Here is a 132,826-nt window from a genome sequence, read left to right as displayed (position 1 = left end):
ATATATATCAGTGGGAACATTAGAGAAAACACCTACCCTGCTCTCTGTTTCATTTTTAATTGCTCAGCTTGCTTCTTACCAGCCCTGATAAAATCCCCGACTGAGCATTCAGTCTGGCCTTGCTCAGGAATCTTTATAGCTGAGCCATTATAGCAGAGCCACAAGTGGGCAGGATTGGGCTTGAAAAGACATCAGAGAAGACAGACTCAGCTATAAAGATTCCTGAGCAAAGCCAGACTGAATGCTCAGTTGGGGATTTTATCAGGGCTAATAACAAGCAGGCTGAGCAGTGAAGAATGAAACAGAGCAGGGTAGGCGTTTTCTCTAATGTTCTGACTGATATATATGGTAAAATACATGAGGGTGTTTCGTCTCTGGTTCACTTTAAAGCTGCAGTGGCCTAGTTACTGAAAAATAGCCTGGTCACTGGGGGGGGGGTAAGCCCACAGTCCTCAAGTGGTTAAAGAAAAAAAACATTTATGTGTTACAGCTGACACAAATCCTGCACTATACCTGCAGTGTGCCTACTTCAAGCTTTCACGGAAGCAGACATAGGGTTAACATCCTGTGTTTACAAATTCGCTGCTCTGCTGAGGCATCCAGCTGTGGGATCAAATTACTTTAGACAGGCTAAACTCTAAATACATACAGGGTGCCTTTCTCTCTGTTTTCCTTCTGTCCTGTGCAAGAGTTCAGGTCCACTTTAAATCATACTTGGCAGAGTGTGAGACGTTGTACAGCACCAGAGAAGATAACGACATTATATACATCCTTTATAATAATACTGTTTCTGTCGGCTATGGTAGCCACCAGGCTCTTGTATCCTCTGTGCAGAATGGAAGACTCTCGGTCACAGCAGCAGCGTGTTGTATGATGTCCTGTGCTGCTGACCACACATATGTAATGTGACAGGGCAATCTTGGTGGAGTTGTACAGACATCTGTGTAGTGTGAGGTCAGGGCAGGTGATAAGCATGCTGGACACGCTTACGTTCGGCTGGGCTGGCACTGTGGGAGTTGATTGGCAGGGCAGGCGTCCATTTATTCAGTGCACCAGAGGGATGCGTTGGCCGGTCTCCAGGTACATCTGCTGTCATGTCTATCGTACTAGATGTCCTACTTTGGTCTCGAGAAGCGCAGGAACCAGGGCAAACACAGAAGGCTGGACACAGGCACTCAGGCTTGTCCTGTCTGCAGATATGTGTATGGTCTAGTTCACACTACAAAACGCAATCGATAAGCGCCTAGAGATTTTAGAGCGATTTTTAAAGGAATGTGCATCTAAAAATGGTGCAGGCGGGACGTTTTTGATTTTCTCAAAATCAAAACGCTGCAGTGAGAACACTCTCATAAGGTGACACTGCCGTAACGCTTTGTCGATCAGAAAACTAAGCGCAATCGCTCACAGTGTGAACCAGCCCTGTGGGTGCCCATACATCACTCAATTTTGGGGGCAAATCAACTTTTCAATCCAATCATTTTTATGGAGTCGGAGGCTAATCAACACTGCAACATGGAATGGCCACCCGATTGATATTTTGATTGATTGTCACTTGAAATCGGTCAAAAGGATCAATCAGAAATTTTGAACAATTTTGGTCGCAAGGGCTTAATCAGGGGGTATCAGTTGAAAAGGGCGCCTGAGCCATGTGTGTAAAAAGGGCACCTTCATAGACCTCAATGTTATTTTCTGCAAAGCTCAGCTACTAGGTGGGGAAAAGGAAGCCCAAGTTTTTGATTCGGCTACAAAAGGGCGCCCTTTTATAGCCGAGATTTTTTAGGCTATAAAAGATGGCCTTTTATACCCAAGATTTTATTTTCGGCTATAAAAGGGCATTGGATATAGCTGAGATTTCTTTAGGCAATATAAATACGGCTACATCAATTATATCAGCAGGTGACTAAATTATGTTTTAACAGTTAATTTGATTACGGTATATTATTTAATTTGGTTATATTAGTTCTAAATATCTTATATGATTGACATGAGATTGGGCACCACCAGGGGGTTATGATTAGGCATCACAAGCGGGGGGTCTTAGGGGTAGGCACCACTAGGGAGGGTTTTAGGGTTAGGCACCACCAGGGGAGGGTTCTGTGTGAGAAATTTGGTCGTATTAATCACCAGGGGGGGGGGGGGGGTCTTAGGCACCACCAGGGGGGTATTTCATTTAGGCACTACTGGGGGGGGGGGGGGTACTTAGGGTTAGGCACCACCAGGGGAGGGTTCTGTGTGAGAAGTTAGGTCATAATAATCACCAGGGGGGTCTTTGGGTTAGGCACCACCAGGGGGTGGGTCTTAGGGTTAGGCACCACCAGTGGGGACTTTCAGTTAGGCACTACCGGGGGGGGGGGGTACTTAGGGTTAGGCACCACCAGGGGATGGGTCTTAGGGTTAGGCACCAACAGGAAGTGTCTTAGGGTTAGGCACCACCAGGGGAGGGTTCTGTGTGAGAAGTTAGGTCATAATAATCACCAGGGGGGTCTTTGGGTTAGGCACCACCAGGGGGTGGGTCTTAGGGTTAGGCACCACCAGTGGGGACTTTCAGTTAGGCACTACCGGGGGGGGGGGGGGGTACTTAGGGTTAGGCACCACCAGGGGATGGGTCTTAGGGTTAGGCACCAACAGGAAGTGTCTTAGGGTTAGGCACCACCAGGGGAGGGTTCTGTGTGAGAAGTTAGGTCATAATAATCACCAGGGGGGTCTTTGGGTTAGGCACCACCAGGGGGTGGGTCTTAGGGTTAGGCACCACCAGTGGGGACTTTCAGTTAGGCACTACCGGGGGGGGGGGGGGGTACTTAGGGTTAGGCACCACCAGGGGATGGGTCTTAGGGTTAGGCACCAACAGGAAGTGTCTTAGGGTTAGGCATCACCAGGGGAGGGTTCTGTGTGAGAAGTTAGGTCATAATAATCACCAGGGGGGGGGGGGGGGGGAGGGGTATTTGGGTTAGGCACCACCAGGGGATAGTTCTGTGTGAGAGTAGGGAGAGGTTATGTCATGGTAATCACTTTTCTTGGCCATATCACTTTTCTCAGCTATATCCAGCGCCCTTTTAGAGCCCAACAAATGCGGTGCATTGAGAAATGTGTAGAAGCGCATGATAGAAAAAAAGTATGCGTTTGTGCGCACTTTAGTGTGCGTTTCAGTGCATTGTGGTGTGCTTTTTTAAAACATGTTTTGCTTATTGTAGCAGTTGTCAATAAAGCTTTGCTTTCATATGAATTTTTTTTTTCAATTGGGGTAAAAAAGCGCACCCATTCACTTCCATTGATGTGCGCGTCACAGCTCAACACACAGAAATGCGTGCAACAATATGTTTTTGTAACGCAGCGCAGCGCATAGATGTGAACGAGGCACACCTGGAAAAATCAATACCTTGCAGAACGCACAGAACAATGCACTCTTAAAAGCGCACAGAAATGGCCCGATGTGAACGAGGCTTAATAAAGTACAACAAAGTATAAGGAGAACACACACTTTAAAGGGAACGTGAAGCGAGAAGTGTATGGAGGCTGTTATATTTATTTGCTTTTAAACAATACCAGTTGCCTGGCAGCCCTGCTCATCTATATGGCTGCAGTAGTGTCTGAATCACACCAGAAACCAGCATACAGCTAATCTTGTCAGATCTGTCAATAATGTTAGAAACACCTGATCTGCTGCATGCTTGTTCAGGGTCTATGGCTGCCAGTTAGAGGCAGAGGATCAGCAGGACAGCCAGGCAACTGGTATTGCTTAAAAGGGATACTGTAGGGGGGTCGGGGGAAAATGAGTTGAACTTACCCGGGGCTTCTAATGGTCCCCCGCAGACATCCTGTGCCCGCGCAGCCCCTCCCCAATGCTCTGGCCCCGCCTCTGGTTCACTTCTGGAATTTCAGACTTTAAAGTCTGAAAACCACTGCGCCTGCGTTGCCGTGTCCTCACTCCCGCTGATGTCACCAAGAGCGTACTACGCAGGCCAAGTATGGTCTGTGTCTGCGCCGTGCGCTCCTGGTGACATCAGGGGAAGCGAGGACACGGCAACCCAGGCGCAGTGGTTTTCAGAAATTCCAGAAGTGAACCGGAGGCGGGGCCGGAGCATCGGTGAGTGGCTGCACGGGCACAGGATGTCTGTGGGGGACCATTAGAAGCCCCGGGTAAGTTCAACTCATTTTCCCCTGACCCCCCCTACAGTATCCCTTTAAAAGGAAATACATATGTCAGCCTCCATATCACTCTTGCTTCAGTTGTCCTTAAAGGGACACTTAAGTCAAACAAAAAAAATGAGTTTTACTCACCTATGGCTTCCAATAGCCCCCTGCAGCTGTCCGGTGCCCTCGCTGTCTCCCTCCGATCCTACTGGCCCCGCCAGCAGCCACTTCCTGTTTCGGTGAAAGGAGCTGACAGGCTGGGGACGCAAGTGATTCTTCGCGTTCCCAGACACATTAGCACCCTCTATGCTGCTATATGGTATATGATATATGCTATAGCAGCATAGATAGCGCTATTGTGGCCAGGAACGCGAAGAATCACTCGCGTCCTCAGCCGGTCAGCTCCTGTCACCAAAACAGGAAGTGGCTGCCGGCGGGGCCAGGAGGATCGGAGGGAGATGGCGAGGGCACCGGACAGCTGCAGCGGGCTATTGGAAGCCCCAGGTGAGTAAAACTCATTTTTTTTGTTTGACTTAAGTGTCCCTTTAAGGGCCCGTTTCCACTGGCTGCATTGAAGTTGTGTGATGTGATCAACGCATACACCCGCAGGCACTTCCGGTCATGTGGCTTAATACATCCCATATGGGAGTCGGATGCAAACTGTGGAAAACTGCAGCTTCCATAAATTTAGTTGCATCGTGACCGGAAATTTGCATCACTGGATACAGTTCCACTGACTGATACTAGCTGCAATTTGCGTGCAGTGTGACGATCGCACTGCACCACGTGTAGTGGAAACGGGTTCTAAAGTAGACCAACATTTCCATTGCGATTTTCTATATACAAATATTTCCCCTTGTTGAATTTTCATAACCTAGACCCAAAGCAAAGACACCATCTTTTTTTTAAAGGTTCAGTTTGTTCAACAAAAATGTATTGTAAAATGAAAAAAACAAAAATAAAAACAGCAACAGCTTCTCTTGCAGAGCCACAGAACCGCAAGGAATGGGCGGGGCTGCCTGCAGCCTCTGTTGATGTCATTTCCCAGGGAGGAGCAAAGGCCTAATATTTGTACAGGGTTTATACAGGAGTCAGTCAGGGAAGCAGGCAATTTGAGCGCCCGCTAGTGGCGGAAGTTTGGGCGCTGCCGTAGGCGCCCATTGAAATAGCAATACTGAGGGAAAATTAGGGAATGCAGCAAGCCTTCTATGTTTGGTACCACTTCCAAAGGTCCAGTAACCTAAGTGCTTCTGAAGATGAGAGCAGCCATACCGCTCATGTGCGAACCCTCACTGGCCGTGCACAGTACAGATCAGCTTGTCTTTGGTAATACTCGGGGATGCGAGTGCACAGAGAAAGGACCAGGAAAGCGCTATTGGATCCAGAACCTTCTGTCTTCTTAAGTAAGTATCCAAGTCTGTTTTTTTTCCCTCTCTGTTCAGATGTCCTTTAAAGGACCAGTATCGCAAAAAAACCCCAGGAAAATGTAAAATACATGTAAACATATACAAAGACCAAGCACATTTTCTCCATAGTAAAATAAGCCATAAATTACTTATCTATGTTGCTGTCACTGATAGTAGGGAGTAAAAGTCTGACAGAACTGACAGGTTTTGGAGTACTTCAGTCTCCTTATGGAGGATTTTTAGTATTTTTTTTTTTTTTGTTGTTCTTTGTAAAAGCACTCGCTGGAAGGGATCTATGCAAAGATGCTGGCCGGACTCCTGACTTTGGCAGCTGGACTGAGCAACTGCCATTCACTTAAAGGGATACTGTAGGGGGGTCGGGGGAAAATGAGTTGAACTTACCCGGGGCTTCTAATGGCCCCCCGCAGACATCCTGTGCCCGCGCAGCCACTCACAGATGCTCCGGCCCCGCCTCCGATTCACTTCTGGAATTTCATACTTTAAAGTCTGAAAACCACTGCGCCTGCGCAGCTGTGTCCTCGCTCACGCTGATGTCACCAGGAGTGTATAGCACAAGCCCAGTATGGTCTGTGCCTGCACCGTGCGCTCCTGGTGACATCAGCGTGAGCGAGGACACGGCAACGCAGGAGCAGTGGTTTTCAGACTTTAAAGTATGAAATTCCAGAAGTGAACAGGAGGCGGGGCCAGAGCATTGGGGAGTGGCTGCGCGGGCTCAGGATGTCTGCGGGGAACCATTAGAAGCCCCAGGTAAGTTCAACTCATTTTCCCTCGACCCCCTACAGTATCCCTTTAAAGAGACTCTGAAGCGAGAATAAATCTCGCTTCAGAGCTTATATTCAGCAGGGGCATGTGTGCCCCTGCTAAAACGCCGCTATCATGCGGCTAAACGGGGGTCCCTTACCTCCCAAATCCCCTCGTGGAGTCCCAGGGATCTCTTCCTGATTGAGGCAGGGCTAACCACTGCAGCGGTTAGCGTGAGGCGCATCTGTCAGCGCGTATCTCCGCCTCTCCCCCACCCCTCTCAGTCTTCCTTCGCTGAGATGGGCGGGGGAGAGGCGGCGATGCACCGCTGATAGACGGCGCTGAGAGGCAGGGCTGCAGCCGTTAGCCCTGCCTCAACAGCAGCAAAATCGACGACAAGTTGGTCGTTGATTTTTCAGGGGGGGGATTTGGGGGGTAAGGGACCCCCGTTTAGCCGCGGGATAGCGGCGTTTTAGCAGGGGCACACATGCCCCTGCTGAATATAAGCACTGAAGCGAGATTTATTCTCGCTTCAGTGTCTCTTTAAGGCTTGTTCATACTAAGGGCTTGATTCAGTAAATCATGATAACTCAAATATCATACCTTATCAATGATATCACACCTTATCAAAGTTAACACGCCTTATCAGAGTAGCATAGAGAGCGCTATAAACCCGCAAGGGGTCAGGGCAGGACGAGTGCCATTGCGAATTAGCAGGCATTAATTCGTAGTGCTCGCTATGCTACTCTGATAAGGCGTGTTAACTGCAAAATCTTACAAAAGTGTATATAAAATGTAGGGAAAATTGCTCAACTTTTGAAAAAACGCTGGTGATTTATAGTGTGAACAACGCCTAAGTGCTTTTGTAAATAAAGAAAACCCTAAGACTCCCCCATGAGGAGATGGGCTAGTCCAAAACCGGTCAGTTCTGTCTACTGTAAGTGACAGCAACATAGGAGAAAAGTAATTTAGGGCTCATTTTACTCTGGAAGGAGTGTACTTCTTGCATGTTTTTACATGTATTTTCAAATTTTCACAATAGTGGTCCTTTAAAGGCTGCTAAAAAACCAACAGATTGGTAGATTGACAGCTGCATGTGTTTGTACTGCATTGATTGGTATAAAGCTACTAATGGAAGTGTTTTGACTGATTTTGAAACATTTTTTTCTGACCTCTTATCAAAAATCAGGGTGTACAAGGCAAGTGATCGCTCGCTGATTAGAGGAATACTAATCGCCTGAATAACAGATGTGCTATGCATAGTGCCTTTAATCTACACCTCTTCCAGTCTCGTTTCATGTACCCGCCTCTGCTAGTTTGGTCTCTCTCCAATGAGCCCACATATTTCCTTGTATGCAGGAAAAGAGCCACTGGCAGATATATAAGGAAGCTGTCACGTTAGCAGTAGGAGAGCAGCGATTGTAGCTGAGTGCATGTCCAGCCTCCGTCTTCACTATTTACTGCCTGGGACAGGCATGCAGATCTGGTGTTCTGACCTTACCGGCTTAGTGCATAGTCACAGAGGCTACAATTCTTGTCACCTGATCTGGCTGTTTGGGGTCAATGGATCAATAATCTTATGCTCAGAGCTGAACAGTTAAAAAGATTTTATACATACCCTGGGCTTCCTCCAGCCAAATTCGCTCCGGTCACTCCCACGCCACCGTCCTCCGATGTCTGCAGCTTCGGTTCCGGGTCCCCGCACTTCCGTCATTCGGCTCTAGTCTATGCAGGAGAAGTGCGCTCTTTGCGTATCTCTCCAGCGGCTGCTGCTGGAGAGATACAGAGGGTGCACTTCGCTTACATCAGACTGTCCTCCGCTGCCCGCAGCTTCGGGAACCGGGTCCCGTCACTGACGTCAGTCGCGGCCAACTACACAGGAGAAGTGCGCCCTCTACATATCTCTCCGGTGGCTGCTGAGGAGAGCAAACAGCGCACTTCTCTTATATCAGACTCGCCCTGACTGACGGCAGTGACGGGTCCCTGTTCCTGAAGCTGCGGGCAGCGTAGGATGGCGGGGTGGGAGCGACCAGAGCGGATGGGGTTGGAGGAAGCCCCAGGTATGTATATTATCTTTTTTTTAATTGTTCAGCTCTGGTACACTTTCAGGCAGTGGTGTAGCTAGAGATTATAGGGCCCCATAGCAAATCTTTAATGGGGCCCTCTGATGTAGGCGTTCTTGAGCAATGCCACCTGCCCCTACCCTATCGATATGAGTTAATTGGGCAATTTACATTCTCAAACAATCAACACTGCACATAGTTTATGGGCACTGAGACAAAGTCAGAGGGTGGAGAAACACAGGAAAGGTAATTGTGAATGCATTAAGTACCCATTGGGCCGCCTCTTCTCCAGGGCCCCATAGCAACTGCTATGGCCGCTATAGCTATTGCTACGCCCCTGCTTTCAGGTGCCCATACATCTCTCGACTAGACCATGCCTCGGGCCGAAATTGGTTGCATGTAACGACTGAATATGCTGCAAGACGTTAGGCTGTTGTGGACGATTGGTAATGGCGTGTGATATTGGGACAAGCGACGAAAGCCCCAGCACTGTTACCCTAGTGTATACTGTACCGCCTTGTGGGTGCATTTATACATCACCTGTCCTGTGTTGCCCACTGTGCAGTGCCCATGCGTATTTCAGAACCCCCTTCTCTTCCATTAGCAATATACACGCCGCCGGCGTATAGCACTCGGCGCGTGTGGCATCACTATGCGCCGGGAATACCGCTCATGGTAGAGCGGGAAGATCCGAAGATGGATGGGTGCTGCACGGTGGGCCACACAGGACAGGTAATGTACAGATGCTCACACGGTGGGCACATTTATACACGGGGGGTGGCTTTTGGAGAACTCGGACGATTTCCGAGAGATTTCATGTTGAAATCGATCGGCAATCAGCCTGTGGTGTATGGGCAGCCGACAGATCTCTCGCTGATCAGATTCAATCGGAGAGAGATTTGTTTCTTGGAATCCGCCCATCATCGCCTGATGTAGGGCTACCTTTAGATCATCGATTTGAGCGACTCTGTAAAGCTATCAGCCTTTTGGCCTCTGATGAAGCAGGGGGACCTGCGAAACGGCTGTCAGGCCGACTTATTCACTCCTTATGATGTAATCTATTGTACCTTTTAGACAGTGGCGTAGCTAAGGAGCTGTGGGCCCTGATGCAAGTTTTACAATGGGGCCCCCCAAGCACTCTATACATAACAATTGATACAGCGCACCAAAACCTGCCAATGGCAACTACAGTGTCAGAGGTGCAAGAAGGGAAAGGGGAGCAGTTTGTCAATGATTACCACTATTTAAAGAATGTATAAAAGTCATTATTATAAGCACAAGACCAATAGAAAGCCAATACTGAAGTTGAGGGAGGGCCCCTCTGCACCCCCTATTGCTACGCCCATGCTTTTAGATTAAGCTACACTGAAGCATAAAGGTGCGTACACACATGCGACTATAGTCGTTTGAAACAATCGTTCCCCGATCGTTTCAAACGACGATCGTTTAAAAAAAAGCAACCAACGACCATTAAGTCTAACGACGGACGAGCTAGATCGTTCAAAACGAACGATCTAGCTTGGCGGATTTTTACCAACGACGATCGTTTGCAAAAGTAGTACATCGTTGGAAACAATCGTTCGTACTAGGCTTGACATGCGCATTTCGCTATTTCTCCATGAAACTTCTCAATTTTAAGCGCAAGCGCAATAGTTGCTTTACGTGATGTAACGTTCGTTCTAACGATCAGATCGTTACACACATTTTAAAACTAACTTTACTTAGGTCGTTCTTTCATCAATTAAAAGTTCGTTCGTCGTTCTCAACGAACGATCGTTGTCGCATGTGTGTACGTAGCATCAAACTGGTGCCCGACCTGCTTTTCTTCTCTCATATTGGAGCCTTTCTCCATCACTGGCCACCCTACAGAGTGGAAAGCTGTATTAGGCACGGCAGGTATAGTCGCGTCTCTCTCAAAACTCTCCCCATATAAAGCCATGATGTTGGGTTCCCCCCAGGCCTGGAACACACACACCGCATTGTCTGCACATCCTGGGATTCTGGCAGAGCGATTGTCTCACCTCAGCCGCAGGACACGCGCTGACAGCCAACATCACTATTTATTATACAGAGAACACGGGCAGAGCCCCCAGTCATTAACCCCTCAGCCTCCGGGACACTAGCAACCGGAGGAAGGTTCTGCACTGAGACTCTGCACTGCTGGTCACCCTCACAGCCTATAGCTGGGTTATAACATACATGTAGACTGACCCACAGGGAAACATGCAAGATTCCTTCTCACCAGTGGTCGGTTGCGTTATAGTTGACATCACCCGATTCCGTGTAAAGCCAGCCTCAGGCTACAATGAGGACTGGACAGACAGGTTATTTCAAAGCCTGTCTGCAGTGAGTCAGAATAACACAATCCATTACACTGCACAGGTGTGTGAACAGGCCCACAGAATTGTATGGCCAGCGAGTAGACATGCAATGCAGCTTATGCAGTGTGAAAGGACCCTAACTTTGTCCTATATTGCAGAGCATTGCCCCATCTACACTGTATACTGCAGATCATCATCCCATCTGCTCTGTTGCATACCACACATTACTCCATCTGCTCCAGTAATATGATCCGCTATACATTGCAGAGCATTCCTCAATGTGCAGTGGCTGTGATCTGCAGAGCGTCCCTCCATCTGCCCTGCTATACACTACAGAACATTGCCCCACCTGGTCCACCATATAATGCAGAGCATCACTCCATCCGCACTGCACTGCCTAAACAACAGCTTTCCTCCTGCTGCTCCCCTTCTCCTGCAGAGCTTCACTCCATCTGCACTACACTGCCTGTAAACTGCAGAGCTTTCCTCCTGCTGCTCCCCTGTGTTCTGCAGAGCATCACTCCATCTGCACTGCCTATAGACTGCAGAGCTTTCCTCCTGCTACTCCCTTTTGTTCTGCAGAGCATCACTCCACCTGCACTGCACTGCCTATAGACTGCAGAGCTTTCTTCCTGCTACTCCCCTTTGTTCTGCAGAGCATCACTCCACCTGCACTGCACTGCCTATAGACTGCAGAGCTTTCTTCCTGCTACTCCCCTTTGTTCTGCAGAGCATCACTCCATCTGCACTGCACTGCCTATAGACTGCAGTTTTCCTCCTGCTACTCCCCTTTGTTCTGCAGAGCATCACTTCATGTGCACTGCACTGCCTATAGACTGCAGAGCTTTCTTCCTGCTACTCCCCTTTGTTCTGCAGAGCTTCACTCCATCTGCACTGCACTGCCTATAGACTGCAGAGCTTTCCTCCTACTGCTCCCCTGTGTTCTGCAGAGTATGACTCCATCTGTATTGCACTGACTATAGACTGCAGAGCTTTCCCTTCTCCTGCTGCTCCCCTGTGTTCTGCAGAGTATGACTCCATCTGCACTGCACTGCCTATACAGCTTTCCTCCTGCTGCTCCCGTGTTCTGCAGAGCATCACTCCATCCGCACTGCACTGCCTATACAGCTTTCCTCCTGCTGCTCCCCTGTGTTCTGCAGAGCATCACTCCATCTGCACTGCACTGCCTATACAGCTTTCCTCCTGCTGCTCCCCTGTGTTCTGCAGAGCATCACTCCATCCGCACTGCACTGCCTATACAACTTTCCTCCTGCTGCTCCCCTGTGTTCTGCAGAGCATCACTCCATCCGCACTGCACTGCCTATACAGCTTTCCTCCTGCTGCTCCCCTGTGTTCTGCAGAGTATGACTCCATCTGCACTGCACTGCCTACAGACTGCAGAGCTTTCCTCCTTCTGCTCCCCTGTGTTCTGCAGAGAATCACTCTATATGCACAGCACTGCCTATACAGCTTTCCTCCTGCTGCTCCCCTTCTCCTGCAGAGCATCACTCCATCTGCACTGCCAATAGACTGCAGAGCTTTCCTCCTGCTACTCCCCTTTGTTCTGCAGAGCATCATTACATCTGCACTGTCCTGTCTATAGACTGCAGAGCTTTCCCTTCTCCTGCAGAGCATCACTCCATCTGTTCTGTCTATAGACTGCAGAGCTTTCCCTTCTTCTGCAGAGCGTCACTCCATTTGCACTGTGTGTGACCTACAGAGCTTTCCTCCATGTACTCTTCTTTATACTGCAAAGCATTGCTCTATTTTCCCTACACCACCTGTGACCCGCACAGCCTAAGCCATCTACACACTTTAGTTGTTCCTTTGCCAAAATGAATGATTTCATTCACCCCCCTCTCCACCACATAAAGCAAAAAAGGTGGCTCGCCCCAGGCCCGGAAGCCAAGTAGCATGTCTGTACAGCAATTGTTGAAATGACTGTTGCCTAATATTATCATTAGTGATCATAGTGGCTGACACGCAAGTGCGTATACAGTATAGCTATACTCTGCGTAGTGCAGTACATTGCTTCTTCTGCACGGTGTCTGACCTGCTGAGCCTTACTGCATCTGCTCCACTATATACTGCAAAACCTTCCTTTCGTTTTGCAGCAGGAAGACATCCAGATGTTGGCAAACTCCACCCAGAGCTGGAAGACTTGTGTAGAAGGATTAATAGGCTGTTCGGTTGTTGTGATTGTGATGCCGGTGTGTGTGTGTGTGTGTGGGGATTGGTGGGCTATTGTTGATTGGTGGGCTATGGGAGTTGGTGCTGTTGGAAAGTTGAATGGCAGGCAGGATGTTCAGGGGATGGGCGGTAGGCGTGGAAGGCATGGTGTAGGTGGATTGCAGCCCCTGATGAGTCCATAGGACGAAACGCGTAGGGCGGAGTCAGGTGCGACTGACGTCACCAGGTTGCAGAAGTGTTCGCCGGCCGGCTGGGACGGGGAAGTGGAGTAGCGGATACGCCGCGGTGGAGTAACGGGACGCCGACGCCACCAGAGGGGGTGATTACCGCTGGGCTCATCAGCCCGATAGGCACTACAACCATTGGGAGTATGTAAGTGCGCTGGATAAGCGCAGGCTGATTCTCATTGAATATACCATGTTGCGCTATGAGCAATTTTATGTGTTTATGTTTTTACATGATCTGGAATAAATAATTTTCTACTTGATGGAAGTGAATGCTGTATAGCCATTGGTTGACAACAAACGCTAGACCCACCTGGATGTGAGGTGGCTAGAATCTGGTGAGCGGATAGTATTGCTGGAAAACCGGGGGTGTTTAACACACTGTTTTCATATCACGTGTGCATCACTTTTGTCACTGGGAAAGTGTGGTCACTTGTTTTTACTACAGTAATGCACTATGTGCAGTATGTTTACATTTTTGCAGATTTAAAGGAATATGGAAGAGTAGCGCTGTCATTCATCAATATATAAATATATTTGAAGGAGAAGGCTGGGCAGCTGGACTTCGGGTTGGATGTTTGGTGGAAAGGAATCTAATGCAGTTTGAAAGTTGGATAAAATAAGCTTGTGCCAAGATGGATAGACAGCATATCTGATGCTAAGAACATGACTATGCAACAGCTGAAAGAAGCGATGCTTGAAAAAAGTACATATGGTCGCCAGGGCCGGGCCGAGGCATAGGCTGGAGAGGCTCCAGCCTCAGGGCGCAGTGTAGGAGGGGGTGCACAATTCATTCAGCTGTCATTCCTAATTGTGTTTGAAGCAGAAAGAAATAAGAAAAGGAGATACATGGAAGTGACTACAAGCCAGATAACTAGAGATTAAGGTGTTGGGGGCCCTGGGGTGCCTCTTAGTCTAATAGCAATCAGTGTGTTACTGCCGGGGTGGAGGGATGGAGGGGCGCACTTTGGTGTCTCAGCCTTGGGTGCTGGAGGACCTTGTCCCGGCTCTGATGGTCGCAAAGAGCTAGAGTTGACTGACTGAGAAGGAGAGGAGGCTTATGCAGTATGATGGGGAGGGTTGCACAGATGTAATTCAGGAAGGATTACTTTTAATTTATTTTCATTTGGGATGGAGGAATGCAGGCAGAATGGTGGGGGAAGGGGATTGGTGTCCAGCTTTTGGAGGATGCAGCCTTAGAATTGTATTATTTTGTAGATGGATGAGGTATCTGGCATGAATCTCAGAGCAGTGTCTGGACGAATCAGAATCTTTCTTGTAGCCGGGTCTGGGGCCAGGATACAGGAATGATGATTCTGATTGGTCGCTCTGCACTGTACACACAGAGTGGCTGCATCTGTGTGCCCCGCCCCCAACACGTCAACCCCGATACACAGTGGAAAATCCAGCTGCTTTGCAGGCAGGGCTGGTTCAAGTAACAATTGGGCCCTAGGGCTAAATTAGCCTTGGGGCCCCCCCAACAGACACCCCCCCCCCCGACCAAAAAGCGCCATTAAAAGCCCTTTTGTTGCAGCCAAATTTCCCTCCTGGGCCCCTGAGCTGGCTGCTGACCCTCCCCCAATCACCTCCCAACTTAACAGACTCTGCAGAGTCCCTGGGGAGCAACATTTAAGATGGGGGAGGGACACCTTGGGGGCCCCTACAGGCTCTGGGGCCCTGGGGCAACTGCCTATTTTTTCCTATGGTAGCTCCGGCCCTGTTTGCAGGATTTGTTTCCAGCCATGTAAAGCATGCTGAGGAGGAGGTGTGGCCAAACCCAGCGACAACCATTAAGACCTTTGCACAGGGAGCAGACAGTTTTAGGATACCATTTTCTTCAGAGAAAAGGCTGCAGGTTTTGTGATAACAGGGTCATGTTACCATTTTAAGTACAAAAAGTGCTGAGTGAGGTATCAGTCTGTAGGGCGGCGCTCTGATCTCCTGGGCAGCCTCTGCACTGTACAGTCCCTCTTGCCACCTCCTGTATTATAGCTCACAGTTCATCTCTCACTGTCCTGGCAGATCTCCTCCTCTGCTGCCGGCCGGATGGTTTCTCTGGTTCCTCCTCACTGGAGGTGGTCTGTGACCTGCTGGTCTCCCTGCCCCGCCTGGGGGTCGTCTCCTCATTCTTACTGTCGCTTTTCTCACCTTTTACCAGAAGCTTTGCCTGATGTCTTTCCTGTCACAGCACAAAAAAGACATAATGTGAAATTATTAGTATGTATCAATACAGCTTTATCATCACCATCTTCTTCTATAGGCTAGCCCAGTGCAAATGTGCTATATATTATTATTTATTGGATTTATATAGTGCCAACAAATTATGCAGTGCTGTACAAGGCGTGATCGGCTGTCATAAGCTTCAGCCTCTGACAACCGATCACTGTCAGGTCTCCCAGGGGGATAGCCGTGTCACACGGCTGTCCCCAGTACAGCGCTGCCTTAGATCGCAGCGCTGTACATGTATCTTAGACGGCAGTTTCACCTTCTAACAGTCTCTGAGTGGCGATCGCCGCTGGGAGACTGAAGGCGGAGCGGAGAAGGAGGGATGCGTGCAGCAGCAGCGCGCGATCTCCTGCTAGCCCCATACATCGGTGTGGAGCGGTCGGCAAGTAGTTAAACCATCAACAAGCCAAAAAACACTGATAATAAATTTGATGGTACTTTTTCACCATATTTTGGGTACTTTAAGGCTTCTTCCCCACTAAGACGTTGCGTTAGATGCTACGTTTAGGTCGCATAACGTGCACCTAACGCAACGCATAGTGGGGTTGAAGCTGGACGTCAGATCGAGCCGCGTTATGCGACTCTTCATGCGTCCTGTCATGCCGTGATGTGTACTTTTGGACGCATGCGGCATCACGTGGTCCCGCCAGCCAATCGCCATACAGAGCGGCGCTCCAGGAAGTAAACACTGCACGTCACACCGTGCAGTGAATATTAATTAGCCATGTGGCTGGCCGCGGAGGAGGAGGGGAGACCTCCTCCTCCAACATCACGGAGCATGTGCAAACAGTCTAACACGGCTTAGCCGCGGATAACGCACAGCATGCAGCACTTTGTTTTTACCTGCTGCGTTACAATGTAACGCAACGTGGGCACTGTGAACAGCCCATTCATTTTTCATTGCTGTGCGGTGGGCTGCGTTACAGGCTGCTCTAACATGCACCTGTAACGTCCCACTGTGAAAGCAGCCTTACAGCTCTAACATGCCAAAAAGTTTTTTTTTTTCTTTTTTAAAGAGAATATGAAAATGATGTCCTATGAGATAACTCGGGAGAGAAAGTTAATTGCACATGGGACATAATGCCAGATCACACACTGGAGTAGCAGTACCAATAATACAAGTTCATGTTATTCTGAATAGAGTGCACAATCAAGTGGGAGAGGGCCCTGCCAAAGGCTTACAATCTAGAGCAGGGGTCTCAAACTCGCGGCCCGCAGGCCATTTGCGGCCCTCGATACAATATTTTGTGGCCCTCGCCGGCAAAAGCTTCCTTATAGTTCGCTTCAGTACTCCCAAGTAATCCGCCGCATCCCGCCGCTAAACGAGGGCTGCAGAGCCCCCAAATCGCCCGGGGGGCAATCCACCGGCATTTCCTGGAAGGGGCAGAGCTTTCAGCTTCAGCTCTGCCCCTCCTGACGTCAATCGCCGCACGGATCGCCACCTCTCCCCGCCCCTCTCTGTGAAGGAAGAGTGAGAGGGGCGGGCAGAGGCGGCGATGCGCCGTGATTGTGAAATTCCTTATGCGGCCCAGCCTCATCCTGACTTTGCCTCCTGCGGCCCCCAGGTAAATTGAGTTTGAGACCCCTGATCTAGAGGAAGGGGGTGGCAACACGAAAGGAAGGGTCCGCATCGAGTGGTTCTTGACAGAGAGAGGGCCGAGGTGAGGATGGGTACCTGGTGGATCCTAACGTGATGTCATGCGCAGAGCGTGCCCGGCCACAGGTGCGTGCTCAAGGACGCAGACTGCCGGGCCAGCGCCTGCGTACTACTGAGGGACCTTGCGACCCGGAAGTAGTACAGAGCCAGGCTTGCCCATAACTGTTCGCGAACAGTTCGAAAACATCTCTACTTATAAATCACATAAGTTACAATGTTTCAGGAAAACAAAAATCGCCTTCATGTACAAAATATGCAATACTATTTTTTCATTACATTTGTTTGTTGTGAAATATTACAGAATTGTACAAACTGTTGTAAGTAGGTTAAAACACTTTAAAAGCTCATTGGAAGCAACCAATACACATAATAATAATACTCTATGTCTAAAGCCCCATCTACACCATACAATTTTTTGTCCGATTCGATTCACTGATTCGATTTGATTCAATCCAACATGTCTGATCGAGATTAAATTTGATTTGATTCAATTTGCCATTGCAAAACAATGGCAAATCGAATCGAATCAAATCCCGATGTGTCAGATTTAATCGAATCGAATCAGACAAAAAATTGTATGGTGTAGCTGGGGCCTAAATCGTGAGTCTTCCGAAAGTACCGTAAATCATTTATTCACCATGTTTAACACAGACAGGACTCAACTTACAGACAAATTCAACCTATTCAACCTGTGTAAGTAGGCGACCGCCTTTACTATCACTCACTAGGCATAGATTTTTTAATAGATTTCAGCAGAAAATCTATATTAACCTCCTTGCCGGGTATCCCGAGCTCAGCTCGGGGTAACCTGCGCAGGAGGATTTCTCAGGCCCCGCTGGGCCGATTTGCATAATTTTTTTTCCCTACACGCAGCTAGCACTTTGCTAGCTGCGTGTAGTACGTGATCGCCGCCGCTCGCCGCCGATTCGCCGCTACCGAGCTGCCCCCCCCCCCGCCCCAGACCCCTGCGCAGCCTGGCCAATCAGTGCCAGGCAGCGCTGAGGGGCGGTTCGGGATTCCCTGTGACATCCATGACGTTGGTGACGTCATCCCGCCCCGTCGCCATGGCGACCGGGGAAGCCCTGCAGGAAATCCCGTTCTCAGCGGGATTTCCTGCATACTCTGATCGCCGAAGGCGATCGGAGTGGGTATGGGGATGCCTTCGCTCAGAGGCTATCATGTAGCGAGCCCTGGGCTCGCTACATGATTTAAAAAATAAATAAATTTAAAAAAAGTGCGGCGCTGCCTCCTTGCCGGATTTTTTAGACCGGCAAGGAGGTTAAACATCTTTCTAACCGTGGCATTCCACTGTTATATGCAGTGCGACACTAAGGGCTGTCGATCGATATCTTTTGATTGACTGATTTGATCAATTCTGGACAAAAATCGATCAATCAGGCCAACCACAGCATCGATTTCTAGCAGATTCAATCAGAGTGGCCGTATATAAATGGAGAAAACTGATAAGTGTATGCAGGGGAGGACTGGGACCTTTTGGCCTGGGGGGACAACACAAACTAGAGGCCCGTTTCACGGCATCCCCAGCCCAAAGCCATATCTTTCTTGTGTGCAAATCTTCAAATTGTGATGACTAACAGCCCCAGACACACACACACACACACACGCACGCACGCACGCACGCACGCACGCACGCACGCACGCACTCACGCACGCACGCACGCACGCACGCACGCACGCACGCACGCACGCACGCACGCACGCACACACACACACACACACACACACACACACACACTCTCACACACACACACACACACTATGTACCTGATGCCCAACCCCATTTCTCCGCACAATCTACCTGTCTGTGTCTGATGCCTAACCTTAAAGGAGTTATCAGGCTTTTTTTTTTTATTTTTATGCAAATAAGTGCTACTTACCCAGGGCTCGTCCAGCCCCAAGCTCCCAGCATGTCCCTTGCCGCAGCTCTGCAGTCAGCTGTTCGCTGCCGCTGCCTCCCAGCCCCTGGCGATGACGTCAGGCCGACTGCGCCTGTGCGAACGGCGCTGTCAATCACCGCCACATGGACCAGAGCGTACTGTGTAGACGCAGAACTACTGCGCCTGCGCAGTACACTCCGGTCCACGTGGCGATGATTGACAGTGCTGCTCGCACAGGCGCAGTACAGGCCGACATCCAGGTCGGACTGGTGCCATCGCCGGGGACTGGGAGGCAGCGGCAGCGAATGGCTGACTGCAGAGCTGCGGCGAGGGACATGCTGGGAGCGTGGGGCTGGAGGAAGCCCCGGGTAAGTAGCACTTATTTCATTAAAAATGCCTGATAACTCCTTTAAACAACCCCCCCCCCCCCACACACACACACACACACACACAAACCTACCTACCTGGTGATGCCTAGCCCCACTCCTGCCCACTCACCATACAAACTACTTGTCTGACACCTACCCCCCCCCCCCCCCCTCCAACTACCTGTTTGACAGTGCCTAACTGCCTGCCTCCCCCCTCCCCTGCCGCCAATCACACCACAAGAAGAAAAAACGTTCCTCCTCAGGCCAGGGTCAGAATGGGGATGATTATCACACAAAAAAAAACTCAGAGGGCACTGGCCTGGGCAGAGAATTAAATTTGACAGCAGTAGCAGGCAGGCAGCAAAGTGTGAGTAACTCAGTGACAAGAAGGGAGAAGAAGTACAGAAACAAAATTTATAAAAACCCCCTTCTCCTCTGGCGACCTGGACCCGACCTCCTCTATCCTCCTGTCTCCTAAGTCCTACACCTCCTCCTCCTCCACAGCAGCAAGCAGCTATAGGTGGCATCTCCGACTCCCAGCCCCCAGAGTGTCCGACTCCTCCAGCCAGGACAGCCAGCCACTCGTAGCCGCAGCTCCAGGCCCCCAGCCCCCCCAGCACAGAAAGCTGAAGAGTGAGACAGCTCACTCCGATGACACCACAGGCACAGCAGCACGTTGCGGGCGGCAATGGCTCCAGGCGGGGGGCGGAGTCAAGCAGGGTCAACCCACCGGGCCGGAGAGGACCTAAGCTATTTGTGTTCTTGTGCCGCTCACATCCACCGCAGGCGCAGCCACAGCCACGCACAAGGGCACACCACAGCCGGCCGCCTCAGCCCCTTCTCTGATTGGATACTTTAACTTGCCGGGAAATATCGCGCGAGGTTGCGATCCCCACTGCGAACCTGTCACCTGTGGTATGTCTGCAGCCGCTGCGTATAGCAGTGGCTGGCCCTAATTACTTAAGATTCGGGCGGCCCGGGGGGCAATTGCCCCCCGTCCCCCTGGGCCAGTCCTCCCCTGAGTGTATGGCCACCTTAAAGAGACTCTGTAACATCAAAAACGTCCCCTGGGGGGTACTCACCTCGGGTGGGGGAAGCCTCAGGATCCTAATGAGGCTTCCCACGCCGTCCTCTGTCCCACGGAGGTCTTGCTGCAGCCCTCCGAACAAGCCAGCGACAGGCCCGACTGTTCAATTCAATATTTACCTTTGCCGGCACCAGCGGGGGCGCTGTGGCTGCTTTCGCTCCGAAGGAGGCGGAAATACCCGATCTCAGTCGGGTCCGCTCTACTGCGCAGGCGCCGGAGACTTGCGCCTGCGCAGTAGAGCGGACCCGACGGCGATCGGGTATTTCCGCCTCCTTCGGAGCCGCCAGAGCGCCTGCGCAGGAGCCAGGAAGGTAAATATTACGTCACCGCTGTACGGAGGGCTACAGCGAGACCCCCGAGGGACGGTAGACGGCGTGGGAAGCCTCATTAGGATCCTGAGGCTTCCCCCATCCGAGGTGAGTACCCCCCAGGGGACGTTTTGTCGTTACAGATTCTCTTTAAAGGGGTTCTGTAGCGTTTTTTAGGGGTTTTTTAAATCAAAAAGTTACATAGTTATTTGGGTTGAAAAAAGACATACGTCCATCGAGTTCAACCAGAAAACAACAAGAACAATAACAATAATATTTATATAGTGCTTTTCTCCCTGGGGACTCAAAGCGCTGTGACCCTGCATTATGCAGTCTCAAAGGCTAGGGAAAAGAGGTGAGTTTTTAGCCTTTTTTTAAAGCTGTCCAGAGAAGGAGCCTCTCGTACTGATTGTGGAAGTGAGTTCCATAGAGTAGGGCCTGCATAGGAAAAGGCCCGAGCACCAAATGTTAAGTGTATCCTGGGAATAACCAGCTTCATCTTGTTGGCAGAGCGGAGGGTGCGTGGAGGGGCATAGAGTTCCAATAGATCCGCTATGTATTTGGGTCCCATGTGGTGTAGAGCCTTGAATGTCAGCAGGCAGATCTTAAAATTGATTCTCCATTTTACTGGCAACCAGTGAAGAGTTTGCAGTACTGGGGTGATGTGTGAGCTGCGGGGGGCATTGGCTAGGAGTCTGGCTGCAGCATTCTGTACTAGCTGTAAGGGGCGCAGAACCTTATCTGTAGATCCGATGAACAGGGCGTTGCAGTAGTCTAGGCAGGAGGATACAAATGCATGAACCAGGGCAGGTAGGTCTTCAGCTGGGATAAGGTGTTTGATTTTCGCTATATTTCTTAGATGGAAGAAGGAAGACTTGACGACAGCTGATATCTGCTGTTTGAGTTTTAGATTTCCATCCAGGATCACCCCAAGGTTTCGCACAGAGTCTTTATACTGTACAGTATCTCCCCAATTGCTAGTTTGAGGTGGTGAGCGTTTTGAACTTTATCCATCATGTGTGGACCACCTACCACCAATACCTCTGTTTTGTCAGAGTTCAGCCTCAGCCAGCTGGTGTTCATCCAATTTTGTAAATCCACTAGACACGCATTTATGCTGATGGGTCTTGGGTGCCAGGCTTAAAGGACAGATACAGCTGTGTGTCATCTGCATAACAATGGTATCCTAGGCCAAAGTTCTGGATTATTTTGTCCAGTGGGAGCATGTAGACTGCAAAGAGTAATGGTGATAGTACAGAACCCTGTGGAACTCCATAGGCAAGTGGCACTGGATTAGAGTAGTGTGTGCCCAGACATACTTGCTGTGTCCTGCCAGATAGGAAGGTCTGAAACCAGTTAAGAATAGTACCCCTTAGGCCACAGTAATTCTTCAGTCGCTGGATTAGTATTTCATGATCCACAGTATCAAATGCTGCAGACAAGTCAAGAAGAATCAGAATTGAGCAATCACCCTTGTCCCTTGCAGTAAGTAGATCATTCATTACTCGGACTAATGCCGTTTCAGTGCTGTGCCTTTTCCTGAATCCTGACTGAAAAGTATCAAAAATGTTGTTATCTGTAAGCCTGGCTTCTAGCTGGTTGGCGACAAAGTACAACACCAGCCCGCTCCCTCACATATCCCTGTTGATCCAGAGGAAGACGAAAAACCCTTACAAGGCATGAATGGTGACCCGTGGCGAGGAATGGAGGATTCTTCAGTGACGGCGCGGGACAGAATATCTGCAGGGGGGCCGTTAGAAGCCCCAGGTAAGTGACACTTTTTGATTTTAAAAAACACTACAGAACCCCTTTAATTAAACACACCCAAAAATACAAGTGCGTGTTCTGGTGAAGCTATGGTAGCACAGTGAGGGAAAGAAAGAGTAGAAGGGGTGGGAGCTGTTCATTTTCTGTGCTGCAATTTTTAAAGTGCTTGGAACATCTCGTTCAATTGTACTGAAGGCAGTCGCAGTAAAAATGCTGCATGCAGTGCGCTTGCGATTTGGCAAGCAACACGCTAGGTGGAACCTAGTACGTCGATTTACATGATAACATTTGCATCCTTGTAATTGGTAAAAAACGTGTGTGCTCACGACATTAATTCAAAGCACGTGTAATGGGAACAACATGGAAGCCGGATACGAGTTTGTAGCGCCACCTGCTGGTACGGCTGGTACCCTTTGTGAGTACAGCAGTGAGAGCTTCAGATAAATAAAATTATTTATCATTAACATATCGCCGACATCTTCCGCAGCACTTTACAGAGTGTATATAGTAATGTCACTAACTGTCCTTCAGAGAAGCTTACAATCTAATCTTTACCATTGTCATATGTCCATCTTAGTCTAGGGCCAATTTAGGGGCAAGCCAATTAACCTATCTGTGCACTTTTTGGGATGTCGGAGGAAACTGGGGTGCCTGGAGGAAATCCAGACACGCGGAGAACATACAGCATCACAGTGAGCAACAAGGCCTCCCACCACTTCTGTGTATAACTCTAACCTACCCTTGCCCATCTTGCACTGTTCTTTGTCACCCCGGATTCTAGTGACCCTCTCCTATTGGCTGGCAAGTCCAGATATTGGCCTCAGATGTAGCTTACGCCCAGATAAGCGGGTGTGTGCTTTGAGCTGGCATATAGTAGGCGATCACCTGTAAACCTGAATCTGACAGAGAATGGCTCTGTGATCTTTAGGGATTAGAAAGTCACCTTTTATGGTGTAGCGGTATAGTCTAGAAATATTCATTGAAATCTTTCCAGGATTGAGAGAAGGAAGAGGAAAGTTACATAGCTCGGAGGTCAGAACACAGGAGATAAACAGATGGCAGTGCAAGATAGACAAACATGATATATGCAGCGATGCAATCTTGCTGATATGTCAGTACATTACCTGTTCTGCGTGTTCAGCGTCCTCTGTGAACCATAACGCGATGGCGCATCTCCTGCCCTGCGTTATTGCACGCACTCCGTGTGCATTGTCACTTCCAGAGCTGTACAGCACAAAGCGGCCACAGGTAGGACGTACCTCTGCCTGTGAACATACAGCAGAGACAATGTCAACGTCAACTATGGTCAACCTTTATCAACAACCAATCACTTTCATCCTTTCTGTTATACAGAATACCCAGCAAGCTCATGGTGAACCAAAACTTAGGAGTGTGTAAGGGGCTACAAAGGACCAAAAAGCTCTCTTACAAAAATGCTATGGAAAACAAAAGTTTCTCTTCTTAAAACAGAAGGTATTTGCGATTAATCAGGTTGGAGTAAGCATATAATGCCTCCCACAATGCATCACTGCCGAATATGCAAATCATTCTTTGTTGTCCCTGTAAGCTAACAACACCTCCAGAACCGCTGGAATGCAATGATGTGTCAGCTTGTTACATTTACAGAGTCACAACAACGCAACATGCATTATAAGGTTGTATGAAACGCATTCAGTGGTAATCCTAACGAACCTCAAGCAGGTATGGATCCAAACTTCCACCACTCCCTCATTCCGATATATGGTATGGTATCCAGGAAAGCTAACAAAAACACAACAAATAAACGGCAATTTTAAGTGTAAACTGTTTATTGTAAAAACAATTGGTGTAGACCATAAAAAACAAGATAAAAACAAAGACTTACATTTAGGGCCCAAGAACTGGAAACCCCTAAAAAAAATGTCTGCGTGTAAGCTGGTCCACAGCCAATAAGACATTAAAGGTGCCGCCTGTCTTCTTTCCGTGCCGCCTGTCTTCTTCCGACCTTACCATTAGACCTTACCAGTTGATAGTCTATCAGTAGATCAGGGTTCTTGATTCCCTGATGACGCTAGATTGCGAAACCGGTTGGAAAGAAGACAGGTGGCACCTTTAATGTCTTATTGGCTGTGGACCAGCTTACACGCAAAAGTTTTTATTAGGGGTTCCCAGTTCCTGGGCCCCGTATGTAAGTCTTTGTTTTTATGTTGTTTTTTATGGTCTATACCGATTGTTTTTTTTCTAATTAACAGTTTACACTTAGAGTTGCTGTTTTTTGTTGTGTTTATATATTGGCCTTCCTGGATACGATACCATATATGGAAGTGAGGGAGTGGTGGAAGTTTGGATCCATAGCTGCTTGAAGTTTGTTAGGATTACCACTGAATGCAAGACATACAACCTTAGAATGCGGGTTGTTGGCAGCTGGTAAGCCCCTCTTACTCTTTTCTGGTGATGGTGGGCCACGAGACCATGTGAGGTTGGAATATCACCGTGGTGACGTTTTCTTGGCTCTCTGGGGTAGGACTTGAAACACCCACAGTTACAGAGTACCCAGCAAGCTCATGGTGAACCAGGACTCCTAGGAGGGTGTAAGGGGCTACATTTGCCTTTCTGTATCAGAGAATGAAAGGCTAACAATAGAATTGGCTGGAAAAATAACCAATTTTATAAACGGAACACAAGAGAAGCTGGGGGAATGAATAATGTAACAGAACGAGTGGTAAAAGGAAAGTACACTGTCATTCTCTAAAGGGCACATTCTGACTTGCCACTTTCATATTTGCCTGGAAGTCATTTTGGTGTGACAGCCTTATGATTATGTAAATCAATATTATTGGATCTCAGTTTATAGATTCTCCATATTGTATGTCTGTATACCAGCTGTTATGAAGCCTCCCAGGAACAGTGCTTGTCTATCTATATATTGCTTAATATTGGTATGAAGCCCCGCCCTCCCAGCGATGTCACAGCTTAGACTGTTTAGCAATGCAGTATTCTCCGCCCCCCAAGCATTCTGGGACACCAGGTGTTATTTGCACAGGCTTTGGAACTCTCAGTAAACGAAAATTCTGTAGCGATAACCTGACAGAACTAATGATGTTGTCATCCTGAGATAAATATCAGAATGTATATCGGGGAGAGGAAAGAAGTAGATCTGTTCTCTCTGTAATACAGATGTCAGTCTCATAAGAAAAATGAAAAAAAGTTTCTATCTAGAGTTCAGTATATAAATGATGGATGTGGAAGCTGCAGAACTTACATACCGTGACCGACACTCCGTCCAGCTCCGTGAAGAAGAGATCTCCCCCCTCAAAGTCATCATTAAGGTATAGCATCCCACTAAAGACAGAACAATGCAGATATACATGACCAGTACTCTTTGTAAAGACCTCAGACAGCTACTCACCTGTAGTCTCTGTGGATGTATGTGGGGGGCTCCTCCCCTGTAGTCTCTGTGGATGTATGTGGGGGGCTCCTCACCTGTAGTCTCTGTGGATGTATGTGGGGGGCTCCTCCCCTGTAGTCTCTGTGGATGTATGTGGGGGGCTCCTCACCTGTAGTCTCTGTGGATGTATGTGGGGGGCTCCTCACCTGTAGTCTCTGTGGATGTATGTGGGGGGCTCCTCCCCTGTAGTCTCTGTGGATGTATGTGGGGGGCTCCTCACCTGTAGTCTCTGTGGATGTATGCGGGGGGCTCCTCCCCTGTAGTCTCTGTGGATGTATGCGGGGGGCACCTCACCTGTAGTCTCTGTGGATGTATGCGGGGGGCACCTCACCTGTAGTCTCTGTGGATGTATGCGGGGGGCTCCTCACCTGTAGTCTCTGTGGATGTATGCGGGGGGCTCCTCACCTGTAGTCTCTGTGGATGTATGCGGGGGGCTCCTCACCTGTAGTCTCTGTGGAAGTATGCGGGGGGCTCCTCACCTGTAGTCTCTGTGGATGTATGTGGGGGGCACCTCACCTGTAGTTTCTGTGGATGTATGTGGGGGGCTCCTCACCTGTAGTCTCTGTGGATGTATGCGGGGGGCTCCTCACCTGTAGTTTCTGTGGATGTATGTGGGGGGGGGCTCCTCCCCTGTAGTCTCTGTGGATGTATGTGGGGGGCTCCTCACCTGTAGTTTCTGTGGATGTATGTGGGGGGCTCCTCACCTGTAGTCTCTGTGGATGTATGCGGGGGGCACCTTACCTGTAGTCTCTGTGGATGTATGCGGGGGGCACCTCACCTGTAGTCTCTGTGGATGTATGCGGGGGGCACCTCACCTGAAGTCTCTGTGTATGTATGTGGGGGGCTCCTCACCTGTAGTCTCTGTGGATGTATGTGGGGGGGCTCCTCACCTGTAGTCTCTGGGGATGTATGTGGGGGGCTCCTCCCCTGTAGTCTCTGTGGATGTATGCGGGGGGGCACCTCACCTGTAGTCTCTGTGGATGTATGCGGGGGGCTCCTCACCTGTAGTCTCTGTGGATGTATGTGGGGGGCTCCTCCCCTGTAGTCTCTGCGGAAGTATGCGGGGGGCTCCTCACCTGTAGTCTCTGTGGATGTATGCGGGGGGCACCTCACCTGTAGTCTCTGTGGATGTATGTGGGGGGGCACCTCACCTGTAGTCTCTGTGGATGTATGCGGGGGGCACCTCACCTGTAGTCTCTGTGGATGTATGCGGGGGGCTCCTCACCTGTAGTCTCTGTGGATGTATGCGGGGGGCTCCTCACCTGTAGTCTCTGTGGATGTATGTGGGGGGCTCCTCCCCTGTAGTCTCTGTGGATGTATGCGGGGGGCACCTCACCTGTAGTCTCTGTGGATGTATGCGGGGGGCTCCTCACCTGTAGTCTCTGTGGATGTATGTTGGGGGCTCCTTACCTGTAGCCTCTGTGAATGTATGCGGGGGGCACCTCACCTGTAGTCTCTGTGGATGTATGCGGGGGGCTCCTCACCTCTAGTCTCTGTGGATGTATGCGGAGGGCTCCTCACCTGTAGTCTCTGTGGATGTATGTGGGGGGCTCCTCACCTGTAGTCTCTGTGGATGTATGCGGGGGGCTCCTCACCTGTAGTCTCTGTGGATGTATGCGGGGGGCACCTCACCTGTAGTCTCTGTGGATGTATGTGGGGGGGCTCCTCACCTGTAGTCTCTGTGGATGTATGCGGGGGGCACCTCACCTGTAGTCTCTGTGGATGTATGCGGGGGCTCCTCCCCTGTAGTCTCTGTGGATGTATGCGGGTGGCTCCTCACCTGTAGTCTCTGTGGATGTATGTGGGGGGCTCCTCACCTGTAGTCTCTGTGGATGTATGCGGGGGCCTCCTCACCTGTAGTCTCTGTGGATGTATGTGGGGGGGGGGGGGCTCCTCACCTGTAGTCTCTGTGGATGTATGCGGGGGCTCCTCACCTGTAGTCTCTGTGGATGTATGCGGGGAGCACCTCACCTGTAGTCTCTGTGGATGTATGCGGGGGGCACCTCACCTGTAGTCTCTGTGGATGTATGTGGGGGGGCACCTCACCTGTAGTCTCTGTGGATGTATGCGGGGGGCACCTCACCTGTAGTCTCTGTGGATGTATGCGGGGGGCTCCTCATCTGTAGTCTCTGTGGATGTATGCGGGGGGCTCCTCACCTGTAGTCTCTGTGGATGTATGTGGGGGGCTCCTCCCCTGTAGTCTCTGTGGATGTATGCGGGGGGCACCTCACCTGTAGTCTCTGTGGATGTATGCGGGGGGCTCCTCACCTGTAGTCTCTGTGGATGTATGTTGGGGGCTCCTTACCTGTAGCCTCTGTGAATGTATGCGGGGGGCACCTCACCTGTAGTCTCTGTGGATGTATGCGGGGGGCTCCTCACCTGTAGTCTCTGTGGATGTATGCGGAGGGCTCCTCACCTGTAGTCTCTGTGGATGTATGTGGGGGGCTCCTCACCTGTAGTCTCTGTGGATGTATGCGGGGGGCTCCTCACCTGTAGTCTCTGTGGATGTATGCGGGGGGCACCTCACCTGTAGTCTCTGTGGATGTATGTGGGGGGGCTCCTCACCTGTAGTCTCTGTGGATGTATGCGGGGGGCACCTCACCTGTAGTCTCTGTGGATGTATGCGGGGGGCTCCTCCCCTGTAGTCTCTGTGGATGTATGCGGGTGGCTCCTCACCTGTAGTCTCTGTGGATGTATGTGGGGGGCTCCTCACCTGTAGTCTCTGTGGATGTATGCGGGGGCCTCCTCACCTGTAGTCTCTGTGGATGTATGTGGGGGGGGGCTCCTCACCTGTAGTCTCTGTGGATGTATGCGGGGGCTCCTCACCTGTAGTCTCTGTGGATGTATGCGGGGAGCACCTCACCTGTAGTCTCTGTGGATGTATGTGGGGGGCTCCTCACCTGTAGTCTCTGTGGATGTATGTGGGGGGCTCCTCCCCTGTAGTCTCTGTGGATGTATGCGGGGGGCACCTCACCTGTAGTCTCTGTGGATGTATGCGGGGGGCTCCTCACCTGTAGTCTCTGTGGATGTATGCGGGGGGCACCTCACCTGTAGTCTCTGTGGATGTATGTGGGGGGGCTCCTCACCTGTAGTCTCTGCGGATGTATGCGGGGGGCTCCTCATCTGTAGTCTCTGTGTATGTATGTGGGGGGCTCCTCACCTGTAGTCTCTGTGGATATATGTGGGGGGCTCCTCCCCTGTAGTCTCTGTGGATGTATGTGGGGGGCTCCTCCCCTGTAGTCTCTGTGGATGTATGCGGGGGGGCTCCTCACCTGTAGTCTCTGTGGATGTATGTGGGGGGGCTCCTCACCTGTAGTCTCTGTGGATGTATGCGGGGGGCACCTCACCTGTAGTCTCTGTGGATGTATGCGGGGGGCTCCTCACCTGTAGTCTCTGTGGATGTATGCGGGGGGCACCTCACCTGTAGTCTCTGTGGATGTATGCGGGGGGCACCTCACCTGTAGTCTCTGTGGATGTATGCGGGGGGCTCCTCACCTGTAGTCTCTGTGGATGTATGCGGCGGGCACCTCACCTGTAGTCTCTGTGGATGTATGCGGGGGGCTCCTCCCCTGTAGTCTCTGCGGATGTATGCGGGGGGCACCTCACCTGTAGTCTCTGTGGATGTATGCGGCGGGCTCCTCACCTGTAGTCTCTGTGGATGTATGCGGGGGGCTCCTCACCTGTAGTCTCTGTGGATGTATGCGGGGGGCACCTCACCTGTAGTCTCTGTGGATGTATGCGGGGGGCTCTTCACCTGTAGTCTCTGTGGATGTATGCGGGGGGCACCTCACCTGTAGTCTTTGTGGATGTATGTGGGGGGGGCTCCTCACCTGTAGTCTCTGTGGATGTATGCGGGGGGCACCTCACCTGTAGTCTCTGTGGATGTATGTGGGGGGCTCCTCCCCTGTAGTCTCTGTGGATGTATGCGGGGGGCTCCTCCCCTGTAGTCTCTGTGGATGTATGCGGGGGGCTCCTCACCTGTAGTCTCTGTGGATGTATGCGGGGGGCACCTCACCTGTAGTCTCTGTGGATGTATGTGGGGGGCTCCTCCCCTGTAGTCTCTGTGGATGTATGTGGGGGGCTCCTCACCTGTAGTCTCTGTGGATGTATGCGGGGGGCTCCTCACCTGTAGTCTCTGTGGATGTATGTGGGGGGCTCCTCCCCTGTAGTCTCTGTGGATGTATGTGGGGGGCACCTCACCTGTAGTCTCTGTGGATGTATGTGGGGGGGCTCCTCACCTGTAGTCTCTGCGGATGTATGCGGGGGGCTCCTCACCTGTAGTCTCTGTGTATGTATGTGGGGGGGCTCCTCACCTGTAGTCTCTGTGGATGTATGCGGGGGGCTCCTCACCTGTAGTCTCTGTGTATGTATGTGGGGGGCTCCTCACCTGTAGTCTCTGCGGATGTATGCGGGGGGCTCCTCACCTGTAGTCTCTGTGTATGTATGTGGGGGGCTCCTCACCTGTAGTCTCTGTGGATATATGTGGGGGGCTCCTCCCCTGTAGTCTCTGTGGATGTATGTGGGGGGCTCCTCCCCTGTAGTCTCTGTGGATGTATGCGGGGGGGCTCCTCACCTGTAGTCTCTGTGGATGTATGTGGGGGTCTCTTCACCTGTAGTCTCTGTGGATGTATGCGGGGGGCACCTCACCTGTAGTCTCTGTGGATGTATGTGGGGGGGCTCCTCACCTGTAGTCTCTGTGGATGTATGCGGGGGGCACCTCACCTGTAGTCTCTGTGGATGTATGTGGGGGGCTCCTCCCCTGTAGTCTCTGTGGATGTATGTGGGGGGCTCCTCACCTGTAGTCTCTGTGGATGTATGTGGGGGGCACCTCACCTGTAGTCTCTGTGGATGTATGCGGGGGCCACCTCACCTGTAGTCTCTGTGGATGTATGCGGGGGGCTCCTCACCTGTAGTCTCTGTGGATGTATGTAGGGGGCTCCTCCCCTGTAGTCTCTGTGGATGTATGTGGGGGGCTCCTCCCCTGTAGTCTCTGTGGATGTATGCGGGGGGCTCCTCACCTGTAGTCTCTGTGGATGTATGCGGGGGGCTCCTCACCTGTAGTCTCTGTGGATGTATGCGGGGGGCTCCTCACCTGTAGTCTCTGTGGATGTATGTGGGGGGGCTCCTCACCTGTAGTCTCTGTGGATGTACGTGGGGGGGCTCCTCACCTGTAGCCTCTGTGGTTGTATGTGGGGGGGCACCTCACCTGTAGTCTCTGTGGATGTATGCGGGGGGCACCTCACCTGTAGTCTCTGTGGATGTATGCGGGGGGCTCCTCACCTGTAGTCTCTGTGGATGTATGCGGGGGGCTCCTCACCTGTAGTCTCTGTGGATGTATGTGGGGGGCTCCTCCCCTGTAGTCTCTGTGGATGTATGCGGGGGGCACCTCACCTGTAGTCTCTGTGGATGTATGCGGGGGGCTCCTCACCTGTAGTCTCTGTGGATGTATGTTGGGGGCTCCTTACCTGTAGCCTCTGTGAATGTATGCGGGGGGCACCTCACCTGTAGTCTCTGTGGATGTATGCGGGGGGCTCCTCACCTGTAGTCTCTGTGGATGTATGCGGAGGGCTCCTCACCTGTAGTCTCTGTGGATGTATGTGGGGGGCTCCTCACCTGTAGTCTCTGTGGATGTATGCGGGGGGCTCCTCACCTGTAGTCTCTGTGGATGTATGCGGGGGGCACCTCACCTGTAGTCTCTGTGGATGTATGTGGGGGGGCTCCTCACCTGTAGTCTCTGTGGATGTATGCGGGGGGCACCTCACCTGTAGTCTCTGTGGATGTATGCGGGGGGCTCCTCCCCTGTAGTCTCTGTGGATGTATGCGGGTGGCTCCTCACCTGTAGTCTCTGTGGATGTATGTGGGGGGCTCCTCACCTGTAGTCTCTGTGGATGTATGCGGGGGCCTCCTCACCTGTAGTCTCTGTGGATGTATGTGGGGGGGGGCTCCTCACCTGTAGTCTCTGTGGATGTATGCGGGGGCTCCTCACCTGTAGTCTCTGTGGATGTATGCGGGGAGCACCTCACCTGTAGTCTCTGTGGATGTATGTGGGGGGCTCCTCACCTGTAGTCTCTGTGGATGTATGTGGGGGGCTCCTCCCCTGTAGTCTCTGTGGATGTATGCGGGGGGCACCTCACCTGTAGTCTCTGTGGATGTATGCGGGGGGCTCCTCACCTGTAGTCTCTGTGGATGTATGCGGGGGGCACCTCACCTGTAGTCTCTGTGGATGTATGTGGGGGGGCTCCTCACCTGTAGTCTCTGCGGATGTATGCGGGGGGCTCCTCATCTGTAGTCTCTGTGTATGTATGTGGGGGGCTCCTCACCTGTAGTCTCTGTGGATATATGTGGGGGGCTCCTCCCCTGTAGTCTCTGTGGATGTATGTGGGGGGCTCCTCCCCTGTAGTCTCTGTGGATGTATGCGGGGGGGCTCCTCACCTGTAGTCTCTGTGGATGTATGTGGGGGGCTCCTCACCTGTAGTCTCTGTGGATGTATGCGGGGGGCACCTCACCTGTAGTCTCTGTGGATGTATGCGGGGGGCTCCTCACCTGTAGTCTCTGTGGATGTATGCGGGGGGCACCTCACCTGTAGTCTCTGTGGATGTATGCGGGGGGCACCTCACCTGTAGTCTCTGTGGATGTATGCGGGGGGCTCCTCACCTGTAGTCTCTGTGGATGTATGCGGGGGGCACCTCACCTGTAGTCTCTGTGGATGTATGTGGGGGGCTCCTCCCCTGTAGTCTCTGCGGATGTATGCGGGGGGCACCTCACCTGTAGTCTCTGTGGATGTATGCGGCGGGCTCCTCACCTGTAGTCTCTGTGGATGTATGCGGGGGGCTCCTCACCTGTAGTCTCTGTGGATGTATGCAGGGGGCACCTCACCTGTAGTCTCTGTGGATGTATGCGGGGGGCTCTTCACCTGTAGTCTCTGTGGATGTATGCGGGGGGCACCTCACCTGTAGTCTTTGTGGATGTATGTGGGGGGGGCTCCTCACCTGTAGTCTCTGTGGATGTATGCGGGGGGCACCTCACCTGTAGTCTCTGTGGATGTATGTGGGGGGCTCCTCCCCTGTAGTCTCTGTGGATGTATGCGGGGGGCTCCTCACCTGTAGTCTCTGTGGATGTATGTGGGGGGCTCCTCACCTGTAGTCTCTGTGGATGTATGCGGGGGGCACCTCACCTGTAGTCTCTGTGGATGTATGTGGGGGGCTCCTGCCCTGTAGTCTCTGTGGATGTATGTGGGGGGCTCCTCACCTGTAGTCTCTGTGGATGTATGCGGGGGGCTCCTCACCTGTAGTCTCTGTGGATGTATGTGGGGGGCTCCTCCCCTGTAGTCTCTGTGGATGTATGTGGGGGGCACCTCACCTGTAGTCTCTGTGGATTTATGTGGGGGGGCTCCTCACCTGTAGTCTCTGCGGATGTATGCGGGGGGCTCCTCACCTGTAGTCTCTGTGTATGTATGTGGGGGGGCTCCTCACCTGTAGTCTCTGTGGATGTATGCGGGGGGCTCCTCACCTGTAGTCTCTGTGTATGTATGTGGGGGGCTCCTCACCTGTAGTCTCTGCGGATGTATGCGGGGGGCTCCTCACCTGTAGTCTCTGTGTATGTATGTGGGGGGCTCCTCACCTGTAGTCTCTGTGGATATATGTGGGGGGCTCCTCCCCTGTAGTCTCTGTGGATGTATGTGGGGGGCTCCTCCCCTGTAGTCTCTGTGGATGTATGCGGGGGGGCTCCTCACCTGTAGTCTCTGTGGATGTATGTGGGGGTCTCTTCACCTGTAGTCTCTGTGGATGTATGCGGGGGGCACCTCACCTGTAGTCTCTGTGGATGTATGTGGGGGGGGCTCCTCACCTGTAGTCTCTGTGGATGTATGCGGGGGGCACCTCACCTGTAGTCTCTGTGGATGTATGTGGGGGGCTCCTCCCCTGTAGTCTCTGTGGATGTATGTGGGGGGCTCCTCACCTGTAGTCTCTGTGGATGTATGTGGGGGGCACCTCACCTGTAGTCTCTGTGGATGTATGCGGGGGCCACCTCACCTGTAGTCTCTGTGGATGTATGCGGGGGGCTCCTCACCTGTAGTCTCTGTGGATGTATGTGGGGGGCTCCTCCCCTGTAGTCTCTGTGGATGTATGTGGGGGGCTCCTCCCCTGTAGTCTCTGTGGATGTATGCGGGGGGCTCCTTACCTGTAGTCTCTGTGGATGTATGTGGGGGGGCTCCTCACCTGTAGTCTCTGTGGATGTATGCGGGGGGCTCCTCACCTGTAGTCTCTGTGGATGTATGCGGGGGGCTCCTCACCTGTAGTCTCTGTGGATGTATGTGGGGGGGCTCCACACCTGTAGTCTCTGTGGATGTACGTGGGGGGGCTCCTCACCTGTAGCCTCTGTGGTTGTATGTGGGGGGGCTCCTCACCTGTAGTCTCTGTGTATGTACGCGGGGGGCTCCCGCCAGCACGCTTTCTCTTCTGTGTCCAGGATACAGTTGTCCGCATGCACTGGGTGACTGTCGTCCGTGCGACCCTCCTGCTCGCCTGATACACACAGTACAGAAGAGAGAGATCTTTAATGTTCATAATTGTTGTACTTCGCTTACAGCAGTCACAGTTGTTATAATTAAAGCTTATTGACAGCTGTATGAAAATTCATGTAGGGATGTTGGTTAGTCAGTCACTGTGCTGGCTCAAGGACCGCTCTCTACCTCCCCCTGGTGGTCTGATCATATACTGATCTCCAATGAATACATATTACTGCACTGCCACTATTCTTCTAAGTAGATGTAAACCCTTTGCAGAATGGAGCTGCTCTCACAAGCTTTTTTTCCAGTACAAGTTCCTTTATCATTTTGTGAGAGTCTAAACACTGAGCTTTGTGTTTTACCATGGAGCAACTCACTTAACTATTTACAAACATCTCTATAAAGCCATCCCTGAGGCAACCATTCAGGTATCAGCTCATCACATGACCAGGAGAAGGTGCATCAGGTGATGAACAGAAATGTAATTACTTCCTTCCAGGGCCATCATTAGCCACACTGGCAGAAGTGAGGTTATATGTCTCATGTGGCCCTGTGGCTGTTGTAAGTCATGTTGGTGGCCTTGTGGCTGTTGTAAGTCATGGTGGTGGCCCTATGACTGTTGTAAGTTATGGAGGTTGCCAGCTCCTATATAAAATAGGTAACCATCTATGGAGAATATTAACTCAGTGAAGCGTTAGTTCCCCTCAGATTGGTCAGATGGGTTTAGTATTACATATATTGTTGGTATGACTGTGGTTAAGAACCCATCTGACCAATCTGAGGAGAACTAACGCTTCACTGAGTTAATATTCTCCATAGTTGGTTACCTATTTTATATAGGAGCTGGCAATTTTTGCTTGACAAGGTGGCCCTATGGCTGTTGTAAGTCATGGTGGTAGCCCTATGGCTGTTGTAAGTAACGGTGGTGTCCCTATGGCTGTTGTAAGTCACAGTGGTGGCCCTATGGCTGTTGTAAGTCATGGTGGTGGCCCTATGGCTGTTGTAAGTCATGGTGGTGGCCCTATGGCTGTTGCAAGTCATGGTGGTGGCCCTATGGCTGTTGCAAGTCATGGTGGTGGCCCTATGGCTGTTGTAAGTCATGGTGGTGGCCCTATGGCTGTTGTAAGTCATGGTGGTGGGCCTGTGGCTGTTGTAAGTCATGGTGGTGGCCCTATGGCTGTTGCACGTCATGGTGGTGGCCCTATGGCTGTTGCAAATCATGGTGGTGGCCCTACGGCTGTTGTAAGTCATGGTGGTGGGCCTGTGGCTGTTGTAAGTCATGGTGGTGGCCCTATGGCTGTTGCACATCATGGTGGTGGCCCTATGGCTGTTGCAAGTCATGGTGGTGGCCCTACGGCTGTTGTAAGTCATGGTGGTGGCCCTATGGCTGTTGCAAGTCATGGTGGTGGCCCAATGGCTGTTGCAAGTCATGGTGGTGGGCCTGTGGCTGTTGTAAGTCATGCTGGTGACCCTATGGCTGTTGCAAGTCATGGTGGTGGCCCTATGGCTGTTGTAAGTCATGGTGGTGGCCCTAAGTCATGGTGGTGGCGCTATGGCCATTGCAAGTCATGGTGGTGGCTCTATGCCTGTTGTAAGTCATGGTGGTGGCTCAATGACTGTTGTAAGTTATTGTGGTGGCCCTATGGCTGTTGTAAGTCATGGTGGTGGCCCTATGTCTGTTGTAAGCCATGGTGGTGGCTCTATGGCTGTTGTAAGTCATGGCGGTAGCCCAATTACTGTTGACACCTAACTACATTCTTCAATGTGTCCCAACATAATGATGTCATCACAACCCTGGCCAGTGATGTTCCTGGAGTCAGGGATATCAGCCAACACACACATGAGTATTAATTTCTCATCTTGGCTGTAGGACTGGATTGACTGGTTCCTGAATCTGCCTAGAGATATAGCTACACACGTCAAATGTCAATACCTTCCACTGCCGACCGGCACACCAGCTGGCTGTATGAGAAGTGCAGAGGCTTTGTCTCAAGGTATGACTGCGTCAGAACACGGGCACGCTCTCCAGCGTAGTATAACAGGTGTGCATGGGTGGTCTCCACTGCCCCAGAAGATGCCATCTAAGAATGAACAGGACAGCATCAAATTAATATACTATAGTCCAAAGCCACATTTAAATGTCTTTAAAGATGTGATTGATTTGGATGATTCAAGTGCTGCTGTTGCCACAAATGTTACTCATATAGAAATTACACTCACTGGACAGACAGGTGGACCTTTACGTAAGAAAGTCTTGAAGCTAGTCTACAGATTTTCAATAAGTGAAAGGACCTCCAACTTAGAACTGAAGTTATGGAACTGAGCACCTGGATCTGTTCAGGTGTAATGAAGACATTGTAAAGCAAATCTGAACTGAAAAATAAACATACACACGTCATACTTACCTCCCGCATAGTCTGCTTATCAATCTCTTTCTCCTCTCTTCCATCCCGTTTGTCCACTGTGATCAATGGAAATCTCCGGACTCTATTTTAAAAATTGAGTTAACCCCTTCCAGGTCAGCACTCCTTTAACCAGTAGTATCGCTTGAGCCATAGGGAAACATAGACATTACCCTGCACATCAGTTGTCCTTTCAGTTATAACTGACAGCAACTGATTTAGTGAGAAGGGGCCTTAAGGCTTTCAGCTTCCCAAGAGACAAGTCTGACAAGATCAAAAGAGGAGGCTGATAGGGAGGAACAGAAAAGATAGGAGAATGGTAGGAAGAAAAATGGTGAAGAGTCTGACTGGCTGAAGAATAGGGCAAACACTGATTAAATAGTTTGTAAAGTAATATTGTAAAAATAAGCAATTTTAGTTATTGCGTAATTTTCAGTTCAGTTCATCTTTAAAAACCTCCTTAGCGGTAACCCCGAGTCAGGCTTGGGGTGTGAAATCCATAGCTCAGAGCGGTAACCCCGAGCCTAACTTGTGGAAGCCACTGCGAGGTTACTGCAGAGCATAGCGCGCAGCAGGCATTTCAACACACCTCCCCGGGATCCAGACGCCGGCGGCCATTCTCCTTCCTGTCTTCTGAGGCTCTGCATCCCCCTGGTGTCATGCCAACAGCTGGAAATCTCAATATAGGGTTACAGCGCCACCTGGAGAAAACTGCAGCGCTGGATCCCAGGAAGGTAAGTGCAGGCTCTCTGGGGTATGATTTTTTTTTTTTTTTGCGTTTAGAGTCTAAAAGAACATGAAAAAATGGTACCGCTTTTAGATCCAATCATGGAAGGAATCTTACCGTCAGGGAGGTTAAGCTCACAGTTGATATTTGGTAGTTTTATTTGTTTTTGATATCCTGTGAAGTATTGCCCAGTACATATGTCTAGACCAGACAAAACATGTAATATTTATAGTGGGGTTTCTTCTTTGCAGACTCAAAGCACATGCATGCATTTAGGGTGTGCTCCATGGGGAGACCAAGCGCATTAGGGGGCCTCGTCCAAAGACCCCTTACTGTTTTACAGACAGTACTGGCATGAGCCGAGATTTGAACCTTGGTCAATGGCTCAAACCCTAGATCTAAGGCGACACCCTTATCCAGTACACTATCCATACTATACTAATAACTGTAACACTGAAATTGCAAGGAAACTAATATTAACCGCTACAAAATCCCCTCATGCATTGCCCCTTGTTTCCCAGTCTCCACAGAACCGCATACCTGCAGAGCTCGCAGGACAGTCAGGCTCTGGATTTTCTCCCGAGGGGTGTGAGGTGACCGTCTTCCTCTGAACCCATCTCCGGATGCCTCAGCCGCCTAAAATAGTCATAAAATGGAGGTAAAGTGAGAGACATGTTACTCACGGCTCCTCTCCGCTCTCCGCAACAATCCAATCACTTTGCCCCTTTGTCCTCCATTTTGTATCTTCTGATACTTCCTGCTCTCTGTTTCACATACCTGAACAAGTGTCATGAGAGACTCGCACTCATCCGGACTGAGGACGCCATCGAGAGTGGCTCTTTTGAAGCCATTCATTTGCCTAGGAGTGAGTGTGACATACACCTCCTCATAGGGAATCTCTCCTGTAGGATAAAAAGAGACTCAAGTCACATGACCACATTATATCATGACTCTACACCTTTCATATCACTTAAAGGGGAACTGAAGAGAGAGGTATATGGAGGCTGTCCTGTTTATTTCCTTTTAATCAATACCAGTTGCCTGGCAGCCCTGCTGGTCTATTTCTCTGCAGTAGTATCTGATTAAAACCAGAAACAAGCATGCAGCTAGTCTTGTCAGATCAGACTTATAAGTCTGAACCACTGAAACACCTGATCTGCTGCATGCTTGTTCAGGGGCTATGACTAATAGTATTAGAGGCAGAGGATCAGCAGGTCTGCCAGGCAACTGGTATTGTCTAAAAGGAAATAAACATGGCAGCCTCCATATACCTCTCTCTTCAGTTCCCCTTTAAAAGGAACCTGAAGTGAGAGGGATATGGAGGCTGCCATATTTATTTCCTTTTAAGCAATGCCAGTTGCCTGGCTGTCCTGCTGATCCTCTGCCTCTAATACGTTTAGCCATAGACCCTGAACAAGCATGCAGCAGATCAGGTGTTTCTGACATTATTGTCAGATCTGACAAGATTAGCTGCATGCTTGTTTCTGGTGTTATTCACACACTACTGCAGCCAAATAGATCAGCAGGGCTGCCAGGTAACTTGTCTTTTTGAAAAGAAAATAAATATGACAACCTCCATCATAGGCAAACGCATGGGGGATTACAGCTGCCCAGAATCCCCCCTCAGACCAGGGACGGTGCAGAATCTGGGGACAAGCATAAGTTCAGGGGTACTCTCTACAAGTCTGGGGTACTCTCTTATTTTGTGGGGGTGGGGCCATACAGTCAGGTCCATAAATATTGGGACTTCGACACAATTGTAACATTTTTGGCTCTATACACAACCACGGTGGATTTGAAATGAAACGAACACAATGTACTTTAGCTGCAGACTGTCAGCTTTAATTTGAGGGTATTTGCATCCAAATCAGGTGAATGGTGTAGCAATAACAACAGTTTGCATATGTGCCTCCCGCTTGTTAAGGGAGCAAAAATAATGGGACAATTGGCTTCTCAGTTGTTCCATGGCCAGGTGTGCGTTATTCCTTCATTATCACAATTACAATGAGCAGATAAAAGGTCAGTTCATTTTAAGTGTGCTATTTGCATTTGGAATCTGTTGCTGTGAACTCTCAAGATGAGATTCAAAAAGAGCTGTCACTATCAGCAAAGCAAGCCATCATTAAGCTGAAAAAAAAAAAAAAACAAACCCATCAGAGAGATAGCAAAAACATTAGGCGTGGCCAAAACAACTGTTTGGAACATTCTTAAAAAAGAAGGAACGCACCGGTGAATTCAGCAACACCGGAAGACCACAGAAAACTGTGGTGGATGACCAAAGAATTATTTCCCTAGTGAAGAAAACACCCTTCACAACAGTTGGACAGATCAAGAACGCTCTCCAGGAGGTAGGTGTATGTGTGTCAAAGTCAACAATCAAGAGAAGACTTCACCAGAGTGAATACTGAGGGTTCACCACAACATGTAAATCATTGGTGAGGCTCAAAAACAGGAAGGCCAGATTAGAGTTTGCCAAACGACATCTAAAAAAGCCTTTACAGTTCTGGAACTAATTCCTATTGACAGATGAGACTAAGATCAACTTGTACCAAAGTGATGGGAAGAGAAAAGTATGGAGAAGGATAGGAACTGCTCATGATCCTAAGCATACCACCTCATCAGTGAGGCATGGCGGTGGTAGTGTTGTGGCGTGGGCATGTATGGCTGCCAATGGAATTGCTTCTCCTGTATTTATGGATGATGTGACTGCTGACAAAAGCAGCAGGATGAATTCAGAAGTGTTGCAATGAAGAAAAAGTAGTGTGGCACTGAATTCAGAAGTGTTTCGGGCAATATTATCTGCTCATATTCAGCCAAATGCTTCAGAACTAATTGGAAGGTGCTTCAAAGAGCATATGGACAATGACCCAAAGCATACTGCAAAAGCAACCAAAGAGTTTTTAAAGGGAAAGAAGTGGAATGTTATGCAATGGCCAAGTCAATCACCTGACCTGTATCCGATTGAGCATGCATTTCACTTGCTGAAGGGAAAATGCCCCAAGAACAAGCAGAAACTGAAGACAGTTGCAGTAGAGGGCTGGCAGAACATCACCAGGGATGAAACCCAGCGTCTGGTGATTTCTATGTGTTCCAGACTTCAGGCTGTAATTGACTGCAAAGAATTTGCAACCAAGTATTAAATATAGAAAGTTTGATTTATGATTATAATTCTGTCCCATTACTTTTCCTCCCTTAACCTCCCTGGCGTTCTATTAAAATCGCCAGGGAGGCTGCGGGAGGGTTTTTTTTAAATTAAAAAAAAACTATTTCATGCAGCCAACTGAAAGTTGGCTGCATGAAAGCCCACTAGAGGGCGCTCCGGATCCGCACTTTCGATCGCCTCCGGCGATCAAAAGTAACAAGGAAGGCCGCAATGAGCGGCCTTCCTTGTTTCGCTTTCCTCGTCGCCATGGCGACGAGCGGAGTGACGTCATGGACGTCAGCCGACGTCCTGACGTCTTCCGCCTCCGATCCAGCCCTTAGCGCTGGCCGGAACTGTTTGTTCCGGCTGCGCTGGGCTCGGGCGGCTGGGGGGACCCTCTTTCGCCGCTGCACGCGGCGGATCGCCGCGCTGCGGCGGCGATCAGGTAGCACACGCGGCTGGCAAAGTGCCGGCTGCGTGTGCTGCTTTTTATTTGATAGAAATCGGCCCAGCGGGGCCTGAGAAATCCTCCTGCGCAGGTTACCCCGAGCTGAGCTCGGGATAACCGGCAAGGGGGTTAACAAGTGGGAGGCACATATTAAAAATGTTGTAATTCCTACACCGTTTACCTTATTCGAAAGTAAATACCCTCAAATTAAAGCTGACAGATAAATCACATCATGTCCGTTTCATTTAAAATCCACTGCGGCCGTGTATAGAGCCAAAAATGTTAGAATTGTGTCGATGTCCCAATATTTATGAACCCGACTGTAAATATGAAACCTCCTTCAACCCATAATTTGAAGAAACGATCCCAAATATCATAGCATGTGTTGTCTAATAATACAAAGCTGAGTTTAGAATATTCAACGTGTTTTTTTTTCCGTGAACGTTATAACAGTGTTGATCACTGATGAAATGAATACTCACCCCCAGCCTCCTCAGCCGCAACCCTCTTTGCCCTGTAAGAAACAGAGACACTAGTTATGGCAGCAGGAAAGACCAAAACACATAAAAAATAAATAAACCCTCTGTGTTTCTGATTACTCCGCCTCCACTGTTCTTGTTTCGGTATATGACAAGTAATTATTATAGACAGGACACAGGCCAAACTATACATTATATACCGGAACACTTGGTTCCACCAGTTACAGTATCATACACAGGGACACTTAGGGCCGGTTCATACTTGAGCTAATGCAAAATGGGCACGGCAACGATGCCCCATTTTGCATCTGCTTGTTGTACCTGCGCCATCAGCTCCACATTCACCCTTCCACTTGGCCAAAGCTCCCCACTGAAGTGTCCTTCCGCAAATTGCCACCGATTGGTCCATTTGTACTCAGCCCAGAGGGAGAGTCATAGGACCACTTCTGTGCAGTTCCATTTTCAATGGAGGCAAGATAGCAATGTACAGTATTCACCCCTGTGAACCCTGAAAGGATTGTCAGAGAAATAGTCAGGGCTGCTACACCTTATTTGCAGATTTTAGAACGAGTTATGAACTGGCTACTTTGAGTACGAGGCATCCCCCAGGAATGTTGGCTAGCCTCCACTGTTGTCCTCTGGAACTTGTACAGCCCATGGCCTGCTATCATTGCGGTTACTATTTGGCTTCTGTATATAATTATTTCACGTACAGGCCAGGGTCATACTGCAGTGCCACTCGCTCATGTATTCAATCAATTTCTTTTTGCATTATGGTTGTATTTTTATTATTTGTTGCAGTATTGCCCAAGTAGAGGCGGCCTTAGAGTATGTGAGGCCTGGAGCGAGGGTCATATGCGGGGCCTTGAGCCAAAGGTGTAGGCCATCTACCACACAACCATACTCACGGGTTTGTCCACTTCTAATGCAGTATGCCTTATTATTGTTTAAAAACAATTACGTTTGTTAAAGAGACACTGAAGCGAAAAAAAAATTATGATATTATGATTTGTATGTGTAGTACAGCTAAGAAATAAAACATTAAGATTAGATACATCAGTCTAATTGTTTCCAGTACAGGAAGAGTTAAGAAACTCCAGTTGTTATCTCTATGCAAACAAGCCATTAACTCTCTGACTTAAGGTGGCCATACACTGGTCGATTTGCCATTAGATCGACCAGCTGACAGATCCCTATCTGATCGAATCTGATCAGAGAGGGATCGTATGGCTGCCTTTACTGCAAACAGATTGTGAATCGATTTCAGCCTGAAACCGATCACAATCTGTTGAGCTGCTGCTGCCGCCGCTCCTCCCCCCCCCCCCCCCCCCTCCCGTATACATTACCTGAAGCTGGCTCCCGGGCATCTTCTCCACGCTGCACGGCTCTGTTCCGGCTCCATCCCGGCGCTTCCTGTGTCACTCCGTGACCAGGAAGTTCAAATAGAGCGCCCTCTATTTGAACTTCCTGGTCACTGCAGTGACACAGGAAGCGCCGGGATGGAGCCGGAACAGAGCCGTGCAGCGCGGAGAAGATGCCCGGGAGCCAGCGTCAGGTAATGTATACCTGATCGGATCGGCCGCCGCTAGCGACGCGCTGCCTACCCGCGGGCGATCGAGGGTAATTTCCCGCACGGCGCAATCGACGGACCGATCCGATTTCGGGAGGAAATCGGATCGGCGGGTGCGTTTACCACGAACGATTGGCAGCAGGATCGAATTTGCTGTCGAAACGGCCGCGAATCGGGCCAGTGTATGGCCACCTTAAGTCTTAGTGGTGGAGAGGGCTGTTATCTGACTTTTATTATCTCAACTGTTCCTGGACTATTTACTTTTCCTCTGCTAGAGGAGAGGTCATTACTTCACAGACTGCTCTGAAAGACTCATTTTGAATGCTGAGTGTTGTGTAATCTGCACATAATATAGAATGATGCAATGTTAGAAAAAACACTATATACCTGAAAATAAAAGTATGAGAATATTTTCTTTGCTGCTAATCTTCTAGTAATTATTCATAGTACACAACCAATTCACTATATCATTTTTTTTTTCGCTTCAGTGTCTCTTTAAAGGCCATTTAGCCAACCAATAAACTGGAGATGGGTACTAAGCTGGCTGGGGAGCTAGGGATGGGTACTAGGCTAGCTGGTGTGCTACGGATGGGTTCCAGGCTGGCTGGGGAGCTAAGGATAGGTATAGGCTGGCTGGGGAACTAGGGCTGTGTACCAGACTGGCTAGGGATGAGTGCAAGGCTGAATGGGGAGCTGAGAAGCTCCCCATGCCTTTTCTGCATCACCACCAGGGGACAGGGTGATATGTGTTGTGTCTGTCGGCCTGACTTTGATTCTGGCTGACTCTGATTCTGTTGGTGGTATTGTAGAGTGTTTACCTGTTTAGTAAATTCCAAAATATGATGCTACCGAGTCCTGTGAGAGTATGATTGTGGCAGACTGGCAGTTGTCGGCGGTGGGTCAGTGGCATTTTGCGGGCCCATGGCCAGGATTGCTATGCGCATGATGTAAATCAGCAGGTCAGCACCTGAGCTTAGGCCGACCAGGAAGAACGGGGCTCTCAGAGCGAGCGCAGTGGACATGACTGCAGGGCCCCCTTCAAGTGTGGGGCCTGGGGCAATCGCCCCACTCCCCCCCAGATCCCCCCCCCCAAGGCCGCTTCTGTGCCCAAGAACCTATTATTGCACATAAGCTGTGGGCATTTATTTGTGCCTTTACTGGACCTGTTCTTATTGCATATAAATTATGTACTTGTATGGAAGTGAGATTTATCAGAGAGGCTACTTGTAATTTAATGTTCTTTTAGAGTGTACCTTATAGTCCCTTATTATTTTCTGGAGAGGTATAAAGTCCCACTCAGAGGTGGTCACCAAGAAAGTAATTTGACTAATGAACAGATACTCTAATGAGCACTTCTATGTGGGCTGGAACAGAGCCTAGAACTGTGGTGAGGATTGTGCTGCCTTATTCCCCAAGTGATAGAAGCAGACGGGTTGCTCAGCCTGCTAGAATCCATCTGTAGCTGAATCATCGCTGCTGCTTACTGCAGAGTCAAAGCTGAGTTTGAACAACGTTTAGTTATAGGAAATTCTCAGATTGTCTGTGGACACGGGACCAGGGCCAGATTTATGTGTTTTACCGCCCAAGGCCACTATCGCCAGCCGCCCCGACGAACAGCAACCCCCACCACCCACCCACATATACACATTTTTATTGGTTCCAGCAATCAATGTATGTCAACCTTATGATTGATTGGACGTTGTTGCTGGTATTAATGGTGCCAATCAACTACAAATGATCGATTTTTCGTTTTATCAATCTGTTTTGTGGATAGATTTCTTCTGAAAATGGTTGGATGGGTTATAATTTTTATTCCATTTATGGACCCAATCAATGCTTTCCAATTGTTTCCTTTCCGATCACAATTGTGGGATCGGACGGTTGGTTGTTTGGTAAAATTGCATTGTTAATGGGTACCTTAAAGTGTACCTGAGACGGCGCCACACAAATAAAATATACATACCTGGGGCTTCCTCCAGCCACCTCCGGGATGATTGCTCCCACGCTGTCCTCTTCTGACTGCCTGTTCGCGCCTCCTGCCCTCCCCCGCCTCCCTGCACGCTATGAGAGACACACAGTCTCTCAGTGCAGCGTCATGACCCATAGTTCACGAAAGTGGGTCATTGCTGCCCACAGGAGCAGCATTTTTTTTACGACTACCTGATTCGCTCAGCGCCGCGGATCAGGTAGCCTACTTTATTTTCATTTTTTGAGCACACCTAGGGCTCTCTTTAAGACCTTGGTGTTCCTATTTATAAATGATATGGCACTTGCATACCTCCTTGTCTCTCTCCTCTACTGCCCTGCTGCATCTCCAATCCAAGTTTTTATTCTTCTTCAGGGAACTCTCTCTGCGCCTGTGTTCTGGGGTTTCTCTGACCTACCCATCAGCCCCAGCGGCACTGCGTGACCTCCCCAGCCATCACTGAGTCACGCATGGTGTCATCTATCAAACTTGCAGCCAAAAGAATCAACCTGGGAATGAACATTAGCATACTCTGCTGTATATTGTACAAATAGGAAAGTTCTATAGCGTACCGCACGGTGTATGAAGCTGTGCCTTGATGCAGACAGGTGGGGTGGGTGTGAGAATGGAGAAAGAGAGCACTACAGCTGTTTCACGTCCCTAAGGATGCTTGGTTACGTGCTTATATTGGCGGTATGGCTGGAACAGACTTTCTAGCCCCTCCACAACTCTGATAGATTGGCGCTGAGTTTCACATGTTAAGCAGCTTGACTGCATGAGTGTGCCAGCCCACTGCCCGCCCCTTGCTTCCTGCCTAGGCCACAACTTAGTGGCCTTGCCTGAACCCCGGTCATACACGGGACCACTATGGATTTTTCATCCAGATGCAGTATTACGCAGTGCAGTCCTACCACAAGTGAGCCTGGACTGCTGTGGTCACATATAAGAGGAGACGGACACCATCTACAATGCTTCTGCATCTTACAGCATCACATGGGGCAATGCTATGCAGAGAGGTGGAGTTGTGCTCTATATATCTCAGATGTATGTAATAACAATGGATTCTCACCTGACTTTCTCTCTCAGGCTCTCTGGGATAATTTCCTCCGGTGTCCATAAATCCTGAAACATATAGCCAAAGCAAAGAGCTAAGTCTAAGTATTATTACCCAAACAGGGAGGAGCTGACTGGTAGAAAAAAGCTGTGAGGGGAGGAGACTAACAGGGGTAAAAAACAGGAGGAGACTAGCAAGGTGAAGAATGGGGAGGAGACTGGGAGGGAAAATCAGAGAAGGGATTGGACTGGTAGAGAGAAATGAGAGGGGAGGAGACTGGTAGATTGAAGAATGGAGAGGGGACTGGCAAGAAGAGGCAGAGAGGGGAGGAGACTGGTTGGATGAAGAATGGAGAGGGTACTGGTGAGAAGAGGCAGAGAGGGGAGGAGATTGGTTGGATGAAGAATGGAGAGGGTACTGGTGAGAAGAGGCAGAGAGGGGAGGAGACTGGTTGGATGAAGAATGGAGAGGGTACTAGTGAGAAGAGGCAGAGAGGGGAGGAGAATGGTAGGTTGGAGGATGGAAAGGGGACTAGTGAGGAGAGGCAGAGAGGGGAGGAGACTGGTAGGATGAAGAATGGAGATGGTACTGGTGAGGAGAGGCAGAGAGGGGAGGAGACTGGTAGGATGAAGAATGGAGAGGAGACTGGCAAGAAGAGGCAGAGAGGGGAGGAGACTGGCTGGATGAAGAATGGAGAGGGTACTAGTGAGAAGAGGCAGAGAGGGGAGGAGAATGGTAGGTTTGAGGATGGAAAGGGGACTAGTGAGGAGAGGCAGAGAGGGGAGGAGACTGGTAGGTTGGAGGATGGAAAGGGGACTAGTGAGGAGAGGCAGAGAGGGGAGGAGACTGGAAGGATGAAGAATGGAGAGGGTACTGGTGAGGAGAGGCAGAGAGGGGAGGAGACTGGTAGGATGAAGAATGGAGAGGAGACTGGCAAGGAAAGGCAGAGAGGGGAGGAGACTGGTAGGAAGGAGAATGGAGAGGAGACTGGTGAGGAGAGGCAGAGAGGGGAGGAGACAGGTAGGATGAACAATGGAGAGGATACTGGTGAGGAGAGGCAGAGAGGGGAGGAGACTGGTAGGATGAAGAATGGAGAGGGTACTGGTGAGGAGAGGCAGAGAGGGGAGGAGACGGGTAGGGTGAAGAATGGAGAGGATACTGGCAAGGGGAGGCAGGGAGGGAGGAGACTGGTAGGTTGGAGAATGGAGAGGGTACTGGAGAGGGGAGGAGACTGGTAGGTTGGAGAATGGAGAGGAGACTGGTGAGGAGAGGCAGAGAGGGGAGGAGACTGGTAGGTTGGAGAATGGAGAAGGTACTGGTGAGGAGAGGCAGAGAGGGGAGGAGACTGGTAGGATGAAGAATGGAGAGGGTACTGGTGAGGAGAGGCAGAGAGGGGAGGAGACTGGTAGGATGAAGAATGGAGAGGGTACTGGGGAGGAGAGGCAGAGAGGGGAAGAGACTAGTAGGATGAAGTATGGAGAGGAGACTGGTAGGATGAAGAATGAAGAGGGTACTGGTGAGGAGAGGCAGAGAGGGGAGGAGACTGTTAGGATGAAGAATGGAGAGGAGACTGGTGAGGAGAGGCAGAGAGGGGAGGAGACGGGTAGGATGAAGAATGGAGAGGGTACTGTTGAGGAGAGGCAGAGAGGGGAGGAGACTGGTAGGATGAAGAATGGAGAGGGTACTGGTGAGGAGAGGCAGAGAGGGGAGGAGACTGGTAGGTTGGAGAATGGAGAGAGTACTGGTGAGGAGAGGCAGAGAGGGGAGGAGACTGGTAGGATGAAGAATGGAAAGGGGACTGGTGAGGAGAGGCAGAGAGGGGAGGAGACTGGTAGGATGAAGAATGGTATCTACTCCCATGTCCTCCGCAAAAGAAGTGAAATTAAAAAGAGTCTAGAAGAAAAGATGGCTTCTTATAGATCCCAATCTATCAAGAGAGGGAGAGAGGGGAAAATATGCCCAGCCCGAGTGGAACACAAAAGTAATGCTGTGCTACAGATGAATTATTCATGAGCCATAGAAAAGGACAGACTCCCTCACACACACACCAATCACCCCATCTTCCACTGATGATCCATAGTTACCGGGTCCTGGAAGGGAAGGTCCAGGTTCTCCATAGCATAATACAGCAGTTTCTTCTCAGCCAGGGCCTGGCGCACATAGGAGGCGATACTCTGAAAGATATAACACAAAACATACCATGGGGGGAAATAACTACAGACTCATCCATATCCACACATGGGAAACTACCAGACCCAGCAAGATCTTTTAATATATTTTTTTAAGTTGTGCATTTTTCTACAAGCTGTCAAAAGGAGGAAGCAGGCTGCCGCTCACCGCTAGACATTTCTTTATTGCAGTGCTGGGGTCATTGGTTCATTGCCCAGTAGTGCTCTGCTTAATATTTGTTCTTAATCTCTTGAATTCTGCTCTGTGGGCTTCTGTTTCCTCCTTCAATCTATAAACATACTGATGTGATAATTGTCTACCTTGCCATATTATCTTTATAGGAGAACATTGTACAGCCTTACATACTGTAGCACATGAAGGAACAGGGATATTAAGGCTGACATACTTATTTCCTTTTAAATAATACCAGTTGCCTGGCTTTCCTGTGGATCCTCTGCCTCTAATACTTTTAGCCATAGACCCTGAACAAGCATATACAGTTCAGATGTATCTGACATTATTATCAGATCTGACAAGATTGGCTGTATGCTTGTTTCTGGTGTGATTCAGACACTGCTGCAGCCACTACTACTACTGCAGTAGTGTCTGAATCCCATACCTACAACAAGCATGCGCTAAATCTTGTCAGATTTTTGTCAGAAACCGCTGATCTGCATGTTTGTTCAGGCTCTATGCCTACGAATATTATAGGCAGAGGATTAGCAGGACTGGTAATTGTTTCACCTGAAACAACTGTCCAGATCTCATGTGGACAGAAGTTCACCTGAAGCAACTGTCCAGATCTCATGTGGACAGAAGTTCACCTGAAGCAACTGTCCAGATCTCATGTGGACAGAAGTTCACCTGAAGCAACTGTCCAGATCTCATGTGGACAGAAGTTCACCTGAAGCAACTGTCCAGATCTCAGTATGTGGGCAGAGGTTCATCTGAAGCGATTGTCCAGATCTCATTATATGGACAGAGGTTCACCTGAAGCAACTGTCCAGATCTCATTATGTGGATAGAGGTTCACCTGAAGCAACTGTCCAGATCTCATGTGGACAGAAGTTCACCTGAAGCAACTGTCCAGATCTCATTATGTGAGCAGAGGTTCATCTGAAGCGACTGTCTAGATCTCATTATATGGACAGAGGTTCACCTGAAGCAACTGTCCAGATCCCATTATATGGACAGAGGTTCACCTGAAGCAACTATCCAGATTTCATTATGTGGATAGAGGTTCACCTGAAGCAACTGTCCAGATCTCATGTGGACAGAAGTTCACCTGAAGCAACTGTCCAGATCTCATTATGTGAGCAGAGGTTCATCTGAAGCGACTGTCCAGATCTCATTATATGGACAGAAGTCCACCTGAAGCAACTGCCCTAAACTCATTATGTGAACACAGGTTCACCTGAAGCAACTGTCCAGATCACATGTGGACAGAGGTTCACCTAGAGCGGCTGTCCAGATCTCTTAATATGGACAGAGGTTCACCTGAAGCAACTGTTCAGATCTCATTATGTGGACAGAGGTTCACCTGAAGCAACTGTTCAGATCTCATTATGTGGACAGAGGTTCACCTGAAGCAACTGTTCAGATCTCATTATGTGGACAGAGGTTCACCTGAAGCAACTGTTCAGATCTCATTATGTGGACAGAGGTTCACCTGAAGCAACTGTTCAGATCTCATTATGTGGACAGAGGTTCACCTGAAGCAACTGTTCAGATCTCATTATGTGGACAGAGGTTCACCTGAAGAAACTGCCCTAAACTCATTATGTGGACACAGATCCACCCGAAGAAAAAGTCCAGATCTCATTATGACTGAGCTCTTATGTTCACTGATTCTACTCCAAACCTTGTGGGAGAGGGACACTCCTGAGGTGGGCTTCAGATGTATTTTTCTGCTTTGCTGTTTGAGATTTGTAGGTCCTTCCTGGACCATTTGAAATCTGCATTCTATAAACTTTTGCGACCCATCAATTTCCATTCAGCTCTTGTGTTCCCATATACTTGAAGCAGAAAGTTACCTCGCGTGGTTGGCTGGCGGGTTTCCCCTGGAGTTTAGAGCTGTAACTCTGCAGTTCTGTCAGGATGGTTTCATTACGAGGCTGGAAGAGCAGCAATGACTGAGCGATCTCCGCCGCTGATCCCCAATCCCCAACTAGAGGTGCAGGAAGAAAATAAGAGACAACCGTGAGATGTGCATCCCTGATGTGAGGGATAACATGGTGCACATGTACAACAGAGATGTGATTGGTGTGGACTATTTGCTGCAGATGAAGAAGCCTCGCTTCTCACCTATGTCAGAAGCGAGGCAGTAGATTTTTTCTCATACTGCGCCTGCGCAGGGCACTCCTGGCTACAGCAACGTGTACTAGGATACGCATGGCCAGGGCGCAATGGAGGTCAACTTACAAGTCGACCTCCATTACCGGAAAAAAAAGTGAGCCGCATTGGGGGAACTGAGGATCGGTCCAGGACTGCGAGGGCACAGGTCGGCTGCAGGAGGCTGGCAGAAGCCCCAGGTAAGTGAAGCTCTTATTTTTTATTCTGTTTACAGTTCTGCTTTAAAGGACACCTGAAGCGAGAGGGATATGGAGGCTGCCATATTTATTTCCTTTTAAGCAATACCAGTTGCCTGGCAGCCCTGCTGATCCTCTGCCTCTAATACTTTTAGCCCTAGCCCCTGAACAAGCATGCAGCAGATCAGGTGTTTCTGACATTTTTTTCAGATCTGACAAGATTAGCTGCATGCTTGTTTCTGGTGTACCATTTTATCTGGACCACAAGATGCACCTGGGTTTATAGGACAAAAACCAGGGGAAAAAAATACTAAACCTGGTGCCTCCATGGTGCAGGGGCATATTGTGGATCTTCTCTCCTCCCCAATTATTATGTCCCCCTTGTACCTCTTGTGTCCCATCTGTGCCTTTAGTGTCTCCCTTGTGTCCTCACCTGTGCCCCTTGTGTCCTCACCTGTGCCCCTTGTGTCCTCTAATGTGCCCCCTGTGTCCTCTAATGTGCCCCCCTGTGTCCTCTAATGTGCCCCCCTGTGTCCTCTAATGTGCCCCCCTGTGTCCTCTAATGTGCCCCCTGTGTCCTCTAATGTGCCCCCTGTGTCCTCTAATGTGCCCCCCCTGTGTTCTCTAATGTGCCCCCCCTGTGTTCTCTAATGTGCCCCCCCTGTGTTCTCTAATGTGCCCCCTGTGTCCTCTTTAAGTGCCTCCTGTGTCTGCTTAAGTGACCCATGTGTCCTTTATAGTGCCCTCCTGTCTGCTTCGATGTGCCCCGTGTGCTCTTAGTTGCCCACTGTGTCCGCTTAAATGCCCCGTGTGCTCTTAGGTGCCCCCTGTACTCGAGTTGTCTTCCTCTTACTCAGTCTCTGTAAGGGATTTGTGGGCAGTGTACAGGGTCGTGGCTGTGCAGTCCCTGCAGCTGTCCCGTCCCCCTATACTTTTCTGTCCCGTCCCCCCTGACTCCTTTCCCCGTCTCTCTAGGGATATGTGAGTGAGAAGGCTGTGGCTTACCGCTGGAGGCTAGAGATGAACAGCGGTAATGAGGCAAGATTGGATATAGATTGTACAAGCAGATTGTCTATGACCTGATGCTAGTAATATCTCCTTGCAAGTGTGAGGACCCTTTCACACTGGCGCGGTTTGGCAAAATTAGCACACTGCTACCGCAGCCTAATATTTCCCACGTTGCGGTACGTCGCGTTATAAGTGCCCAATCTAACGCTAGCGCAAAACTATGTGATCACACGTCTTCTTCTGTGATCTGCATCGGCCTGGAAGTCATGCTAGTGTATGGCGATGCAGGTTTTTTTCAACAATTGCCGGCGCGACGTGGCGGCGGGCATAAGTGTATTTTTACAACATGCTTCCGTGCACTTCCGCATACCCCGAAGCAGGAAGTGACCGCAAGCGCGTGTCACTTCCTGCTTGGCTGGTGGCCAGACAGGAAGCACCGCGTACTAACGCCGTGTTCCCTGAAGGCCTGCTTTTGCCGGTGCTTTGCGCGCCGCTGACGCTGGTTTACAGTGTGAAACCGGCCTCACAAGCAGAGATGATGTGATAGAAAAGAACAGAGTCTCTTCTTCCTAGGCAAACACCCACAATGCAACTGGCAACAGAGACCATGTGACCGCCTAGGCTGAGGAGAGGGAACTAGACAGATATACTTTTTATACATGGCAGAAAAGGAATTCCTGTGATCTGGTATTGCTCTCATATTGTTTCGAAGAGTAAAGTAAAATGACAGGTCTATTTGGGAAGAGGAAACTTACCCTGGGCATAGGCACCCTGCAGCAACTGGAGATGACACATTATGAAATCTTGTTTCGGAAGTTTCCGGCCTGGTGCCAAATTTATATCCAGAGCACAGTTTTGCTTGCATTGCAATACTTGTGTGTAATACTCTGCGAGAGACAATAAGAAAGTGGTAAGGGGGGGACACAAAGACATACATGTGACACCTGTGTGTAATACTCTGCAAGAGAGGAGGAGATTAGAAGAGAGTGTATTGTGAGAAGTATTAGTAGGGAGGCAGGAAATGTGGGAGGCCGCTAGAGGTGGAAGTTTAGGTGGCGCCATAGGGCCAGTATTTATCGGTATGGAGGGAAAATTTGGGTGCCCGCGATGCCTGATACATATCGGCCCCAACTCACGATATTCAGTAGGTGCCTAGGGTTCAGTGTGAGAATAGGCAAATGTTTAGCTTTAGTAAAGTATCGGTATTAATACTGATATTTTACGATCGCTTTTACACTTTAAAGAACCACTATCGTGAAAATCTTAACATTTAAAATACATGTAAATACATAAAAATAAGAAGTACGTTTCTTCCAGTGTAAAATGAGCCATAAATTACTTTTCTCCTATGTTGCTGTCACAGCAGTAGAAATCAGATATAATTGACAGGTTTTGGACTAGCCCATCTCCTCGTGAAGGGGGGGTTGTAATTATTTTCAAATGCACTTAGTGAATAGCAGTTGCACTGTCAAACTGCAAAGAAAAGTGTGCAGCAAGAAGGGAGCCTGGCCAGCATCTTTGTATAAATCTTTTTCAGGGAGTATCTTTATTAACAATAATGGAAATGCTGAGACTCCCCCATTAAGGCTAATTTCACACCAGGACGTTGTGTTAGAGGGGGCGTTAAGGTCGCATAACGTCCCCCTAACTCAACGCCTGGTGGTGCTGGATCTGGACGTCAGAGTGAGCCGCGTTGTGCAGCTCACTCTGGCGTCAGTGATGCCGTGATGCGCACTCTTGTGCGCATGCGGCATCACGTGGTCCCGCCGGCCAATCGCCGCACAGAGCGGCTGCTCCAGGAAGTAAACACTGCACGTCATAACGTGCAGTGCATATTAATTAGCCATGTGCCTGGCCGCTCTCCGCTCCTCCCCAACATTACTGAGCATGTGCAAGCAGTCTAACACGGCCTAGCCGCGTATAAAGTACTGCATGCAGTACGTTGTCTTGTGACGCAGCGTTACAATGTAACGCAACGTCCGCACTGTGAACAGCCCCATTGATTTTTCATTACTGTGAGTTGGGCTGCGTTACAGGCTGCTCTAACGTGCGCCTGTAACGTCCCACTGTGAAAGCAGCCTAAGAGATGAACTAGTCCAAAACTGTCAGTTCTGTCACATTTCTACTACCTACTGTAAGTGACAGCAGCATAGGAGAAAAGTCATTTATTGCTCATTTTTCTCTGCAAGAAACACACTCCTCATTTGTATGTGTTTACATTTATTTTAAATTTTTTAAATTTCTCACAATGGTGGTTCTTTAATAATAGAATATTACATTTATGGATATTCTACTATCGGATATCCTGGGCGCCCACATTTCTGGCTGCCCTTTTTTTTTACTTAGGCTTCTAGTAGAGCCATCAGACTCAGAAGACAACTACCAATATCTCAGACAAGCTGTGGGGACTGTTTTCTACTAGGAACTGCGATCACGCTGCAACAGAGAAGGGACAAGGTCCTCCAGCACCCAAGGCTGAGACACCAAAGTGCGCCCCCCCCCATCCCTCCCACCCCAGCCGTCACACACTGATTGCTATTAGACTAAGAGGTGCCACAGGGCCCACAACCTCCCCAACACCTTAATATCTAGTTATCTGGCTTGCAGTCACTGCTATGTATCCCCTTTTCTTATTTCTTTCATACACAATTAGGAATAACAGCTGAATGAATTGTGCGCCCCCTCCTACACTGCGCCCAGAGGCTGGAGCCTCTCCAGCCTATGCCTCGGCCCGGCCCTGCGCTGCAATTGTGATTCCTAGTGCACAAACCGTGCACAATTACAGCGCAATCTGACCGGTGTCGTGTCACAATTGCTGTTCAAATTTGATCACAAACACATGGAAAATTCACTGAGAATCATAAATCCCAGCCAGGTCAACATCTGCAAGGAGTTTGTATGTTCTGTCTGCGTGGGTTTCCTCCGGGCACCCCGGTTTCCTCCCACATCCCCAAAAACATACAGATAAGTGAATTGGCTTCCCCCTAATTTGGCCCTAGAATATGATACATGCACTACACGATACATACATAGAATTATTACTATGGTAAGGATTAGATTGTGAGCTACTCTGAGGGACAGTTAAAGAGAGATGAAGTAATAGATTGCTCCCACGCTGCCGTCCTCAGTCTTCTTTATCGCCAGTACTGGGTCCAGTAACTTCGGCCAGCCAGGACCAGTTTTATGCATGTGCAGTGACTCTCCGTCTCCTGCCCTACGCATGCGCCTGGGCAGTACAGAGGGAGCGCACTGTGCTTGCTCAGACTGGCCAAAGTTACAGGACCCGGTACTGGCGACAGAGAAGGCTGAGGACGGCGGCGTGGGAGCGATCCATGCGGATGGGGCTGGAGGAAGCTCCAGGTATGTATAAATCTATTATGTTACTTCATCTCTGGGTCTCTTTAAGCAGTGGCGTAGCTAGGAAGCTATGGGCCCCGATGCAAGTTTTACATGGGGCCCCCTCAAGCACTCTATACATAACAATTGATATGGCGCACCAAAACCTGCCAATGACAACCACAGTGTCAGAGTTGCAAGAAGGGGATGGGGAACAGCTTGTTAATGATTACTACTATTCAAAGCATCTATAGAAGTGATTATTACCAGCACAGGACCAATAGAAAGCTAATACTGTGTTTGAGGGGTGGGCCCCGATGCGGCCGCTACCTCTGCACCCCCTATTGCTACGCCAATGTCTTTAAGTAATAAGACTATATTCTCTGTACAGCGCTGCGTAAGATGTCGGCGCTATATAAATACTAAATAATAATAATAATAATAATGAATCGCTCTGTGCCAGTGAAAGGAGGGCTTTTGGGGAAAGCCAATAAAGTGTTTATTCAAAAGGAAACCAGAGACGAAGCACCCTCATGTATTTTACCATATATATCAGTGGGAACATTAGAGAAAACACCTACCCTGCTTTCTGTTTCATTCTGCACTGCACAGCTTGTTTCTTATCAGCCTTGATAAAATCCCCAACTGAGCATTCAGTCTGGCTTTGCTCAGGAATCTTTATAGCTGAGTCTGTGTTTCCTGGTGTCTTTTCAAGCCCAAGCCTGCCCCCTTGTGGCTCTGCTCAGGAATCATTATAGCCGAGTCATTATAGCAAATGCAGACTGAATGCTCAGTTGGGGATTTTATCAGGGCTGATAAGAAACAAGCCATGCAGTGCAGAATGAAACAGAAAGCAGGGTAGGGGTTTTCTCTAATGTTCCCACTGATATATATATATATGGTAAAATACATGAGGGTTCTTCGTCTCTGGTTCTCTTTAATTGTTTGTAAGTGGAAGACTCTTAAAGGTACCATTTCTGCATATATTCCATTTAAACTGCCAACCGCTTGAAGACGCGGCGGTCGCAGCTTGTGTGAATGAGAACTAGCTACCTGCAATCACCTCGGATATCTCTTGGTGGGTATTATTCTCTCGCTCCCGGCTGCTCTCGCAGTGTGTGCGACATGCCTTCACTGCAGAGAGACAGGCGTCCAGCGACTCCTCCAGCTTCCAGATAGCAGAGGCCAGTCTGCCCTCTGTCAGCAGAGCCATGGCTTGAGTGAAAAGAGCCTAGAAAAAAAAAACGAAAACAGGTTAAAGTGAACCCGAACTATTGCACAGGACAGAATGAAAACAGAGAGAGATGCACCCTGTATGTATTTAGAGAGTTTAGCCTGTTTAACCACTTCATCTCTCAGGCCCCATTGACACTAGAGCGTTTTGCCGTGATCTCGGCAAAACGCTCAAACGTTTGCACTTTTTAAAAGTCCTAGCGTAATTAAACCCTATGGGTTAGTTCTTACTTGGGCGATTTGCGCTAATCGCCGCAAATCACCCAGAAACGCAAAGGCGATTTCCCGGCAATCGCGTTTCAGTGCTATAGAAGCGCTAAACGTGACCGCGGCAAAATCGCCACAGTGTTCAGTGATTTTTCCGCGTGAAATTGCAGAAAAATCACTCCTGCAAAAATCGCCAGCGTTTTGCGCTTTGTAAGTGTGAATGGGGCCCAAGGGTTTTTCCCCTTAAAAACCAGAGCAATTTTCACCTGTCAGCGCTCCTTCCATTCATTCGCCTATAACTTTATCACTACTTATCACAACAAAACAATCTATATCTTGTTTTTTTATTCGCCACCAATTGGGCATTCTTTTTGCTAAGAATTTTTTTTTCCTAACTGAATTTGACAAGAAAAATAAGAAAGAAATTCATTATTTCTCAGTTTTCGGCCATTATAGTTTTAAAATAATACATGCTACCGTAATTAAAACCCACACATTTTATTTGCCCGTTTGTTCCCGGTTATCGCAATTTTGAAAATATTTTCCTAGTACAATGTTTGGCGCCAATATTTTATTTGGAAATAAAAGTGCATTTTTTCAGTTTTGCGTCCATCACTATTTACTAAGCCCATAGTTTACAAATTAACAGTAATAATCAATAATCCCTTGACATACATATTAAAAAAGTTCAGTCCCTAAGGTAACTATGTATTTTTTTACATTTGTAATTTGTAATTTTTTATTTCTAAAAATGCAAAAAACATTTTTGGGGGTGTTTATGGGATAGTGTGGGAGGTAAAGTGTTAATTTTAAATGTATTTGTGGGTCTTTAAAAAAAAAAAAAAAAAAATTGTGTGTAGGTGTAATTTTACTATTTGGCCACAAGATGCCCTCATGCATTACTTCCTATAGCCCCTATAGTAAGCTAAACAGGAAGTAATGTGTGCATGGGTTCTGTCGGAAGTAAACAAATGACTGCGGCATCTCTTTGATCCCGGTGACCATTCATATAGGAACAGAGATTCATACTGCGTTCCCATTCATTCATCTTTCGTCTTACTATCGGCGGCAATACCAAGCGCAGGAACGAGCGGGAGTGCGCACCGGCAAGGCATGTAGTAGCTACATCCCTGCAAGGGGAAGAGGGAATTTGCAGGGACATAGTTAATTCCCCCCCTCCCCTCCGTTTGGGTCTAATCACAAGTTGTAATTTGATCTGTCCCCAGGATCACCTCACTGCCACGGCAGATAAAAACAGATAAGCTCATTTGAAAGCACAGGATGTTAACAATATGTCTGCTACCATGAAAGCAGGAAGTAGAAACTGCAGATTTAATTCAGGATTTGTATCAGCTGTAACTAAGAAATGTTTTATTTTTAAACATTATTATGCTGTTGCGTATCTTTTAGAGCAGAGAGGAAGTTCTGAGTTCATGTCCGCTTTAAGTGTGGCTGAGACAGCAAAGGATTCTGGGTAATTATCATCTATGTGGCACCTCTGTGTGCGGTCAGACAGTGAGGAATGCCGCACGTGACAATTACCCCCATGCTTAGTAATTCCTTAGTACAAGTGATTAGTAATTCAACATTCCACAAACTCTGGAACTATTATCCTGTACCAAATCCAGGCAAGTGAAAGCAAGTCTGCAACCTCAACCTCTTTCTTGCTCTTCCTGTCCTGTGACTGGAATCAGCAGCCTCCAACAGTCTCAAAGGGAACCTGAAGTAAAAGGTTTACAGAGGCTGCCATATTTTTTTCCTTTTAAACAATACCAGTTGCCTGGCAGCCCTGCTGATCCCTTAGGTTGCAGTAGTGTCTAAATTGCACACCTGTAACAAGCATGTGGCTAATTATGACATCTGATCGGCATGCTTGTTCAGGATCTATGGCTAAAGGAATAATGCTAGGTACACACCATACAATTTTCTGGCAGATTTACCCTTCCAGATCGATTATTTCCAACATGTACAATCTGAATTTTGATCGATTGTTAGATTTTCCAATTGTTTTTAATTGTTTTTTTTTTTTTTTCCGATCGATTTTCAAATAACTGAACGAAAATCGAAAATATCGATCCCAAATGTTAGAAAAAACGATCTGGCAGGTAAATCTGCCAGAAAATTGTATGGTGTGTACCTAGGATTAGAGACAATGGATCAGCAGGACAGCCAGGCAACTGTTATTCTGTACTGCAATCTGATGTGACTGATTTGTATGTGTGCAAAAGCATTTGGTGCAACAGATCGATTGTGAAAGGACTTACGAGGCCAACTGTGTAAAAAAAGTTAATTACTTGCCTCTCCGTTTCAGGCACGGAGGACGCCGTCCGCGCCCTCCTTGCCGCTCCGCCGGGTCCCCCCGCTCATTATCCCCCGGGCCGGCTCCCGACCCCACGGCCCGGGTCGGGCTCTCCTTCCCCTCCAAAGATGGCCGCTTCCTCTGGCTGCGGCTGCGCAGTCCGCCTGGCCACGAATGCGGCTGCGCAGCTCTAGGGCGAACCCCTCTGATCCACACTACGTAGGGAACCTAAACTGAGAAGCATATGGATTTTTTTCTTTTAAAATAATACCTGTTGCCCGACTCTCCTGCTGATCCTGTGTCTCTAATACTTTCAGCCACAGCCCCTGAACAAGCATGCAGATCAGGTGCTCTGACTGAAGTCAGACTGGATTAGCTGCATGCTTGTTTCAGGTGTGTGATTCAGCCACTACTGCAGCCATAGAGATCAGCAGGACTGCCAGGCAACTCGTATTGTTTAAAAGGAAACATCCTTATCCCTCTCAGTTTAGGTTCCCTTATTTATTTCCTTTTAAACAATACCAGTTGCCTGGCAGCCCTGCTGATCTATTTGGCTGCAGTAGTATCTGAATACCACCAGAAACAAGCATGCAGCTAATCTTGTCAGATCTGCATGCATGCTTGTTCAGGGTCTGTGGCTAAAAGTATTAGAGGCAGAGGATCAGCAGGACAGCCAGGCGACTGGTATTCTTTAAGAGGAAATAAATAAAATATAAAAAATAAATATGGCAGCCTCCATATACCCCTGGATTCAGTTGTCCTTTAAGATCCACTTCCACAGTCACCACAGGCCCTGGAGAAAACATTACCCGTGTGTGTGTGTGGGGGGGGGGGGGGCAACCTGGGGTCCATCGGTTGTCGGGACGTTGAACCCCACTACTGCCAGCACTTGACCAAGCCCTTTTGAGCAAGATCTTCCAGCATGCCGGATTGATCACTTCTGCCACGATTGTTTCTGCCACAATCTGGGGATCACATTGCAGTACCGATCTCTGGTAGATTTAAAGGGAACCGGAGACGAAGCACCCTCATGTATTTTACCCTATATATCAGTGGGAACATTAGAGAAAACACCTACCATGCTTTCTGTTTCACTGCTCAGCCTGCTTGTTATGAGCCCTGATAAAATCCCCGACTGAGCATTCAGTCTGGCTTTGCTCAGGAATCATTATAGTGGAGTCTGTGTTTTCTGATGTCTTTTCAAGCCCAAGCCTGCCCCCTTCTGGCTCTGCTCAGGAATCATTATAGCTGAGTCATTATAGCAAATGCAGACTGAATGCTCAGTCAGGGATTTTATCAGGGCTGATAAGAAACAAGCTGAACAGTGAAGAATGAAACAGAGAGCAGGGTAGGTGTTTTCTCTAATGTTCCCACTGATATATATGGTAAAATACATGAGGGTGCTTCATCTCTAGTTCTCTTTAAACAAGAATATGATAGTTTCTACCGGATATCAATGCCACAAAGCACATTTACTTTCCATTAGATGCAGCTGTTCAGGAGAGCTCATTACAAGCTAAGCAGGTAATCTGAATGGCTACCAGTGTAGCCTTTACTATAAAGCACATCTTGTCCTTGTCTTTAGCATATGCCCCACTTCAATTGGTAATAAATGCAGGAGCCAGACTGATACATTCTTCTCACCGCAGGGCCTCTACAACTCTGCTCTGTAAAGCACTACACTGGCTCCCCATCAGCTTTAGGATCAATTTCAAAATCCTGTGCTTGGCCTACAAATTAGTGCACAAGACCTGCCCGACCTACATCTCTGATCTGGTCCACAGGCACATTCCAGCCCGCCCCCTCCGATCCCGCAATGACCTGCGCCTAGTCGCACCACGCATAACTCAGTCACATGCACAATTGCAGGACTTAACCAAGGCTGCCCCTACTCTCTGGAACTCACTCCCACCAGCCGTCAGACTTGCCCCCACCTTTAATACCTTCAAACAAGCTCTCAAGACTCACCTTTTCACGCTCGCATACCCCCCTACACCAGCACCATAATATGTCTGTTAGACCCCCTCTCAAAAGATGCACCTATTGTCTCCACCCCACCCTTTAGATTGTAAGCCTCTGGCAGGACCCTCCTCCCTAACGTATCCAGCTTGATTATGCAATCTTACTCACAACCACCCCTCTTGTGGACTATAACAGTCTCTATTTTGTCCTATGACACTGTATTGTTATCAAATCATTTGCATGATCTTGTTTTGTTGTGAGTTTCCGTATGTTCTACCTGTATGTTAACCCATTTATCTATTGTGCAGCGCTGCGTAATATGTTGGCGCTTTATAAATACAATAAATAATAGTAATATTGCCTTTTGTGCATGCTTCCTAGCGCATAGCAGAAGGCGGGTGTACAGAAGCAGCGGTAAGTATTTGTTAATGGCAAACCTCTGTGTGTGGCGACTTACCTGGTATCTGGGCTCCTCCAGGTCCCGGAAACTGTCCGCCTGCACGGCCCGCATGTTCTGATAGCGCTGCATGTCTTCCTGGATCTGCTCGTGGTAGGGGTTCCTCGTGTAAAACGTAAAAGCGGCAGCTGCAGCTTCATCCAGTTCCTCCAGCTGGAAGAGAGAACTTGTTAGATGTGGCACCAGGGCAATTTACTATAAGGCACTGTAGGCACGTGCCTACAGGCGCCTGATGATGGAAAGGCAGCTCAATCCCCTCCCCAAGTGCCTCCCTCCCTCCTTACCTGTGCAGAGTCCTGATGAGATAGAAAATAAGAGATTACTCAACCTGCTCTCAGCATTCAACTGACAAGATCTCCCTTCAGTCATGGACACCTCTAGCTATCTGATACTTGGGGACACCTACTTTATATTGAGGTTCCTTTAGCTACTTAATACCTGGGGGCAACTCTAGCTACATAGGCTATCATTCATAAAGCATTTCCGCATGCGGAAATGCTTAAAACAGCTAACTTTACCGACCACATAGCAAAGTCAGCATTCATAAAGCCTCTTTCCGCATGGAAAAATGACACTACCGAGCAGAGTGATAAATCACCGCCTTGTGCGGTGATTATCGGTACAAATGTAGCAAAATGTTAATTCATGAAGATCACCGCAAGCGGTGTGAGGTCGGAAAGTACCGCTCCCTCTGATGTGGCGATAACAATGTAAGTGAATGGAGACACTCAGACCTCCCAGGCAGCTGCAGCAGAGCGGAACACGGAGAAATGTATCAACTCTGTAGCTTCCGTGTCTCCGCAAGCCTACCGCCTGTCTACCGCCAGCTTAGCTCGGGGAATCTCCGCACTGCTTCCGCACATGGATACATCTTTATGAATGCCCACCCAGAAGTCTAAAAATCCGCCAGCAGTGTTTTCCCGCACTGATTCTCTTTACCGACAGCCTGTTCATGAATGATAGCCATAATGTTGTGGGTAAGTCTGGCTACCTAATACTAAGGAGCACCTGCAGCTACCTATGATGGGCAAGGGAAGTAAGGGAGAAGTGACAGCTGGGACAGCCAGCAAACTTGCGCTGAGGTTCAGCAGGGTTTGTAGATTCCTAGAGGGTAAAGTCTAGGGTGCCAGGACATCTGTGCCTATAGGCCCCTCTGAGGTAAATCCGGGCCTGTGTGGCACAAAATGTCACAAGAGACCTGATTATTAAAGAGAAACTTTAACCCCAGACTATACCCTCATCCCATCAGTAGCTGCTACCTCCTTTCCCATGGGAAATCTTTACCTTTTCTCAAATAGATCATCAGGGAGAGTCTGTGTGGCTGATATTTTGGTGAAACCCCTCCCACAGTGTGATGTCATTACCATGGTCGTGACAGTTTGCCGTCTATGGACCTCATTGCACTCTGGGAAATAACCGCTTTTAGCAGCTGCCAAGCTAATATTCCCCACTGTGCATAGAACTCTCAGTAAACGAACCGTCTATACAGATCACTTGGCAGAACTAAAGATGTCACCACCAGTGATAAATTTCAACATATAAATCAATTCTACAATGGGTAAACACTAACTAAATAATCTATAAATGAATACTGAAAAAATAAGCAATTTTATTGTTATTTTGACTTCAGTTCCAAGCCTACTACACATGACATAGTGGTGGCAATACAGACTGACCAGGCATAACCCCAAAGGTAAAGGGGGCCACCGAGGGTGCTCCAGTACATATATAAATACATGTGGTTGCCGCAATTCCTGACAGTTTGGCACTATGTTTTTATCCCTGAATGTTTGAGGACTGTTGTAGCCAGAAGAACTCTTCGATCAAGAACACCAGGCACTTCAAGCCACATCAGAAGATTGGGGACCGGCCCTTATGCAGGACATCGTCAATCAAACACAGACATTTCAGCCTGGAACCCACTACAAATTGCTATTGCTAATCGCAATCGCTAGCGTTCTGTATGAGCGGTTTGTAAGTGATTTCATGAGCGTTTTCAGTAGCGATTTTACAAAGTGTAATCAATTTCCCAGCAGTTGTGTAACGATTAGCGGTTTTAATTCTGATTGGTCCTTTCAATTAATTTTAAATTTTTCACAGTGTGCAGTAATGTAAAAACGCTAGCAAAATCGCTCTGTGAAGGCTTTGACGAGCAATTATGCCAGCGTTTATATACTTTACATTGCAAAAACGCTAAATGCTAAAAATGCTGCATATCCTGCGTTTGCGATTTTGGTGGGGTCGGGAGCCGGCCCGGGGGGCTAATGAGCGGGGGGACCCGGCGGATCGGCACGGAGGGCGCGGACGGCGTCCTCCGTGCCTTAAATGACGATGCAGGTAATTAACTTTTTTGCTCCGTTGGCCTCGTAAGTCCTTTAAGCAAAAGTAGCTTTTAAAAGTGTGTAACGATCTGATGGTTTGTTAACGAATGATCCGGAACAACATCACAGTAGAATACAGGAAAATGTGTTTCTGCGATGGATGTGATGCCAACGAACGTTTGGCTCACGTCTAGCTATTATTATATCTTCTGTACAGTGAAGATGTCACATACTGTTCCTGGAAGTGACATCATAAGTTCCGCCCACACGTAACGAATGGTTCAAAATCGATCGATCGTTTTTTAAAACGATCGTCGTTTGAAATGATCGGGGAAAGATCTCTTCAAAAGACTATAGTCGCATGTGTGTACGCACCTTTAGGCACAGGATAGGGCAGGTTATTTGGGCAGAAAGGTTGGAGGGTTCATATGAGGCAGTGGAGTGAGTGGTAGAGGTTGCAAATTCTCATGAAGTTGCAAATATTTTCACTACAGGTATGATTTTATGCAACTTTGCAGTTTGCACCCCATAGGAGAAGAATGGCAGAGGTTGCACATTCTGACAAAGTTGTATTTATTTTCACACCCTCCTCCACAGTAATGGGAACATCAGAGAAGTTGCTTCCTAAGTGTGCTGTGATATGTAACTACATACAGACAACTCATAGCAGTAACAGCCCTTCACTGCATTCCTGCAAATAGCTCTGCATTATAGGCACTAGATGTAGGGGTGATGACGTCATCAGCAGCTAAACAGAGGAGGGGGAGGAGGAGCCTCAGTGCTGCCACTTGTCCTGCTGGAATTTTTTTCGGCTTTCATGTCAGTTTATTGATTCCAACCCAGCTATAAATCTCATGTTATGACCCATCCCCTCTCTCTTCCATGCATTGTACATTACGCATCCATCCCATCCCCCTCCTACGGTATACATACACATCCACGTGTGCAACTCTGACTTCAGCGCAATGCATGCTGGGTTGTTCACACCCCTTTCCTCCAGATGTTGGCCTGCCGCCACCCCACAGCCCCGTTACCTGCATATACCCCCTGCTGTGACCGCACATATTGCACGTACTATCTGACTCCATGGCTGTATCTCCTGCAGACCATTACACCTCTGCTGCATATCCCATCACACTAATTGTGTATGTACAGAGCCTATAGAGCTCCAGCATCCTTCCCTTCCAAAGCAGCTCTATGGTCTTCTGCAGAGAATTACAACAGCTCCCTGCTGACAGTGCTGCTGTATCCTGCACCAGTGCTTGCAGAGCATTGCAGAAATCCCTGTACTCATGCTACTGCAGAGCATTGCACCTACTTTCCTGCACAGCCTTGGGGCCCATTCACTCTGAGCAATTGCTGGCGAGTGTCATGTAAAGTATATGGCAGTGATCTCACAGCCGCGATCACCGGCGATTTGCGGTAAACGCGGTGCAGGCAGTGCTTATTTGTGATTATTCAGCAATTGCAATGTAACAAAAGCACTAATTGCGATCGCTCAAAAACTGCGACAATGTACAACAAAATAAATACACGTTTACCACGAAAAATCCCCGCCACAAACCGCTAGTGCTAATCGTTAGCATTTTGCAATCCACAGTGTGAATGGGCCCTTAAGAGGGACACACATACAATTTTTTACATTTCTTTTCAATTACATTTTTCTGATTGATTGTAACATTTGAAAAACCTGACCAATGTTCCATTTTTCCGCAATAATGAAAAAAAAATGGATTGCAAAAATTGCCTCTCTACATTACGAAATTGCGAATCTACCACACACCGTACAATCTTGCAAAAAAATGAATCAGAAATTTCTGCCACTCCTAATCAAGGAAAATTGAAAAAGAAAATGGGAAATCCTTTGGAATTGTCACTCGAATATAATAAAAAGCTTTTGATTTTTCTGTAGAAACTATCACTTTTATCGAATGTCTGTTAAATCAGATCATTTTATTGTATGGTGTGTGGCCACCTTTATAGGTAAATTAATATGCACTTACTTGTAGAACACTGTCCCCATTCACTGCACCCAGTAGCAGAACATTACCCCATCTCCTGCAGAGCACTACACAGTACACAGATCATGTCCCAGCAGAGCGACACATCACAGAGCGCTTGTGTAGAGAATGGCACCCACACTCTGCAGAGTACCCCTAAAGCAATGCACACTTTACATAGCATTACTTCATCCTTTGCTTAGCATTGCACCAATCCTACCCCAGCAGAACCTCACCTAAGGCCAGTTCGCACTGCAAGAGCTTTTTTGAGCGCTAGTGATTTGAAAAACTCTTGCTCAATGCCATGGGTGATTTTTTTAAAGTCACATCATTCAGATGAGGTGGATAGAACCCTCTCAAACTTTCAGGTTTCAGATAGGTTGTAGTAAACTATGCCCAAACTTTTTTCGACCAATCACAATGCTTTGTACTGTAGAGGGTGCTGTGATTTGAGAACTGTTCAATATGAAATCCCCTGCTGGGTCCCCTAAACTAGACCAGCACTGAACTTTTAAAATCACAAGCACTTAGAAAAAGCATGAACCAGCCCATAGAGAGAACTTTACCCAGTGGTAAGGTATGGCACCCAAGTCCTGCAAACTACTGCAACATGTAGAGAGTATCTCCCAGAGCCGGGACAAGGTCCTCCAGCACCCAAGGCTGAGACACCAAAGTGCGCCCCTCCATCCCTGCCACCCCAGCCATCACACACTGATTGCTATTAGACTAAGAGGCGCCACAGGGCCCACAACCTCCCCAACACCTTAATATCTAGTTATCTGGCTTGCAGTCACTGCCATGTATCCCCTTTTCTTATTTCTTTCTGCTTCAAACACAATTAGGAATGACAGCTGAATGAATTTTGCGCCCCCTCCTACACTGCGCCCTGAGGCTGGAGCCTCTCCAGCCTATGCCTCGGCCCGGCCCTGGTATCTCCCCATGTCCCATCCTCTGCAGAACATCGCACACAGTTGCAGAATGTACCTCTTATAGGAAGGCTGCAGAAAAAAAGCTCTCCTCACCTTGTAGTGCACCAGCTGCAGGTAGTTGTATGGAGCTCCCCTATGGAAAGTCTTCTCCATTTCCTGGGTCAATCTGTATCGGGACGGTTGGCCCAGCTGCAGCGTCTCACAGCTCAGGAGACAGTCTGCCCTCTGCAGTACCAGTTCCTCCAGACGGGACCCCCGGGGGCTACACTGCTCCCCACAGCGCAGTTGGGCTTCCCGCACCTCACGTAGACTCCGCAGGGACCCCCAGAGCCGTTCCCGGGCACTGGTCCAGTCACCCCGCAAGAAGAGGGACACCCCTTCCATGAGCAGCTCATCAGGTGGTGACAGAGAGATACACTGGGCCAGCATGATGGGCAGGAGTAACAGAGGGACCACCATCCTGGAGAAATGTATAGACAGCAGGAGCAGAGGGATCCTTATTCTGTGGACCTCTGAACTGGAGCTGTGGATCTGTACTGCATTCCCAACTGGAGAAACAGAGAACCTTATTAGAGCCTTCTGGACTCTGCTGGAGAGAAGGGAGTCTAGATAGAGAAGAGCAGGACAACCAGGAGAAAGAAAAGAAAGGTTGGACAGAGGATAGATGAACTCTACTGTTAGAAGCAGAGACTGGATAGAGGAGAGGTTGGATAGAGGAAAGCAGAGGTCCTGGATCTGCTGTAGGGAAGGAGAAAATAGCTGGATTGTGCTGGGGGAAGCAGAAGCTAGAAAGAGCACAGCTTGGATAAGGGAAAACAGGAGGCGGGAGAGCCTGGATGTAAGTCAGCCTGGACTCTGCTGGAGGGAGGAGAGCCTGGATCAGCTAAGGGGAGGAGAGGGGGAGGCCTCTGCATTGGTGTGAGACTCTCATTGAGAAGGGGGCACAAACTTCTCAAAACTCAGCAGAGTATTCACTATAAAGTTAATTGACTAACTTTGGTACACAGAATCAAAGTCTGCTGAGTAATTTATATTACATTGAGATTTTGCTTTTTTAATAATCGGAATAATCGCAAATACCTTCTGTTTAAAGAAGGCAAACTTGTTTTTAATCTGTTGAGTTAGACAAAATGCTAACATCATTATTTCTTTTTTATATATAGCACCATCATCTTCCATAGTGCTGTACAGAGTACAACACTCCCGGCGACGTGAGAACGATCACAGGCAGTGCGCACGCACCCCTGCAGATGCTGGAGAACGCAGCTACAGCGAGGGACAGACACTTCTGAGGCCTGGAAGAAGCTCCAGGTCAGTAACAAAGCATAGGGAGTACATTTGAAATCGGCGCCGGTAGACTTGGGCGCAGGATACAGCCTGTATATGGCTGATCCTGCTTCTGCACAAGTTCGGGCCGATTTAATTACCATTCCCCCTCCAGGCCGCCATGGATAGTGGGGGAATGAAATAATTCGGCTTCCAGCGATTGCTGGAGGCCGAATTATTATGTTTTTAAGCAACCTCGGCTCCGTCTTCTGAAGGAGCCGACGTTACTCACTGAGCGCTTCAATAGGAGTGATTCCTATTGAAGTCTATGGAGGCGCCGGCTGCGCCCAAATCTAGCAGCGCTGAAAAGCACTGCTCCGAAGCATATGCTTCACTCACCTCAGAACTCTTTTGAAATGAGCTTTTTAAGCGCTAGAGATTTTGAAAGCTCTTGCTAATGCAATACTATGAGAGATTTTTACAAAACCCCATCGCTCCTGTTTGAACACACACATAGGATAACATTAACAAGAGCTTTTAAAATCTCAAAGTGCTTAGAAAAACTGTTAGTATGAACGAGCCCAAAGAGGAGGTGAAAAAAGTATTGCCAAAATTATTCAAGAGTATTTTGTTGCAGATTTTCAGATGCCTCCTGAAAACGCAGCGGCCTCATAGAAAAGCATTAGGCCTGGAACCCACTAAAAGCACTTTACTGAGCCTTTTCTAAGCACTTATGATTTGAAAAGCTCTTGCAAATTAATGGTATGGATGTCATCCCAGTAGAGGGATGTGATTTTATAAAAATCCCCCATAGGATGGAGTTGCAAAATAGCGTTTCAAATCACTAGCGCTTAGAAAAGGCTGCTAGGGCTTACATCGTTTTTCACATTGTGGCAAAAAGCTGCTGAACTCAACAACTGTGATTCCTCCCTAAGGACTCGTTCACACTGGAGGAGTTTTTGGATTGTTTTAAGTGCCTGATTAGGCGATCCGTCCACTTTCTGTTCAGATTAGACAAGACAAGACAAATAACATTTATATTGCGCTTTTCTCCTTGCGTACTCAAAGCGCCAGAGCAGAGCAGCAGCCACTAGGGCGCGCTCTATTGGCAGTAGCAGTGTTAGGGAGACTTGCCAAAGGTCTCCTACTGAATAGGTGCTGGCTTACTGAACAGGCAGAGCCGAGATTCGAACCCTGGTCTCCTGTGTCAGAGGCAGAGCCCTTAACCATTACACCATCAGCCAACTGCTTTTAGCGGTGCATGGACCATTTTCGGGGCGATTTTGCTACAATGGAAGGTATAGGAAAAATGCAAAACGCTCACAAAATCGCTTTGTGCAGCGATTTGCGTTCACGTTTTTAAGAATAGATACATTGTATTTATTCTTTTCCGGATCAAAGAGTTCACTTCCTGGCTGCCGTCACGAAGTGAAAAAACGGAATCGCTCTGCAAAATGCCTACAAAAACGCTTACCAAAAACGTCCAACGAACAGAAATCGCCAGGAAGGGAAAAATAAATTGCTTCAGAAAACGTCTAACATGAACGCTAACGCGATCGGAACGTGTTGTGAACGAGACCTGAGTGATTTATTAGTGATGATCACATCATTTGACTAAAATGCAAAGTTGGGAACTAAGCACAGTCTAAAGGCTCATACACACATCAGACCATAGTCTTTTGAAAATGAAAGATCACAGACCAATTTTACCCCCTTCCATGTAGTATGAGAGCCATACCTACACAGTCTATTCTATGGAGCTGAACTCCCCATCAGACAGAAATCTTTGCAAGATGCTGCACACAAAGGTGCTGTAGACATTCAAAAGATCAGTATCTGCAAAAGATCCGTTCCTGCAAATTGCATTCATAGTCTATGATATCTGCAGATACTCATACACACCTTGTTTAACAGACATTCATCTGCAGATCAGATCCACCAGGATGGATTTTCAGATCTGCAGATGATTGTCTGATCTGCAGATGAATGTCTGTTAAACAAGGTGTGTATGAGGATCTGCAGATCTCATAGACTATGAATGCAATTTGCAGGAACGGATCTTTGGCAGGAACAGATCTTTTGCAGATACTGATCTTTTGAATGTGTACAGCATCTTTCCCAATGCTTCCATGTCATCAACACGTGGGTAGATGTCCCGCCCACTCTACCCCATAGGACCTCCTTATTATAAATTTCGAGAGCTACCGCCCCCCCTCCAGTCTTTTTGTCCTCAGCTCACCTCACAGGTACCTCCGCACTGGGGCAAGATTTGCCTATCAACTTTTTATTTATTTTTTTGCCCTACCTGGTCACTTAAAGAGTGACTGTTTTTCTTGCCTTATGCCCTATAGACTATAAATTAGTAAGGGCCCCTCGTGTCTGCTGGTCTCGGAGGGAAGACTCGCTCCTATATGCCTAGAGCCTATAAATTGGGTTGGCCGGAGGAGTCATGTAACACAGGTAGTATTAAATATACTATATTGTTTTAGGTGCTTGGGAGTTTTTCCTTACTTTTACTTTTTCCTTTTCCTTCCTACTGCCGCGCGCTCTCTCAGAGCTCTCTCTTCCGGGCTCAGGCACTGTCAGTGACGTACTTCCGCCGTCGCCCCGTCTATTACGTTCTGAGACAGCGGGCGGCGAGACGCTCTGGCGTCTCTATGGCGACTCAGGCGTTCTTCTCCCATTGGTGATCGGTAGTTGGGGGAGTGGCCCGAGCGGAAGCCGCGTCTTTTAAGGACGCATGTATTCGGCGTCCTGCGGCCATTATAGCCAGAGTGGCTGCTCGGATAACCGGTAGTCCACTTGCAGAAAATGGATCAGGCTGCTAGCGTGACACCCCTAGGGGAGGCCCCTTCTACTACGGCTGCAGGTATTTAAAATTTCCCATTTGATTATGAGCTTGTTCACCTTTCTTTCTTGTCTTTAGTGTTACCTAGGGGACTTACTGGTTTGTTTCTTTTTCATTCGTCAGCTGCCTTGGCTGCCCCTATTGCTCCCAATGCACCTCAAGGAGATCAGCGTCGGGTTGAAAGGTATGGGCTAGTAAGGTAGGTTCTTACCCGAGTTTTTTGTTTCAGTCCTAATTCTGACGGGACCTTCATTTTCTTCACAGCCCAAAGAAACACAAAAAGAAGAAGAGCACTCGATCAAGATCACGCTCAAGGAGGAGAAGTCCTTCACCTCACTATAGGATGAGAAGCAGATCTAGATCACGGCCGAGAGTAAAGAGATGTTGGGCTTGCGACAGAGAAGCTATGCCAGACAAGTCGGTGTGCAGGAGATGTTTCAAGGAATTAGCCAATGAAGGGGAACAAACACCAATTGATGTATCCCAAATGATCTCACAGGCAGTACAGGAGTCGATGAAGGAATATCTTGCCTCATTACCTACCAATCCGGTACAACAACAAGTACCTGAACCAATAGAAGACATGCAGGCACATGATGCTGAAGACTCTGATGATATCGCTGGTGGTTTTGACTTTGCTTTAGTTCAACCCTACGTACAAGCGGTACGAGAGGCCATTGAATGGGACACACAGGAACCCGAGGAACCCTCGACCAGTACTCCAAAACATAAGGAATACTTCACCCATCTAAAGAAAAAGACAAAGACCTTTCCATTCATGGACGAGATCGCGGAATTAATTAAGGAGGAGTGGGAGAAGATAGACAAAAGAATACCGTTAAATAACAGAATATCAAAGCTATACCCTCTTACACCGGAAAAGACAAAATCTTTAGACAATCCACCAACGGTAGATGCCTCGGTAATACGTCTAGCAAAACCAATGACTTTACCTAGAGAAAATGCTACATCATTTAAAGATGTCTTAGAAAAGAAGATGGATTCTGAATTAAATAAGATATACATCAATACCGGTAACACATTAAAACCAGCCATAGCACTCACATCAGTGTCAAGGGCATTAAGAACATGGACAACGAATATTGAGGAGGCAATTAGAGCAGGTACGGACGCAGAATCAATTATAACCGCTCTAGACGATTTCAACATAACGGCGGACTTCATAGGAGAGGCTGCGGTAGACATAGTAAGATGCTCATCAAGAGTAATGGCTTCCTCAGTAGTCACAAAACGAGCCTTATGGCTCAAGTCATGGACAGCTGATACATCCTCTAAGCAAGACTGGTGCAAGATACCATATGACGGCACAAACCTTTTTGGAAGGGAGATGGACGACGCTATAAGGAGAGTAACAGGTGGAAAGTCGGGCCTCATTCCTCAGGAGAGAAGAGGCAGAAGATTTACTCAACAGCAACCCAGTCGTTTTCAGCAATCCAGATATAGGAATGCAAGAAGCTATAGGCCAGGGAAGGAATTTAAGAGAACATGGCAGAGCTCGCAGACTAACTTGCAGCGTATGACCAGACAGAAAACAACCCCGACAACACAATCACAACAGAAGCCCTTTTGACGGTGTACCTGCTCAGACTTGCCCAGTAGGGGGAAGACTAAGGAACTTCAGGCAGGTTTGGGCAGAGAATATCGACAACGCCTGGGTAAACAGAACGATTTCAACAGGTCATCGCTGGAGTTTTTCCAGGAGTCCAAGAGATCACTTCGAAACAACCAGAGTTCCAGTTCAAGCCGAAAAGAGACAGATACTGGACCAGTATATTACAACCCTGAAACAGAAACAGGCAGTGACAACAGTTCCCACCGAGGAGAGGAGACACGGCGTTTATTCCCCGTTATTTTTCGTGTTAAAGAAGACAGGGGACTGGCGCCCGGTTCTGGACCTAAGGAGGTTGAACAAAACAATCAAGTTGAAGAAATTCAAAATGGAGTCGCTGGAGTCAATAAAGCAGGCAATAAGACCGTCAGATTGGATGCTTTCTTTGGATCTCGAGGACGCCTATTTACACATTCCAGTTCACTCGAGTTTCCAAAAGTATCTCAGATTTGCTATCGCAGGAGACCATTACCAGTTTACTTGCCTCCCATTTGGAATATCGACGGCACCGAGAACCTTCACGAAGACTCTTCTAGCAGTAGTGGCTCTCCTAAGGGAGAGGGACCTACGTATTTTCCATTACCTAGACGACCTACTACTATTAGCATCGAACAGGGACACTCTAATACAACACAGAGATCTGTTAATCCACACACTACTACTCTTCGGCTGGAAGATCAATTATGCAAAAAGTCAGCTACAGCCCACTCAGACATTAATATTCCTGGGAGCTCTTTTTCAGACTGCGGAAAACTCTATAAGCCTACCACAAAACAAGATGAATACCTTGATTCAGAGAGTCCAACTGACACTATCCTCGTCAACTTTGCGGGCAAGACAGTGTATGAGTCTCATAGGTCTAATGACAGCAACAATACCCATGGTGAGATGGGCACGCTGGCACTTAAGACTGTTCCAGTGGAACTTCCTCGAGCAGTGGAACAGGTACTCCCTAAACCAGAGAATTCAAATAACTCCACTAGTGAAGAACAGTTTGTTATGGTGGACATCACAGGACAATCTGAGGAAATATCATCAGATACAGACCAACCCCATGATCACGATCACCACAGACGCCTGTCGCAGAGGCTGGGGGGCACACTGCATGGATCAGATGGCTCAGGGTCGGTGGAAGAACTCAACTGTCAGGCTACCGGCGAATGTACTAGAATTGAGAGCAGCATACCAGGGGCTACTCAGTTTTCAACACTTAATTCAGGGGAAGACAGTCCTAATGAAAATGGACAACAAGACTGCGGTAGCTTACGTAAGGAAGCAGGGGGGTACAAAGAGTATGACCTTATTGCAAGAGACAGCTCCGATACTTCACTTTGCAGAGAACAGCATATGGGACATCAAAGCAACCTATATTCCGGGCAAGCAGAATCTGACTGCGGACTATCTCAGCAGGTATACACTCAACAACAACGAGTGGAGTTTATCACAGGGGACGTTCGATTGGATTTGCAGTCAATTGGGAGTTCCGGAGATAGATCTTATGGCAACGCCAGCGAACAACAAGTGCCAAAGATTTTTTTCCAGATACCCGTACAAACAATCGGAGGGAACAGATGCCCTGTCTATCCAATGGAACTTTACACTGGCTTATGTATTCCCACCAACCCCAATGATCAGGCCGTTACTCCAAAAGCTATTCAGGGAGAAGACCACACTTATAGCTGTCATTCCATATTGGCCGAGACGACCATGGTTCCCCCTATTGTGGGAGATGAAGTTACGATCTCCACTTCCTCTCCCACACAGGAGAGATCTCCTATCGCAGGGAACAATACTACACCAGAATCCCCAGAGATTGAGACTTATGGCATGGACATTGAGGGGGAGAGGTTGAAACTGGCAGGATGTTCTAATGATGTAATTAGCACATTACTGAGCGCAAGAAAGCCTACGACAAGGGCAACTTACCAGAGAGTATGGAACAGTTTTCTTCAATTTGCTAGAGAGAAAAAATTTAATCCTATAAATCCTGAACCTAAAGAGGTGTTAGATTTCCTGCAGAGGGGACTTACGAAAGGCCTGGCATATTATACAATTAAGAGCCACATATCGGCATTGTCGGCTGTCACAGGAACTTCATGGGCAACACATCCGTTGGTGAAGCAGTTCGTTAAGGGTACTCTCAGAATTAAACCACCTAAAAAGAATTTATTTCCTAAATGGGATCTGCCTCTCGTGCTAGACGCCCTTGCTAAAGAACCATTCTATCCAACCGAAAACAGCACGACTTGGTACACTACCCTAAAGACTGTATTCTTAGTGGCTATTTCGTCAGCCAGACGAGTCTCTGAATTGCAGGCATTAGGAGCAAAAGAACCATATTTATGCCTATACCCGGATAGGGTTATATTAAGACCAATCCAGGAGTTCATACCTAAGGTGGCCTCCACCTTTCACCTCAACCAGGACTGGACTTTACCTTCTTTCCAAGTAGAGGACAGCAACGAGACGCATCCTTTGGATGTGGTACAGGCGTTAAAGATTTATCTGGAAATCACTTCTGAGTTCAGACAAACTGATAGGCTATGGGTAGTCCCTTCAGGTTATAGGAGAGGACAGGCTGCATCTGCTAGGACTATAGCCTCCTGGTTAGTAAAGACTATACAGGCAGCATATAGAACTCTTAATCAAGATCCTCCACAACAGATCTTGGCGCACTCTACTCGTAGCATGGCTACCTCGTGGGCCGCGTATAATAAAGTGCCGGCAGACAAGATTTGCCAAGCGGCTAACTGGTCCAATATTCATACTTTTATGCGCCATTATAGAGTTGATTTGTCTAACCAGAGCTCTCTTGTGTTTGGTAAAACAGTTTTGACTGGAAGTTAATTGTATAAATAAATTTGGTGTGTTTGCAACTGGCATGTTCCCTCCCTTCATTTTTCCTAGTTAGGTCCCACGTGTTGATGACATGGAAGCATTGGGAAAACAGAAAATTGTTACTTACCTATCGGTAATTTTCTTTTCCCGATGCTTACATGTCATCACACGATCCCTCCCTTCTTGTGGGCTTCGGTGAGCTCGAGGCTTACATAGACTGGAGGGGGGGCGGTAGCTCTCGAAATTTATAATAAGGAGGTCCTATGGGGTAGAGTGGGCGGGACATCTACCCACGTGTTGATGACATGTAAGCATCGGGAAAAGAAAATTACCGATAGGTAAGTAACAATTTTCTGTTATGTGTGCAGCATCTTGCAAAGATTTTTTTCTGATGGGGAGTTCAGCTCCATAGAATAGACTGTGTAGAGTATGGCTCTCATACTACATGGAAGGGAGTAAAGTTGGTCTGTGATCTTTCATTTTCAAAAGACTCTGGTCTGATGTGTGTATGAGCCTTTAGGCCTAGAACCCACTAGCAGCGCTTTTCTAAGCGCTAGTGATTTGTAAAGCTCTTGCTAATGTAATGCTATGGGGGATTTAAAAAAAAAATCTCATCCCTCATTTGGCATCCCACCCATAGCATTACATTAGCAAGAGCTTTACAAATCACAAGCGCTTAGAAAAGTGCTGCTAGTGGGTTCCAGGCCTCAGGGCCCTGACATACCAGTGAGCATCTTTGCGGGTTGTTTTCATTTTTTTTTAAACTGCTTCCATTGAGTTACATTAAAATTGCTGTAAAGTCCCAGCAAAAAACTGAATTGTGATTTTTAATGTAAGGCAATGGAAGCGTTTTTTAAAACACGAAAAGACCCACAAACCGCTCTCCGGTGGTTCAGGGCCCTAAATAGATTTTTCCATCTATAACAGTTTATGAATAAATCCAGGCTAGATTAGCTGATTTCTTATGTTCTCCAGTCTGCGGCTGCAATTCTGACACAGGAAGATGTGTAAATGCAGCTGTGTAGAGTGCGGCCCTCCCCTCTCCTCTCCTGTCCTGTAACGTGCGTTCCTAGCTCTGCCTGAGGTGCTCATCTTGTCACTGCACGTCTTCCCATCCTCACATGTGTGTCCCAGGCTTCCTTCTCCTGTCCTCTGACCATATAATACTAAAAATAGCCCTAATAATACAAGTCATCTGTAGCATCTCTCAGCTGTGAAGTTGCAGATTGCTGATGCTGCTTTTCTATCCTTTATGATTCCTCCATCAGACATGAACTCTGCCGCTGGGTCAGTTCATCTCACAGCCCTCTGGGCTTCTGTTCACTACATATCCCAGCAGGTACCTAAGTGCTGCCCAACAGTGCTGAGTAAGCTGCAGAAGAGTCACACCGTCTAATTCCATCCTGATTGCACAGACATCTTGTCATCTAACCATCTTATTCATTTTGTTTTTAAAATTGCTGAAAATAAAAGGTTCCCAAAGAGCTCCATACAAAAAAGGTGGATTTGATAGGAGCAGTTAAAAAGGGCGCAAGACGCATCCGGTTTAAAACAACACCCGATATAATAGTGAGCGCTGGGCACCCGCAATGTGAATTGCGGCTACAAATAGTGGGCATCTTTAAAACAGAACGTTGGGGGTTAATGTAAGGTGTGGGGAGGTGATAAGGTTAGAGGGTTAAGTTAAGCTGCCCACCGGGGAGGTTAAAGGGCCACTCCAGCGAAAAAAGTAAGCAGTTAAAATCTGACAGGTTTTGGACTAGGCCATCTCCTCATGGGGGATGCTCAGGGTTTTCTTTGATTTCAGAAGCATTTCGTGACTGGCACTTTCTAAGTCTAACTGCCAAAATAGTGTGCAAGTGATTAGGGAGGCTGGCTGGTATCTTACCGTTTTGGCAGTTAAACTGTTGTTCAGGAAATGCTTTTGAAAACCAAGAAAACCCTGAGAATCCCTCATGAGGAGATGGACTAGTCGGTTCTGTCAGATTTAAACTGCTTACTTTTTTCCGCTGGAGTGGTCCTTTAAGGTTAAAGGATACCCGAAGTGACTTGTGACATGATGAGATAGACATGTGTATGTACAGTGCCTAGCACACAAATAACTATGCTGTGTTCCTTTTTTTTCTTTCTCTGCCTGAAAGAGTTAAATATCAGGTATGTAAGTGGGTGACTCAGTCCTGACTCAGACAGGAAGTGACTACAGTGTGACCCTTACTGATAAGAAATTCCAACTATAAAATGCTTTACTAACAGAAAATGGCGTCTGAGAGCAGTGAGGGTCACACTGTAGTCACTTCCTGTCTGAGTTATTTGTGTGCTAGACACTGTACATACACATCTATCTCATGTCACTTTGGGTATCTTTTAAGCACCCACTGGGAGGGGGATGTTAGGTTTAGGCAGGGCCGGCCCGCTCATGAGGCGGGGTGAAACTTTTGCCTCAGGCGGAAAATTTCCAGGGGCGGCTCCCGCCCGTCCGTGGGTGCAGGGAGCCGGCCCGCCGAGCTGGAGGGGTAGCTGGCAGGACGGGGGTATTGGGCCAGCGGCGGGGAGGGGGGTCGGACCCCCCCCTCCCTCGCCTGGGTCCCCCGTCCTCCGCTCCCCTCCAGCCTAAATAGAAGCAGCCGTATGTGTAAGAGGCACGGGCGGGGAGACACTCACCTCCTCCTCGCTCCAGCGTGCGTTCCACTGACATCACTTCCTGCAGGACGCTGCAGGAAGTGACGTCAGTGGAGCGCACGCTGGGAAGAGGTGAGTGTCCTCCTCCCCGCCCGTGCCTCTTACACATACTGCTTCTATTTAGGCTGGAGGGGAGCGGAGGACGGGGGACCCAGGCGAGGGAGGGGGGGTCCGCCCCCCTCCCCGCCGCTGGCCCAATACCCCCGTCCTGCCAGCTACCCCTCCAGCTCGGCGGCCCCCCAGAGCGCCCCCCCCCCTGAGGGGGGGGAGGGGCGGCGGTGACAATTTTTAAAAAATTTGCCTCAGGCGGCAAAAAGTCTAGGGCCGGCCCTGGGTTTAGGCACCACCAGTGGAGGGTTCTGTGTGAGAGTAGGGAGAGGTTAGGTCATAGTAACACATACTGGTAAGTATGCACATCCTTATCCCCCCAAAAAATAGTTGGAGCACATCTCATCCATATTTTGATCAGCAATATCGGCCCATGTATAGTGATTTTTTTAATCCTATGTGTAGTTTTGAGTAGTGAACTGGTAACGTTTTTTGACCCATGAAATCAACACTATTAAGTCCAATGAAATAAGTTGATTTGATAATAACTGACTGAATGGTTTGAAGTCATCATTGCTTTTCTCATAGAGTGCCTGACCTGATCCTCATGGAATTCTATCACGTTTCTAGCCCCTCTCTTGCTCTCTTGTGTAGACACTACGGAGCAGACAATCTCAAGAGAATGATCACATCAGGAGGATTTTTCTAGCCGATTGCTGTTGTCACCCGCAGTTGTTGTCAGAGGTGATGGTTCAGGTTTTAAAGGGAAGGTCTGAGCAGCTTTAAAAAAAAAAAATAATTTACTTACCTGGGGCTTCCTCCAGCCCCTTGCAGCGGCTACGTCCCTTGCCGCAGCTCTGCACTCAGCTGCTGGCTCCCGGTCCCCTCCGCTGCAGAGGACGACCTTGCGAGGTCATCCTTTACTGTGCCTGCGCGAGCGCCGCTGTCAATCACTCGCACGTGGTGTGGAGTGTACCAGGGACCGGGAGCCAGCGGTTAAGTGCGGAGCTGCGGCAAGGGACATGGCCGCTGCAAGGGGCTGGAGGAAGCCCCGGGTAAGAAAATTACTTTTTTTTTTTAAGCTGCTCGCAACTTCCCTTTAAGGTGCTCAGAGATATAATTATTTGGTTGCCTAAAAAGGCTTAAAGCGGACCCAAACCAAACATTTTTTTTTTTAACTTCTTTTTATTGACATAAAAGAGTAATACAATCCAACATGACTGAAACATATCAGGCAGTGGCGGACATACGGCCGTGCAGGCCGTGCCGCCGCACGAGGGCCCCTGAAGTTCCGCTGCTTCAGGGGCCCATTAAGTATTGCAGGTTTTTTTTTTTTTTTTTTTTTTAATCTTTTTTTTTAACCTGGGGGGCCCCGACTCCTGTCCTCCCCCCTCACCTCGGCCCCCCCCCCCCCCCATGCGGCGGGAGAGCGGAAAATACAGGAAGTCTCCGGCCGGGGCTGCAGCAGACGCTAGAGGCAGCTGCCGCTTGGTCTCCGATATGTCTCCAACTTGGAGACATATATATCGGAAACTAAGCAGCAGCTGCCTCTAGCGTCTGCTGCAGCCCCGGCCGGAGACTTCCTGTATTTTCTGCTCTCCCGCCGGCCGTCGCGCATACCGGGAGGGGGCCCCGAGGTGAGTGAGGAAGGATAGTCGGGCCCCCCCACCCGGATAGCTACCCACCCGGATAGCTACCCACCCGGCTACCTTACCCACCCACCCGGCTACCTACCCCGCTACCTAACCACCCACCCGGCTACCTACCCCGCTACCTAACCACCCACCCGGCTACCTAACCACCCTGCCGGCTACCTACCTACCCACCCGGCTACCTAGCTACCCACCCGGCTACCTAACCACCCTGCCGGCTACCTACCCACCCACCCGGCTACCTACCCACCCGGCTACCTAGCTACCCACCCGGCTACCTAACCACCCTTCCGGCTACCTACCTACTCGGCTACCTACCCACCCACCCGGCTACACACCCACCCGGCTACCTACCCACCCGGATACCTAACCACCCACCCGGCTACCTACCCACCCGGATACCTAACCACCCACCCGGCTACCTACCCCGCTACCTAACCACCCACCCGGCTACCTAACCACCCTGCCGGCTACCTACCTACCCACCCGGCTACCTAGCTACCCACCCGGCTACCTAACCACCCTGCCGGCTACCTACCTACCCGGCTACCTACCCACCCACCCGGCTACCTACCCACCCGGATACCTACACACCCACCCGGCTACCTACCCACCCGGCTACCTAACCACCCACCCGGCTACCTAACCACCCTGCCGGCCACCTACCCACCCACCCGGCTACCTACCCACCCGGATACCTACCTACCCACCCGGCTACCTACCCACCCGGCTACCTAGCTACCCACCCGGCTACCTAACCACCCTGCCGGCTACCTACCTACCCGGCTACCTACCCACCCACCCGGCTACCTACCCACCCGGATACCTACACACCCACCCGGCTACCTACCCACCCGGATACCTAACCACCCACCCGGCTACCTAACCACCCACCCGGCTACCTAAACACCCTGCCGGCCACCTACCCACCCACCCGGCTACCTACCCACCCGGATACCTACCTACCCACCCGGCTACCTACCCACCCGGCTACCTAGCTACCCACCCGGCTACCTAACCACCCTGCCGGTTACCTACCTACCCGGCTACCTACCCACCCACCTGGCTACCTACCCACCCGGATACCTACACACCCACCCGGCTACCTACCCGGCTACCTACCAACCCACCCGGCTACCTACCCACCCGGCTACCTAACCACCCACCCGGCTACCTACCTACCTACCCGGCTACCTACCAACCCACCAGGCTACCTACCTAAAGATCCACCAGGCTACCTACCCACCCACCCAGCTACCTAACCACTCACCTACCCACCCGGCTACCTACCCAGCCACCGACCAGGCTACCCACCCGGCTACCCAGCCACCCACCAGGCTACTTACCCACCTGGCTAAGGGCTACCTACCTACCCACCCGGCTGCCTACCTACCCACCAGGCTACCTATCCACCCAACCACCCATGGGAGCTGCGCGCCGGATGGAGGCTGGGACAGGAGGTCTGCTGCTGCAGGTGAGTGAATGTTTTTTTTTATTATTTATTTTAGCAGGTGTATGTTCTGGGCAGGTCTGCCACATGATTGCGTGTATGTTCTGGGCAGGTCTGCCACATGATTGCATGTATGTTCTGGGCAAATTTGCTACATGATTGCATGTGTTTTCTGGGCAAATCTGCCGACATGATTGCACGTATTTTCTGGGCAAATCTGCTGACATGATTGCAGGTATTTTCTGGGCATATCTGCCGACATGATTGCAGGTATTTTCTGGGCATATCTGCCGACATGATTGCAGGTATTTTCTGGGCATATCTGCCGACATGATTGCAGGTATTTTCTGGGCATATCTGCCGACATGATTGCAGGTATTTTCTGGGCATATCTGCCGACATCATTGCACGTATTTTCTGGGCATATCTGCCGACATCATTGCACGTATTTTCTGGGCATATCTGCCGACATCATTGCACGTATTTTCTGGGCATATCTGCCGACATGATTGCACGTATTTTCTGGGCATATCTGCCGACATCATTGCACATATTTTCTGGGCATATCTGCCGACATGATTGAATGTATTTTCTGGGCAAATCTGTCGACATGATTGAATGTATTTTCTGGGCAAATCTGCTCACATTATGTGTATTTTCTTGAGAAAACCTGCACAATTATGTGAATTTTCTGGGGAAAGGGTCACCAAAACTTGGGCCCACTGTCTTTGCGTTGCATTTTTCAAGGGAACCTGAGGTGAGAATAATATTGAGGCTGCCATATTTCTCTCCTTTTAAGCAATATCAGTTGCCTGGCTGCCGTTCTGGTCCTCTGCCTCTTATTCTTTCAACCATAGACCCTGAACAAGCATGCAGCAGGTCAGGGGTTTCTGACAATATTGTCAGAACTGAGAAGATTAAGCTGCATGCTTGTTGCTGGTGTAATTCAGTTTATTACTGCAGCCAAATAGATCAGCAGGGCCGCCAGGCAACTAGTATTGTTTAAAAGGAAATAAATATGGCAGCCTCCATATCACTCTCACCCCGGGATCACTCTAAATTACAGTTAGCTCCGCCCCTTATCCGGTCATTGCCACGCCCATTTTTTGCCGCGGCGCGCTTTGCGCGCCGCAGGTTATAGCCACTCCCATTTAGGTCAGGGGGGCCCACAATTGATATTTTGCACAGGGGCCCACTGCTGCCTGTGTCCGCCACTGATATCAGGAGTATCAAATTGAGTTTACATTAACATAGAAATCGTATGAGTCCCAGTTACATACAGCCATGAAGGTATATTGGACAGGAGAGCATTCTACATTGCCAGGTAATTTAACAGGGTCAATTATACAACCCAAGTGCTAACAGGGCACTTGTATAACAACCTACTTCTACATGAGGGTATGTCATGCAATCACGCAACACTTGTTTAATTAAGTGTATAGGAATCACCCTGGTGGAGAGTCCAATGTTTCCTGGGAGTCGAGCCAAATATCCCATATTTTCCCAAATTTTGCGGGTGCACCTCTATGTGTAAAAAGGATCTTCTCATACTGAATCACTTCATTAACTAAATGTTTCCAATGTTGAATCTGAGGACAGTCAGCAGCTAGCCATTTAAGTATTATAGTTTTCCGAGCTAAAAAGAGCTTTCCCTCAGAAAAATTTGTTTCTATCGCTGATTGTCTTCCTCATCCATTACACCAAACAGGCATAATAAAGGAGCAAGGGGGACAGGGGTCCCTACTATATTAGTGAGACATTGGCGTCAATTCACCAGAGAGGATTTACTAAGAGAAAAAAGGTAGGTAGTTTATCTCATGAGGTATTTTAACACTCTGGAGTCAATTCACCAGTGTGAGAGGACAGAGAGAAAAGTGTTTGATAGCAGGGGATAATGGAGAGATATGCATGAGGAAAGTGTGAGAAAGCAGAGAGTTAGGTAATCGGTATTAATGATTTACATGGGATACTTTTCCTCTCTGTAAGCTTGAAAGTGAAGCATTGTGGGTAGGAGGCGGAGTTTTACCACTACCTGACCAGAGTATTCCCGCCTTTTACTGCCGGATCATATCATAAATCATATCACAAGTAAGTCTCAACTTCTTCACCACCTCTGTCTCAGTAAAATTATCAAGAACTGTTCTCTCACGAAAAATACGAGGGGCGATTAAACAGACCCTCCTCCTGCGCCTTCGTCTCCTCATAATAGTAGCAAGCTCTAAGGCCTAGTGCACACCAGAGCGGTTCGGCTGCGTTTTGCGATCCGCTTGCGGCTGCGGATACGCTTGGGTAATGAATTTCAATGGGCTGGTGCACACCAGAGCGGGAGGCGTTTTGCAGAAACGCATACTCCCGGGCTGCTGCAGATTTTGGATTGCGGAGGCGTTTCTGCCTCAATGTTAAGTATAGGAAAAACGCAAACCGCTCTGAAAAACGGCACTTCAGAGCGGTTTGCCAGGCGTTTTTTGTTACAGTAGCTGTTCAGTAACAGCTTTACTGTAACAATACATGAAATCTACTACACCAAAAACGCTTCACAAAACCGCAAAATGCTAGCTGAAACGCTACAGAAAAAGAAGAAAAAGCGTTTCAAAATCTGCTAGCATTTTGCGGATCTGCTAGCGGTTTTTGGTGTGCACCAGGCCTAACAGAGTAAGCTCAAAAGGCTCCATCTTCCACAGCAGCAGCTGCTGTGTGAAAACCACGATATCGCCAGGTTCATTCAGGGGATAAAGAGATGAAAAAAAAACGACTGGCCACACCCCCTTTCTTCCCTGGTGAATTGTGATTTGGAGAAAAACTAACTACCGTATTTTTCGGACTATAAGACGCTCCGGACCATAAGACGCACCTAGGTTTAGAGGACAAAAACCAGGAAAAAAAAATATACTAAACCTGCGTGCATCCATGGTGCAGGGGCATCTTATAGAACTTTTTCCCCCCTCAAGCACTCTCCGCCAGCTACAATAACTGAGCTTAAGTGCCTAGCTACACTAAACCCTGCTGCCCTCACCTGTAGAAGTACCCTACACTAAAGCCTGATGCCCCACCAGTAACCCTACCCTACACTACACTACACTACATTACATTACACTAGTCCCCAATTACCACTCCAGTTACTACACTACATGAACCCACCCCTGCTGCCCCATCAGTAACAATACACTACATCAAACTAGCCCCTGCCTCTCCATCAGCTACAACTTGTGATCTCACCTATCCAGCTGTCCATCTACGCACTCCTGTCCTTGATGTCAGCTGTGATGATCTTGACTGGCAGGGAAGCAGCAGCACAATCATGACATCCCTTTATGAGGGTAGATCTCGGTGGGGGCTGCACCGGCTGTCTTCATGTATTGTGAGTGATTCAGGGCCAATTGCAGCGTTAGTCATCTACCATCGTGGTTGATCCTTCTCTGTGCCGCCGCAATAATCCGCCTCAGCCAGCTCTCCAATGCGCCTCCATGGCTGCTTTCCAAGTCCCTGCACGGTGACAGCTGCAGCGTGGCATTAGATGGGAGATCTTAGGGATAGTTATGACTACCGATGTTTCAGTACTTCCTTGTACTTCCTTCCCCCGCATGAGCGTCAGACGTCATTAGGGGACGTAAACCAGGAAGTACTGAAGCATCGGTAGTCATAACTACCGCTACGATCTCCCATCTAATGCCACGCTGCAGCTGCCACCGTGCAGGGACTTTAAAAGCAGCCATGGAGGCGCATTGGAGAGCTGGCTGAGGCGGATTACTGCGGCATGGAGGAAGATGATGGCGGCGGGACAGCAGCACTGGAAGCCGGCATGGAGGAAGATAATGGGGGCGGCGGGACAGCAGCACGGAGACCGGCATGGAGAAAGATGATGGCGGCGGCGGGACAGCATCACGGAGATCGGCATGGAAGAAGATGATGGCGGCTGGACAGCATCACGGAGATCGGCATGGAAGAAGATGATGGCGGCTGGACAGCATCACGGAGATCGGCATGGAAGAAGATGATAGCGGCGGCATGGATGGCAGCGTGGAGGCGACTAATAGGCGGCAGCATTGAGGGCGGGTAGACCGGCTGCGTTGAGCTGGGCTGCAGTGGGGGGTACTGAATAAGGCTGGCGAGGAGGGGGAAAGGTGTTTGACTGCACCGCACGCACAGAGAACACTAAACAGTAAGAAACGTTTTTTTTTTTCTTTTCCAATTTGTGTACTACTTTTTTCTACATTCGGACTATAAGACGCAAGGACTTTTTCTCCCCACTTTTGGGGAAGAAAAAGTGCGTCTTATAGTCCGAAAAATACGGTACTAACTATCACTTATTTATCTCATACTCATCTCACATTTATCTCTTGCATTTCTCTCTGTCGATATTTTCCCCTATACTTCTGGAGAATTGCTATTTGGAGATATCACAGGAGGTAAATTACCTCCCAAGAGATAAATAGGTTGGTAACCTCTGGTGAGGTTACCAACGCCATTGGCATCAATTCACCAGAGGTTACCAACCTATTTATCTCTTGGGAGGTAATTTACCTCCTGTGATATCTCCAAATAGCAATTCTCCAGAAGTATAGGGGAAAATATCGACAGATAGAAATGCAAGAGATAAATGTGAGATAAATAAGTGATAGTTAGTAGTTAGTTTTTCTCCAAATCACAATTCACCAGGGAAGAAAGGGGGTGTGGCCAGTCGTTTTTTTTTCATCTCTTTATCCCCTGAATGAACCTGGAGATATCGTGGTTTTCACACAGCAGCTGCTGCTGTGGAAGATGGAGCCTTTTGAGCTTACTCTGTTAGGCCTGGTGCACACCAAAAACCGCTAGCAGATCCGCAAAATGCTAGCAGATTTTGAAACGCTTTTTCTTCTTTTTCTGTAGCGTTTCAGCTAGCATTTTGCGGTTTTGTGAAGCGTTTTTGGTGTAGTAGATTTCATGTATTGTTACAGTAAAGCTGTTACTGAACAGCTACTGTAACAAAAAACGCCTGGCAAACCGCTCTGAAGTGCTGTTTTTCAGAGCGGTTTGCATTTTTCCTATACTTAACATTGAGGCAGAAACGCCTCTGCAATTCAAAATCTGCAGCAGCCCGGGAGTATGAGTTTCTGCAAATCGCCTCCCGCTCTGGTGTGCACCAGCCCATTGAAATACATTACCCAAGCATATCCGCAGCCGCAAGCGGATCACAAAACGCAGCCGAACCGGTCTGGTGTGCACTAGGCCTTAGAGCTTGCTTCTTTAATGAGGAGACGAAGGCGCAGGAGGAGGGTCTGTTTAATCGCCCCTCGTATTTTTCGTGAGAGAACAGTTCTTGATAATTTTACTGAGACAGAGGTGGTGAAGAAGTTCAGACTCACTCGTGATATGATTTATGATATGATCCGGCAGTAAAAGGCGGGAATACTCTGGTCAGGTAGTGGTAAAACTCTGCCTCCTACCCACAATGCTTCACTTTCAAGCTTACAGAGAGGAAAAGTATCCCATGTAAATCATTAATACCGATTACCTAACTCTCTGCTTTCTCACACTTTCCTCATGCATATCTCTCCATTATCCCCTGCTATCGAACACTTTTCTCTCTGTCCTCTCACACTGGTGAATTGACTCCAGTGTTAAAATACCTCATGAGATAAACTACCTACCTTTTTTCTTAGTAAATCCTCTCTGGTGAATTGACGCCATTGAGTCACCTGTACCCAGAAAGAGGACACTTTGGGACACTGCCAAATTAAGTGGAGGAAGTCTGCATCCGAGCTCCCACATTTAGGACAGTCTGCTGTGTCTCTAAGCTTTTTAGATTTCAATGCCACAGGTGTCCAATAAGCTTGATGAACAATGTATAGTTGGATTAATCGATTGTGAGCGGCTGGGGAGGCTAAGCGAACTGAGAGAAAAATATCTTCCCAGTCTTCTTCCTGTATTTCTAAGTTCAGAGTATCCCATTTGGCAGGTCCCTTCATGCCCAATCCTTCAAATTTAGCATTCAGTAAGTGAGTATATAAATATGATGTTAATCCTTGGGCACCCTGTGTTTTTAAAACTCCAATCAAGGGATAATCAGATATGGGAAGGCTACTTCTACCGAATTGGGCTCTGAGAGAATGTGAAAGCTGGAATGACCTAAGGTAAGAGGATCTAGGGACCTGAAACCGATTTGTAATCTCTTCGGCTAAGAGAGTCAGACCATTATTAGCCGCTACTTGTGATACATTATTTAAACCTTTATTGATCCAGAAGATTGGTTCTGGGATAGTCAGCAGATGTGGAAAGCTAGAATTCTCCCATAGAGGGGTTTCAAGAGGGATTTCAGTGCATTTATAAATTCTCTTTCCACAGCGCCAAACCTGTAGTGCCAGCTTATGTAAAGGCAAAAGAGAGGAATAGGAGTTCCCAGCGCCAGCTTCTAAAAAAGCAAATAAATTCTTACCACGAAGGTTCTGGGCCAGTAGCAGCTCACCAGTCCATTCATTATGGCCGGGCATCCACGCCTGAATATAGCGTAGCTGGCCGGCCAGATAATACAAAAAAAAGTCAGGTAAGGCTAAACCACCCTCATCCAATGGTCTGGTGAGTGTCTGTAATTTACCAAACATTTTTTTAATTCAAAATATTTAGTTGCACCACTCTGACACATACAAAGATAAATAAACTCTCCTTCAAGCCTATGAGTATTTCAGTGCCTGCTTTTCACCCTTCTCTTTTCATAACTAGGGTTATACAGGTGACAGCATTTACTTCTGAGCTTAGTAGGAGGTTTTAGATCATGGGTGTGTTTGTCATCAGCTACCCTCCCTCACAGGGGCGTCGTCTATGTGAAATCTCACACAAGCTGAGATCACCTCCCCTGTGACATCATCAGTAGCAGCCTGTGTTTTTGTTTTATATCTCCTCCACCAGTTTGTCGGAAAATTCCCGGCAATAAGGAAGGGAGGGAGGGGTTCCTCCAATAAATGTAAAATATTTTATATTTGTCATCATGCTGCTGAAAAAAGGCTGCTATTTATCATTATAATTTAGAAAATAGATGTTATTTCTGAAATATTCTTCCAGCTACCGGCGGTTTTTTTTTTAAGCAAACATTTCCACGATTCTGCAACATGGGTACAGGCACACGATTAGCAAACAACAATTTGCGACACTTGGCGATGACGAGCCATGAGGGTGGATCAGACCTTTAAGAACCCCAATGACATCCGATGGCTTTCGCGCAAAGTGCCACAATAATGAAACTTTCGTTTGTGCCCTTTGTGTGACTTTGCTTGTTACCGCGGGTAGGGAGATGGGTCAGGGAACTTCATTTGTCAGGAGGCGTCGCTGTGAGGTTCCCCGATCCATCGTCAGGTGAGTATTCAACTTAAGGCTTCCTTTCTGCCAAACAAACGCACAGTTCGGCCTCCCGGCTACAAGCGCCTTTGACTACAATTACATGCAGTTGATTGGTAACACTGGATGTGTCACAATTGCAGCAGCATTATCCAGCGGCCTTATGTGGCAACGGGCTCAACTGCAACATCGTGGGGAGGAGGGCTGCTCGTCCACTGCCCGTGCTAAGTGCTAGCAAGCATCCGGCCGGTGAACAGGAGCAGCTGACAGGCGGTGAATTCACCACCTTCAGCTGCTCATGGAAAAGAGGCCTTAGGGCTGGTACAGACGGACGGCTGTGTACGATTGTCCCTGACATTAATGCTAAGGATCCACTGCATCATAATGAAGATGACCTCTTAGCATTTGCCATTGTTTAACCAAGCGTTGTGGTTGATCGAGTTTTCCTGCACTCTACATGCAGCTTCTGGAGTCGGCTGCATTTGCAGTTACATTATACTCCCTGTAGGGTTCTAAAAGCGGAGCGATGACAAACGACGTCAAACGTTTTCTGCGCAGCAGCAGAAAAGCATGGGGGGGGGGGGGGGGCGTGACGACACGAGCTGCCGAGAGTCGTCCATCTGAACCAGCCCTTATATAGGCCAACCATGTACTGAAAGCAACTGAACATGAGATTCTGGTACCGTATATATTCTTGCACATTAGACAACCCGCATATAAGCCGAGGTACCCACTTTTCCCTCAGAAACCAGGAAAAAGTGATTGACTCACGTACAAACCCCCACCACAGTAGCCTGATATGCCCCCAGTGCAAGTCGGCCCTCTCCCGTAGCCAGATGTTCCCCAAGGATGATACAGTCATAGACATGAGAGACAGTAATTGCCACACACAAAGAATCCCTGATCATTGCACCGCTGACATGTTGCTTGCACGCTCCCATTAACAAGCCAGGGGACACAGGCAGTCTTCAGCAGTGCACTCTGCACACCATGTTGCAGGGGATGGGGCAGGGAGCCGGCTGGCAAGAGCAGGATCACTAGTGCACAATACTACACTCCTCTGCCAGTAACAAAGCCTGCTTCACCATCCGTCCTGCTCCACTGACCCGCATATACGCCGAGGGGGGTAACTTTTCAGCACATTTGTTGTGCTGAAAAATTAGGCTTATACGCGAGTATATACAGTAATTCTTTTTTTCTGGATTGATACCATCTTGGCCCATATGCAATTAAAGGGAATCTGAAGTTAAAATAAACAGATGATATAATTATTTGTATGCGTAGTACAGCTAAGGAATAAAACATTAGCAGTAGAGATATGAGTCTAATATTGTTTCCAGGACAGGAAGAGTTAAGAAACTCCAGTTATTATCTATGCAAAAGAGCTTCTGCGAGCTCTGTCTTCTGAAGCTTGTTATCTCAACTCTCAAGTGTGTCACTGTATTTTTTTTTTTTTCTGCAGAGGAAAGTTCAAAAAATCATTAGCCTGCTCTGTGAAATCATTTAGAATGCTGAGTGTAGTGTGTAAACTGCATATATTAGAGAATGATGCAATGTTATAAAAAAAACTATAACTGAAATTAAAAGTATGAGACTATTTTATTTGCTACTAATGTACTTTTAATTATCCATACTACACATACAATTCATTATATCATAAGTTGGTTTTTTTTCGCCTCACTGTCACTAACTTTTTTTCCCCGAGTTTTCTCCTAAGGGATAATTTGTAATTGAAAAACTTTCAAAAAATAGATGAAAAGTACAGACAAAATTATTTTGAGTATTTTCTTGCTTGCTGGTGGTGTAAAAGGTGGTCTATTGATAAAAGTGTGAAAATGTCACCTAGGAGAAAACTCAGGAGAAAAGGTTAATTGCATATGGGCCCTTGACGCCTAAAGTGAGTAGAAAATCCATCCCAAACAAAGGTTTGCTGCATTGCATATATGGTTAACCACTTAGCAACTTCAGCCACGCTTTTCTACGTCCTTGTTTGTAAACACCTATAAACACATGTAAACACTTGGTTCTTTTTTCAATTTTTAGAAAACTGAGTTAGTACAGCACCATCTTGTGGCCAAAAAGTAAATCTACTTCCAAATAAACCAATATACACTTACCATAGAAAAATTAAATACAGTTTCATTTTTTTTAAACTCCTTCACCCCTAACCAAAAATAAATTATTACCGCCATACATTGTACTAGGGACACAAGTTAAACATTGTAATAACCAAGACAAATGGGCAAATAAAATGTGTCTGTTTTATCTACAATAGCACATTTTATTTTTAAACTACATTGGCTGAAAGCTGAGAAATGGTGATTTTTTTTTTTCATTTTTTTTCTTCTCCCCTGTCAGATGCATATAAAATAATATAATTCTTAGCATAAAGTACTGCCCAAAGAAAGCCTAGTTTGTCCCACAAAAAATAATATATAGATCATTTTAGTGTGATAAGTAGTGATAAAGTTATTACCGAATGAATGGGAAGAGCTTTTGAAGGGGAAAAAACATGTGGTAGAGAAGTGGTTAAAAAGTCTTATTAATACTCAGAAAATGTTCAGGTATTTATAAAGGAATCAGAGGCTCAAAGATTTAAAAACACTTAAAATATTTGAGGAGTTCCTTCACAAAACATGCCAGCCTATCATATACCGATAATTATATATCTATGTCTGCTGAGGATAAATAAATGAAAAGTGTAAACCATGTATCTTTCAACTACGACTAATAATCCTTTTAAATATACAAAAATATTGCACAATCAAAAACTACATAGGAGTTAAAACACAATATAAAAGAAATATCCAGGACCTACATAGATTTGTACTCTGCACCATCAGACGGTAACGCCTGTCTCGGCCGACAACCATATAGCTCATGTACAAGGTTTTTAGAAGAGACCACAGTAAACTATCGGCGCTAATCTAGTTTAGGGGACCCAGCAGGAAAACTCATAGGGAAAAGTTCTCCAATCACAGCACAAAGCGTTGTGATTTGTACAGCAGGAGACATTGGCAGCGCTTCCAAACAGAGGCTGCACCCGAATTGACTACCTGCAATAGATGTGCAGAGCTCCACTATGTGGACTAAAATACACAACTTGCATTCAAAACAGGTACAGCAAAGGAGTACGTTAGCTTTGTTGTGATTGGCCGAATAGTGTGGGCGTACTTGACTACAACCTATCTGAAACCTAGCAGTTCACTGGTGCTGCCCACTTAAAGAGAAACTCCGACCAAGAATTGAACTTTATCCCAATCAGTAGCTGATACCCACTTTTACATGAGAAAAATAATGATTTTCACAAACAGACCATCAGGGGGCGCTGTATGACTGATTTTGTGCTGAAACCCCTCCCACAAGAGGCTCTGGTACCGTACGGTACTCTGGGCAAACTGTCACAATGTAACAATGTTCAGACAGGAAATAGCTGTCTGTTAAAGCCAGACCAGCTAGAAACAGCTCCATAATCTGCCCACAGTAACAATGTCACCATGTAATACAAGTCAGAATGTGAATCTGGGAGAGGAAAGATTTTACAATGAGCAAACACTGACTAAATCATGTATACATAATTATTGTAAAAATGAAGCACTTTTTTTATTACATTATTTTCACTGGAGTTCCTCTTTAATCACATTAGCAGAATTTCTCCATGAGGTTTTCTGCTAGGTCCCCCAAACCAGACAAGTGCTACTGTATCATACATAAAGAGGTTGGGCATTTGGATTGATGTTTGTTACAATCTTTGTCATGTATAAAGCAGGGCTGGAGAAACAGGTCTTTCTCAGCTGAAGTGTAACTTCACTTTGAAAATATAAAATGGTGTCTCTTGCCCCAGGAGCTTGCCTTCACGCTGTGCAAGGGATAACTCTCTGCATTGATTCTCATGGTACCGTAAGTGTGAAGTATGAGGAGATACTTAGCTACGGGAGAGGATTCTGAATAGGCATTACTCATTCTTCACCAATAAGATTTAAGGATTTCTAGAGTTTCATGGTAACTTCACAAAATAAAGTGGGGGAAGTCCATATGTCCATGTGCTTTGTACGGCTGGAGTCACGATATTGGTCTCTATGGTGAGGGTCACATAGAATGGAATATGGTTCCCCACTCAAAAGCCAAAGCCCCACCTCGGCTTGGCATAACCCAACTGCACTTTGCTGTTCAGTAAGGAAACCAGTCCAATGGACGTGTCGATATTTATAGGTCGCTGGAGGATGAGCGGGCCATTAGCTCTTCCAGGAAGAGGGCTACGCTGATGCGCCAATGCCACCATCTCCACCAACTTCTCCTTTAACTGCTCCAGCTGTGGGAAGGCAGAGAAGACAGGAAATATATAAAATGTTAGCAGGAAGGTCTAGAAACAGGGCATTCAAATACAGCAATACATTTGGCATAGGAGATGGATAAAGACTGTTTTATCCAAGTTCTCAATGTGTGGTACATGTACCTCAGGAGGTACGTCTGATGGGTCCAGGGGATACCTATATTTAGAGTTTTCGAAATGTATAAAACTAATAAATCCTATATGAACCACGCCAAATTAGTATTTAGCTTTACTATTTACTATTTAAATGGAATAGTAGATAAAAGAACATTGTTTAGAAACAACAGCTACCATGCACTATTAAATGTATCTGTGTCAAGGGGTACTTGAGATCATTTTCTTACAATACCAGGGAGTACTTGGTGAGCACAGGCTTTCAAAAATGGTGCTATCAGGAAAACTGCCAGGTCCTATCTCTGCAGGCTTGCCGTGGGGCCTGGTTCCTGACAGTGTGTGTGTGATGCAGGGTGCAGAGGGGTGTGTGGCAGTGGTGTATGTGATGCAGGGGGCAGAGGTGTGTGTGTGTGTGTGTGTGTGTGTGTGTGTGTGTGTGTGTGTGTGTGTGTGTGTGTGTGTGTGTGTGTGTGTGTGTGTGTGTGTGTGTGTGTGTGTGTGTGTGTGTGTGTGTGTGTGTGTGTGTCAGTGGTGTGGGGGATGTAGGGGGGTAGAAGTGTGTGTGGAATGCAGGGTGCATAGGTGTGTGTGTGGCAGTGGTGTGTGGGATGCAGAGGTGTGTGTGTGTGGAATGCAGGGGGCAGAGGTGTGTGTGTGGCAGAGGTGTGGGGTATGCAGGGGACAGAGGTGTGTGTGTGTGTGTGGCAGTGGTATGTGGGATGTAGGGGGGCAGACGTGTGTGTGGAATGCAGGGTGCATAGGTGTGTGTGTGGCAGTGGTGTGTGGGATGCAGAGGGGTGTGTGTGTGTGTGTGTGTGTGTGTGTGTGTGTGTGTGTGTGTGTGTGATGCAGGGGGCAGAGGTGTGTGTGTGTGTGTGGCAGAGGTGTGTGGGATGCAGGGGGCAGAGGTAGGTGTGTGTGTGTGAGATACAGGGGGCAGAGGTGGGTGGGTGTGTGTGTGGGGGGGCAGTGGTGTGTGTGTGTGTGTGTGGCTGTGGTGTGTGGGATGCAGGTGGCAGTGGTGTGTGTGTGGCACTGGTGTGTGGGATGGAGGGGGCAGAGGTGTGTGTGGTATGCAGGGAGCAGAGGTGTGTGTGTGTGGCAGTGGTGTGTGGGATGCAGGGGGCAGTGGTGTGTGTGTGTGTGACACTGGTGTGTGGGATGGAGGGGCCAGAGGTGTGTGTGGTATGCAGGGGGCAGAGGTGTGTGGGATGCAGGGGCAGTGGTGTGTGTGTGGCACTGGTGTGTGGGATGGAGGGGGCAGAGGTGTGTGTGGTATGCAGGGGGCAGAGGTGTGTGTGTGGCAGTGGTGTGTGGGATGCAGTGGGCAGTGGTGTGTGTGTGGCAGTGGTGTGTGGGATGCAGGGGGCAGAGAGGTGTGTGTGTGTGTGTGTCAGTGGTGTGTGTGTGTGTGTGTGTGTGTGTGTGTGTCAGTGGTGTGTGTGTGTGTGTAGGGCAGTTGTGTGTGTGATGCAGGGGGCAAAGGTGTGTGTGTGGCATGTAGGGGGCATAGGTGTGTGGCATGCAGGGGGCAGAGGTGTGTGTGGGGCTGGGAAGTGGTGTGTGGGATGCAGGGGGCATAGGTGTGTGTGGAATGCAGGGTGCATAGGTGTGTGTGTGGCAGTGGTGTGTGGGATGCAGGGGCAGAGGTGTAGGTGTGTGTGTAGGTGTAGGTGTGTGTGTGGATGGATGTGTGTGTGATGCAGGGGGCAGCGGTGTGTGGGATGCAGGGGGCCGAGAGGTGTGTGTGTGTTGCAGGGGGCAGAGGTGTGTGTGGCAGTGGTGTGTGGGATGCAGGAGGTAGAGAGGTGTGTGTGTGTGGCAGTGGTGTGTGGGATGCAGGAGGTAGAGAGGTGTGTGTGTGTGGCAGTGGTGTGTGTGTGGTGCAGGGGGCAGCGGTGTGTGGGATGCAGGGGGCCGAGAGGTGTGTGTGTGTTGCAGGGGGCAGAGGTAGGTGTGTGTGGCAGGGGTGTGTGGCAGTAGTGTGCGGGATGCAGGGGGCAGAGGGTGTGTGGCAGTGGTGTGCGGGATGCAGGGGGCCTGGCGGTGTGTGTGTGTTGCAGGGGGCAGAGGTAGGTGTGTGTGGCAGGGGTGTGTGTGGCAGTAGTGTGCGGGATGCAGGGGGCAGAGGGGTGTGTGGCAGTGGTGTGCGGGATGCAGGGGGCAGAGGTGTGTGTGGGATGCAGGGGGCAGAGGTGTGTGGTATGCAGGGGGCAGAGGTGTGTGTGTGTGGCAGCGGTGTGTGGGATGCAGGGGGTAGAGATGGGTGTGTGATGCAGGGGGCAGAGATGTGTATGGGTGTGTGTGTATGGGTGTGTGTGTCAGTGGTGTGTGTGTGATGCAGGGTGCAGAGGTGTGTGTGTGTGTGTGTGTGTGTGTGTGTGTGTGTGTGTGTGTGTGTGTGTGTGTGTGTGTGTGTGCGTGCGTGCGTGCGTGCGTGCGTGCGTGCGTGCGTGCGTGCGTGCGTGTGTGTGATGCAGGGGGCAGAGGTGTGTGTGTGTGTGTGATGCAGGGGGCAGAGATGTGTGTGTGTGGTAGTGGTGTGTGTGATGCAGGGGGCAGAGATGTGTGTGTGTGATGCAGGGAGCAGAGGTGTGTGTGTGTGTGTGTGTGTGTGTGTGTGGGTGGTAGTGGTGTGTGTGTGATGCAGGGGGCAGAGGTGTGTGTGTGGTAGTGGTGTGTGTGATGCAGGGGGCAGAGGTGTGTGTGTGGTAGTGGTGTGTGTGATGCAGGGGGCAGAGATGTGCGTTTGTGTGTGTGTGTGGTAGTGGTGTGCGTGTGATGCAGGGGGCAGAGGGTGTGTGTGTGTGTGTGTGTGGGTGGTAGTGGTGTGTGTGTGATGCAGGGGGCAGAGGTGTGTGTGTGGTAGTGGTGTGTGTGATGCAGGGGGCAGAGGTGTGTGTGTGGTAGTGGTGTGTGTGATGCAGGGGGCAGAGATGTGTGTGTGTGGTAGTGGTGTGTGTGATGCAGGGGGCAGAGATGTGAGTGTGTGATGCAGGGGGCAGAGGTGTGTGTGTGTGTGTGTGTGTGTGTGTGTGTGTGTGTGTGTGTGTGTGTGTGTGTGTATATATGTGTGTGTGATGCAGGGAGCAGAGGTGTGTGTGTGTGTGTATATATGTGTGTGTGATGCAGGGGGCAGAGGTGTGTGTGTGTGTGTATATATGTGTGTGTGATGCAGGGGGCAGAGGTGTGTGTGTGTGTGTGTGTGATGCACGGGGCAGAGGTGTGTGTATGTATGTATGTATGTATGTATGTATGTGTGTGTGTGTGAGATGCACGGGGCAGAGGTGTGTGTATGTATGTATGTATGTATGTATGTGTGTGTGTGTGAGATGCACGGGGCAGAGGTGTGTGTATGTATGTATGTATGTATGTATGTGTGCGTGTGTGTGATGCAGGGAGCAGAGGTGTGTGTGTGTGTGTGTGTGTATATATGTGTGTGTGTGATGCAGGGGGCAGAGGTGTGTGTGTGTGTGTGTGTGTGTGTGTGTGTGTGTGTGTGTGTGTGTGTGTGTGTGTGTGTGTGTGTGTGTGTGTGTGTGTGTGTGTGTGTGTGTGTGTATAGATGCAGGGAGCAGAGGTGTGTGTGTGTGTGTATATATGTGTGTGTGATGCAGGGGGCAGAGGTGTGTGTGTGTGTGTATATATGTGTGTGTGATGCAGGGGGCAGAGGTGTGTGTGTGTGTGTGTGTGTGTGATGCACGGGGCAGAGGTGTGTGTATGTATGTATGTATGTATGTATGTGTGTGTGTGTGAGATGCACGGGGCAGAGGTGTGTGTATGTATGTATGTATGTATGTATGTGTGCGTGTGTGTGATGCAGGGAGCAGAGGTGTGTGTGTGTGTGTGTGTGTATATATGTGTGTGTGTGATGCAGGGGGCAGAGGTGTGTGTGTGTGTGTGTGTGTGTGTGTGTGTGTGTGTGTGTGTGTGTGTGTGTGTGATGCAGGGGGCAGAGATGTGCGTGTGTGATGCAGGGGGCAGAGGTGTGTGTGTGTATGTGTGTGTGTGTGTGATGCAGGGAGCAGAGGTGTGTGTGTGTGTGTGTGTGTATATATGTGTGTGTGTGATGCAGGGGGCAGAGGTGTGTGTGTGTGTGTGTGTGTGTGTGTGTGTGTGTGTGTGTGTGTGTGTGTGTGTGTGTGTGTGTGTGTGTGTGTGTGTGTGATGCAGGGGGCAGAGATGTGCGTGTGTGATGCAGGGGGCAGAGGTGTGTGTGTGTATGTGTGTGTGTGTGTGATGCAGGGAGCAGAGGTGTGTGTGTGTGTATATATGTGTGTGTGATGCAGGGGGCAGAGGTGTGTGTGTGTGTGTGTGTGTGTGTGTGATGCACGGGGCAGAGGTGTGTGTATGTATGTATGTATGTGTGTGTGTGTGATGCAGGGAGCAGAGGTGTGTGTGTATATATGTGTGTGTGATGCAGGGGGCAGAGGTGTGTGTGTGTGTGATGCAGGGGGAAGAGGTGTGTGTGTGTGTGTGTGATGCACGGGGCAGAGGTGTGTGTGTGTGTGTGTGTGTGTGTGTGTGTGTGTGTGTGTGTGTGTGTGTGTGTGTGTGTGTGTGTGTGTGTGTGTGATATGCAGGGGGCAGAGATGTGCGTTTGTCAGTGGTGTGTGTAGATTGCGGGGGGCAGCAGTGCGTTTGTGGCAGTGGCGTGTGTGTGTCTGGGTTGCAAGGGGAAGCAATGTATGAGTGGCAGTGGTATTTGTATGGTAGTGGTGGGTGTATGAGTGTTTGGTGGAGGGCAATAGTCTGTATTATTTGGGTACACAGGGGGAGGGAATAATGGTTCTTATGTACCTGTGTGTAGAGGGGACAGTGGTGCGCAGAAGGGGTGGATGGGTTGAAAAAGTCACTTGTGGTGTCTGTGAGGGGTAACACAGTGTGTGGGGGGAGTGATGTGTGCAGGGAGAGGATACACAGACTTGTGAACAATGAACTTGCTGTTCTGTGATGGTAATTAAGTCAGAGGAGCCACGAGGGAAATGGAAGATTTCTCAGACAAATGGCTAATGTAATAGCAGATAATTTGTCACGTAGCGCGTATAACCAATCAATACACAGCCGTGAATGATGGCGCTGAGTCACCGCTGGATAGTTTTTACAACAAGCACCTGACAAGAGACGTGATTTGTTATCTACCACAGAATCGGTAAACCGATCAATACTAGACGATTGGTCATTGCGTGTCTGTGCAGAGCAGATGGCGCTGCACATGCCGAGACACTGATTACTACACACTAACCTAGAAAAACTTTAAAGGGAACCAAAGGTGAGAGGGATATGAAGGCTGCCATAGCTGATCTGACTGAGGGCTGAAAGCCAGGTTCTCCTAGTGAGCAAAAGTCTCCTCTCCCCACTGGCCAACAGTCATGCCTCCCCACTGGCTGATAGCCAGGTCTCCCCACTGGTCAACAGCTACTCCTCCCCACTGGCTGATAGCCAGGTCTCCCCACTGGTCAACAGCCTCACCTCCCAACTGGCCAACAGCCATGCCTCCCCACTGGCTGATAGCCAGGTCTCCCCACTGGCCAGCAGCCTTACCTTGCTACTGACCAACAGCTACTCCTCCCCAATTACCAACAGCCTCACCTCCTCACTGATCAGAAACCTCACCTCCCCACTGACCAACAAACACTCCTCCCCAACAGCTTTACCTCCCTACTGACCAAAAGCCACTCCTTCCCACTGACCCACAGCCACTCCTTCCCACTGACCCACAGCCACTCCTCCCCACTGACCCACAGCCACTCCTCCCCACTGACCCACAGCCACTCCTCCCCACTGACCCACAGCCACTCCTCCCCACTGACCCACAGCCACTCCTCCCCACTGACCCACAGCCACTCCTCCCCACTGACTAACAGCCACTCCTCCCCACTGACTAACAGCCACTCCTCCCCACTGACTAACAGCCACTCCTCCCCACTAAACCAACCGCCACTCCTCCCCACTAAACCAACCGCCACTCCTCCCCACTAAACCAACAGCCTCACCTCCCTACTGACCAACAGTCACTCCTTCCCACCGACCAGCAGCCACACTTCCCAACCAAGCAATCCCACTCCTTCTCACTGACCTACAGCTACTCCTCCCCACTGACAGCGACAGCCACACTTCCCCATCAAGTGATGATACTCCTTCCCAGTGACCAACAGCCACAGCTCCCCAGTGACCAACAGCCACAGCTCCCCAGTGACCAACAGCCACAGCGCCCCAGTGACCAACAGCCACAGCGCCCCACTGACCAACAGCCACAGCGCCCCACTGACCAACAGCCACAGCGCCCCACTGACCAACAGCCACAGCGCCCCACTGACCAACAGCCACAGCGCCCCACTGACCAACAGCCACAGCGCCCCACTGACCAACAGCCACAGCTCCCCACTGACCAACAGCCACAGCTCCCCACTGACCAACAGCCACAGCTCCCCACTGACCAACAGCCACAGCTCCCCACTGACCAACAGCCACAGCTCCCCACTGACCAACAGCCACTCCTCCCCACTGACCAACAGCCACACATCCCCACTGACCAACCAATCTTCTTGTGAAGCAAATCCAATTTCCCTTTTACAGTTCTCACTGTTGTCTTTGTAGATTTCAAATCATGACAAAGTGCTTCCAGATTAATAATTTCTAAGTGTCCTTTTCCTATTATTTTATGCTTTTTAACTTTTAAAGTTTTGTTTTTAGCTGTTTTTCTATTGCAGACATGTACATAGTGTAACTCACTGATGTGAGTATGTGAGTGTGTGTATGTACACATATCTGTGTGTGTTTTCCCCTGGTGTCTTGCTTCGTGGTCAGAGCTCACCTGGCACATGCTCTTCAGGTCGTCCTCTGCAGCCTCTCCCGGGTGCTGGATCAGGTTGATGTATGACAGGTCTTCTGTCCAAGGGTTCCACCATGAGAGGAAGGAAGGGGGTGGCCTAAGCTTGTCCCACTTCACCTGCAGAGCGGTACATTCCCGCCTAGAGAGAGCAGAGAAAGACAGATGAGCAGGTATTCTTCGCTCACATTAGTATACGCAGGGTCAGTTTTAGGTCAAAAAGCCATGGGCAAAATGAATGTGGAGGCCCTAACATTTTCAGGACCTACTGGCAGTAAACTTGTGACCTCTACAACCCCTAACTTGTGGGGTCCCTAAAGAGCTTGGGGCCCCCCTGGGCAGTCACCTAGTTGAACTCCTTAGATGCACTGGCCCTGATTATACCTACTAGTCATGTAGTCACTTTGTAACTGAATCAGCGCAGGTCACAAGAAGGTATGTGATACAGTTCCACTACGCTTCACATCTGAGGTATCAGGCCAATAAAAGTGAATCCCAACACCCAAAAGGAAAAAGGCTTACCAGCCAATAACAACCCATGTTGTAGGGTTGTATACATAGCCAGAGGCTCCCAGTGGTCACAGAACTTTTCCAGTCTAACTATGTCGTCCTCCAGATAGCATCCAGATAGTATAGGTATAAGATTGATGATATATGATAAAATGATAAAAACAGCAGTACTAAGTGTAGACCGCTTTATTGAGGATAAATGAACTATAAAATCATAAGACATAAAAAGAGTACTCACATATGCAATTAACATAGCACGTGTATACTGGCCAGTGGCAAGAACAAGAATATGAGGTGTCGCTCGTTTCCTTCCAATTAAAGACTGGAACAGTTCTGACTGTGACCACTAGGACTGTTCCAGCCTCATGCTATGTACACAACCTTATATCGTGGGTTGTTATTGGCTGGTAAGCCTTTTACCCTTTGGGTGCTGGGATTTACTTTTATTGGCCTGACACCTCAGATGTGAAGCACGGTTGAACCACCTACTTGTGACCTGCGCCGATTCAATTACATTATTGCTTGAAAATTGGACACTGTTTTCTCTCAGCTGCAGTCCTTAGATGATAAACATTGGCGCTGTTCCTCTCTTTTTATGTAGTTACTTTGCGATTGTCTGAACCTCCAATCTCTGTAATTTTATTATTATTTAACATTTATATACTGCAGACATCACTTTTACAGAATATACGGTCTTGTCACTAACTGTCCCTCAGAGGGGATCACAATCAAATCCTTACCATAGTCATATGTCCATCATAGTTTAGTCTATGGACAATTAAAGGGGAAGTTAATTAACTTATGTGTAGGTTTTTGGGAAGTAAGAGGAAACCCACTCAGACACGGGGTGAACATAAAAACTGCAGATAGTACCCTGGCTGGGATTCGAACCGGGGACTCAACGCTGCAAGGCAAGGGTGCTATCCACTACAATGATGACCATAAGCATATGATCAACTGCACATCAATCGAGGTCCAGACTGAATCTCAGATATAAGGGGACGCATCAAGTCCGCAACTAAAGCAATACTGCACCGCAGTCAGTCTTCAAACCAACAGTTTAGTGTACCACCTATACCACACCCTGAGGAGAGTAACGACCCCCCAGAAAAACTAAGAAGCCCCTTAGTGTACACAACCCTTCCTTCGCCTCTTCTTGGTGAACCTCACACCCTGGGGCTCTATCCTACAAGGCTCAAAAAAGCCAAGTGTGGCCATCATAATCTTCATGCCCATAACATGTGTAGCCACAAAAACACCTGATCTGGAGAATCAGAGAAAGGAAAGGTTAGTAGTTGCCCCCACAAGCAGGCGGCAGGCCTGCTTGGATCAAAGGTGTATGTGTATGGAAATGTATGAATTTGAATTGCGCACCACCTCATATTTGCACAATTTTTATTATGAGTGCAGTTATTGAGGAATTATCATTAATAAGGTTGCCATAATGCTGGTATGTCATAATGTCAGAGATACACCTCGTTTTTTAGTAGCACAGGCACACATCAGAAGATGCAAGACACTCACTTGTTCAGAGCCATCTTGGGATAGGCCAGTGGTCCCCAGACCAGGGCATCAATGTAATTCAGAGGAATCCTGAAAAGCCGACTGTTCCCCATCTCCATGAAGTTGTAGTAAGAAATAACAAGGGAGTGGTCACACAGGAAGGCCAGGACTTCACGCTCTGTACCCCAGTGGCTGATCCTGTCCAACAAATAAAGGCGAACAATGAGAAAACATCCCTGAGACTTCACATCACCTCCCACCACCACTGAGGGATTAAGGTGTAGTGATGCCCTAGGCAACATTCCATCTTGGGCTACCCCTGCAAATGGACAACAGAGGGGAAAATTCTAGGCCTTAAAGAGAATCTGTATTGTTAAAATCGCACAAAAGTAAACATACCAGTGTGTTAGGGGACATCTCCTATTACCCTCTGTCCCAATTTTGCCGCTCCCCGCCACATTAAAAGTAGTCAAAAACAGTTTTAAAAAGTTTGTTTATAAACAAACAAAATGGCCACCAAAACAGGAAGTAGATTGATGTACAGTATGTCCACACATAGAAAATACATCCATACACAAGCAGGCTGTATACAGCTTTCCTTTTGAATCTCAAAAGATCATTTGTGTGTTTACCTTCTGTCCCCTGCTTCTCTCATGCACTGAAGTGACAGGCTTCCTGCAGACAGCTCTGCCTGTGCCTGTGTTTGTAATTCCTCAGTATGTGTCAGCCAGCTACTTTCACAGCCTAACAGAGGAGGATTTTTATCCAGCTCTCTTCTATCACTGATAAGATAGCAGAGATGCTGCTGGCTTATGTAAATAAAACACACACTGGAGTGTGCAGAGAGGGGCCTGGAGGGGTGTGCATAAACAGACCAGCACAGAAGAGTTGGCAGCCTTCCAGACACAGGCCGACAAGTCTGACAGGGGAAAGATACATTGATTTATTACAGAGACAGTGCCAGTAGAAAGTGCTGCAGTAAGGCAGAGCACATTAGAATAGCTTTAGGAACTTGTAGGATGGTAGAAAAAACGTAATTTTTGGTACAGTGTCTCTTTAAAGGAGTTATCAGGCAAATAAAAGAAAATAAGCGCTACTTACCCGGGGCGTCCTCCAGCCCCAAGCATGTCCCTCGCCGCAGCTCTCCCTTCAGCCATTCGCCGCAGCTACGTCCCGGTCCCCGGTGATGACGTCAGGGCGACCTCCAGGTCGGCCTGTACAGTGGCTGGATGGTGTACTGGTTAAGGGCTCTGCCTCTGACACGGGAGACCAGGGTTCGAATCTTGGCTCTGCCTGTTCAGTAAGCCAGTAATTCAGTAAGGAGTTCATTGGGCAAGACTCCCTAACACTGCTACTGCCTACTGAGTGCGCTCTAGTGGCTGCCTCGCAAGCGCTTTGAGTCCGACAGGAGAAAGGCACTATACAAATACTGCCATTATTACTGCGCGAGCGGCGCTGTCAATCACCGCTACGTGGATCAGAGCTGCGGCAAGGGACATGCTGGGAGCTTGGGGCTGGAGGAAGCCTCGGGTAAGTAGCACTTATTTTCTTTTATTTGCCTGATAACTCCTAGGAAGTGTTGGCCAGCGCTATTCTCCTTCAAACTTCGGACTTCATAAGTTACACTGATGTCTTCAATGCTGGAAATTTTAGGCACTAAGTAAACCTGAGAGAATTACTGTTACAATCCTTTTCATGACTAAAGACATAAGAAATATAACAAAAAACAATGATGATTGGCTCCTTACTGTGCCAGGATCCAGGTGCTGTGGAGCTGCCCATCTTCATCTTGCGACAAATGTCCCTTGATGTTCTCTATTGTCTGCTGGACAACTGAGGGCTGATGGGAGACAGAAGAAAGAGGTCAGGAAGACTCAAAGAAAACGGAGATGCAGAGAAAATCCCAGTAAAAAAACTCCTTTACTGAGGAATATAATTCAGATAGGTGTAAAGGGTCAGCACCAGAGGACCCGACAGACCTCTGAGGGAATCAGGTTGGTTGGACTGTGCTTCCAGACCATAGGTGATCAATACAGCATTTGAAGTAGAAAGAATCTGGGCACCAGAACAAAGGTTCCAAGACCAGGATCACCTTTAATATATCCCCAGCATAAGGCGTGTAGCCTAACAGCCGTATACCCACTTCATCAGAGATGTGCTTTTTGCCTCTGACAAAGTGGATATTACCTGTGAAAAGGCTGGTCTTGGAAACTGGTCTGGTGCCCAGATTCTTCTTATTTCAAATGCTCCTTTAGGGGGTCATTCACACTTGCGTTTGCAAAACGCCGGCGATTTTTGCCGGTGTTTTGCAGGAGTGATTTTTCCACGATTTCACGCAGAAAAATCACTGAACACTGCGTTGATTTTTCCGCGATCGCGTTTTGCGCTTCTATAGCACTGAAACGCAATAGCAGGGAAATCGCCTGAAAAAGGTGCAGGTGACATGCTTGTGTTTCACGTTTTTGGGCGACTTGGGGCAATTAGTGCAGATTGCCCAAGTAAGAACGGGCCCATAGACTTTTATTACACTAGCGCTTTAAAAACCCGCTAGCATTTAAGCGTTTTGCCTAAATTGCCGGCAAAACGCTGAAGTGTGAATGGGCCCTTACAGAGGACAGTCAGTGGAAGAAAGACGCTCCATATTGTTTAGTGTTTGCAGATGCTACCTCCTGCGTTTTCCTCAATTCCTGACAATTTGAATGTAGCTACCTTTCCACACAACTTAATATGCTGTTGTTTGAGGAGTCTGCTGATGTCGGAGCAGTGCTTTTCAGTGCAGGTAGATTTGGCTGCAGCTGGCGCCACCATAGACTGTTATAGGAATTACATTTATAGCGGCGCTCAGTGAGTAACGTCGGCCCCGTCAGAAGACGGAGCCAAATTTGCTTATAAAGCACAATAATTCGGCCTCCAGATATTGCTGGAAGCCAATTTATATCATTCCCCCACTATCCATGGCGGCCTGGAGGGGGAATAGTAATTAACACGGCCAGAACTTATGCAGCAGCAAGATTAGCCATATACCGGCTGTATCCTGCACCCAAGTCTCCCACGCCGATTTCACATGTATGCGCTGATGTAGTCACTCACTGTTTGAAGCACCCCGGTTCATCTTACTGTGATCACATAACTATATAACAAACTTCACACTCTAAACCAACTTTAACTACAGAATGTGCCCCCCCCCCACCAGTGGTACTGAACATGGTACCCCCATCCCCCCCCCCCCGAGAACATTTGAAATCGGCGCCGGTAGACTTGGGCGCAGGATACAGCGGTATATAGCTGATCCTGCTTCTGCACAAGTCCGGGCCGATTTAATTACTATTCCCCCTCCAGGCCGCCATGGATAGTGGTGGAATGAAATAATTCGGCTTCCAGCGATTGCTGGAGGCCGAATTATTATGTTTTTAAGCAACTTCTGCTCTGTCATCTGGCGGCGCCGACGTTACTCACTGAGCGCTTCAATAGGAATGATTCCTATTGAAGTCTATGGAGGCGCCGACTGCGCCCAAATCTAGCAGCGCTGAAAAGCACTGCTCCGCCCCCCCCCCCCCCTTGTGATACAAAACATGTGGCACAAACAAGATTCCCCCATCTAACCACCACCAGTGGTGCAGAATTCAACTCCCCCCTACCTTCCACCAGTGGTACAGATCATGATCTCTCCCCCAATCCACCTCCTCCACTACACTTGTGATACCAAATATGTGGAACAGAACAGGATTCCCTCCATGAGTGGTACGTAGAACATGATTCCCTACAACAATGGTGCAGAACATGATTTAATCAGGGCTGTGGAGTCTAAGTCGACAAGGAGTTGGAGCAATTTTTGGGGTACCTGGAGTCAGTGATTTCATAAACTGAGGAGTTGGAGCTGGAGGATTTTTGTACCAAGTCCACAGCCCTGGTAAGTATAAGACTAATGGCCTAAACCAGGGGTCCTCAAACATTTTGGGTTGAGGGCCGGGTCAACATACTTCAGACCGCTGGTGGGCCGGAGTAAACATAAAATGATGTAGACGTCTTTGCGGACCAGACAGTGAAGCATACCCAGGTGACAATCTGCAAGCCAATTGGACAGCAGTGTCACCTGATGTGGAATTTGATTGGAAACCAGCAAAATTTCTGCTTTCTGGCTTCCATGTGGATGGGGGGTGCTGCACTGCTATTCCATATGTGGACCACCAATATTTAAAGATGTAGCTGACTGCATTTATAAGCAATACATTTTCTGTGTGGGGGGCCGGTAAGAAAGCCTTAGGGGGCCACATTCGGCCCGCGGGCCTTAGTTTGAGGACCACTGGCCTAAACCCACTAATGCAGTTGTGTCCGCTTTTCAGTAACACATCAATGTTACAGATGTTTAAAAGCGGACACAACTCCCTAAGGAGTCAGAGCAATTTTGGGTACCTGGAGGTTTCATAAACTGAGGAGTCAGATGATTTTTGGATGAACTCCACAGCCCTGGATCCCCCGGTACATGATCACCATACACCGGTGATACAAGACAATCCCACATTCCCCTACCGACCCTCCCCCCCCCCCCAACAACCGAACTTATGTTACGATAAGCAAACTCCCCCTCAACCTCCAACACCCTCCCCGTGGACATACCCGAAATATGAAGTATTCCTCGCTGCTACTGGTTTTGTTTTTGGTCTCTGTGGTAATGATTTGAGGGGTGAAGCGTCCTCTGGGATTCGGAGCATACATAGGGAGTGATGATGGCTTGGGATCTGTGCTGTCTGGTGCTGATGATGCTTCAGAAGTCATTGTACTTGTTGCCTTTCTTTATTCTTTTATCCAGGGCAGTCTCTGCTTTCTCCTCCTGGGCAGACTCAGCTCTCTCTCCTTCGGGGCAGTCTATGCTCTCTCTCCTCGAGGCAGTCTCTGCTCTCTCCTCCTGGGCAGTACTCTACTCCTGGGCAGTCTCTGCATGTGCAGACCTGCTGTCTCTCTATATGTTCTGACCTGCTGTCGCTCTCCTTTTCAGACCTGCTGTGTCTCTGTATGCTCAGACCTGCTGTGTCTCTGTATGCTCAGATCTGCGGTCTCTCCTACCTGTGCATATCTGCGGTCTCTCCTACCTGTGCACAGCTGCTGTCTCTGTATGTTCTGACCTGCTGTCTCTCTGACCTGCTTCCTCTCTGTATGCTCTGACCTACTGTCTCTCTCCCCTGTGCAGACCTGTTGTCTCTCTCCTCTGTGCAGGCCTACTGTCTCTCTGTATGCTCTGACCTGCTGTCTCCCTCCTCTGTGCAGACCTGCTGTCTCTTTGCCTGTCTCTTGTGCAGGCCTCCTGCTTCTCTCTCTGGCTTTCTTGCTCTGTCTCTCCTGTGCACAACCGCCGTATCTCTCGCTCCTCTTTACTTTGTAGTTTTGGTGGGGGGAGCAGGAAATGTTTGTAAGAAACGAAACCAGTTTCTCCAGCTCTGAACAAAGCTCTCAGACTGTAGCCAGTTGGTGACGTCACATAAAGGAGACAGTTACCAGCAATAGAGTGTAGATACAACAAACTGTGGCGTGGACTTCCTAATAGATCTCAGGTGCTGCAAATGACACAGCTGGTAATTTACTTTCATAAATCCTCACTGTGAACTGATTAGAATTAGATCTATTGGAAACCGATCTAAATGAATTATTGGACTAAGGCCTAGTGCACACCGGAGCGTTTCCGCTGCAGTTTGCGATCCGCTTGCGGGTGCGGATCCGCTAGGGTAATGTATTTCAATGGGCTGGTGCACACCAGAGCGGGAGGCGTTTTGCAGAAACGCATACTCCCGGGCTGCTGCAGATTTTGGATTGCGGATGCGTTTCTGCCTCAATGTTAAGTATAGGAAAACCGCAAACCGCTCTGAAAAACGGCACTTCAGAGCGGTTTGCCAGGCGGTTTTTGTTACAGTAGCTGTTCAGTAACAGCTTTACTGTAACAATACATGAAATCTACTATACCAAAAACGCTACACAAAACCGCAAAACGCTAGCTGAAACGCTGCAGAAAAATAAGAAAAAGCGTTTCAAAATCTGCTAGCGTTTTGCGGATCTGCTAGCGGGTTTTGGTGTGCACCAGCCCTAAGATCCAATGCAACGCTATGGGCCACTGATCTGCTGCTCGACCTAGATTTTCCATCTTGTCAGATAGATCAAATTGATCGAAATCAATTGCAAATCGATTGATTGGCTAATTTGAAAGAATTGTTTTTCGATCGATCGATTCTATAGAATTGATCGATGGGCCCCTTAACCACTTGCCGACCGCACGCTTATGCCGTGCGTCGGCAAAGTGGCAGCTGCAGGACCAGCGACGCAGTACTGCGTCGCCAGCTGCAGGCTGATTAATCAGGAAGCAGCCGCTCGCGCGAGCGGCTGCTTCCTGTCAAATCACGGCGGGGGGCTCCGTGAATAGCCTGCGGGCCGCCGATGGCGGCTCGCAGGCTAAATGTAAACACAAGCGGAAATAATCCGCGTTGTTTACATTGTACGGCGCAGCAGCGCCGTAAGGCAGATCGGCGATCCCCGGCCAATCAGCGGCCGGGGATCGCCGCCATGTGACAGGGGGTGTCCTGTCACTGGCTGCACAGGACGGATAGCGTCCTGTGCAGCCCCGATCACCGGGGGGGGGGGGGGGGGGGGGAGCAGGTAGGAGAGGGAGGGGGGAATTTCGCCGCGGAGGGGGGCTTTGAGGTGCCCCCCCCCGCAACACCCAGGCAGGCAGGAGAGATCAGACCCCCCCTGCACATCATCCCCATAGGGGGGAAAAAGGGGGGGCAATCTGATCTCTCTGCCTGCAACCTGATCTGTGCTGCGGGCTGCACAGCCCACCCAGCACAGATCACTCAAAACAGCGCTGGTCCTTAAGGGGGGTAAAGGGTGGGTCATCAAGTGGTTAACCACCCTGGCGTTCTGATTAAATCGCCAGGGTGGCTGCGGGAGGGTTTTTTTTAAATAAAAAAAAAACTATTTCATGCAGCCAACTGAAAGTTGGCTGCATGAAAGCCCACTAGAGGGCGCTCCGGAGGCGTTCTTCTGATCGCCTCCGGCGCCCATAATAAACAAGGAAGGCCGCAATGAGCGGCCTTCCTTGTTTTGCTTATATCGTCGCCATAGCGACGAGCGGAGTGACGTCATGGACGTCAGCCGACGTCCTGACCTCAGCCGCCTCCGATCCAGCCCTTAGCGCTGGCCGGAACTGTTTGTTCCGGCTACGCTGGGCTCGGGCGGCTGGGGGGACCCTCTTTCGCCGCTGCACGCGGCGGATCGCCGCGCTGCAGCGGCGATCAGGCAGCACACGCGGCTGGCAAAGTGCCGGCTGCGTGTGCTGCTTTTTATTTCATTAAAATCGGCCCAGCAGGGCCTGAGCGGCAGCCGCTGGCGGTGTTGGACGAGCTGAGCTCGTCCAGACCGCTCAGCTGGAACTGTAAACATGTAGCCAGGGCTTGCGCTACCATAGAGGCAAAGGGGGCATTTGCATAGCTCCCAACTGTCCCTCTTTCGGAGGGACAGTCCCTCTTTGGAAGCCCTGTCCCTCCCTTGGTCCCTTTTTCCTTCTCATTTGTCCCTCTTTCAGGACTTTGTCCCGCTTTCTATGTAAATATATGTATTTCTGTACTAACAAATGTGTTTGATTGATTCCCATCCTTTGAATTGATATATTACTAATTTTAAAATGTTACTATGAAGGAAAATGAACCAGGATAGAAAGGACCAGTGTGGTTTGAATTATAAAACAACATATTTTTCTAATAAAATATTTATGGAAAGCGTGCCTAGGGGTGTGGCAGGGGCGTGGCTTAAGTGGCCCTCTTTCTCCTCTCAAAAAGTTGGGAGGTATACATTTGCCCCGGAGCCCCAGCAGCACTGACCCTGCTATATTCTCTTTGCATACCCCCTCCTCCAGTTGCTCTGCTCCCCGGAGCCCTGCAGCAAGTATATTAGCGTGTGTTTACACATGACGCACCGGGTCATAGAGAAGGAGGGAGACAGCGTGCCTCAGAGTGCAGCCGCTGCCTGTCCACTCACCCGCCGGGACTAAGGTAATTATGGCTGCTAATATCCTTGTAGCAGGGCCCCAGGGAGCAGAGGGGTAATGGGGGGGGGCTGCAGGGGCCCACTCTGAAGTTTGCCCCAGGGCCCTTGAACCGGCCCTGCATGTAGCTAGCCACACACAAGATTTTTGAATGGAGCAATCATTTTTTTGTCATCCAATACTTGTTTTTTCAACTGACTTATTAACCGGCTTATTGATTTAAAAAAACTTCAATTTTACCTCTTCTTTTTGCATTTAAAAATTTAAATGTGAAGCTTAAATGTGGATAAATAATGTGCAGCTAGAAGGGGAGTGGGGGGGGACATGGATGGCAGCTCCTATAGCTTTTAGAAACCAGGAAAAAAAAGTAGTGCTTGGTTCAGCAGTTATCATTCAAACGGATACGCCAGGATGGATCAGTCTACATGGACGATAATCGGGGTCTATCGGTGTCTTGATGTTGTGATGCTTTTTTTCCAATGATGCCCAGGCGACATGTTGCTAATCTTTCGATTTGGACAACAATGGTCTATCATGTGTACAGTGCTTAAAGGGTAACTGAGATGACCGTTATAGCTGTATTTATACTCACCTGGGGCTTCCTCCATTTTCTTGAAAATCCTTCAGGTATTGTCGGCCTGTCGTGCACTTCTGCTCATGCACGGCCGCGCGCGCCCCCGCGCCCGTGGATCAACCCCACTGTGTAATGACTGCAGGCCAGGTTTGCTGGAATACTTGTGTTCTCTTATCTCTTCCATCCCATGATTGCATTTTCTCAGTAATCCCCTCACTGACACAACCAAAGGGGCCCATACATTGGTCGATTTCAGTGATTGATTCGATCAAATCCATCGGCCGAAAATCGATGCACAATTGAGCAGCCGATTGATCGATTTGTGGCTGATTTCGATTTGATCTATCTGACAGGATGGAAAATCTAGGTGGATCTGCTGCTGGCAGTAGATCGATGGCCCATACAGTTGCATTGGATCTAATGGTGCAATAATGTATTTAGATTGATTTTTCCATATACTGCATTTCCAATAGATTTAATTCTGAAATCTATTGGAAATCTGCACCTAGTGTGTGGCACACATCAGATAGATTCCTGTCAGATTCGACCTGACAGGCATCTGACAGAAATCTTAAGGGTAATATAGTAACTTCAGTACTGAGGTGACGTTTTCTGTTGTAGCAGCACCGGGGTCCGGGATTTACATGCCACTCACATAAATACTGTGAGTAGAGCTTAGCATACCGATCTATGGTTTGTGATGAATGGCCTTATCACCGATCTGTCACAATTCTTTATTTGATATTTTATTACCGCCTTGTAAAATGCAGCGCTCTCGGTTTGACTGATGATCCCATCATGTGAGGTTTTTTTCCATAGCTAATATACAACCACTGGGCATATTTATAATACTACTCAGCAGAATGAAAAGAACTGGCTCTTACTCTCCCAGCCAGATGCTTACATCGGCCAAACACGGGGCAGTCTCATCGCAGCCGTCTGATTCCATAAATCGGGTTCTGTGGAGGGTTTTAAAAACAAAAAACTAAAGGCCCATACACACGTCGGATTTCCGCGAACGACGGGTTGTTCCATCGTTCGCCCGCTAAATCGGGCGTGTGTACAGGCTGTCGTTCGCTTGATAAGGGTGAGTTGAGCGATCCGCCCGGCGGATCGCTCAAACTCACCCTTATCAAGCGAACGACAGTCTGTGCACACGCCCGATTTAGCGGGCGAACGACGGAACGACGGGGCGTGCAAACGACCCGTCGTGCGCGGAAATCCGACGTGTGTATGGGCCTTAACACTTACCTGGGGCTTCTATAGGCCTCCTGCAGCTGTAATGTCCCGCGCCGTCCTCCTACGATGCTCGGATCCCCGCCGCCGGTCCCGGTCTAATTATTCATCTAACTAGACTAATACTGCTCACTCCCGCTCCTGTCTCTGGGAGCTTACTGTGCAGGCGCAGTAAGAGAAAACCTTGTACTGCGCCTGCACAGAAAGCTCCCGGAGACGCGAGCGGGAGCATGCATGCGCTCGGCCACGGCCATGCAGCCGCAGTTGTATTAGACTAATAATAAGACCGGGACCGACGGGAACAGTTCCGACTGGGAACAGAGGATCGTAGAAGGACGGCGCAGGACATTACAGCTGCAGGGGGCCGATAGAAGCCCCAGGTAAGTTTCAGTTTTTTGCTTTTAAAACCCTCCACAGAACCCCTTTAACAAAATTTACTTTGCCCAAAACATTTTATCTGCCATCAATCACTGATTTAGGATTCAAAAAAAAATTGATGACTACCTTCTCCTTTTTATAACTAGAAGCGTAATATTTCTGTGCACCTTCTTGTATTTATTACCGCATTATCCAGGGCCAGTGCTCCCACAGAGGCAAAGGGGGCAATTGCCCCAGAGCCTGTAGGGGGCACCCAAAGTGCCCCTTCTTCCCTCCAGCTATGGTGACCCATGAGAGCTGGAATGCTGTGTGTTTACTCTGTACATCATAATGGGAAGCCCCAAAATGCTTTTTAGGGGACATATGATTGACACCTAATGATAATATGTGATTGGGGGGGGGGGGGATTGGATCGGGCCTGGTACACGGCTCAAGGGCCCTGGGGGTGATTTGATTGCAAGAGGAGCTCCCCAATTTACTTTTGCCACAGGGCCCTATTGTTGCTACAACTGGCCTGGGCCTTATCAATAGAAAGGTGCAGTTATCTGCTCCCTCATCTGTTTATTACTTCTTTATAAGTATCAGCAGGTGGTGTTGGCCTCTTTGGCCTTGATTCACTAAGATCATGCTGGAGATAATAAGGCAAGAGAAAACTTACCTCCACACAGTGAAAGAGTTATCTTATCTCTTCATTCCTTAAGTTACCTCCTCTGTAGTTAATTTACCTCCTCTGTAGCTATTTTCACATTCAGTTAATAAACAGCCTGTCTTTAACTCTGGAGTTATTTTAAGGATAGAAGAGTTAACTTAACCACTTGAGGACCCACCCTTTACCCCCCCTTAAGGACCAGCGCTGTTTTTAGTGATCTGTGCTGGGTGGGCTCTGCAGCCCCCAGCACAGATCAGGGTGCAGGCAGAGCGACCAGATCGCCCCCCTTTTCTCCCCCCTATGGGGATGATGTGCAGGGGGGGTCTGATCGCTCCTGCCTGCCTGAGGTTTGCGGGAGGGGGGGCACCTCAAAGCCCCCCCTCCGCAGCGAAATTCCCCCCCCTCCCTCTCCTACCTGTCATCCCCGGTGATCCGGGCTGCACAGGACGCTATCCGTCCTGTGCAGCCAGTGACAGGACGTCCCCTGTCACATGGCGGCGATCCCCAGCAGTGCCGTACAATGTAAACAAAGGAGACATATGTCTCCTACGTTTACATTTAGTTTGCGAGCCGCAATTAGCGGCTCGCAGGCTATTCACGGAGACCCGCTCCGTGATCTGACAGGAAACGGCCGCTCGCGTGAGCGGCCTTTCCTGATTAATTAGGGAGGCACCTGGCGACGCAGATCTGCGTCGCTGGTCCTCTAGCTACCACTTTGCCGCCGCACGGTATGAGTGCGCGGTCGGCAAGTGGTTAAAGACACAAGAGTTAACTTTAGGTTTGCCTGAGGTAAAATGTTTCCTGAATATGACATGCATCATCACCATGGTGATCACTCTAGAAACGTTATTAAAGACAGGAGATAAGCTTAGTGAATTGAGGCCATTCTCTTATTTATCCCTTAATAATAAATATCAGGAGTTAATACTGGTCACTTTCTCCTGAATTTTGGCTGCTTTATTATTATTTAGTATTTATCCGCAGCACTTTTGAAAGTATATTGTCTTGTCTCTAACTTTCCCTCACAGGAGCTCACAATCTAATCCCTACCATAGTCATATGTCTTTCTGAGGACCAGTGCACACCAAAAAGCGCCTGCGTAATAGCAAACTCTTAGTGCTTTTTGAAGTGATTTTTCAGAACGATTCTAGGCCTGTGTGTAGCGATTTCTGGAGTGTTTTTGTGTAGCCTTTTTTTATTTTTTTGTTACAGTAAGGGCCCATTCACACTTGCTGATCGCAAAACGCTAGCGAGATTTTTTGCGTTGAATGCAAAAAAAATCGCCATTCACACTTGGCGATTTTTTTTGCGATTGCGTTTAGCACTTCTATAGCACTGAAACGTGTAAGAACGGGCCCATAGGGTTTCATTGCATTAGCGCTTTTAAAAAGCGCTAGCGTTTGAGCGTTTTGCCGAAATCGCTACCATATACCAAATCTAAGGGCTGGTTCACATTGGGGCGATTCTTCAGCACTTTGCTGATCGCCGGCGATCAGCAAAGCGCTGCTACAATGCATCCCTATGGATACATTCACACTGCAGCAGTTGCGATTTCGATTAATCGCAAAAGCGCTGCATGCAGCATTTCAGGGGCAATTGCTCTGTGATTTTCTTTCTATTGAACGGGAATCACAAGCCCAAATCGCGCTGAATGGCAAGATTTTGCCCGCAGATCACGGAGCTGAACGTGATTGCGGGCAAAGCGCCGAGTGTGAACCGGCCCTAAAGCTGGAGCTGTAACAAAAATGCTTGGAAAATCACTCTGTTCTAGCGCATTTCAGAGCGAGTTTCCACTTTCCTATACTTAACATTGAGGCTGACTTGCCTCAGAAAAGCACAGAAATGCTGCCGGACTCGTGTTTGCGTTTGGCAGAAAATCACATCGCTCTGGTGTGATCCATCCCATGCAAATACATTAGCTAACGTTTTTAAAAGCGCTCAGAAGTGCTCTCTGAGCGCTGTGATTTTAAAAGCTCATGCTAATGTTACCCTATGTGTGTGCACACTGGAGCAATGTGGTTTTGTAAAAATCCCCCATAGCATAGCATTAGCAAGAGCTTATAAAATCTCTAGAGTTTAAAAAGCTCTTATAGGCCCAGTGCACACCAAAACCGCTAGCAGATCCACAAAACGCTAGCGGTTTTTGGAGCGGATTTCAGAGCGATTCTAGGCATGTTTAGAGTCATTTTCTAAACATACCTAGGGGTTTTGGGTGCATTTTTGGGTAGCAGATTACACATATTGTTACAGTAAGGCTACTTGCACACCAAGACGTTGCGTTAGGTGCTACGTTAAGGTCGCATAACGTGCACCTAATGCAACGCATGGTGGTGCGGGAGAGGACGGTAGAGTGAGCCGCGTTAGGCGGCTCTATCCGTATAAGGTCTCCCAGAGTGGCGCTGATTGGCCGACGGGACCATGTGATGCGGAGCGAGACACTCCGCATCACGTGGTCCCGCCAGCCAATCAGCGGCCGCCAGTGCAGTGAATATTAAGTAGCCATGTGCGCGGCTACTGTAGCAGCATCTCCCCGCCTCCTCTCACCCCCCACTGCGCATGTGCAAACAGTCTAACGCGGCTATAGCCGCTCTAACGCCGTAGCATGCTGCACTTTCGACAGAACGTGCAGCGTTACATGTAACGCAATGTGGGCTGTGTGAACAGCCCACTTGTGTTACATTGCTGTGCGTTGGGGGAGCGTTACAGGCGCACTGACGTGCGCCTGTAACGTCTTAGGCCTCGTTTACATCTGCTGCGCTGAAAAACGTGTGAAAGCGCGTGGTAAAAAACGCATGCGCTTGTGCGCGCTTTAGTGCGCGTTTCTGTGCGTTGCGCTTCTTTAAAGCACGTTTTGCTTGTTGTACCAGCAGCAGTTGACAATAAAACTTTGTTTTTGTATGTAAATGTATTTTTTTCTCCAATTAGGGGTAAAAAACGCATGCGCTTCTATGCGCTTGTACGCGCTTCTATGCGCTAAAAAAGCGCACCCATTCACTTGCATTGATGTGCGCTTTCCAGCTCAACACACAGAAATGCATGCAACCCTACGTTTCTGTAACGCTGCTCAGCGCAGCGCATAGATGTGAACCAGCTACATTTAGTTACATGGGAAAATAAATACCTTGCTGATCGCACAGGGCAGTGCGCTGTAAAAAGCGCACAGAAACGGCCCTGATGTGAACGAGGCCTTAGTGTGTAAACAGCCTAAAAGCTGTTACTGAACAGCTTCTGTAACAAAAACGCCTGGCAAACCGCTCTGATCTGGCGTTTTTCAGAGCTGTTTGCGTTTTTTCTATACTTTACATTGAGGCAGAAACGTGCAGCAGGAAGCACGTTTGCAGTTTGCTACAATCCTCAAACCGCCGGTGTGCACCATCCTATTGAAATATATTAGCCAAGCGGATTTGCAGGCGGATGCGGCCGGCGGATCGCATCCAAAACCCCTCGGTGTGCACTGGGCCGTAGTGTGCACCAGCCCATAGTTTTAGGTCCAATTTAGAGGGAAGCCAAATAACTTATTGTATGTTTTGGGGATGTGGGAGGAAAGCAGAGTGCTCGGAGTCGGAGGAAACCCATGCAGAAACAATGAGAACAAACAGACTCCATGCAGATAGTGCCCTGACTGGGATTTGAAGCAGGGACCCAGCGCTGCAAGGGGAGCGTGCTATCCACTATGCCACCGTGCTTTGTAAATAGCAACAGGCGATATTTTTTTCATCATCCCTGCTTTTTAAATAACTAAACGTTGATACTGTCTACTTCTTATTTATCGTTACTTTATAAAGAGTGGAAAGTACAAAAGAGAAGGTGAACAGAATTGCCACTCCTATTTACCAGCGTCATAAACAGGTAAGTGGCAAGGCCGGATTTATAATTTTGCCCCTCCCATTCCATGTGCCGCCCCCTCTTCAACGTGTATCATCGATATACAGCACCCCCTTTCTTTCTGGAACAGCTCCCTTGAGCATGTTTCCCTTTATGTTTCCCTTTATAATGTGTTGCTCCCCATTTTAAGCCTCTACTTTCATATGTAGCAGCCCATCTTTTATGTTCTGGCGCCACCTCCGTCTACAGCCGCCCAAGGCCCATTCCTGTGTGGCCCTCCCAGAAATCTGGCTCTGGTAAGTGGCAGTACTGTCCACAACCCCCTCCTGTTGATCACTGACCCAGAACTATTGTGAATGTAATGAAGGACTCTGAGGACTATAGCTATGAAGCTGTCTGTGATCTGTTCTGCTGGAAGAGGTAGTGGCAGCTGGTTCCTCTGAGCGGTTGTGACACCTCAGGCACCTTCTTGCTCTGTATCTCCCCTCGTGCATTCATTAATTGTCACACAGCCATTTCTGTGTCTGCAGCCCGTCTGTAAAACGTATTTTGAAGTCGGCGTATCATCCTCATGGGGAAGTAAGGAGGGGGGGGGGGGGGGGGGGATATTATCACAATGAAGAGTTGCAATTAGTAGATTGGTTAATCCGTCCCAGTTGCAGCAGGCAGGCGCTATCCGTGAGATCTCAAGGTTGCCGAGCAGCAGAACCACACAGCAGATGTGCAGGATGACTGGAAAGCCAATTCCACAGCAGGTCTGGATAACTACAACCAGCATGTCTGAAGGTTCCCATCCATTATACAATCTTACCTAATCTATGCAGTAGAAGGGTCAACTGAGTGAGTGAATAGACTTTGAACAGATATGTTGTGTATTCCCTCATATCATGTACATTAAAGCAGACCTGAACTCAGAATTTCCTCTCTGCTCTAAAAGATAAGCAACAGCATAATAACCTTCACAGAAATACATTTCTTTGTTACAGCTGATACAAATCCTGCAATAAATCTGCAGTGCGTCTACTTCCTGCTTTCATGGAAGCAGACATAGGATTGACATCCTGTGTTTACAGATTAGCTGCTCTGCCCAGTCAGGCAGCTGAGAGATCAAACTACACTTGGGGTTAGTCACAGATGAGTGGGAATTAGACAGGCTACACTCTCTAAATACATACAGGGTGCAATTCTTTATGTCCTGTGCAAGCGTTCAGGTCCACTTTAAGGCTAATTTCACACATGGTGCGGTGCAATTTTCCTGCACCAACAGGGCAATTTGCGTAGCTCCGCCCCCACTCAGTGACGTACTCCCCGTTGGACAGGAAGTATTGGGGGGGGGGGGGGGGAATCTACAAGACCCTCCTAGACAATGGATGGACCAGATTTACTGATATATATATTTTCCCCTGGTTTTTGCCCTCTACACCTAGGTGTGTCTTATGGTCTGGAGCATCTTATATAATGAAAAATACGGTATCTTCATCTGAATAAAACAAATTCAATGCTTTCACTTCAATCCATCATTTCTGGGATTTGTACATCTCTTGGACTGATGAAGGAATTCTCGTTACTCTGGGCCATCTGTTGGATTTCCACTAAGAACACAGAATACTAAGAATACGAATGAATGTCAATTATTTAATATGTGCACTTATTTAGTTAGATTTCCTAGAGGCTGAACAGCAGTTTTCACACTGCCTTTTGCTATTCTTGCCATTGTCTGTGCTTCTGAGACATATCCGACCCCTCAACCTCTCTGAAGCAAAGAGGAGCAGCACCCAAAGGACCAGAGTATAGAGAGTGTGCAAAGGGTTCACTCGTGTACCAACCTTTCAATGACGCCCATTATACTTGCATCTGTTTTTCATTCCGACTTGTTTACAGGTTACCATGGCTGTGACATTTTTCTTGTCTATTTTTCTTTGCGGCACCGGTCTTGTAGCACAATCGGGGTCGGTTGTGTGGGGTTGTTGTCGCTATGACAGGACAGCGGCTCACCTATCAGCTCGTATACAGGAAGTACACGCTGATAGGCGAGCCGCTGTCCTATCACAGCGGCGCAGTGGGTTGCTCTGATGGGAGGTAGTATAGTTGCCCCTATACTGGGGCAACTATGCTACCTACCTATACTGGGGCAACTATAATACCAGGGGCAACTATATTAGCTGCCTATACTGAGGCAACTGTACTACCTATACTGGGGCAACTATATTAGCTACCTATACTGGGGTAACTATACTACCTATACTGGGACAACTATACTAGCTTCCTACCTATACTGGGGCAACTATAGTACCTATACTGGTGGCAACTATACTAGCTACCTATACTGGGACAACTATAGTACCAGGGGCAACTATATTAGCTACCTATACTGGGACAACTATAGTACCAGGGGCAACTATATTAGCTACCTATACTGAGGCAACTATACTACCTATACTGGGGCAACTATATTAGCTACCTATACTGGGGCAACTATACTAGCTTCCTACCTATACTAGGGCAACTATACTAGCTACCTATACTGGGACAACTATAGTACCAGGGGCAACTATATTAGCTACCTATACTAAGGCAACTATACTACCTATACTGGGGCAACTATATTAGCTACCTATACTGGGGCAACTATACTAGCTTCCTACCTATACTAGGGCAACTATTCTAGCTACCTATACTGGGTTAACTATACTTGGGGCAATTATGCTAGCTACCTATACTGAGGCAACTATACTGGGGGCAACTATACTGACTACCTATACTGGGGCAACTATACTACCTATACTGGCTATATACTAGCTACCTATAATGGGGCAACTATACTGGCTACCTATACATGGTCAACTATACTACCTATACTGGCTATATACTAGCTACCTATAATGGGGCAACTATACTGGCTACCTATACATGGTCAACTATACTACCTATACTGGCTATATACTAGCTACCTACAATGGGGCATCTATACTGGCTATCTATACAGGGACAATATTGTCTACCTATACTGGGAGCAACTATACCTGGCTACCCTATACAGGGTGCACCTATACCTGGCTACCTACCTACCTTTACTGAGAGTGAAAACTTTTGGTGCACCCTTACAAGATGCCCTAGCATCAGTCTACTATTGGGAGTGATATCACATGGTTTCTTGGCCAGCAAGTGGATCACCTCAGCTTTACCACCTCCCAGTCCGACACTGAGCACAGCACTAATGCAAAGCTAAGAAGATGGAAGAAGGGCCCTTCTGGTCCAGGGGCCCCGGTGTGGTCACAACCTCTGCATCCCCCATTGCTGTGCCACTGGGTGAACCCGATCTCTCATTTTTAAACTGTGCCGTTTTTCTTATGACTGATAGGTAAGGGGCGGGCTGAATTCTGTGAGTTTAAAATCACCAATGAGGGTAAGTGGGCAGCAGCTCTAGCATTTTACTCCTCAGTTCCCAAATCCTCTTACTTACATATTATGCTTTGATTGTCTGTTTCCTGTGGGGAATTGAACTGTGTAGCTTAGACTTGAAACAGTGGGCTGTCACCACTTTGCAGCTTTGTCGATGTCTCTAGTAGGGATGATCAATGAGATGCAAATAATTTTGAGATGATACAAGATTATGCAAATTTTGAATACAAATTTATGCAGCTTGAAAACAGCCCAATCAAATTTTACCTTAGCAGGATCTCTTTGGTTAATTTTCAAGCTGCATACATTTGCATGCAAAATTTGCATAATGCATCAACTCACAATTATTTGCATCTCATTGATCACCCCCAGTCTCTAGCTGTGTTTTAACGATTTACTAATAAAGTGTATTTTAGCTGAGTTGTGCTGCATTATGTTTGAACAGAGACCATCCCAAGCGTATGGCACATGCAGCCCTGTGTAGGTGGTGCACATAGTTTCCTCACAATTAGCTGTTGTCGGAACTCCTGCCTCCCTCCTTCGCCTTACTTTATACTCAAACGACCCAATAGCCTCAATTCACTAAGCAGTTTAGACTAGTCTACTGATGGTTTGGTCAGTTGCATTCACTATTACCAAATGATTTAGACCTGTTTTTAGACCTAGTCTAAAACATTTGGTAATTAGGTGGGTAAAGCAGGGGAAATGATCAAAAGATGCAATTCACAAACAAGTAGCTATGACTGACATGCTTCTCCTCTGATGAGCTCTCCTCTGCATAACATAAAATCTTATTGTTTGTACAGCGCCATGGAATATGTTGGCACTTTATAAATTGATAATAATAATAATTGTTGTGCCAATCGCTTGCTGGCACCACTCCTTTGCTCTCTCAGCACCATCACTGTCACGCACAGACTGGTACTCAAATCACATTTTATTTTTGATATCTTTTGGCTCAAATTCCAGTGTGTCTGTATGTCTGTGAGGGGGCAAAGTGGCATCAACGGAGGCATGTTCGGTAGAGGCAGTGGTCAGCTGAGTGCCCCCCTGAAGCCATTTGCCACCCCAACAAACATCTGGTATGCCTGAGAACAACATATTTAAAGGGAGAGTTTGTGTGCAACCAGTTTCAGTTCAGAAGTTGCTGATACAAAGGAGGTAAGTGTTATCGACCCTGTACTTATTTCAATTCAACAATTCATCATTGCGTTAGCCCCGCCTTTAGACCCCCTTTCAGACAAGGAGGACCTACGGGTTTCATTTAGGGCAAGAGGTGGGCTGCAAAGAGACAGTCGTCGCTCTCCTATGCCAGGCCAGGCTGCTCCTCCTTCCAGTCCCTTTCTCGGGTAAGGTGAGGGCCTAGGGGTGGCTCGAACACGATGGGGTGTTCCAAGGGGCGAAGGGCAGGGGGTGTCATCAATAAATGCAGTTATTTCATCCCGAAAGAAGGAATTATGGGCCCCTGTGCCCAATCCTGTTGGCCCACCCATGCCACCCTGCAAAAACTGGTGCAGCGTGCTCAGACCATCATCTAACTCTCCTCTTGAGGCCTGGTGACGACTCCAAGGGGACATGTCATGACTTCGACGGGGGGTGGTTGGACTGTTCCCCCGCCCTGATCCAGGACCACCACGAACATCATCTGAGGACGACCACCTGAGCAAGAGTGGAGAAGAGCGAGGTGGAAATAGGTCCATTTCATCATGTGACATCCTCCGTGTAAAAGCCTGAGGTAAAAACATCAATATTAGAAAATATCCATTATATTGGCTCCATCTATACACGATGCAGCAGTAACTAGACAAGGGCATTTACTCTGGAGATAGGAATGTTTTTCACCTAGGGATATCTTCCTATAACATAACTCTTAGGGCTCGTTTCCACTATTGCGGTGCGGAATCGCCTGGATTCCACCGCTGATGAAATCGCATGCGGATGTGATTCCCCATGCATTTTTGCTGCGAATTCGCATGCGAATTCGCATAGGTGAGGGTATATGCGATTTTAAAGGAGAACTGTAGTGAGAGGGATATGGAGGCTGCCATATTTATTTCCTTTAAGCAATACCAGTTGCCTGGCAGCCCTGATGGTCTATTTGCCTAAAGAAGTGTCTGAATCACACCAGAAACCAGCATGCAGCTAATCTTGTCATATCTGTCTAAATTTGTCAGAAACACCTGATCTGCTGCATGCTTGTTCAGGGCCTATGGCTGAAAGTATTAGAGGCAGAGGATTAGCTGAATAGCCAGGCAACTGGTATTGCTTAAAAGGAAATAAATATGGCAGCCTCCATATACCTCTCACTACAGTTCTCCTTTAACCATGTCACTGCCTGTGTGAATTTACATTGGTACCTATGCGAATTCGTGGCAAAAAACGCATGCAATTTCCCTATTAAATACATTGCATGCGATTCGCATGCATTCCACTCGCAGGCGAATTCTGCGGCTCTTTTGTGCGTTTTTTCACCGCTGAAAAAAACGCACCTCAACAAGGCTACAGTGGAAACAGGCCCATCCACTTGCATTACATGTGCGAATCCGCATGCGTTGGACGCATGCGGATTTGCGATAGTGGAAACGAGCCCTTAGAGGCCCATATGCAATTTACTTTTTCTCCTGAGTTTTCTCCTAGGTGATATTTTTAAATTTGTCAATAAAATGCCCTTTAACCACTTGAGGACCCACCCTTTACCCCCCCCACCCCCCCCCCCCACTCAAGGACTGTTTTAGCTGATCTGTGCTGGGTGGGCTCTACAGCCCCCAGCACAGATCAGGGTGCAGGCAGAGCAACCAGATCGCCCCCCTTTTTCCCCACTAGGGGGATGATGTGCTGGGGGGGTCTGATCTCTCCTGCCTGCCTGGGTGTTGCGGGGGGGGGGGGGGGGGGCACCTCAAAGCCCCCCTCCGCTGCGAAATTCCCCCCCTTCCCTCTCCTCCCTCCCCCGGAGATCGGAGGCTGCACAGGAACGGATCTGTCCTGTGCAGCCTCTAACAGGCTCCTGCCTGTCATGTGACAGCGATCTCCGGCCGCTGATTGGCCGGGGATCGCTGATCTGGTACAACGCTGCTACTGTTAGCAGCGTTGTACGGATGTAAACAAAGCGGATTATTTCCGCTTATGTTTACATTTAGCCTGCGAGCCGCAATCGGCGGCCCGCAGGCTATTCACGGAGCCCCCCGCCGTGAATTGACAGGAAGCAGCCGCTCACGCGAGCGGCTGCTTCCTGATTAATTAGCTTGCAGCCGGCGACGCAGAACTGCGTCACTGGTCCTGCAGCTGCCACTTTGCCGACGCACGGTATGAGTGCGCGGTCGGCAAGTGGTTAAACCACCAGAAAGCAAGAAAATACTCAAAATAATTTTGATAGTACTTTTTCCATTTAGTTTTGATACTTTTTTTTTAGTTGAAAAGTGCTAAAAAGTTATTTTAAATAAAAGATGAAAAATTATCTCCTATGAGAAAACGCAGGTGAAAAGGTGAATTGCATATGGCCCGAGCCTCAAACTCCAGCATGCTCTTATACATACAGTATGAATTAAATCGCATCCACTAATGGCTATACTACCCAAAGTGACATGTGACATGATGAGATAGACGTGGGTATGTACAGTGCCTAGCACACAAATAACTATGCTGTGTTCCTTTTGTTCTGTCTCTGCCTGAAAGAGTTAAATATCAGGTATGTAAGTGGCTGACTCAGTCCTGACTCAGACAGGAAGTGACTACAGTGTGACCCCCACTGATAAGAAATTCCCCTTTTTACCTCTTTCTTGCTCTCAGAAGCCGTTTTCTGCTAGGAAAGTGTTTTATAGTTGGAATTTCTTATCAGTGAGGGTCACACTGTAGTCACTTCCTGACTGAGTCAGCCACTTACATACCTGATATTTAACTCTTTCAGACAGAAAAAGAAAAAAAGGAACACCGCATAGTTATTTGTGTGCTAGGCACTGTACATACCGTATTTCGCGCCGTATAAGACGCTCCGGAATATAAGACGCACCCAAGTTTAGAGGGCAAAAACCTGGGAAAAAAATATATATTAAATCTGGTAGGTCTATATTTCAAGATCGTCTTTGTACATGTTGTGTCCTCCTGTGTACCTTATCTCTCCACCTGTGTGCCCCATCTGTCCTTCTGTGTGCCCCATGTCTCCCTTCTGTGTGCACCATCTCCCACATGTGTCCTCCTGTGTCCTCTCCCCCATGTGTCCCGTGTGCCCCTTCTCCCCATGTGTCCTCCTGTGTCATGTCTCCCACGTGTCCTCCAGTGTCCTGTCTCCATGTGTCCTCCTGTGTTCTGTCTCCATGTGTCCTCCTGTGTTCTGGCTCCATGTGTCCTCCTGTGTTCTGGCTCCATGTGTCCTCCTGTGTCCTGTCTCCATGTGTCCTCCAGTGTCCTGTCTCCATGTGTCCTCCAGTGTCCTGTCTCCATGTGTCCTCCAGTGTCCTGTCTCCATGTGTCCTCCAGTGTCCTGTCTCCATGTGTCCTCCAGTGTCCTGTCTCCATGTGTCCTCCAGTGTCCTGTCTCCATGTGTCCTCCAGTGTCCTGTCTCCATGTGTCCTCCAGTGTCCTGTCTCCATGTGTCCTCCAGTGTCCTGTCTCCATGTGTCCTCCTGTGTCCTGTCTCCATGTGTCCTCCAGTGTCCTGGCTCCATGTGTCCTCCTGTGTTCTGGCTCCATGTGTCCTCCTGTGTCCTGTCTCCATGTGTCCTCCAGTGTCCTGTCTCCATGTGTCCTCCAGTGTCCTGTCTCCATGTGTCCTCCAGTGTCCTGTCTCCATGTGTCCTCCTGTGTCCTGTCTCCATGTGTCCTCCAGTGTCCTGTCTCCCCCACATGTCCTTCTTTGACTGGCTCCCCCGAGTGCCTCACTTCTCCCCCTCTATTTTCCTCCTGCCCCCCTCCATGTGCGCACCTCCCCCGTGTCTCTGATATGCCCCCCCCTTCCGTGTCTCCAAGATGCCCACCGTAAATCCTTCCCCCCCCTCCGGGTCTGCAGCTGTAGCGGCTTACCTGATACATGCCGCCGCGAAGTCTGCAGACACCTGGATACTCCATATGTTTCCTCTACTGCGCGGCTACTGATGACGCAATCAGTACAAGCCGCACAGTATAGGAAACATATGGAGTAGCCAGGTGTCTGCAGACTTCGCGGCAGCATATATCAGGTAAGCCGCTACAGCTGCAGACCCGGAGGGGGGGGGGAGTATTTACGGCGAGCATCTCGGAGACACGGGGGGGGGGGGGAGGTGGGCATATCGGAGACGAGGGGGGGGAGGGGGGCATCTCGGAGACACGTGGGATGTGCGCACATGAAGGGGGACAGGAGGAAAATGGAGGGGAAAAGCTGAGGCATGTGGGGGAGCCAGGCACAGTGATCGCCCTCACAGGCAGGGAATCCCCAATGGCGGTGGGTCGGCGGTTTATATCGACGGGCGTTCGCAAGCTGGGGATTCCCTGCCTTTGCCGTATAAGACGCAGGGACTTTTTCTTCCCATTTTTTGGGGAGAAAAAGTGCGTCTTATACGGCGGAAATACGGTACACATGTCTATCTCATCATGTCACATGTCAGTTGGAAATGGCACAGGGACAGGATGGCTGCAGGGGGCTGGCAGAAGCCCCAGGTAAGTGAAACTCTTTTTTTATTTTAATCTTCAGGTCCGCTAATGGTGAGTAGCGTTGCAATGGCTAGACACTTCTTCTGCGTCTTGGGATAGGGGAGTCACATGCTGTGGAGGGGATAGGAGCAATGATGGCATGGGGCATGATGAAGTGGCTTCCAGACGGAGGGGTAAGGTGATGAACCATGCGATTGGCCAAGACGATCCACCACACCGAATCACACATTAGGGAGACTGTACACATGCTAAATTTTCGGTAAAGATGGCTAAATTTTCGGTAAAGATGGCTTGACCAGCTGCCTTGACCAAGAACCAGCTAGGTTGTGTATGAGGCTTTAAAGGGACTCTGTATTAAAAAAAAAAAAATACTCCTGGGGGGTACTCACCTCGGGAAGGGGAAGCCTCTGGATTCTATCGAGGCATTCCCCGTCCTCCTCCGTCCCACGGTGGTCTCTGTCTGCCCCTCGGAAGGCACAGCCGACAATTTATCATGCTGTCCAATATTTACCTTCCCTGGCTCCAGCGGGCGGCGCTGTTGCGGCTCTCTGCTCGGAAATAGCCAATCCCAGTTTGGTCCACTCTACTGCGCAGGAGACTTGCTCCTGCACAGTAGAGCAGACCCAACTAGGATCGGCTATTTCCACTTATTTCGGAGTTGGGAGCCGCTACTGCGCCTGTGCTGGAGCCGGGAAGGTAAATATTTACATCCCCGCCGTTCGGGGAGCTGTATCGCTGCCGCGGGACAGAGGAGGATTATGAAAGCCTCGATAGGATCCGGAGGCTTCCCCCTCCAAAAGTGAGTATCCCCCAGGGGCATTTCTTAATACAGTTTTTCTTTAAATCTTGTGTCCTCCCATGACCACCTTACACTGTAATGTGGTTTGGACAGATATTGCTCTTCTATTGTACCTTGGTAGACACACAGCAGCATCTTCTAACAACTCTATTTGCCTTCCATTTTCACCATACATTTTTTAATTTGGAGATAAAATGAAGGCAGCAGCACCACTGAAATAGGAATCACAACAGACATTAATGGCGCTAGATAGGTTTGCTGAATTAACTGTATCCTGGTAGACATACACCACCATGATAAACAGCTTAAAGAGGAACTGAAAATAACTAAATTGCTTATTTCTTCCAATATTAATTTATAGATTATTTAGTCAGTGTTTGCCCATTGTAAAATCTTTTCTCTCCCTGATTTACATTATTAAATTTATCACTGGTGGTGACCTCTTTAGTTCTGCCAGGTGATCTGTATGGAATGTTCGGAACGGAGAGCCCTTTGCACAGAGGGAGATCCTCTACAATCCTACAATGCAGCGAGGTTCACAGAAAGAAAATTGTCAGGACCAGGATCATGACATCACACTGTGGGAGGGGTTTCACCACAATATCAGCCACACAGACTCCCCCCCCCCCCCCCCCCAATGATCTATTCAAGAAAAGGAAAAAATTTCTCATGGGAAAGTGGGTATCAGCTACTGATCGGGATGCCCCCTTTGCCTCCTCTATTGTAGCGCCGGCCCTGCATGCAAGATGTTAGGAACGCATAGAAGACAATGGACTTATGGGTAAGCAACCCCCTCTCTCCCAGCTGCACACCTGAGGCAATTAATCCTCATTTTAATCACAATTCCGAGAGGCTTCCTACTCGGAAACCCATCCCTAGGTGATGTCTTGTTTGTCCACCTTGCTCTTGAATGCTTGCTTTGAGAACTGTGAGGACATCTCGTATACTGACAATGCCACATCTGTCTTATGTCATATTGACAATGCCATATCTGTTCTTTTTGCACTGTATCGTACTGCCACTGCCATGTGTACCACAACCAATTCTGAGTACACCAAATGGCGCACTTGGCGAAATAAAGTGATTCCGATTTGCATTCAGGAGTTCAAGGCAGTCCTCTGTCTCCAGGCTAAATACCTTTCGAACTGTGCTCTGTAATGACCAGCAGGGGTCACTGTATCGTACGATGCACAGGACATTGGCAGCACAGAGGCAGGCAAAGTCCTGCTCAATCTAGAATTATAAGACAAGGGCTCTCTATGGAGAGTGATGGAATCTAGAACCAGCAGCAACCAGGCTTGTTTTACCTAACAATCACTTATTTATTGGAAATGTCAGACAAATTAAGGTAGTCAAGCTCTACTTACCTGGGGCTTCCTCCAGCCCCTTGCAGCCGACATGTCCCTTGTCCCCCGCCGGTGCAGAGGCCAACCTCGCAAGGTCGTCCTCACCAGGACATTGGAACATGATAAAGGTGGGGAGGGGTTAGAGGTAGCCCCCGATCCACTTACCAGAACTCTGAACAATGGTAAAGTATGAGTGTGCTGTGTGTGTGTGTGGGAGGGGGGGGGGGGGGTGTAAGGGGAGAAGAGAAGGAAGAGATGGAATCTGGAGATGGGGAAGCATGTCCAGAGATGGGGACTGATCACCTCAATAGTACAATGGATGGTGGTAAAGGTGAAAGAAGAGCTCAAGTAGTTGGAACAGATTCCCTTATGAGGTCACAGGACAATTGTAAATAGTGGTAAAGGGCTGATGGTGGTGGAGGATCTTTTCATCAACAGGACATTGGATAGTGGTAAAGGACTGGGAAATGACTGGACAAGGCGGTACTGATTCACTCACAAGGTCACTAGACAGTAGTAATAGCTGGGAAGGGCTGAAGGTCGGGACAGAGTCCATCACCACCAGGATACTGAATAGTGGAAAGACAGGAGAGAAACTGTTGACAGATTCTCTCAGCAGGGCACTAGACAAGCCAGGGTAGGGTCTGCAGTTCTGGATAGAGTCTCTCAGATGAACACTAGACAGTGGATAAGCCAGGGTAGTGTCTGGAGCTCTGGACAGATTTTCTCAGCAGGACACTGGACAGTGGATAAACTTGGATAGTGTCTGGAGGTCTGGACAGATTCCCTCAGCAGGACAGTGGATAAGGCAGGGTAGTGTCTGGAGTTCTGGAGAGATTCCCTCAACAGGACACTACAGTGGCTCTGGACGGATTTTCTCAGCAGGACACTAGACAGTGGATAAGCCAGGGTAGTGTCTGGAGCTCTGGACAGATTCCCTCAGAAGGACACTGGACAATGGATAAGCCAGGGTAGTGTCTGAAGTTCTGAAAAGATTCCCTAAACAGGACACTGTACAGTGAATAAGGCAGGGTAATGTCTGGAGTTGTGGAAAGATTCCCTCAGCAGGACACTGGACAGTGGATAAGACACGGTAGGGCCTGGAGCTCTGGACAGATTCCCTCAGCAGGACACTGGACAGTGGATAAGATGCAGTAGTGTCTGGAGTTCTGGAGAGATTCCCTCAGCAGGACAGTGGATAAGACGCGTTAGGGTCTGAAACTCTGGACAGATTCCCTCAGCAGGACACTGGAGAGTGGATAAGCCAAGGTAGTGTCTGGAGTTCTAGAGAGATTCCCTCAGCAGGACACTGGACAGTGGATAAGGCGGGGTAGTGTCTGGAATTCTGGATAGATTCCCTCAGCAGGACACTGGACAGTGAATAAGGCGGGGTAGTGTCTGGAATTCTGGATAGATTCCCTCAGCAGGACACTGGACAGTGGATAAGACGGGGTAGTGTCTGGAGTTCTGGATAGATTCCCTCAGCAGGACACTGGACAGTGGATAAGACGCAGTAGTGTCTAGAATTCTGGAGAGATTCCCTCAGCAGGACACTGGACAGTGGATAAGACGCAGTAGTGTCTAGAATTCTGGATAGATTCCCTCAGCAGGACACTGGACAGTGGATAAGACACGGTAGTGTCCAGACAGATCTAGCTATGGATAGATTCCCTCAGCAGGAGACTGAGCAGTGGATAAGACACGGTAGTGTCTGAAGCTATGGTTAGATTCCCTCAGCAAGACACTGGGCAGTGGATAAGATGCGATAGTGTCTGGAGCTATGGATAGATTCCCTCAGCAGGACACTGACCTGTGGATAAGATGCGATAGTGTCTGGAGCTATGGATAGATTCCCTCAGCAGGACACTGGGCAGTGGATAAGACGCAGTAGTGTCTGGAGCTATGGATAGATTCCCTCAGCAGGATACTGAGCTGTGGATAAGACGCGGTAGTGTCTGGAGCTTTGGATAGATTTCCTCAGCAGGACACTGGGCTGTGGATAAGACACGGTAGTGTCTGGAGCTATGGATAGATTCCCTCAGCAGGATACTGAGCTGTGGATAAGACGCGGTAGTGTCTGGAGCTTTGGATAGATTCCCTCAGCAGGACACTGGGCAGTGGATAAGACGCAGTAGTGTCTGGAGCTTTGGATAGATTCCCTCAGCAGGACACTGGGCAGTGGGATAAGACACGTTAGTGTCTGGAGCTATGGATAGATTCCCTCAGCAGGACACTGGGCAGTGGATAAGACGCGGTAGTGTCTGAGGTCCTGGAGAGATTCCCTCAGCTGGACACTGTACAGTGGATAAGCCAGGGTAGTGTCTGGAGCTCTGGATAGATTCTTTCAGCAGGAAACTGTACAGTGGATAAGCCAAGGTAGTGTCTGGAGCTTTGGATAGTTTCTTTTAGCAGGACACTGTACAGTGGATAAGCCAGGGTAGTGTCTGGAGCTCTGGATGGGTTCTCTCAGCAGGACACTGTACAGTCGATAAGGTGGGTATTATCTGGAGCTCATCAGGACTACACTGTGGACATAGGGGAACACCTGGAAACACACTATACATGTGAACAATCACAAATGTTTGTTTTAGATGGTCAAGGTTGAAAGTGTGTGCGAGTTTTATGTTCTTTGTTGGGGGTCTTACCTGGTGGCGGTGCACCTGCAAGTACTGGCTTCGGTCTGTGGGTAGAAGGACATGTCTGACAGGAAAATACTTCCCATCCCTCAGGTCTCCGCCCAGGTACTGTGGAGGCCTCTTCATGGTAGCACCATTGGAGTCAAAGCGCACCTCACACAGGCGGCCATCTGAGAAGTCATCCCGCGCACTGTCTGTAATAAATGACGTGGCACCGCGAGGTACACACAAAGGGAACGTCAGTAAGCTTACACAAAGCTAGAAACAAGTAGATAATTATTGGTTTCAGAAAACAAAGTCACTGGTGCTGGATGGGACTTCACTGTTGTTTGCAGGTCCAACCGGCACAGTGAACTATAAATGAGCATTGCTTGTAACTTGTCAGCAGCCCACCCCCATCTGCCACCTGTGCCACATTATACTGCAGTACTCTAGGAAGGGACCATGGAGGGAGCACTGAATTCACATTGAATGGGGCAATGAAGTGAATTTGGATGCGGTACTGAATTGACATATAGATGGTGAACTGAAGTGACACTGGATGGTATTCTAAAGGAAGACTGAAAGGGGCACAGAGGTTATACTGAATGCAGCACAGAAGTGACATTTGATGGGGAACTGAGGAAACATTTGATGAAGCACATACCGTATTTTTTGGCCTCCCCAGAAATGGGGAGAAAAAGTCACTGGGGGACATTTATCAAGAGTGTCTGAGAGAAAAAATTGGCAGGTTTTTAGAAATCCGTGCAGAACTGTCTCAGGCATCTTAAGAAGTCACTAAATAGTGCAGATTTTTAATAGGAGGAGCTAGGAAGGTCTCTCAGACAGTACAGTGTGTGTGAGGGAAATTGCTGTTGCTGAGGTAACCAATACATCTGCTGCAGGGCCGGCCCGCTCATGAGGCGGGGTGAAACTTTTGCCTCAGGCAGCACATTTCTAGGGGCGGCACCCGCCCGTGTGTGCGGGGGGCCGGCCGCTGAACTGGAGGGGTAGCGGGCAGGACGGAGGTATTAGGCCTAGCGGTGGGGAGGGGGGTCGGACCCCCCCCCTCCCTCGCCTGGGTCCCCCGATCTGCGCGCCCCTCCAGGCTTAATAGTTAGGAAGCAGTCGATATCGTAAAAGGCACGGGCGGGGAGGACTCACCTCTTCCGCGTTCCAGCATGCGCTCCACTGACGTCACTTCCTGCACCGCCGTCCACTTACAATACAGTGGGCGGTGTTGCAGGAAGTGACGTCAGTGGCGCCAAACTATTTAAAGCTGGAGGGGAGCGCAGATCGGGGGACCCAGGCGAGGGGGGGGGGAGTTCCGACCCCCCCTCCCCACCGCTAGGCCCAATACCCCCGTCCTGCCCGCTATCCCTCCAGTTTGGCGGCCCCCCACAGGGGATGGGGGGCCGTAAATTTTTTCTAAATTTGCCTCAGGCGGCAAAAAGACTAGGTCCGGCCCTGATCTGCTGTATTGCATCAATGCCCAGCACTGGAAGGGTTAAGCACAGAACAGCTTCACAGGACACCTGGCAGCAGGGGGGAGGAGCACTTCACAAATCATGCCTAGCCTGCACTACCTGTAGAACTGCTACTAAGCACTTCTTAACCTGTGTGTGGCAGTTTAGGGATGGATTTGCACTTTTCTTAACTGTAGTGCAGCTCTAGAAAGTCACACTAAACTGCTGCTATTAAGTAGGATTTAAGAAGTTTCTTATTATCATGCAGAACAGTTCCTCTGCTGGTTAATACAATTTAAGATGAAAAAAAGCAAAGCCAGACTGAATGCTCAGTCGGGGATTTTATCAGGGCTGATAACAAGCAGGCTGAGCAGTGAAGGATGAAACAGAGAAGGGTAGGTGTTTTCTCTAATGTTCCCACTGATACAGTATATATGGTAAAATACATGAGGGTGCTTGGTCTCTGGTTCACAGCGGTCTCTGCCCCCTTAAGCACCAGAGACCGCTGGTACAAGAAACGGCGGAATAACAACAAATACCCACGAATCGCCGCACATACCACTTCGGCCACCCACTCTGCTGTCTCTATGATGGTAGAGTTCCTGTGAGCCGGTCAGGAGCCACTTTCATTTGCTCCTGACCCTGCCTATCAATGTAAGCCAATGGGAGCTGCTTACATTGATAGACAGAGTCAGAAGCCAATGAAATCGGCTCCTGACCCGCTCACAGAGCTCTGCTGTTCTAGAGACAGCAGAGCGATTGAGCTGCGGCAGGGAAAAAGCAGCGAGATCATCGGGAGCCACGAAAGTGGCGAGAATGCGCGGCATCAGTGAATTGAAATCTACGCCCTGGCAGTCAGATAGCCATCAAAACAGGGCATAGATTTCAATTAGTGCGGTCCTAAAGTAGTTAAGCAGTAATTGCAGCAGCTGACATGATTCACTTTAACTACTTCCCATCCAGACCTCATTTCCCCCTTATAGACCAGAGCTGATTTGACATTTTAGCTATGTCCCTATTTAATCAGCAATAACTTTATCCCTACTTATTACACCTAAATTATATATCGTTTTTTTCAAGATGAACTAGGCTTTCATGTATGCATTTTAATAGGAAAAAGAGGAGAAAACAAATTATTTCTCAGTTTTACCAACTCCAGTTTAAAAATAAAAAGCGCTACTGTAGATAAAAAACACAAATTTTGTTTCGCTATTTCTCCCATTTATCACAAAACTTTTATTATGTTCCTGTCACAATTTATGATGAGGATAGTTTATTTTGAAATAATGCTACAG

At 48.5% G+C, this 132,826-nt stretch overlaps 3 protein-coding genes across 4 annotated transcripts in view; all 3 read right to left on the bottom strand.

Annotated features, from left to right (window-relative positions):
- Positions 1-14,953: 14,953 nt before the first annotated feature.
- Positions 14,954-67,416, bottom strand: P3H3 (prolyl 3-hydroxylase 3). The gene is made up of 15 exons (XM_068258361.1): positions 66,672-67,416; positions 61,329-61,481; positions 56,224-56,401; positions 52,590-52,721; positions 50,332-50,465; positions 48,214-48,303; positions 46,145-46,197; positions 41,543-41,574; positions 38,248-38,372; positions 38,011-38,106; positions 36,275-36,422; positions 34,240-34,357; positions 25,654-25,729; positions 23,533-23,673; positions 14,954-15,276 (listed from the first exon to the last, which is right to left on the bottom strand). Exons 1-15 carry the CDS (start codon positions 67,035-67,037, stop codon positions 15,091-15,093), a joined length of 2,028 nt encoding a protein of 675 aa, XP_068114462.1. The 5' UTR covers positions 67,038-67,416; the 3' UTR covers positions 14,954-15,090.
- A 23,102-nt stretch (positions 67,417-90,518) lies between these two features.
- On the bottom strand, positions 90,519-107,029 carry LOC137536343 (tumor protein p63-regulated gene 1-like protein). Its single transcript, XM_068258522.1, has 5 exons — positions 106,207-107,029; positions 103,338-103,429; positions 101,611-101,787; positions 99,562-99,718; positions 90,519-92,609 (listed from the first exon to the last, which is right to left on the bottom strand). Exons 1-5 carry the CDS (start codon positions 106,363-106,365, stop codon positions 92,415-92,417), a joined length of 780 nt encoding a protein of 259 aa, XP_068114623.1. The 5' UTR covers positions 106,366-107,029; the 3' UTR covers positions 90,519-92,414.
- Positions 107,030-120,601: 13,572 nt separating this feature from the next.
- The window catches only part of GPR162 (G protein-coupled receptor 162), a 103,003-nt gene continuing 90,778 nt past the window's right edge, over positions 120,602-132,826 (bottom strand). For both annotated transcript variants that reach the window (XM_068255329.1, XM_068255328.1), the window contains exons 4-5: positions 130,096-130,280; positions 120,602-121,412 (exon numbers count right to left, since the gene is read on the bottom strand). In XM_068255329.1, the coding sequence (XP_068111430.1) occupies positions 120,876-121,412; positions 130,096-130,280 (722 nt within the window). In that variant the 3' untranslated portion in view covers positions 120,602-120,875. The remainder of the gene's footprint in view (positions 121,413-130,095; positions 130,281-132,826) is intronic.

The sequence above is a fragment of the Hyperolius riggenbachi genome, chromosome 10, assembly GCF_040937935.1.
Source record: "Hyperolius riggenbachi isolate aHypRig1 chromosome 10, aHypRig1.pri, whole genome shotgun sequence".
In the NCBI taxonomy this organism is placed as follows: Eukaryota; Metazoa; Chordata; class Amphibia; order Anura; family Hyperoliidae; genus Hyperolius; species Hyperolius riggenbachi.
This window is presented reverse-complemented; position numbering and strand designations above follow the sequence as displayed.

Bases quoted from the DNA above. Each gene is read 5' to 3' on its own strand.
- P3H3 (XM_068258361.1), bottom strand. From the start codon at position 67,037: ATGGTGGTCCCTCTGTTACTCCTGCCCATCATGCTGGCCCAGTGTATC. The intron at 52,722-56,223 runs GTAGCTAGTTCT...TGTCTCTCGCAG, and splicing joins GATATCCGAGGTGATTGCAG to AGTATTACACACAAGTATTG. The intron at 50,466-52,589 runs GTAAGTTTCCTC...CTGCACCTCTAG, and splicing joins GCAGGGTGCCTATGCCCAGG to TTGGGGATTGGGGATCAGCG.
- LOC137536343 (XM_068258522.1), bottom strand. From the start codon at position 106,365: ATGACTTCTGAAGCATCATCAGCACCAGACAGCACAGATCCCAAGCCA. The intron at 103,430-106,206 runs GTATGTCCACGG...GTCTCCCATCAG, and splicing joins AGGAATACTTCATATTTCGG to CCCTCAGTTGTCCAGCAGAC. The intron at 92,610-99,561 runs GTGAGCTCTGAC...GCCTTCCCACAG, and splicing joins ACCTGAAGAGCATGTGCCAG to CTGGAGCAGTTAAAGGAGAA.